Source organism: Plecotus auritus (assembly GCF_963455305.1).
Source record: "Plecotus auritus genome assembly, chromosome: 5".
NCBI classification, from domain to species: Eukaryota; Metazoa; Chordata; class Mammalia; order Chiroptera; family Vespertilionidae; genus Plecotus; species Plecotus auritus.
The window spans coordinates 98,469,494-98,578,726 of record NC_137776.1 but is presented as its reverse complement, the minus strand read 5'-3'; the positions used below and the strand labels follow the sequence as shown (position 1 = coordinate 98,578,726).

The window sequence follows — 109,233 nt, the reverse complement described above, 5'->3', positions numbered from 1 at the left end:
GTAAGTACTATATGTAATTAAAAACTTAAAACCGCATGTCCACCTCTTTCCCACCCTCCCTTTCCCACAACAGACAACCAATGCTTTTTTTCTTACACAATTTTCAATTTTTTAAGTATATAATAAAATAACATAAGCAACAAGAAACATTTTATCCTTCCCTTTTCACAAAAGAAGGCATACTCTAACACTATTCTGCACTTTTCCAGTTCAGGAATCTTTTTATATCAGCACATAAAAGAGTCTCCTCGTTTTTTGTTATAGCTGCATAACATTGCATTGTACAGATGTATCATAATTTTGTGATCATTCCTGTTTGGACACTTAGGTTATTTCCAATGTTTTGGAACTAGTGCTGCAATTAATAATTTTATAGATACATCATTTGTACATGGTGAAGTATATTTGTAGAATACATTTTCTGAAGTGAAATTGTGGGCCAAAAGGCATATACATTTGTAATTTTTTTCAGTTTTCATAAAGGTCTATTGGTGGGTAGTGCATTCAACAGTTAAATACATTAAGTGATGTATAAGTGGCTGCAGGGTGGCGCATTGGTAACTGGGTACATCACCAATTCCACTAGAAACCAGAGAACAAGTAACTGCTTAGATATTTAAAGTACAGCTCTTATTCAGATCGCCCTTTGTTGTGACCACCTTCTTGGGGTGGGGAGGCTGCTGGTCACCCTGGAAATATATTAAGGCCAAATCTTCTGATATTCATTCCCAGAGGTTTCTTTCAGCTGGACTAAGCCTCCAACTCCAGGGCAAGCCTAAGTTCATGGCCTCCACTCGAATGCTCTTCCCACCGACCAGAGCAGGCGGGGTAACGTCACACCAGGCTCAGGTCTGAGTGTAGCCCACTCCAATTAGACTAGAGTTGTTGACTTTTGCAGAAATGGAAGCAGTGGGATCTAACTGATATTTCACTGCAATGCCAAAGCGAGTGCCGTTGGTACCTGATGTCCAAACAAGGTTTACTGAAGTTTTAAGACCTTCACACACTTTCTAATAAATTGATACTCCAAATTCTGTCCCATCCTTGACATCAGTGTGCAGCCGGGAGTCCCCAGTCCTGTAGCCCTCTGCAAAGTTAGTCCTTATCAGCTTTGATTTGGCACTGTCAAGGGTCATCTGGAACCCAGCAAGCCAGCCCTTGTAACCAAAGACAGATGCACCATGGATTGCAGGTCCAGTACAAGAAAGTCAAAAGCACAACAAGGGTTTAGGCACTCCCTCTGTGAGAAGACTTGATTTTACCACTTTTCTTTCCCGTGCTTGGTGAAGAGGTGGTATTAAATGTCAGTTTCAAACCTGGACAAATCTAGTCTTCAATTGTGGTTTCTGTTCCCAGAGTGTTATCAGTGTCCCATTCCTCTGTGAAAGGAGGCCATATTCACACCATTTATGTTTGGTCTCCAAGGTCCCAGTAACTTTACCAGTGTCTGTATTAGATGAACCAGATGTTGAGAATTCCATATCACTGTATAACTTGTTTTTACATCCAGTTTGATCAACCCAAAACCAAATTCATTTTTGAAAAGATTTCTAGCAACTTTGCCCAGGTCAACATACTAATGATGGAGGACTACTCATTGGCCACGTGCAGCTCTTTGTGCTGGCAGCCATGGTAAAGCTGTGGGGAGGTGATGGGGTGGTGCTCAGGGCTTCTCACTGGAGGCAGGCTGGGAGCCAGGGGGGTGGGCTGCAGGGCAAAGAGAAGGAGACACCATTCCGCAACCTGTCTTCCTCCCTCCAGGGACCCCTATTCTTAATTTTTATAAATATTTCCAAATTGCTTTCTGTAGACAGCTGTACCAATATACTCCCACCAGTGCCTTATGAGAAGGTCTCTTTCTCCATGTCCCTCACCAATGGAATGTTACCAGATTTTTGCAACCTGAGAAGTGAAAAATAGTATCGATATGATTTTAATTTGCTTTTATCTTATTTATTTTAGGGTGAATATCTTTTCATGTATCTTAGATCCGCTAATAGTTTCTTTTCTGTGAATTGTCATATCTTTTGCCCATTTTTCCATTACTCTTCTTACTGATTTCAAGGGGCTCTATGCTAATTAGGGAGAGATCAGCCCTTGGTCTATGATAGGAGCGGAAAACATTTTTTTTAAATTTCCCGTTCATTTATCTTTTGGTTTTGCTAAGCTGTGTTGTCTCTACCATGCATGCTTTTTTAAAGTGTTTTTTTATATATATATATTTTTATTGATTTCAGAGAGGAAGGGAGAGGGAGAGAGAGATAGAAACATCAATGATGAGAGAATCATTGATTGGCTGCCTCCTGCAAGCCCCCTACTGGGGATCGAGCCCGCAACCTGGGCATGTGCCCTTGACCAGAATTGAACCTGGGACCCTTCAGTCCGCAGGCTGACGCTCTATTCACTCGTCCAAACTGGCTAGGGCAAGTGTTTGTTTTTATGTAGTCAAATTTGTCAGGCTTCTATGGCTTTTCAATCTTTGCTGTGAAGTCCTTTTCCCTCCATACTTTCAAAGAATTCTTGGGTTGTTTTTTTTTGGGGGGGGAGGGGGTGGTTCTTCTTCACTCTTTGGGTGTTCACATAAATAGAGTTATACCATTTATAGCAGGCTATGACTTTTGTCACTTAATATATTCTGGACATCCTTCCATGCGAGAGCTAAAGATCCACTTCAGTTGTATTAATAGCTGCATAGTGTGCCATGGTACATGATTCATTATCCACTATTGATGGGCTTTCAAGTGAGTCCCAGTTTTCAGTAGTAAAAACAAATCTTGCAACCATCTTAAGAGTTGTGAGGCTGGGACCTGTGAGAAGGTGCGCTGGCCGCCAGGGGAGCAGGCTTCCATGTACTTGCTTTTATTTGTTTCTTCACTGGCAGGGCCCCCTAGTGGCTCAAGCACAGGAAGGACGTTCAGGCCTTGAAATTTTCTGATTCAACTCCCTGGTTTGACACATGGGGAAACGGAGACACCTAGAAGGCTGGCTGCTTGTCCCAGCTCACCAAGCACACTAAGCCCAGAACCCAGGGCTCTCAGCCCTGGTCTGCATCTGTACCAGTGCCCAGCTGTTTTTTATATTGTGTGATCTCACACACCCCAACATATTCAGCAAGTTACAGTGTCTCAAAAGGCTGGCCATATAAATCTTGCATTCACTTAGGGAAATCAGTCACTCTGGGTTATCATCAGTCAAGGGAAAGAGAGCACTGGACTGCTGCAAGTTCATCTCTTCTTTCTCCTTTCTGGCTTTTGTGTCCTTGGTGGGAAAAGCAACCTCCCTTGTGGGTGCCTCTTCCCTTTCGCCCCCACCAGCATGGACCAGCTGTGCTGGAGTGGGAGAGCGCCAGGGGATTGGCAAGATGGTAATCTGTGCTGCTCTAGCATTTCTCAGTCAGGGCCCTGAGGGACAGCCAGCTGGTAAAAGGGGCTCTGGGAACTCTCCTGGAGCTGTGTTTGTATTGACAAGCTCATTGCTTTAACTACGACTGTTTATTTCAAAGGTGTGTCCTGCTTCGCTAACAAATTGTTGGCTTCTTTTGTACAAAAACTTTTCTGCAGCCTTTTGGGGTCAGCTCGTTGCTGTGTGTTCAGTCTGCTTCTCACTCTGTGTCACTGGAGGCGGACCTGAAATGGGGCCCCTAAGTGCTCTGTGACCTGCAGGTTCCTGACTTCGCACAGGAAAATATTCAAAAGCAAGTCTGTGTGAAAGCAAAAGCAGTTTTATTTAGGTCAAGAGAAACATGCCAGCATGAGTGTTCCTAGAGATAGGATCAGGGAGTAAGCCCGGGACAAACTGCTGCCACCCACCGCTCCCCTGGTGGGGGTGCCACTGTGAAAGAAGCAAAAATTCATCTGAGTGGACACAGGCGAACTCACCAGTGAGTCACACGCTGCAGTCAGTCAGTCCTGGGATTTTACGTGTTTTCAGGGGTGGGTTGTTCCTAAACTTTGTAGTGCCAAATTCTATTTCTGCCTTCTGGTTGGGAGTGGGTCTTGTTCTAATATGGTCTGTTCTGAAGTGTAATGGTATTCTCCTTCCCCAGTTCTCCTTCTACTTGAGGTGTCAATTTTCATTATAATGATAGTATAATGAATGAGGTCCCTGTCTGGTCAATTTTCCTCCATCTTGAATGGATCTGGTTTTAGCCAGCTCTTGCTGTGGACTCCTTGTGACCACCACAGGAACTGCCTGTCATAAATAGTTCCCCTTTGATCCTGTGTGGAGTGGGGCTCTGGGAGAGGACCTAGAAGCTTATCAGCAGGTGTTGTCCAATCCTACTTCCTCATTCCACTTGTCAGGACCTTGCCCCAACTTCTTTCTATCCTGCTTTATCTCCACTCTCCAAACCACCAGGACAGTTAGAATCTTTATTTTTTAAATTCACTAATTATTCTCTTGTAATTGCAGTGTTTATTCCAATGTCTTGCATGGCCATTGTTCTTGTGCCTCTGGTGAAATCCAAGATCCTTATTAGCAGGATTTGCCCTGGATTACCTTTCACTAAACCTCTTGCTGGAGTTCTGTCCTATTCACCTTGCCTTATTTATACAGCACAATCTCATTCTCTTTAGAAGAGAGCTCTGATCCTAGGCCCTTTTCCATCAAATGGAGAGAAATAAGTATTAATATTTTGTATGTTTGGTTCCAAGTCCTGTTCATTCCTTGCTCTTCTGATTCTCACAACAGTCTGAGAAGATGTCATTCCCACAGCTAAAGGGGCAGGCTTGGATTTCAAAGTTGTTTCCACTACAAAGGGCAAGTTATACCCATGAATTCTCTTTTAAGAAAACTAGAGGCCCGATGTACGAAATTCTTGCAAGGGTGGGTGAGTCCCTCAGCCCGGCCTGCACCCTCTCACAATCCGGGACCCTTTGAGGGATGTCTGACCCCTCGCTCCTAACTGCCTGCCTGCTCACTCCTTACCACTTGGCTCGCCACTCCTTAGCGCTGCCGCAGGGGTGGAGAGGCTCCTGCCACCACCGCTGCACTCACCAGCCGTGAGCCTGGCTCCTGGCTGAGCGACGCTTCCACTGTGGGAGTGCACTGATCACCAGGGGGCAGCTCCTGCATTGAGTGTCTGCCCCTGGTGGTCAGTGTGCATCATAGCGACGGGTCATTCTGGTTGTCTGGTCATTCCGCCATAACAGTCACTGGGCTTTTATATATATAGACTAGAGGCCCGGTGCACGAAATTCATGCACGGGGCGGGGGGGGGGTGTCCCTCAGCCCAGCTTGCACCCTCTCCAATCTGGGACCCATCGAGGGATATCCGACTGCCCATCCCACTGGGCATCCCTCTCACAATCCAGGACTGCTGGTTCCTAACCACTCATCTGCCTGCCTGCCTGATTGCCCCTAACCACTTCTGTCTGCCAGCCTGATCACCCCCTAACCACTCCCCTGCCAGCCTGATTGATGCCTAACTGCTCCCCTGCCAGCCTGATTGCGCCTAACTGCCCTCCTCTGCAGGCCTGGTCACCCCTAACTGCCCTCCCCTGTAGGCCTGGTCACCCCCAACTGCCCTCCCCTGCAGGCCTGGTCCCCCCCCAACTGCTCTCCCCTGCAGGCCTGGGTCCCCCACAACTGCCTTTCCCTGCAGGCCCGGTCGCCCCCAAATGCCCTCCTCTGCTGGCCTGGTCACCCCTAACTTCCCTGCCCTGCAGGCTTGATCGCCCCCAACTGCCCTCTCTTGCAGGCCTGGTCCCTCCTAACTGCCCACGCCTGCTGGCCATCTTGTGGTGGCCATCTTGTGTCCACATGGGGGCATCCATCTTTGACCACATAGGGGCAGCCATCTTGTGTGTTGGAGTGATGGTCAATTTGCATATTACTCTTTTATTAGATAGGATAGAGGCCTGGTGCATGGGTGGGAGCCGGCTGGTTTGCCCTGAAGGGTGTCCTGGATCAGGGTGGGGGTTCCCTTGGGGCGTGGGATGGCCTGAGTGAGGGGCCTGTGGTGGTTTGCAGGCCAGCCACGCCCCCTGGTGACACAAGCGAAGGCCCTGGTATCTGGGATTTATTTATCTTCTATAATTGAAACTTTGTAGCCTTGAGCGGAGGCCAGGGCAGGCCAGGAAGCTTGGCTTCCTCCATTGCTGGGGCAACCCAAGCCTCCTGCTTTCTCTGTGGCCGCAGCCATCTTGGTTGGGTTAATTTGCATACTTGCTCCTGATTGGCTTGTGAGCGTGACTTGTGGGCGTAGCAGAGGTACAGCCAATTAGCATGTTTCTCTTTTATTAGTGTAGATTAGTATTTCCAGAAAGAAACCATACCTCTTTCTTCCTTCCCTTCCCATGCCCTTTTCTGAAGCCTAGACCTTTGTTCTGCCAGCATGCAAACTGGCTAACAGTGGGTTCAAGGATGTCACAGCTGGGATGCAGCTTGACTCAGAGCACTCTGGGAATTTGCAGCAGAGCTGGCATCAAAGAATCCCCATCTCTCAACTCTGAGGTAGGAGGTGGACCTCCCAGGGCACCAAATGAGGCCTTACAGCAGGCTAGGCATGCCTAGAAATTCAGTCCAAGATGCAAGTCAACTTTGCCAACTAACAAAAGGCCCTATTTCTGCAAGTCTGCACCTCCTGGGGAATCTTTGCTTATACCTCCACTGTCCTCCTCCAATCAAAAGGCAAGAAAATTCTCCTCTTTGTCTAAGACAAAAATAAACAAGTAAGGATATGGATTCTATTCAGGACATTGCAATAGGGAGAGTACTCCAGTGTGGATGAAAGGGGGCCACATGCCAACCTGACAAGCTCAGGGGAGGCCTAGGTGGCGGCCTTGCAAATTCAGAGACCTAAAGTAACCACAAAGGATGGTCTGAAATTAAAACTTTTTAAACTAAAAAGCAGTTTATGGTGGGTAGTCATGTCCTAGGCTGGTATCTTCCCTGACAAGGTGGATCTTTACCTTAGCTGAGCCTGTCTATTGTCCTTTTGTATATACCATCCTATCTAATAAAGAGGGAATATGCTAATTGACCATCACACCATCACAAATATGGTGGCGCCCACAGCCAATAAGGAGGGAATATACTAACTGACTGCCATGCCCTCAAAGATGGCGGCGCCCACAGCCACAAGATGGTGGCGCCCAGTCCCCTCAGCCCCACCAGGGCGCCTGCCTCCAGAGCCCCCCAGTCCTCTCAGCCCCCCCAGCCCCCCAGGGCTGGCCTGAGACGCAGGCAAGCCTCAGATGGCAGCTGCCCAGCCACCCAGGGCCACCTGAGGCTCAGGTAACCAGGGCAGGCCGAGGTTTGTGCTGTTGGCAGCAGCAGCAGAGGTGTGATGGGGATGTCGCCTCCCACCCCTGAGGGCTCCCAGATTATGAGAGGGGGCAGGCCAGGCTGAGGGACCCCCCTCTAGTGCATGAATTTTCATGTACCCGGCCTTTAGTAACACATAGTTGGAATGTCATGCTTTTCCTTTTTCTGGACCCCTCAAAGCACAGGCACAGCTCTGTGGAGATCACAAACCCCCTCATTGTTAGTGAGTTAATTGCTGACTGTTAATTATCCTGCACCCACCTGTGTAAAGGAAGTATGTCTATCTTTTTATTTTTTATCCAATCCGAGGTTTCCCTGCTTTGTTCCCCCCCCCCCCCCAATCAGCAATGGATTTTATGTAATCCACTTACTCTTTTGATTATAATGTATAAACTGTTGAATCCTAAGTCAGCGAGATAGATGCAAGATGCCTTAATGAGCCAATTAATTAGGAGCTATTTATTGCATTCGGCCCAGAGGGAGGTGTTTCTTCCAAATCTCTGAGCGAAAACACAGAGGAAGTTTCCCGTATTTATACCTCTCGGGCTCTTTGCCGATTTTACAAAGAGCTCTGTGTGAGTTATTGTTACAGTTTGTAATCTTGGATACATAAAGAACAAACTTTTGGCATAAGAATATGTGAGTTATTATCAGTATTAGTCCATTATGTTAGATGGCTAGCTTGCAAGGTCAGACCGTTGTTTTTATCTTTTTCTATTATTTAAACCAAAACAGTTATTTTATGGAATAAGAGACTGGCTAAAAATGACAAGAGTTTACAGAACAGGGGACTATCTAACAATAGCAGAGAATTTCAAACAGGAGTTTTTATACAAGATGGAGGTTACTATGCTTCAAAACAAGGTGCAAAGCTGCCATTCTGGGGGCATTTTCTCAATCCGTTGTCGACAGTTTGGCTCAAATAAACACACAAAAATTCTTCACAGGTTTGAATGTTTCCCACGTTAACACCAGACATGAAGACCAGAGCATCCAGGCAGGTGGCTTTCCTTAGGCTGCCACAGGGAGGAAGGTGGGGTGGTTTGCAGTTGGGATTGTTTTGCAATCAGAACTTTCAGCCAGGTGAGCAGAAATGTCTCTGTCTATTTTCAGGGGAGCAAGAAGTTCTAATCTCAGCTAATCATTCATAAAACAAAGGCCAGGAAGTGGGGGTCTGAAAAAAGCAGCAGGTTCAGAAAAAAGGAAAGGTCTTTGTCGACCTTTGTCACGGGTAAACCAGGGGGCCATCTGCAATCTTGCGGGCGTTTGAGTGGTGAGTGCGTCTTAGCAAAGCGCGGGCAGGGGCGCGGCGCCCACAGCAACCTTCCCAGCTGCTGGCCGCGCAGGGGTTTCCAACCACCGTTTCTCGGGAGCACAGGCAAGAATGCTCGGTAGGGCCACCCCTTTAGTCGGGATCTTTCTGGAAGCAAAAACCTGTACTTCCCACTGTTGACAAACGGCTTCTTAAGATGGAATTTAAGTCGCTAAGTAACAGGGCAGAAAGATGCCTAGAAAGGAGACCTTTGATCAGGTCAGTCAGCGCCGCCTCGCAGCGTCCGGGCCCGGGACTACAAGCACCAGGGAGCCCTGCGCCACGTCCTGGGCGCCCAGGGGGAGGAAGGCGGGCGCTCCTGGGAACAGGCGGAACGACGGGAAGGGCACCCTTAGGGGCCTTCGTTCTTCGGGAGAGTAACTCAGAAGTTCCTCTACCAAGGCGCCAACACGGCCATAACGTAGCACTCCCACCACCACCGGCCAAAGAGCAGGCCGCCCTCGGAGGGGCCGGGACCGAGCTCCCGCGCACCTCCCGCGACCCCTTCCGTCTGGGCGGGCGTCCTGCTCGCTGCTCCTCTCCATTGGCCGGCGGAGGGAACGGCGCCTGCGCGCTGCGTCCCGCTGAGGGTCGGACGCAGACGCCATTTTGGTCTGAGGAGCTTCTGGGAAGTGGAGCGGCGGCGCGCACGCTGCCTCCCGGCGGCCGGCGGCTCTCTTGCCGGGCGCGTAGGCCGAGTCCTGCTCTCCGCACCTTCCAGCCCCCAGGCGGGCGGGAACCTCCGCGCCCCGAACCGCGCCATCGGGGTTGGGGGTTACTCCGCCGGGAAGCAGGTGGCGGGGCGGCGCGGGCGCGGGCGCGGACACTCCCGCCGGGGGCCGCCTGCCATGGACCCGGATTATTACCGCGGCGACCAGTCAGGTGGGGCCGGGCCTGGCTGGGCGGGGGCGCGGGGAGGAGGGAGAGCTGTCTTCCGGGTCCGCGAAGGTTTGGGGAAAATGGGAGCCCTTTCCGTGTGCAGTGTCAGGGCTCGCTGTGCGCCGGGTCCGGGGTCGCCGGTGCCAGTTCCGAGTTGAGAGTGTTGAGAATCCGGGCTGGTGGGTGGGCTGGGCGCGGGCTCACCTGGGCTTTTCCCTCGCAGCCCTGGTGTCCAGTCGAGAGAGTGAGGGCGCTGTTTGAGCGCATACGTGTTTCGGAGTAAATGTCTCAGTGCATCTCGAGCAGTTACTGGTGACTTTGTGCCTTTTCTCCACCTGGAGGTCTTCCCTCTGGCCTTTCCCGCTTACTCCGTAGGCACTCGCGCTGCGGGCCCGGAGGTGCGGACGGGAGGCAGGACCTGGGGGGAGAAAACGCGACGTTTGCTGTGCCTTTGTGCCCCGCCCCATTGGCTGTGCCCTATCCAAGTGCTTAAAAAATTGTCTGAGCCTTAACCTCCTTCCTGTTTTGAGTTCAGAAAATAGATAAGACTACAAACGCTTTTCTAAGCATGCACTGCTGCTTTTCTGTAAATGTTTTCAAAATAGTTTTTCAGTTCATTTGAGGTTTTACATTGTTTCTTAGGTAAGCAATTGTATGTAATACCTGTATAAAGATTAAGTGCTGAAAACATGCAAAATAGCAGTTCCCTAACGTTACATTCTTTTTTGGTGTTTATCTCCCCAGTCCTAACCCACGCTCTCTCTTGTTGCTTCATTTGTGGGCATTTGTATGGTCTGTTGTGGGAGGACAGAGTTGCATCTTAAGTGCCCTCTTCTCCCCCTGCCCTCACTGTTCAGTGTAATTGTTAAATTTCCAAGTTACTGGTTTATTATGACTACATATTCTTTACTCTTTAGCTGAGTAGCTCTGTATATGAGAGTGATCCCATTCTTCTGCAACTTTTTTGTTTTCCTGTAGGTGACTGCTTCACTTAAAAGGATTCGTTATTTTTACTAAACTTCCAACCAAGTCTTCCCATATCCTGCAACAGCCCTAAATTCCTCTCAATACACTTTTAATTTATATTTTTAAAGCAGTGGTTAAAGGTAGGTAGCAGCTCATTGACACCATTTGTGATAGTGTAGTATATGTTTTTCTTGAAGGAGATCACACTACAGTACTTCTGAACGGCAGTTCCGTGTGCTCTTCATTCATAAGCACATGCTGTGCATCAGGTGCCAGGCAGTACAGGGCTCCAGGACTCACCAGGGAACCCACGTCCCTGCTGTTTTGGCGCTTTCATTCACGTGATGGAAGAGCCACATTAAACAAATTCCATTAGGAGGTGGTAAGTGCTGTGATCACAATAGACTCAGTTATTAAGGAAGTTGAAGTGGTTACAGAGCACACTATTATTTGGAGGTTGTTGACTTGGTCCTTAGTTATGTTTCTTAAGCTTCACATTCCTTTTATGGTGTATTTTTTCTGCCATGTATGTCCCAGTCCATGTTATGATTGTTGGTATTTCTATGAGTGTTATACTGTTGTCTTGTTCACGACATTAGTTGTGCTTCATCAGTGGTAACCTTTACTCTTATGTTATTCTTGATTCATTGTGTTCATTACACCTGGAGGTGTCCTCCATCTTACACCTGAAGTGGGTTTTTGTTTTATTTTTAAGCAGATGATGGTGGCGCTACCCCAGTGCAGGATGAACGGGACTCAGGGTCAGACGTTGAGGAGGATGTAAATGAGCAGCACTCTGGATCAGACACGGGAAGTGTAGACCGTCACTCAGAGGTATTGGCTAAACGACGTCTTCGGGGAGCTTTTCCCGCACATTATGTGACATCTGTCTTATGTAGGAGTTGTAGAGACCCTGTCACAAGGTTTAGGCTTCAAACCCTGGGGAACAGAATTGTAAGTGTATAGAGAACTGCTTTAACAGTAAGTAGGGATAGTCAGTTATTTACGAATCACGGGAAATTAAGTTCTGATTGGGTCCCATTTCAAATGTTAGGCAGTTCTTGGCAGTTTTTGATTGAGAAAATAGGCCAGGCTTTTGATATTTGACTATGCTTCCCCATTCCCAAAATGATGTCTTTCTGGAGCAATGACCATTTGCAAACTGAAGATATTTCTATTGAAATCGAAAGTTATGAGGGCTATCACCTGGCAAAAATTATATCAGAATTTGGCTTTGAGCTGTTCCAATGTACAAAATAACAAAGCACATGTCATTTAAAAAGCTGTGTTGCTTAGTAATACAGAGTTGTACTGGATTTTGTGTATAGCATTTCAACATATTTTGCCTATTACATATTTTTTCTATTGAGTTAGTGCTAATTTAATTTCTTTCAACAGTATTCTATAGTATTGAGTAAAAGTTTTTTGTTAAACTCATTCCTAAGTTTTATTATTTTTTACTTATTGATTGATTTAAAGAGAGAGAGACATCTCATTGTTGTTCCACTTGTTTATGCATTCATTGGTTGATTCTTGTATGTGCCCTGACTGGGGATTGAACCCATACCTTGGCATATCGGGATGATGTTCTAAGCAACTGAGCTACCTGGCCAGGGCCATACATATTTTTTAAACTGCTTCCCTGGTTATATCATCTGTATTGCACAATGTTAACAAAATAAAACTGGGATACTTTTCAATAAGTCAACTATGAGTTTTTGGTAAACACAAACTGAAACAAACACATAGGAATGATAAAGATGGCCAAATTTTCTTTTAAGAACGGATATACCATATATTTTGCTTGGTTATGCATGTGCAGAAAATTGCCCAGTTTTTTTTAAGTGGTAGGTATAATTGTTAGAGATTGTATCATTGGCTCTGTTCTTTGACATGTCATTAGTATATTCATATCCTATCTAATAAAGAGGGAATATGCTAATTGACCCTTGTGCCATCGCAAAAGATGGCGGTGCCCACAGCCAATAAGGAGGGAATATGCTAATTGACTTGTCACGCCCTCAAAGACGGTGATGCCCATTCCCCTTAGCCCCCCAGCCACCCAGGGCCGGCCCGAGGCGCAGGCAAGCCTTGAATGGTGGCTACCCATCCATCCTCCCAGAGCCACCCGAGGCTTGCGCTGCCAGCAGTGGCAGCAGCAGAGGTGTGATGGGGTGTCGCCTTCCCCTGATCGCCAGGGTCACCTCCCGCCCCTGAGGGCTCCCAGACTGTGAGAGGGGGCAGGCCGGGCTGAGGGACCCCCCCTTCAGTGCATGAATTTTCATGCACCAGGCCTCTAGTATTCAATAAATATTTATTCAGCACCTGTTGTGTCCAGCTCTTTTGACATATCAGTGACTAAATGAGGTCCCACTTCTTAAAATTATATAGTTTGTTGGAAGATGATAAACACTATAGAGAAAGGTAGAACAGAGTGAAGGATGCCAGGAGGAAGGGCAGGTTTTGTTGTTAAATAAGGAGGTACAGTAGGCCTAAAAAGTGACATTTGAATCAAGATCTGAAAGAGGGTGAGGGAATAGCCACTTGGCCATGTAGGGGAAGGACATTCCTAAGGTGGGACTGTGCTTGATGTCTTCAAGGAATACCCCGGAGCTAGAGTGGCTAGAGTGGAGTCAGGAGCAGGTGTGATCAGAAAGCTAAATGGACTGGGAGAAAGGCTTATCTTTTAGTTCTTTTGATAACACTCATTTTTTTTGTATACCCTTAAACACTTAGACTAAATTCTAATTAATATGTTACTTGATAGGTAGAAATTACTTGATAATGTGAATATTGTTGTAGTATATTTAGCATGTAATATCAGAAGTTTCTTTGGCAAACAGTAGCAGGAGCTCCACAGTGGCCTCATGATTCAATTATAACCATCAAAAGGCTTACCTTTTAGAACCTTAAGCTACCTGCATGTAATGAGATGGATTCTAAATAATAAATGTGCATGTTGTCAAAATTTGGAAATTTTAAACATTTAAAGAGAAAATTAAAATGACCATACTCCTATTACAGAAATGACTGTTAACTTTTTTATATTATTTCTCCTGCATGTTTATTCTCCCTCATGTATATAATAGGTGTATTTGTTTTAATTTACTTAAGATTTTATTATGTATTTACATATTTTGTCTTCTTTTCTGATTATACCTTAAGTATTTCCCCATGTCATTAAAGATTCTCACTAGCATTATTTTTAATAATATGGATATACCATTACTTATTCAATAATTTTCCAATTTTTTTTAAATTTTGTCATTATAAGTGGAACTGCTATGAACCTTTTTTAACATAAACATTTGTCCTTTTTTTAAAAAAATTTTTTTTTTGTTACTTATAAATCTGCCAGGAGAATTAACCAGAATAAAGAGACTAAGATATTTTAAAGCTTTTCATAGATATTTCCCTCCAGAAGCATTCTAATTTGTTATAATACTAGTTAGTAGTTTGAGAGTGCTAATTGTACTCTTAAGTGTTGAGTTCTGGATTAATGTTCTTTTGCCTGTTTAAAATGGCTTCTAAAGAGAAATTTTGGATTGTTTTTAGAAGCTAATGGGATGTTAAAAGAGTACAGTTATATTCAAGTGAACAGTGCAGATTACAGGGCCCAAACCTAAAAGATGTGTATTATTTCCTATTGATGTCTTAGAATGTGACACAAATTTTGTGGCTTAAACAACCAATATTAGCCTGTGACTGGTGTGGCTCAGTTGGTCCCATGCACCAAAAGGTTGCAGGTATGATTTCCCGTCAGGGCACATGCCCAGGTTGCTGGTTTGGTTCCTGGTTAGGGTGTGTACAGGAGGCAAAGTAACACTGTTTCTCTTTCAGTGTTTTCCTCTCCCCTTTTCTTTCTCTCACCTCAGGGTATTTTTCCCACTGATTTTTATGGAAGGGAGGGAGAGGGAGAGAGAGAGAGAAAGAGACAGAGACATCAATTGGTTGCCTCCCACACGTGCTGGCACCCTGGGCTGGGGTCAAACCTGCAACCTAGCTATGTGCCCCCTGACTGAGAATCAAACCTACAACCTTTCAGTCCACGGGCCAGCGCTCTAACCACCAAGCAACAGCTAGGGCAGACCCTTTATTTTTTAATTGAGCTCTGTGTGTTTTTATTATTGAGTTGTAAGAGTTGTTTTTTTGTTGTTTGTTTTTAAGTTTGGATACAAGTCCCTTATTAGATGACTGATTGGCAAATATTTGCATAGCATGATTTGTCTTTTCACGTTGGTGTCCTTTAAAGCACTAGAGTTTTAAATTTGAAGTCCACTTTATCCAATTTTTCTTTTATTGCTTATGTTTTTTAGTGACATCTCTAACAATCCTTTTCCAAATCCAGACATGAAGATTTACCCCTCTGTTTTAAGAATTTTGTAGATTTAGCTCTTACATTTAGGTATTTGATCTATTTTTAATTGATTTTTATATATACTTTGAGATAAGGATCCAATTTTATTTTTCTATACATGGCTATCCAGTTGTCCTATAGGAAGGTCTTGGCACCGTATTAAAAATCAGTTGGCTTAAAGGGGTGATAAATGGAATGAGATTTGACCTTGGGCTGTGAACACATGGTATAATATATAGATGATGTATTATAGAATTGTACACCGGAAACCTATATGGTTTTATTAACCAATGTCTCCCCAATAAATTTAATAAAAATTAAATTAATAAATTTTAAATTTAGATGGTAAAGAAAATCTGTTGATCATAGGGTGTATGGGTTTATTTCTAGACTTTCAATTCTAATCCATTCATATCTATGTCTATTTTTGTGCCATAGTGCTTTGAGTACGTTTTGATGTTAGGAAGTGTGAGTCCCACTTTTTTCCAGTATTGTGTTTTGTCTATTCTGGGTCCTTGCACTTACATATGTGCTTTAGAATCAACTTGTCAGTTTCTGCAAAGAAGTGAGCTGGGATTTTGGTAGGGATTGTTCTGAATCCGTAGAGCAGTTTGAGTGAGTATTGTCATTTTGACGGTATGAGGTCCCTTGATCCATAATATGGGATGTCTTTTTATTTAGGTCTGTAATTTGTTTCAACAATAAATTTTAGTTTTCTGTGTACAATTGTTGCATTTCTTTGTTAAATTTGTCCATAAGTGTGTTATTTTCTTTAATGTTTATTAGTAGTAAGTGGACTTGTTTTATGAATTTTATATTTAGATTGTTCCCAAACATTTTTCTTATTATTAATTCTAATTTACTTCATTGTGGTCTTGAGGTTTGTTTTATGGCCTAGCATATGGTTAATCTGGAGATGTTCCATATGTACTTAAGAAGATCATATATTCTGTCTTTGAATCTACAGTGTGTCTCCTGTGATCAACATATAGTTGGATCATTTCTTTAATCAAATCTCTGTCTCCTGATTGGCTTGCTAAGTTCATTCATGGGTAATGTTATTGATAGAGTTGGACTGTGCCATTTTACCATGTTTTCTATATGTCTCGTGTCTTTTTGTTGTTAATCTGTTCTTTATATTGTCATTAAGCGAATATTTTCTAATGTAGCATTTACATTTTTTTAGGTCAAATTTCTTTTTATCATTGCAAAATAAGAGATTCTTATTCTTTAAATTAGAGTAATGCAACTTAGTTATTGAATTTTGTACTGGACAAATCAGCTTATCTATTATGCTTTTTGGAACGCTCAGTCCTCTTATAAAGGTTCAGCCTTGCCAGTGTGGCTCAGTGGTTGAGCAACGACCCATAAACCAAGAGGTCCTGGGTTCAGTTCTCAGTCGGGGCATATGCCCAGGTTGGGGGCTCAATCCCCAGTAGGGTGTGTAGGAGGCAGCCAGTGATATCTGTGTCTCTCTCATCGATGTGTCTACTTCTCTATTCCTCTCCCTTCCTCTCTCTCTAAAATCAATAATAAAAACATTTTTTTAAAAGGTTCGAATCTTTTTTGAGGGGGGACGACATGACACATATGCAAATTTTTTTCCACCTTTACTGAGATATGATTAACAAATAAGAGTATAAGATACTTAAAGTGTACATTGTGATATTTGATATACATATACATTGTCAAAGGATTCTTTCCGTCATCACCTCACATACTTATCTGTGTGTGTGTGTGTGTGTGTGAACATTTAAGTTCTGTTTTCTTAGAAATTTTCTATTATACAATACAGTGTTATCAACTATAATAACCATGTTACACATTAGTTCCCAAGACCTTATTCACCTTTAGGCTGAAAGTTTGTATCCTTTACCAACTTCTCCCTATTTCTCCCACCCTCCAATCCCTGGCAACCACTTTTCTACTATCAGTTTCTCTGCTTTTGACTTCTTTTTTAGATCCTACATATAAGCATATCATGTAGTATTTGTTTTTCTCTTTCTGGCTTATTTCACTTAGCATAATGCCCTCATGGTCCATCCTTGTTGTTAAAATAGGTAAGGTTTTCTTCTTTTTTGGGTGAATATTCCATTGTATATATGTATATACCACATCTTATCCATTCATCGGTTGATGGACACCAGTTGTTTCCATTTCTGGACTATAGTGAATAATGCTGCTGTAAACCTGGGAATACAGATAGCTCTTCAGTATCCTGTTTTCATTTCCTTAGGGTATATACCCAGGAGTTGGATTGCTGGATCTTTTTTTTTTTTTTTTTAATAGATTTTTACTGATTTCAGAGAGGAAGAGAGAAATAGAAACATCAATGATAAAAGATAATTATTGATCAGCTGCCTCCTGCATGCATGCGGGGGATCAAGTTTGCAACCCCTGACAGGGAATAGAACCATGACCTCTGGTTCATAGGTCAACACTTCATTTTTTGAGGAACTTCTACATTATTTTCCATAGTGACTGCCCCAATTTACATTCCTATCCTCTTGTTATCTCACATTTTTTATGACATGTATTCTAACAGGTTTTAGGTGATCTCTCATTGTGATTTTGATTTGCATTTCCCTAATGATTGCTGATGTTGAGCACATTTTCATGTACCTGTTGGCTATTTGTATGTCTTTGAGAAAATATCTATTTAGCTCCTCTGCCCGTTTTTTAATCAGATTGCTTATTTTTTTTCTGTTGAGTTGTGTGGTTTTCATATCTATCTTGGTTATGGACCCCTTATCAGATATATTATTTGCAAATATTTTCTTCCATTCATTATGTTGCCTTTTCATTTTGTTGATGATTTCCTTTGCTGTTCAGAAACTTTGTAGTTTGATGTCTTCCCACTTGTTTATTGCTTGTATTGCCTTAGCTTTGGGTGTTAAATACCAAAAAATTGCCAAGACTGTTGTCAAGGAACTTACCTGCTGTCGTCTTCTAGGAGTTTTATAGTTTTAGTTCTTAAATTCAAGTTTTCAGTTCATTTTTAGTTGATCTTTGTGTATGTGGCTGTCCACTTTTCCCAACACTATTTATTCAAGAGACTGTCATTTCCCCATTGTATATTCTTGCCTCCTTTGTCATAAAATAATTGGCCATGTATGCATGGGTTTATTTTGGGGCTGTCTATTCTGTTCCGTTGATATTTGTGCCTGATTTTATGCCAATACCATGCTGTTTTGATTATGATAACTTTGTAATATAGTTTGAAATCAGGAAGTGTGATCCCTTCAGTGTTGTTCTTAAGATTGTTTTGGCTGTGTGTGTGTGTGTGTTTCCATGAGAATTTTAGGATTGTTTTATTCCTGTGAAAAAACGCCATTGGAATTTTGATAGGGATTGCATTTAATCTATAGGTTGCTTGGTAATAATGGACATTTTAACAATCTTAGTTCTTCCATCCATGAGCATGAATATCTTTCCATTTATTTATGTGTTCAGTTTCTTTCACCAGTCTTACGGTTTTCAGTGTACAGCTCTTTCACTTTTGAGTAAATTTATTTCTGAGAATATTCTTTTTGGTGCAGTTGTAAATGAGATTGTTTTCTTCATTTCTCTGATAATTGTTAGTAGAAAGAAACAGTTGGGTTTTGTGTATTGATTTTGTATCCCTAAACAGTACTGAATTGTTTATTAGTTCTAGAGTCTTTAGGCTTTTCTGTATGTTCTCTGTCATTGGCAAATGGTGACAGTTTTACTTTTTCCTTTTAATTTTGGAAGGCTTTTATTTATTTTTCTTGCCTAATGGCTCTGTATAGGACTTTCAGTACTACGTATTGAATAAAAGTGGAGAGAGTGAGCATCCTTGTTGTACCTGCCTGATCTTAGAATAAAAGCTATCAGCCTGGCGGGTTGAGCATCAACATATGAACCAGGCGGTCATGCTTCAATTCCTGGTCAGAGCACATATCCAGGTTGCTGGCTTGATCCCTGGTAGGGGGCATGAAGGAGGCAACCCATCAATGATTCTCATCATTGATGTTTCTATCTCTCTCTTACTTCTTCTCTGAAATCAATTATGTTGAGGTACCATTCCCTCTATACCCAGTTTGTGGACAGTTTTATCATGCATGGGTGTTTAATTTTGTCAAGTGCCTTTTTTGCATCTGTTGAGATAATATTTTTTATCTTTCATTTTATTAGTGTAGTGTGCCACATTGATTGAATCACCCTTGAATCCCTGGAATAAATCCCATTATATCATGATGTATGATTCTTTGTCAAATTAGGTTTGTTGAGGATTTTTGCATCTATTTCATCAGGAATATTGGCCTGTAGTTTTCTTTTCTTGTCATGTCCTTGTATGGCTTTGGTATCTAGGTAATGCTGGCCTCATTAAATGAGTTTGGATGTTTAACTTTCTCGTTTTTTGGAAGGATTGGTATTAACTCTTTAAATGTTTGGTAGAATTCACCAGCCATCTATTCCAGGACTTTTCTTGTTGGAAGGTTTTTGATAACTGATTAAATTTCCTTACTAGTAATTAGTCTGTTCTGCTTTCTATTTCTTCGTGGTTCAGTCTTAGCAGGTTGTATGTCTCTAAGAATGTATTCATTTCTTCTGTGTTGTCGAATTTGTTGGGGTATAATTGTTCTTACTCTCTTAAGGTTCTTTTATTTGTGTGGTATCAATTATAATTGTTTATAATTTTGACTTTCTAGTGGTTTGTAAGCTTTACTGATTTTTTCCTATTGTCCTTTTTGTCTCTATTTCATTTATTTCTGCTCTGATCTTTGTTATTTTAATCTTCCTTTGTTGCTGTTGTTTCTAGTTCATTGGGGAATAGAGTTTGGTTGTTTGAGATCTTTTTTCTTGGTGTAGGCATTTATCGCTGTAACCTTCCCTGTTAAAACTGCTTTTGCTATGTCCATACGTTTTGGTATGTTGTATTTTCATTTTCATATGCCTCAAGATATATTTTCATTTCTTTTTGACCCATTGGTAGTTTAGTAGCATGATCTATCTGTTGTTGAAAATGAGGTATTGAAGTCCCCTACTATTATTGTATTGCTGTCTTATTTCTCCTTTCAGGGATTTTAATATTTACTTTATATATTTAGGTGCTCCGATGTTCGGTACATAAATATTTATATGTTAATTAACACCTTGTTGGGTTATATATCATTATATAATGAGCTTTGTCTCTTATTATAGTTTTTGACTTGAAGCCTGTTTGTCTGATATAGCCATCCCTGCTTTCTTTTGTTTTACATTTGTATGGAATATCTTTTTCTATCCCTTCACTTTCAGTGTGTGTGTCCTTAAAGCTGAAGGGAGTCTCTTGTAGGCAACATACAGAGATGGGTCTTGTTACTTTATCCATTCAGCCACTGTATGTCTTTTAATTCCTGTCTTTGGTTCCTATCTTTGATTCCTTTCATTTTACTTTTTGTCTATATAGGTTTTTGCTTTGTGGATTACCATGAGGTTTACATAACATATTTATAAGTCTATTTTAAGCTGATAACAACCTAATTTCTAATACAACACACCTTTACATTTTTATTTTATCCCCCCCTTTTATGTTTTTGATGTCACACTTTCCATCTTTTCCCCTTGTGTATCCATTAATAAATTATTGTAGTGGGTTCTGTGTGCTTCCTGGACTTGTAAGTCTATTTCTTTCACCAGGTGAGGGAAGTTTTCTGTCATTATTTCTTCAAATATGTTTTCAGTATCTTGCTCTCTCTCTTCTTCTGGCACCCCCATAATTCTGATGTTGGTACACTTGAAGTTGTCCCAGAGGCTTCTTACACTATCTTCAACTTTTTGGATTCTTTTTTCTTTTTTCTTTTTCGGTTGAGTGTTTTTTGCTTCTTTGTATTTCAATTCTTTGACTTGATTCTTGTGTTCCTCTAGTCTGTTGTTGGGTCTCTGTATAATATTTTTTATTTCAGTCAGTGTATGTTTAATTTCTAGTTGGTCCTTTTTCATATCTTCGAGGGTCTTGTTATATTTATCAGCCTTTTCTAGGATATTCTTGAAAAGCCTTATAACCGTGGTTTTGAATTCTATATCCAGTCGTTTGCTTTCCTCCATTTCTTTCATTTGTGATCTGTTTCTTTGACGCCGCATTTTCACTGCTTCCCTGAGTTGGTAGGGTAGATTTGTGTGCTAGGTTTCCTATATGGCCCAGTGGGTCGGCCTCCCCAGTTAACCTGAGGTGGATACTCTTGGTGCACCCCTTTGTGGACTGTGTGTACAGCCTTGTTGTAGTTAAGTCTTGATTGTTGTTGGTATCACTGGGAGGAATTGACCTCCAGGCAAGTTGGCTGTAAGGATCAGCTGTGTCTATGCTGGGAGAAGTTCGGTGCTGGAGACAGCCTTATAGGATTAGACTTGCCAAATTGCAATAGCCTCTGTGCTCAGCTTGGATGGGATGGAGTCTCAGGGCGGAGCAGACAGTCTTGGCTTCCAGTCAGCCTTGCCCTTGAACGCGCGCACCTCCAGACCTCTGCCTTCCCCGGCTCCCGAGTCTCCGCCCGAGAGTCCAGATTCCCCCCACAAGAGCGTGGGTCCTGCTGAAACCAGTTTGGCTCAGTGGATAGAGCCTCAGCCTGCAGACTGAAGGGTCTCGGGTTCGATTCCGGTCAAGGGCACGTGCATTGGTTTCGGGCACATCCCCAGCGGGAGGTGTGCAGGAGGCAGCTGATCGATGTTTCTCTCTCATCGATGTTTCTAGCTCTCTATCCCTCTCCCTTCCTCTCTGTAAAATATCAATAAAATATATTAAAAAAAAAAAAAAAAAAGAGCGTGGGTCCCCAGGGGCTCGCCTGGAACTGGGGTTCAGTGCAGTCAGAACTGGAGTTCAGTGCAGTTAGGAGCTTCCGACTCCCTTCTGCTAGGGAAAGCCTGTGGCAACCTCCGCAGCCTTTGTGCACACTGGCATGTGCGCGCCCCCAGATTCCTGCCCGCCGGGGCTCCCCCGGGTCTCCGAGTCTCCAGGTGCCTTTCTCTCTACCTGACAGTCCAGACTCCCCCTGTATGAGCCTGGGTCCACGGGGTTTCACCTGGGACTGGGGTTCAGTGCAGTCAGAACTGGGGTTCAGTGCAGTCAGGGGCTTCCTTCCCCCTTCCGCCAGAGAAAGTCAGCCAGGCTCTCAGCTGCCCTTCCTCTCTGCACGCACAAAGACCCTTTGCCGTACCTCCAATTCTCTGTGAGCTTTTCTCTTTCCTTCTAGTTGTAGAATTTTCACTCAGCCAGCTTTCCTATGGTTCTGGATGGTGTCCGTTCTGTCTTTTAGTTGTAGTTTTGAAATTGTTGTGTGGGGCAGCAGTTTAGGTGCTTACCTATGCTGCCATCTTGGTTTCTCCTGTAGTGGTTTTTTTTTATGCTTTTGTGCATTTTAATTTTTTAATAATATGTTCACTATGCTTTTTTAGTTCTTTCTTTAATAGTTATTATAGGGTTTGCCACATATACCTTAACTTATCAGCTTTAGATTTATAGTATTTTAGTTCCATTGGTATAAATACTACTTCTATATAGCTTTATTCTCTTATTGTGATATTATTGTTATACATATTACCTCTGTTTATGTTACAAACCCAACAATACCTTATTATAATTATTACTTTACCATCCTATATAATAAAAGAGTAACATGCAAATTAACCATCACTCCGCTACACCCACAAGCCACGCCCACCAGCCAATTAGGAGTGAATATGCAAATAAACCCAACCAAGATGGCTTCGGCCACAGAGAGCAGGAGGGAGGCTTGGGTTTCCCCGGCAATGGAGGAAGCCAAGCTTTCCGCCTGCCCTTGCCTGCCTAGGCCTCCACTCAAGGCTACAAAGTTTCAATGATAGAAGATACATGAAACCAAACAGAAATGGTGGCAGCCATGGAGCTGGAAAGAGCAGGAGGCTAGGGTTGCCCCCGGTGATGGAGGAAGCCAAGCTTTCCGCACACCCTGGCGGGCCCAGGCCTCCGCTTAAGGCTACAAAGTTTCAATTATAGAAGATACATAAATTCCAACAGAAATGGCTGCCGCCAAGGAGCAAGCAGAAGGCTTGGCTCTGCTCCAGGCTACAAAGTTTCAATTGTAGAAGATAAATAAACCCCAGATACCAGGGCCTCCGCTTGGGTTGCCAGGGGGCGTGGCCGGCCTGCAAACCACCACAGGCCCCTCGTCCAGGCCGCCTCACGCCCCAAGGGAACCCCCACCCTAATCCAGGACACCCTTCAGGGCAAACCAGCTGGCCCCCACCCGTGCACCAGGCCTCTCTCCTATCTAATGAAAGAGTAATATGCAGATTGACCATCACTCCAACACACAAGATGGCTGCCCCCATGTGGTCAAAGATCCTGCCCCCATGTGGACACAAGATGGCCACCACAAGATGGCCAGCAAGGGAGAGCAGTTGGGAGGGACCAGGCCTGCAAGGGAGGGCAGTTGTGGGTGATCAAGCCAGCAGGGGAGGGTAGTTAGGAGGGACCAGGCCTGCAAGGGAGGGCAGTTGGGGGCGATCAAGCCTGCATGGGAGGGCAGTTAGGGGTGACCAAGCCGGCAGAGGAGGAAAGTTGGGGGCGACCAGGCCTGCAGGGAAAGGCAGTTGGGAGGGACCCAGGCCTGCAGGGGAGAGCAGTTGTGGGGGACCAGGCCTGCAGGGGAGGGCAGTTAGGGGTGACCAGGTTTGCAGAGGAGGGCAGTTGGGGGGGACCCAGGTCTGCAGGGGAGAGCAGTTGGGGGGGGGACCAGGCCTGCAGGGGAGAGCAGTTAGGGGTGACCAGGCCTGCAGGGGAGGGCAGTTAGGGGCAAACAGGCTGGCAGGGGAGCAGTTAGGCATCAATCAGGCTGGCAGGGGAGTGGTTAGGGGGTGATCAGGCTGGCAGGCAGAAGCGGTTAGGGGCAATCAGGAAGGCAGGCAGGCGAGCAGTTGGGAGCCAGCAGTCCTGCATTGTGAGAGGGATGTCCCAGATTGGAGAGGGTGCCGGCTGGGCTGAGGGACACTCCCCCTCCCCCGTGCACGAATTTCGTGAATCGGGCCTCTAGTCTGAAATAATTTCCTTAGCTTAAAAAAGCTCTGCTACCATCTACCTCCTTTGTAGTGTTATTGGTAAATATATTATACATATATTACATATCTATATATTACAGGCTAAACTCTCACTATGTACATATTACTTGGTGCAGCTACTATTTAAATCCGTTAAAATAAGAAAGAAGAAAACATGTGTTTATACTGTCCTTTATAATTACACTAGAGGCCCGATGCACAAAAATTCATGCAAGAGAGGGCCTTCCTTCCCCCAGCTGCCAGCACTGGCTTCCCTCCGGGACCTGGGCTGGCTTCCTTCCGCCCCAGCTTCATCAGGAAGGACATCCAGAAGGATGTCTGGTCTAATTAGCATATTATTATAGATCATGACTGATGCTCATTGTTTTTTCATGTGAGGTCATGTTTACCATTTGAGGTCACTTGCTTTCGGCTTGTTGAACTTTATTTCTTTTATGGTGGGTCTGCTAGACAAATTCTCTCATTTTATGATTATCTGAGAAAGTTTTCATTTCTTTTATGTGTTTTTAACTTATCAGCTTTAGATTTATAATTATTATTTTTGAAAGGTGGTTTTGTTGGATATAGAATTCTTGGTTGACAGATTGTTTTTTTCTTTGAGTACTTTGAATATTTTTTCCCACTGCTTATGGCCTCCATTTTCCTGCAGCATAATTTTTATCAACCACTTAATTCAGTCAAATTCTGGCTCCTTGGACAGAATAGTTTCTGAGGTCTGTGTTTGATATTTGTTCTGACACCAGAATGGTTTTTTCCAGCTGTCTAATTTTCTGCTTCTCTCCTGCAAAGTAGGTCTATACACGAATCCTTGTGGAAACACTTTCCATAAAGGCAGCAGTGAGTTATCTTGACTCTCCTTCCAAGTACCTTCCACCACATCTTCCAGTATTCTTGAAAATGCCTTAGCCTGAAATTCCCTAGGCTTGGTGACAAATGAAGTCAGTTTATTTGGGGAGGGATTGGGAGCTATCTGTTTTACTGCCTGCTTTTTCTACAGGCAACATCTTTGAGTCAGGGCTCTTGAACTGGTGGTGGGGGACAACAGAAAACTTCTCTCTGAGTGAAACCCAGATCTACACTGAGCTCTCAGTTGGAGGTAGAGATTAGATAGTGCTCCTGGCTTACCTCTTCTGGCATGGAACCACTGTCTCATAGGTTGATGCAAGGGCATTCAGGTGTTCTTAGTTTACTGCACCAAGGTAGAGCCTTCTTTCCACTATTGAGGGCTGCATAGAAGATGGGAACCCACCTCGGTTGCATTCTCCTGGAACTTCATTTCATAATAGGTTGTTTGCAGCAGGATAAGAAGTGCTGATGTCATGTTCCTGGGAAGAAAGCCCTCCACCTGAGAGCTGGAGGAAAGGGGTACCCTGTGTCTTGGCTGTAGCACTCTGGAATGGAGTCTCCTCCACTGACCTGTGAAGTTGTAAAGGAGGCGTGGTCTTAGTTCAAATAACAGACTCTTGATACTCTTACCCAGTGTTTGTAGAACTTGGAGAGATTCTTCTTCGTTTGTTCTTTGCTTACAGGACTATTTCCCGAGGCTTTCAATGGTGGGTTTTAAATACTTTCAACTCATTTCACTGGGGAGCAGGCCATTGGAACTTTTCAGGCTGTCAATCTGTTGCTGGCAAAAAATGAGTTCTTTTGCAGTGCCATGAGCACAGAAGGTCAAAGGCACACACATGGAGGAGTTAGAACGTGATGGCAAGATTTTATTGTGAGTTCAGGGGAATTGCTAGTAATACACCCTCAGAAATAGAGCAGCTGGGCAGGCTACAGCACTGCCCTGAAAGTCCTCCATCTGTCTTCCTGGTCAGGGAAAGGACAAAGCACCATTCAAATGGTCCAGCCCACATTCCTGACTTTCCCAGGCCTGCATTGGGCTCCTTCCCAGCAAATGCTATGGGGGTTTCAGGTCCTCTCTCCAATCTGACTCCCTTTCCCCTGTTCCCAGGCTAGGGCCTGCCCCTCTGGTTCCTCACCCTGACTCCCATGAGCAGGTTCAGAAGCTCCATTACAGCATCTAGTTCCTCCTGAGCATGTGCCCAGCAGAGGCGTTTCCTCCAGTCGCTCTGGTACCAGACCGGGCCTTCCTGGGGAGATGTCTGATCCCTTCTGAGGATTCAGTCTCCTCTCTGGCAGTTTTCCTGTAGTGTGTGAATAGGTCTGTTCACCGGTCAGCTCGTTGGAATGCTGCTGCCCTGCCCCTGCTTCAGCTTCCCAGTTTATTAAGATTATTTAGTCCTCTTTTGTTCCTTGATGTTAATAACCAGCTATCTTCCTTACATTAATAACTACCTGTGTATGCTGACATCTCCCCATCCAGAAAATGTGAGCCTTTATAATCTTTCTTTTTAAATTAAATCTTTATTGTTGAAAGTATTACATATGTCCTCTTTCTCCCCACATTGAGCTTTCTAACCTGTCCCTGCTCCCCACCCCAGGCCTTCACCACCCTGTTGTCTGTGTCCATGGGTTACACATATACGCATACAAGTTATTTGGTTGATCACTTCCCACCAACCCACCCTCCCCTGCCTTCCCTCTGAGATTCTGCAGCCTGTTCCATGCTTCTATGCCTCTGGGTCTATTTTGTTCATCAGTTTATTTTGTTCATTAGATTCCACATATGAGTTGTGATACTTGTCTTTCTTTGACTGACTTATTTCACTTAGCATAATACTCTCAAGGTCCCTCCATGCTATCTCAAAGGATAAGAGAACCTTCTTTTTTACTGTTGCATAGTATTCCGTGGTGTAAATGTACCCCAGTGTTTTTATCCACTCATCTACTAGTGGGCACTAGAGCTGTTTTCCAGCTCTTAGCTATTGTAAATTGAACATAGGGGTGCATACATTCTTTCTGATTGGTGTTTTGGGTTTCTTAGGGTTTCTAGAAGTGGCATCACTGGATCAAATGGTAGTTCCATATTTAATTTTTTGAGGAACTGAGTTGTTGGGTTCTTCACAAGGATTTCTACCTGACTTTCATGCACTACTTTGAAATTTACAAATTGATACTCGCTTTAAGACAGTTTATTATTTACTTTGTAATTTTAAAATGTCACTTACCTCTGTGTGTGTGTTGTAGCCCTGGTCCATAAGGAGGGTGACTACTACAGTATGTATTCTGCGATAAATGACCAGATTGTTCATATGGATAACCAGCAGCTATTTATAACAACAGTGTGAATGGTTTTAAGAGGGGAGGTGTGAGTCTTACAGTCATTTCAGAGTGCTCAGTTTCTCTGACAGTGACAATTAGGGGAATTTTTTTTATAATTCCTACTACTGAGTTATTGTATTCATATCTAACTTAAAAAACTGTACTTCGGATATTTTTTAAATGTATTTTTTATTGATTTCAGAGAGGAAGGGAGAGAGAGAGAGAGAGAAACATTAATGATGAAAGAGGATCATTGATTGGCTGCCTCCTGCACGCCCCCTACTGGGGATTGAGCCCACAACCCAGGCATGTGCCCTGACCAGGAATCAGACCCTGACCTCCTGGTTCATATGTCGATGCTCAACCACTGAGCCACGCCAGCTGGGCTGGATTTTTTTAGGTTTGCAATTTAAACTAATTTCAATCTGAAACCAATCTAAAATGTCTAAATATTGTTTTTTGTTGTTGTTGTTATTTTTAATCCTCACCTAAGGACATGATGAGAGAGAGGGAGAGGGAGGGAGGGAGGGAAGGAGGGAGGGGGAGAGAGAGAGAGAGAGAGAGAGAGAGAGAGAGAGAGAGAGAGAGAGATCGAGAGAGATCGGTTGCTTTCCACACACACCCTGGGATTGGACCCGCAACCCAGATATGTGCCCCTGACCAGAAATCAAACCAGCAGCCTTCCAGTGCACAGGATGACATTCAGCCAGCTGAGCCACCCGGCCAGGGAATATTGTTTTGATAACTTGTAAGCTTGTATGTTTTCTAATGTACTCTTTCCCCAAACCTTGTGATGTCATTGTCTAAGTGCATTCTCAAACTCAAGTCTATCAAATAGCACTTTCTTACTGCAGTAATTTCTTAACCTTTTTCCCCCACCATGCCACAAGTAATGGATAGATTGGTTTAATGAAACTCCTTAAAACTAATGGGAATTCGTAAGTTTTGTAATCATTATCATATGTAACGTCCTTGCAATGGTTGCTTGTTTTGGAATGCACACGTCATGTGTGAGGAAATCCGGGGTAGAGTATAGCAGGTAAGTTTTGGGATGATTGCCCAGTTTGTGGTTTCTCTCTATTTGGGGAGTAGCTCTCAGTGCTGTGCCCATGTTCTGGCTGTAACCCATTGAATCACTGAGTCTCACAGCATCTAGTATTGCTGTAGCCAACTAGATTATCTCTCCCAGACACTGAGATTTAGCAGGATTAGCTAGCTCATTTATATGATGCTCTAGTGAAAAGATCCTGGAGTTTTCTTTTCTAAGCTCCCTAAGCTGTCCTACCCTTCCTAGTCTTAGTCATCTATCCCACTTTGATTCTGGAAAGATTGTTCTTTTTTCTGGAGATGGTTCTATAGTTTGCAACTAAAACAGAGTCACAACACAAACATGGTGTTAGAGATATATCAGGGGCATGTCATGGAAAGCATTCCAAGAGCCGGTTACAATTTTACTTTGCCTCTTGCTTCAGTTGCCTCTGCTGGTATCTTTCCACGCCAGTAATCTAGTTAACTTCTTAACTCAGTCATCACAAGCTAATGCAAAACCTGTTGTTATACACCTTTTAAAGCTCACTCTCAGCTCATTTCCTATTGGCTTTCAAAATAATTATGCATACCTTCATAATAGTGGTATGATCTATTTTGCTGGCTCCTCATTAGACAACAGCTCCTGAAGTGTCCATTAAAGTATAGGTATTATGAAAACCTGTCATGCCATTTATCTTGTCACTGGATTCTCTTGTCACTTAATTTATTTTATAGCATGATTGGTGGGCATATACATTATTAAAGACTCTTTGTTCCTTGGAAATTGACCTGTGGTGAGTTCATGTAATATCAGTCATATATTTTAAAGAGAAATATTTAGTAAATAGACTTAGTAAATTTTTAACCCAGAAATCCTTTCACTTTTTAAACCAGAATGTTATCACTGTTACTGAAAGATGCTAGAAGGGGAAAATATTCCCCAGATCCTAAAATACTTCGTTATTAGTGTCTTTGTATGTTTAATTTTGTATATTTTTCTATGCATTTTAGAACATAGCTATAAAATACATATACTAAGTTCATATATGTTTTCAGATTACTTCCATATAACATTGTGTCAGTATAATTAGATTAGTCATGTTTTCCCTAAAACTTAAACTTTTCTACCTGGGTTACTAGATGTATGATTAAGACTGCTCCAATCCTGTTTTCTTACCATATAAAGTACTGTTGTAAAGAGTAAATGAACTAATGGGAGATAATCTAACATGGTATCTAGATTAGGTATTTAGTAAATGTTCATTACACCTCTCCTTGATTGTTTAGATTAACTTGGGAGAACATGCCTTTTTTTTTTTTTTTACCCTTTAAAGTTTTAGATTTATTTTTCTTAAAATAATTTTAACCGTGTAAAATCCCCTTTTAAAAGAAGTCGGGTACATGTGTGTTGTATTTCTTTGAAAACTATGTTTAGGAGCTAGAAATATGTGAGAAAGTTAGACTTTCTTCCTTGGCTCTTTAAATTACAAGTCGTCTATAGAGTAATGGGGGATATGCTTTATAAATGTGTGTTGGAGAAAGCTGGTTATCTCTTACCCATTTTGGGATGCAAACCATGTTAGCCATTCTACAGATAGATGGCATCCTTTAACGTAGGATGTTACTGTGTAGGTATAGGACAAGAATTCTACATTTAAGTGTGTGTATTCCTACAATTTTAAAAATTGTTGAAAAATTTTAACACATCACTACCATTTTTTTGTACTTTCCTCATTTTTTTCTCCCTTTATTTTTCAGAATGAACCTAGTGATCGAGAAGATGGCCTCAACAAAAGACATCATGTGACAGACTCTGAGAATGAAGACCCCTCGAATCTTAATGCTAGTGATTCTGAAAGTGAGGAGCTTCAAAGGCAAAAGGACAGCGACTCTGAATCTGAAGAGCATGCAGAGCCTCCTGCAAGTGATTCTGAAAACGAGGGTGTCATTCGCCATGGGAGCGACTCTGAGAGTGAGGAGACCAAGAAATTACCTGTTAGTGACTCTGAAAACGAGGAACTTCTTAATGGGCATGCAAGTGACTCAGAAAATGAAGATGTTAGAAAGCATCCTGCCAGTGATTCAGAGATTGAAGAGCTCCCCAAAAGTCCAGCCAGTGACTCTGAAACAGAGGATGCTTTAAAACCTGAAATCAGTGACTCTGAGAGTGAGGAACCTCCAACGCACCCAGCCAGTGACTCTGAAAACGAGGAGCTTCCCAAACCTCAAGTTAGTGATTCAGAAAGCGAGGAGCTTCCTAAACCTCAGATCAGTGACTCGGAAAGTGAGGAGCCTCAGAGGACTCAGGCCAGTGACTCTGAAAATGAGGAGCTCCCCAAACCCCATGTCAGTGACTCAGAAAGTGAGGGTCCCCCAAGGCATCAAGCCAGTGACTCCGAAAATGAGGAGCATCCCAAACGCCAAATTAGTGATTCAGAAAGTGAGGACCCACCAAGGAACCAGGCCAGTGATTCTGAAAATGAAGAGCTTCCCAAACCCCGAGTTAGTGACTCTGAGAGTGAGGAGCCTCAGAAGGGACTTGCCAGTGATTCAGACACGGAGGAGGCCTCCAGACACAAACAGAAGCCAGGGTCAGATGATGACAGTGATGGGGAGAATAAGGGGGAGGATACAGAAATGCAGAATAACTCCTTCCATTTAGATAGCCACATAGATAGGAAAAGGTTTCACAGTTCTGACAGCGAGGAGGAAGAGCCCAAAAGGCCAAAAATTGACAGTGATGAAGATGAAGAAAAAGAAGGGGAAGAAGAGAAAGCAGCAAAGCGAAAAGCTGCTGTACTTTCCGATAGTGAAGAAGAGAAAGCATGTAAGGAATTATTTGGGGCTGTTTAGCCATAGCTTTACTTACTATCTAAGCTTATAACTAAAGCATTCTCTCTCTTTCTGGAATGTTAGATCTGTAATTTCTTCTGAGTTCTAACAGCATTTCTTAAGTTCTGACTGCCTCAAAATAATATGCTAGACTGCTTTCATTTCAATGGGAATATGAAAGATGTAGTATTTTTTACTGGAAGGTAATATTTCCAAGAACTATGTTTATATGGAAACCCAAGTGTTGACCAGAGTTAGCTGTGAGACCACCAGCTAATGCCCTAGAAGCCACCCAGACAGGGACAGGGCTCTCGCATGTGCGTGCCTCTATTTAGAGATGCCATGTCTGCAGAGTACTTTAGTCTTTGCTACTTGACTACCTTTTTATGAAACTTACCTTTTTTGGAAGAACATATTCCCTTCTAACCTGACAGTTGTTCCAGGAGAAGGAAAAAGCACCACACATGTGCTAGTTTCTAAGGGAGATGAGAAATTCCAGTAATGATCAGGGGCGATGGGGCTCCACAAAAGAATGTTCAGCCTTTTAAATCTGCTAATACTAAGCCACATAGAAGATGTTCCGGTTATGTACATCAGCCTTGTCTTATTTTCTCTTTCCCAAAAGTAAAGGTAGCTATTTCATATTTTATCTTTTGGCCACTTTTTCCTGAATAATAAATAATTGTAAGGTGACTGAATGAAACTTTCAGTTTTTTTTATTCTAAAAACTGTGTCAGAAGGCCTTTGATTTTTGCCACATACTTCCATTTTAAGTACTTGTTCTTAGTTATACAATGACTGTGACAGAATAAGATCAGTGATGATTTCTTTTACTACAGCAGCAAAGAAGAGTCGTGTTGTCTCTGATGCAGAGGACTCTGACAGTGATGTCATATCAGACAAATCGGGCAAAAGAGAGAAGACTACAGCATCTGACAGTGAAGAAGAAGCAGGGAAAGAATTATCTGATAAGAAAAGTGAAGAGAAGGATCTGTTTGGCAGTGATAGTGAGTCGGGGAATGAAGAAGAGTAAGTGACATGTTAACGTGAGTTTTCAAGAACTCATATAAGGTGGTAGAACACAGTTTGTCTTCGAAGTTTTTACACTTGCATTAAAATTTTGTGTTGAGGTATATTACAATATATCTTGTCTAACTGCATGACATTGGGGGTGTAGGCTTTTAGTTCCTGAAATGTTGATACATACTACAACATAGGTGGATCTCAAAAATAATGGTCTTACATGAAAGTAGTAAAGAGGACATATCCTAATTCACTGCTATGAAGTTCAAGAATGGGTAAAACTAATCTGGTGATAGAAATCAGAATAGTGATTGGCTCCAGGATGTTGACGTGGGAAACTGACTAGAAAGGGCCCCAAGCGAACTTCCTGGGAGGATGGGATTGTTCTCATCTTAATTAGGGTAATGATTACTTAAATGTGTACTTTTATCAAAACTCATTAAAATGGATGTGAGAATGGCACATATTACTATATGAAATTATACCCTATGACAAAAAGATTTTAGGTTTCTATGCAGGTAAGAAAGCAAATGAACAGTTTTTTATATTCTCTTCTAGAAATCTTATAGCAGACATATTTGGAGAATCTGGTGATGAAGAGGAAGAAGAATTTACAGTAAGTATAAGATGGAAATACTTTCTTTGTGACTTTTTTTTGTTTGCTTTTATGGTAGTGGTTCTCTAATAGGTGATTCCAATAAATAGAAATAAACAACTATGATATATTCAATAAAAAAAATTTTATTTCAAAATTTAAAAAAATTTTTTTATAAAACTCTAGCCTAACCAGTGTTGCTCAGTGGTTGAGTGTTGACCTATGAACCAGGAGGTTCCTGGTCAGGGCATATGCCTGGGTTATGGGCTTGATCCCCAATAGGGGTGTGCAGGACACAACGGATCAATGATTCTCTCTCATTGATATTCTATCTCTCCCTCTCCCTCTCTAAAAATCAGTAAAAATATATGTATATACACTGAGTGGCCAGATTATTATGATCTCTGAACACATAATAATCTGGCCACTCAGTGTGTGTGTGTGTGTGTGTGTGTGTGTGTGTGTGTGTGTGTGTGTGTGAGGCCTGGTGCTGAATTTGTGCATGGGTGGGGTCCGGCCAGCCTGGCCAGGGGGAGTGGACATGGGCAGTTGGCCGGCCTGCCTGCTGGTCGAACTCCTGGTCGAGGGGACAGTTTGCATATTAGCCCTTTATTACATAGGATATATACTGAGTGGCCAGATTATTATGTGTTCAGAGATCATAATAATGTGGCCACTCAGTGTATATGTTTTAAAACTCCAGAACAAAGTGATTCTGAAAGTGAAATAATAGGTCTGCAAAGCATAAAAGAAAAATAACAGGCAAAATTGGATTAAGGGGAGGAACACAGTAAGAGATAACAGAAGGTACATTGTAATGCTAAAGAGAAAGATTCACAATATTTACGAAACTTCTGTCTAGCCCAGCCGTGGGCAAACTATGGCCCGCGGTCCGGATCCAGCCCGTTCGGCTGTTCTGTCCGGCCCATGGAGCCGAAAGAGTGGAGGGTTCTCTTGCTCTCCCCTCCACTCCTTCACCAGCAGCAGTGTTAACATGGCAACGTCGGGAAACACGGCCACAGCTCCTTCTTCTGAGTGGGCGGATTTATATCCGCCCATTCAGTAGAAGGAACAACCTCTCAATCTTCCAGAGGCTCCCTGTAATACCCTCGGACGCGTCCCCCGACATCACCCTGGGAATGCGTAGACACGTTATCATGGTGATGTAGGGAGACACGCCCCTGGAGAGCACAGTATCAGAGCATTAGCTAAAAAGGAGACCAACAACACTGTTCCCACTGATGTTAGAGGCCTACTGATGTTAGAGGACCCTGAAAATACCATGGGTGACCTGTAAGTGAAATAGCCTTTGCTCAGATTTTAGGCCAGCCTTGAGTAATCTAGCAATCTAAGAACCTTGGTCTTAGAAATTTGATCACAATGATTCTTAACCTGCTGGCTAGTGTTCTTGGGCACCTGGCATATACAAACAGAAATCCTTTTAGGACAAAGGTAACATAATTGTAGGCCTCAAAATATTTCTATAGTTTATGGTACACCATAGATAATGTTAAAAAGAAAACACTAAAACAGACAACACAAATAGACTTAGGGGCTCTAGATATAGCCTTAAAATATATATGTATATATATGGTCAGGGACATAAAAGATTAAAATTTTGACAGCACATATAATTTTTTTAAGAGATAAAGCAGATTGGGAAAAGAACCAAGGAGAAATTCTGGAACTAAAAATACAGTCACTGAAATTAAAAACTCGGTGAATGACTTTAACAACAAATTAGATGTATTTGAAAAGAAAATGAGTTAACTGGAAGATAGGCTAGAAGGAACTATTTAGAATGAAGGGTTGGGATATATTAGTATGGAAAATGTAAGAGAATAAAACATAATTTGTACACGAGGAAGGTTGAACATAGTGAATTGGAATCCCAGAAGGAGAAGAAATACAGGTGGCAGAAGCAGTATTTAAAGAAATGACACATAGGCTGATCTGTTGATATAAATTACGGGCAGGATAAATAAGGAAATCACCTAAAGACATCAGTAAAATTGCAAGAAACCAAAGAAAAGAGACATCTTAAAAGCAGCTAGGGTGGGGAAAATTACATTCAGAAAGAGGCTACAATTACACTAACAGCTGACTTCTTAACAGAAACAATAGAATCCAATAACTGCAAACTTAGAACTCTGTTATGTTCAGCAAAAACACTTTTCAGGAATGAACATTTCCTCATTTCATCTTAGCAGTGTACCACTGAAGGACATACTAAAGGCAGAAAGAAAGTCTCAAATGGAAGGTCAGGGATGCAGGAAGGGAAGAAAGCAACAAGATTATGTGGATAAGTCTAAATGAGTGTTGTCTATACAAAACAAATCATGTCTGGTGTGGTTTAAAATATATATAAAACTAAACCACATGACAGCAGTAACAAATTGGGAATATACATGGAATTGAAGTGTTCACAGGCCTTTGCAAATGTTTGTAAAAGCCCATTAGACTTTAATAAGTTAGGGTGCCCCTTGTAATCTCTAAATGACCACTAAGATTACGTAGTAAGGGAACAGATTTAAACTCTGGTAATATCAGAAATTACATTAAATTGAATTAAGTGCTCCAGTTAAAAAACAAAGATGAGCCTGGCCAGTGTGGCTCAGTGATTGAGCATCAACCTATGAACCAGAAGGTTTGATTCCTGCTCAGGGCATATGCCCCTGTTGCAGGCTCGATCCCCATTGTGGGGTGTGCAGAAGGCAAATGATCAGTGATTCCCTCTTGTCATTGATGTTTCTATCTCTCTGTCTTCCTTCCCCTCTAAAATCAATAAAAATATTTTTTTAAAGATAAAGATGGTCAGACAGATTTTTAAAAACCTGCTGCCTGCTGTATAATAATTTCAAGATTCATCTGTAACATAAAAAAAGTTGAAAATAAACAGATAGAAAAAGATACTTTATCAGAACATTACCAAAAAAAAAAAAAAAATGGTAGCGCTATATGAATAGGAAAGAGGTAGACTTTAAGGTAAAAAACATTATTTGAGATAAAGATAATAACTTTATACTGATAGGAGTTTTTAAAATTGTACCTAGCCATGTTCATACAAAACAAATATGTACATACAAAACAAAAATTGATAAACTGCAAAGAGAAATGACAGATGTATAATCTATGTATTAATGTAACTGAAAGAATAAGCAGACCAAAAAACTGCAGAAGAGTCTCTTTCTATATATAATCTGGATAAAAATCCTTTGATGATTATAAAACTTAAAATTTTCTTCTTGCCAAAACCGGTTTGGCTCAGTGGATAGAGCGTCAGCCTGCGGACTGAAAGGTCCCAGGTTCGATTCCGGTCAAGGGCACGTAACTTGGTTGCGGGCACATCCCCAGTAGGAGGTGTGCAGGAGGCAGCTGATCGATGTTTCTCTCTCATCAATGTTTCTAACTCTCTATCCCTCTTCGTTCCTCTCTGTAAAAAAATCAATAAAATATATTAAAAAAAAAATTTCTTCTGTGGCTTGCCTTTTTACTTGGTGGAGTCTTGAGGAACAAAACTTCTTAATCTGCCTAATAAAAGAGTAACATGCTAATTGACCGTACCTTCGCAATGCCCACCAGCCAATCAGGAGTGAATATGCAAATTAACCCAACAAAGATGGTGGGTTAATTTGCATACACAGGCACCTAGCGGCTCAGGGCGGGGCAGGACGCAGGCGTTCTGCACCGCCCCAGCCACTCAGGGCCTCTGTGCAGTGTGGAAAGGCAGGGCCGGAGCAGAAAGGCGGTGCCGGCAGCCAGGGAAAGGAAGGCACATTCTTTTTTCTTTTTTCTTTTTTCTTTTTTCTTTTTTTTATGTCCTCTTCCCCCCATTCCCATCCCAAACCCTCCCCACGCATGCCCCCACCCCCCTGTTGTCCGTGACCACTGGTTAGGCTTATATGCATGCACACAAGTCCTTTGGTTAATCTCTCCCCCTTACCCCCACCTTCCCCTACCTTCCCTCTGAGGTTTGACAGTCTGATCGATGCTTCCCTGTCTCCGGGTCTGTTTTTGTTCATCAGTTTATGTTGCTCATCATTTCCCCTAGATGAGCGAGATCATGTGATACTAGAAATACACTTATAAGAAACGAAAATGAGACAAGCAATAATGGTTATGCTGAGAGGCAAATGAATCAGTCTGTAATGAGTTTCTTTCTGGGCCAACAGTTCTTGGAGTCCCAATTTCAATGTCAAACAGTTCCTTATGTGTACATATCAGCAATGATATTTCAGTTCTGGATGGTGGACGAATGGTGGTAATGCAGGTCCGACCCTCTCTGGTTTGGTCCTGGGCAACCTGCAGCGACGCACAGCTGCTGACTGCTAGTATGGCAAGGCATCATCAGCGTCTTCCTCTCTGGACTGTTTCTCTTCTGTCTTCATGGCTGGAGCAGTCCTGTCAATCCCTCTTTTGCAGGAATCCACATGGTCTTGGAGTTGTTTTCTGAAAATATACAAACATATTCTCGACCAAAAGTTAATAAAGGAATCTTTTCTATAAATTTGACTTGGGATCCTTTTTCATTTTTTGCCCAAACAATTTTCCTTTGGCTTGTTTTGACACCATGTGTGTTTTTCATGGGTGTCTTGCTGTTAGCATTACAAATGAAAGTTAATTTTTAAAGTAAAAATTTTCTAGATGTAATTTACTTACAGGATATTTTTCCTTACATGATATTCTTCTACTGTCCCCCCTTTTTTGATTTAAATATTAGGAGACTTTTGGAAATTTTATAATGTAGTCTTGATAGCTTTTAAATTTTAATTTTTTGCACTAAAATATGTCTGCTTTAGGTTCATTACATGTTAGGCAATTTTACCATGAGATGAACTACCAATAAAAATTTTAGTTAACACTTTAGGAACAGCTTTTTGTCCAGTACCATTAATTTTTGTAGAGTATTCGCTTATTTCAATTAGCCAATTTAAATTAGTCTGAGAACTTGACTACTATTTTACTGTCAAATTTAATACTCTAACAACAATCTTATTTTACCCTGTAAATATTAGTGGAAAGGATTATTTGCCTTCCTGAGTAGGCCCTGAGCATTCCTGGTGCTAGGCTGGATTTAGATATCAAAAACCCACTTCCCCACACCATAGGTACAAGACAACTCAAACAAGTCTTGTTGCAGTGAGAGGGCAGCTGCTGTCGGCCAAGTCTCTGTCTGTTACCTGGGTCCCGATTTGAGCTGGGCATGGGAAGCGAAGCAGCCATGGGGGCAGGAGACCCCCCTAAGAAGGGGTGAGGGCCAGGCCCCTGCAAAGTTGGGGGGGTGAGGGTCTGTGCCCTACCTCTGTTGACCCCCAAGTTCTCTCCTGATGGCCCCTCTGCGACTGTGCCTGTCTTAGGTTGTTCCTTCCCTGAGGAATCTTACCCGTCTCTGGCTAACCAGCCATCCTCTGGGGCCAAGCAGGGTGATGTGAGTTTCAGTTCTGTCTCCTTGGTAGCTTATGCCCCCGTGGCCTCCACGTCCAGCACCTGCCTTGAGATCCCCTTGCCTGCTGACAGGGCCCCGGCACTGTACACATATCTTGGGGAACCCAGGTTTCTTCTTCAGGGAGGGCCCAACTCACCCCACTGGGCGAGAGACAGATCCATGGTACCAGCCACCACGAGGCTTCAACCTCAGCATGAATAGAAAGCTCAGGCAATAGCTGTGGGCAATTGGATTGTGAAAAGAGGGTCCCTCTTGGCCAAAAGGGCAAGAGGGGCCAATATAGAATGCTCAGGTGCCTTCCCAGGGGGCCCTCTAACTGTGGAAGGGATTAAATCCTTTCATGTCCTTTTTAAATTGCTGCCAGACATTCAAATAATTAATTTGTAAGTTTGTTTGATATAATTGTACATTATGCTGTTGTGATTCTAAAATATTAAGAGATGTGTTACCTTTGTCTCCAAGCACCAAAAAGATGATTTTTTATTGATTCTCAAGGGTGCGAAGTACTATTATAGGTAATGGGGGTAATACAAATCTGGGAAAAATTATGACATTGTAGAATAATATCATGTAAGGATATTCTTTGCTCTAGGCCATGGCAATTCCATTCCAAACTGGCTGTCAATTTCTTTTTGTATAGACAAGGTCTTAGTTACATTTTCTGCACCTCTCCCAGGAGCAGGTAGTGATAGCCCCTTCCTTTGGTGTCCATGCAAGCCAGAAACCCCTCTCTAATTTTAAACACAAAGGAGCAGTGGTTTGATTTTGTGTCATAAAAAGGGAAGCTGGGTGGCGACCCCTGTGTAATTATACTTCCTAGCCCCACCCATGGTCCTCCTGGATGACCAAGGTGTTTGGTATTCTTGGTGACTACATTAGGTGGGGGATCAGCCCACGTAAGGGCTCTTACCCATGAAGGGTAAGGAACATAAGTCCAAAATACTTCCCCATTTGCCCCAGGTAATATTACCGTACAGCTGATGACTGCTAGCATGGCAAAATAGACGTTCTCAGGCGTTCTTGGGGTTCTGGTTACCTCACAATATCTTCTCTATTTTTTTTATTTTTTTTTTATTATTTTTTTACATATGTGTCCTTATTCCCCCATTACCCCCCACCCCCCACTCATGCCCCACCCCCCTGTTGTCTGTGTCCATTGATTAGGCTCATATGCATGCACACAAGTCACTTGGTTGATCTCTCCCCCTTACTCCCACCGACCCCCTCCTTCCCTGAGGTTTGAGGTTCTGATTGACGTTTCTCAGTCTCTGGATCTGTTCTCGTTCATCAGTCTATGCCGTTCATTATATTCCACAAATGAGGGAGATCATGTGATATTTATCTTTCTCTGCCTGGCTTATTTCACTTAGCATAATGCTATCCATCTCCATCCATGTTGTTGCAAATGGTAGGAACTCCTTCTTTTTTACCACAGAGTAGTATTCCATTGTGTAGATGTACCACAGTTTTTTAATCCACTCATCTGCTGATGGGCATTTAGGCTGTTTCCAAATCTTAGCTATGGTGAGTTTTGCTGCTATGAACATAGGGGTGCATATATCCTTTCTGATTCGTGTTTCTAGTTTCTTGGGATATATTCCTAAAAGTGGGATCACTGGGTCAAATGGAGTTCCATTTTTAGTTTTTTGAGGAAACTCCATACTGTTCTCCACAGTGGCTGCACCAGTCTTCATTCCCACCAGCAGTGCATGACGGTTCCTTTTTCTCCGCATCCTCACCAACACTTGTCGTTTGTTGATTTGTTGATGATTGCCATTCTGACAGGTGTGAGATGGTACCGCATTGTTGTTTTGATTTGCATCTCTGTGATGATTAGTGACTTTGAGAGTGTTTTCATATGTTTCTTGGCGGCAGCCAGGGAAAAGAAGGCCCTTTCTTGCACGAATCTTTGTGCATTGGGCTTCTAGTTTTAATATAAATCAACCTTACCAATCCTTTTCTTTATGTTGAAAGCTTTTTATTTATTTTTATTTTTTTTTTAAATTTTTTATTAAGGTATTATATGTGTACATATCTTACCATTGCCCCCCCCCACTCCAATACATGCCCTCACCCCCCAATGTTTTGCATCCGTTGCTTATTCTTATATGCATGCATATAAGTCCTTCGGTTGATCTCTTATTTCCCCCACCTCTCCCTAACCTTCCTGCTGTAATTTGACAGTCTGTTCGATGTTTCACTGCCTCTGTATCTATCTTTTTATTAATCAGGTTATAATGTTCTTTATTTTCAATAAATGAGCGAGATCATGTGGTATTTTTCTTTCATTACCTGGCTTATTTCACTTAGCATAATGCTTTCCAGTTCCATCCATGCTGCTGCAAATGGTAAGAATTCCTTCTTTTTTATAGCAGCGTAGTATTCCATTGTGTAGATGTACCACAGTTTTTTAATCCACTCATCTGCTGATGGGCATTTAGGCTGTTTCCAAATCTTAGCTATTGTAAATTGTGCTGCTATGGATATAGGGGTGCATATATCCTTTCTGATTAGTGTTTCTAGTTTCTTGGGGTATATTTCTAGAAGTGGGATTACTGGGTCAAATGGGAGTTTCATTTTTAGTTTTTTGAGGAAACTCCATACTGTTCTCCACAGTGGCTGCACCAGTCTGCATTCCCACCAGCAGTGCATGAGGGTTCCTTTTTCTCCGCATCCTCGCCAACACTTGTCGTTTGTTGATTTGTTGATAGCCATTCTGACAGGTGTGAGATGGTATCGCATTGTCGTTTTGATTTGCATCTCTCGGATAATTAGTGACTTTGAGCATGTTTTCATGTGTCTCTTGGCCTTCCTTCTGTCTTCTTTCGAAAAGATTCTATTTAGGTCCATTGCCCATTTTTTTATTGGATCATTTATCTTCCTTTTATTAAGTTGTATATGCTGCCTGTAGATGTTGGAGATTAAACCTTTATCAGATAACATTTGCAAATATGTTCTCCCATACAGTGGGCTTTCTTGTAGTTTTGTTGATGGTTTCTTTTACTGTGAAAAAGGTTTTTATTTTGATGTAGTCCCATTTGTTTATTTTCTCTTTGGCTTGCATTACCCTAGGGGCAGTATCAGTGAAGAAGTTCTTTCGGCATATGCCTGAGATTTTGCTGCCTGTGGATTCCTCTAGTATTTTTATGGTTTCCCATCTTCTGTTTAAGTCCTGTATTCATTTTGAGTTTATTTTTGTGTATGGTGTAACTTGGTGATCTAGTTTCATTTTTTGCATGTATCTGTCCAATTTTCCCAACATCATTTATTGAAGAGACTGTCTTGACTCCATTGTATGTTCATGCCTTCTTTGTCAAATATTGATTGCGCATAGTGGTTTAGGTCGATATCTGGATTCTCTATTCTATTCCATTGGTCTATATGTCTGCTCTTGTGCCAGTACCACGCTGTTTTGAGAACAGTGGTTTTGTAATACAGCTTGAAATCTGGTATTAAGATCCCTCCTACTTTATTCTTCTTTCTCAGGATTGCTGCGGCTATTCGGGGTCTTTTTTTATTCCAGATAAATTTTTGGAGAGTTCTTTCTAGGTCTGTGAAATATGCCATTGGTATTTTAATGGGGAGTGCATTGAATCTATAGATTGCTTTGGATAGTATGGGCATTTTAATGATGTTGATTCTACCAATCCATGAACATGGTACGTTCTTCCATCTGTTTATGTCTTCCTCTATCTCTTTTTTCAGTGTCCTGTAGTTTTCCGCGTATAGGTCTTTTACCTCGTTGGTTAAGTTTATTCCTAGGTATTCTAATTTTTTTGGTGCGATGGTAAATGGGAATGCTTTTTTAGTCTCTCTTTCTGTAAGTTCACTATTGGTGTATAGAAATGCCATAGATTTCTTGGCGTTAATTTTGTATCCTGCTACATTGCCGAATTCATTTATTAAGTCTGTTAGTTTTTTGATGGAGTCTTTCGGGTTTTTTATGTACAATATCATGTCATCTACAAATAAGGACAGCTTTACTTCTTCTTTTCCAATTTGGATGCCTTTTATTTCTTCTTCTTGTCTAATTGCAATGGCTAATACTTCCAGTACTATGTCAAACAGGAGTGGTGAGAGTGGGCATCCCTGTCTTGTTCCTGTTCTTAGGGGAAATGGTTTTAGTTTTTGCCCATTGAGTATGATGTTAGCTGTGGGTTTATCATATATAGCTTTTATTATGTTGAGGTATGATCCTTCTATTATTCCCACCTTGCTGAGAGTTTTTATCAAGAAAGGGTGTTGGATTTTGTCAAATGCTTTTCCTGCATCAGTTGATATAACTGTGATTTTTATCTCTCAGTTTGTTTATGATAGGTATCATGATAATTGATTTGCGGATATTGTACCATCCTTGCATTCCTGGGATAAAACCTACTTGGTCATGGTGTATGATCTTTCTGATGTACTGCTGGATCCGATTAGCTAGAATTTTGTTGAGGATTCTGGCGTTTACATTCATGAGGGATATTGGCCTGTAATTCTCTTTCATTGTGTTGTCTTTATCTGGTTTTGGTATTAGGGTGATGCTGGCTTCATAGAAGAAACTTGGAAGTGTTCCTTCCTCTTGAATTTTTTGGAATAGTCTGAGGAGGATAGGTTTTAGTTCTTCCTTGAATGTTTGGTAAAACTCTCCTGTAAAGCCGTCTGGCCCTGGTCTTTTGTTTGCTGGAAGCTTTTTGATGACTGCTTCAATTTCTTCCATAGTTACCGGCATATTGAGCTGCTTAGATTCTTCCTGATTGAGTTTTGGAAGGTTATATTTTTCTAGGAATATGTCCATTTCCTCCGGGTTGTCCAGTTTGTTGGAATAGAGTTGTTTGTAGTATTTTTTAACAATCCTGTGTATTTCTGCGGGATCTGTTGTTCTTTCACCTCTTTCATTTCTGATTTTGTTTATTTGGGTCCTCTCTCTTTGCTTCTTGGTGAGCCTGGCTAGAGGTTAATCAATCTTGTTTATCCTTTCAAAGAACCAGCTCTTGGTTTTGTTGATCTTTGTATTGTTTCTTTGGTCTCTATGTCGTTTATCTCCGCTCTGATCTTTATTATTTCCTTCCTTCTGCTTACACTGGGCTTTTCTTGTTGCTCCTTTTCTAACTCTTTGAGTTGTTGGGTTAGGTAATTTATTACCATTGTTTCTTGTTCTTTGCAGTATGCTTGTAGAGCTATGAACTTCTCACTCAAGACTGCTTTCGCTGTGTTGCTAGTCTGATGGGGTTTCCTTTGTAGGTAACTCTGTCTCTCTCTTGCCGCTTTTAAGATTCTTATTTTGTCATTGGTGTTTGCCAATTTAATTATAATGTGCCTTGGCGTCGGTCTTTTGGGGTTCATTTTGCTTGGGACTCTGTGAGCTTCTTGGATTTGTGTGGGTTTTTTCTTCCCTATATCAGGGAAGTTTTCTGTCATTATTTCTTCAAACAGGTTTTCTATTCCTTTCCCAGTTTCCTTTGCTTCTGAAACTCCTATTATGCGGATGTTGTTTTGTTTCGTGTTGTCCCAAAGTTCCCTTAGGCTTTCCTCCTGCTTTTTATTTTTTTTTTTTCTGGAAGCTGCTCTACTTGGGTATTTTTTCCCATCTTGTCTTCTAGCTCACTGATGCGGTCCTCTGCTTCTTCTAGTCTACTCTTGATGCTTTCTATTGAGTTCTTTACAGCAGCGATGTCATTTTTCATTACTTCTTGGTTCTTCTTCATTTCCTCTTGGTTCTTACTCATATTGTCGAATTTGTCTTCCATTCTTTTCAGCCACCTTATGACCATTTCTTTGAATTCTTTCTCTGGCAGGTTGCTTGCCTCCATTTCGTTTACTTCCTTTTCTGGTGATGCCTGCTTTTCTTTCATATGCGGGCTGTGTCTTTATCTCCCCATGATCTCTCTTCTCCGGATGTCTGGTTATGTAGTTCTCTCTTTCCTGCGTTGAATTATAGGCATAAAATACAACACAACCAGGTACAACGCACAAGGCACTGAACAGAAATGTATTCACGATATTAATAACCTCCAATAAAGGTGACCACCAGAGAAAGGCAAATTAGGGGATAGGAGAGAAAGAAGAAGAGGAAAAAGATAGAAAGAAAAAAAAAGGAGTGTCAAAATGAAATTGGGAAAAGGGAAAAAAAAGTAAGAGAGACAAAGAAAGAGACTAAGAGAGAAAGGGGTACAAACTATATATATAGGGAGAAAACTCCAATAGAACAATCACTAATCCCAGCAAATGCCAGCAACAAGTACCTGGGGATTAATACAAACTACAACACCAACTAATATCAAGCAAGGCAAGGGAAAACAGAAGCAAAAAAACAAAGAGAAACAAAGCAAACAAAAAAACAACCAAACAAAAAAAAAGAATAAGCAAAACAATCTCACAAAAAAGCATAAAAATTCGATATAATCAACATTCAAGCAAACAACAACAAAAGGACAGAGAGAAAGACACTTTTTTGGATAGTTAAGACAGCAAAGAGAGAGGTGTGTATCGACTTGGAGCAGGGGATTGTAGATTAGATATATAAGTAGGGTGAAATTTCATCGGAGTAAACAGAAAGAATAGGGAAAATCTAAAGCAGGAAAGGGGTAAGATAAACAGGACACCAAAAGGAGAAAGGTTAGGAAGAGAGTGATGGCATATAGGTAGAGTTGAGATAGAGTAAAACGATGCTAAAGGAAAGATGAAACTAGAATGTAGAACACTAATCCCAAAGTAAAATAAAGAGAAAATGATACTTAAAAAAGAAAAAAGTAAAATAGTAGTAGTAATGATACTGCTTGAAAATAAAAATGTATTAAAAGGGTAAAATCAAGTGAGGAAAAAAGAAAAAAAATAAGTTTCTTGAGTAAAAGATGCAAAAAATGAAAATAAAAAAATAAAAATAAAATGTGCAGTAGTGAAGGTCATTCACTTCCTCTATTCTGTTTGGCACGCCTGTTTCTCAGTCTGGACAGTATTGCAGTTACCTGCATTCCACTGTTCCTCAGTGTTTTAAGCCAGTCCTGATTTTTAAGCAGGCGGTGTGTCTTAATTTCTCGTATTCCTTTATTTTTGATTACACAAGAGTCAATTTGTGATTCAGCCCCTGGGTGGCAGTGTTTCTGGATTGACTTCCAGATCTCTTTGGCCTCTCTAGCCTGTATTTACATCCTTCTTTGCATGTGGCACTCAATACCGGTTTGTGGAAGTGGGCTGCCTCAGAGCTGGCTCTCCGATGGTCACTCCCTGCTCCGATCCCCAGGTTCCAGAAAAACACTTTCCCCTGCAGTCTCCCAGGTTGTCCCCAACTGGGTAATCCTATGTATTGGTCTTAGTAATCAGGAGCAAGGATTTGAAGAGGAAAAAGCCCAAGTGTTCGAACAATGGGTCTGCACGCAAGTCTTAAGCAGCCGGCACACCTTTGAAATTCTTAGGCTGTCCCTGCACATCAGATCAAAATGGGTTGCTTTTTAGAGATCCCTTCTGTTAGCAGCTCTGAGGACCCCCTTCCACGTTCATGGATCACGCCAGCCCCGACAGCCACGGATTTTTCTAGGCACAGACTTCCCTGGTCCTCCAGCTCCCGCAAAACGCGCCTTCCTCTCTCCCGCCGGGACCAGAGACCTCACCTTATCCCAGGCGAAATCTGACCTTTCCGTGGAGGAGTATAGAGCTCCTCTGAACCCGTGTGTTTGCGCCTATTGGGGAGCGTTGTTCTGGGGCTCTCAGCTGTTCGGTGGGTGCCGCAGTTGTGGATTTTCAGGCATCCAATAAGCTCCACTTTCCCTTTTAAGATGTCGCAGACTCCGCATCCGAGTCCGTAGTTCCGGAAGGGGACCCAGCCGCAGTGGGGGCTGCCCGGTCAGGGGAACCCCGTCTAGCAGTCCCCCACCTTCTCCTGGAGTTTAGCTGTCCCTTAACTTGCCAACAAACACTCCTCGTGCGACCCTCAGCTGTTCTTTCTTTCTGCTCCGGGACAAGGCTCGGAACACATCTGTCTATTCCGCCGCCATTTTTTTCCGCTCTGTTGAAAGCTTTTTAATTCTAACAAAATTTTTGCTTGTCCCCAAGGTTACAAAAATATTCTTCTGAGTTATTCTCTAGAGGCTAGATTGTTTCATCTTTCACATATACTTGTACAGTCAGGTTTTTGTGTGGTAGGTATGAGATAGAGTCAAGATTTTCCCCCATTTGGAATATTCAATTGACCTAGCTCACTTGTTCCCACTACTGTATAATGCCATTTTTGTCATAAATCAAGTGTCTGTATGTATTATCCACTATGTTTCTGCAGTTTCTTTTTATATTTAGTTGGTTATGTCCTCTAAGGCTGTTACTCTTCAAGAGTGACTTGACTTTTCTTGGTTTGCATTTTTATATAAATTTTAAAATGAAGCTTTTGCAAAAAGTACAAAGTATAGACGAACATTTTCTGAATTGCAATGCAGTGAAACTGAAAATTAATAACAAAAATAGCAACCAAAACACCTTTGCCACCCCAAAATTTAAAACTTCCTTGTTAAATAGTTCTTGGGTTACAAAAGAAATCAGTACTTTTATTACTAAAGCAAAAGAGAGTGAAACTAAATGAATCAGCAAGTATTTGAGAGCCTCTCTGCCAAAGGTTTGGAAATTGCCCTCATGGAGCTTATATTATACTTGGTTAAACAGCATTGTACAAGAATAAGATATGTTTCTCTAGTTTGGAGAGTTAATGTCAACTTTGCTGTAGACGCATTTCATTGAGAAAAATATACGTCCCAACAGGCATTGGGAAGTCCTTGCTAAATATGGCCTAAGAGTTAGAAGCTATAAAGCAGAGATTGATCATTTATGTCAATTACATCTAGAATCGTGCCTAGAAAAAAAAATAACACATCTGATCATCAACAAAAAAAAATCATGTCTGGAAAACATTACCATAAACAAAAGCAAACTGTATTGGTTCTGCAGTTCCTGTCACTAAAAGAGAGCTAATTTTTAAAGAGGTTTTTCCTACCAATTAGGCAAAGATCCAACGTAAAATAGAGGCTGTTGAGAGTTCACATAGAATTACAAATGGCTTTTAAACATGAAAAAAAAAAAAAAAAGCCCAGCCTTATTCTTATTCATAACAGAATGCAAAGAAAGCTACATAGATGCCTTTGTTTTTCAGTTCAGAGATTGGGAAATATCAGTGTTTGATCACCCATTAAGATGGCATTGGAAGGAGAGTTCATTGGCATAACCTCTATGGAAGACAGTTTGGCAAATATTTCTCAAAATTTCAAATATACATATCTAAATGTCAGTAGGGAAATGTATAAACAAATTATGGTTACAGTCATGTGGTAAAATAGCCAAACCTTCAAAAGAAGGAGGATGCTTTTTGCTGATAGGACTTGGTCTCCAGATTTTATTATACTAGAGGCCCAGTGCACGAAATTCATGCAAAGGTGCGGTCTCTAGGCCTGGCCAGCGATAGAAACGTGAGTGTCTGGTCTGGAAGGGCGCAGCATGGGCCTCTGGGCTGCCCAGTGGCTCCACACGGAAGCTGGGCGGGCAGGGCGCGTTCTCCCGGCTGGCCTCGCAGACCGGCTCCTGCGCGAACCCATGGGGAGCCTGACCAGCCCCTGCAGTCCCAGCAGCTGTGGCCCGGCTCACCTGGAAGCCCATTAGGACTGGCTGCACCTCCACTGCTGCCAGCGCCTCCTCACTGACACCCGCTATGTTCCGTGCCACCCCCTGGTGGTCAGCGCATGCCATAGCAAGTGGTCAAACTCCCAGTCGAGGGGACAATTTGCATATTAGGCTTTTATTATATAGGATGTGGAAAGTGCATGACGATATACTGTACCTAGTTTGTGTAGTATGCTGCCATCCTATCTAATAAAGAGGGAATATGCTAATTGACTGTCACACCCTCACAAAGATGGCGCCCACAGCCAATAAGGAGGGCATATGCTAATTGACTGCCATGCCCTCAAAGATGGCGGTGCCCAGTCCCTTCAGCCCTGCCGGGCAGCAGGCACGGCACAGCTGGGCCCGCCCCCAAGCGGGTCCGGCTGCTCCGCATGCCTGCCTCTGGAATCCCCCAGTTCCCTCAGCCCCCCAGCCACCCAGGGCTGGCCCATGGCTCAGGCAAGCCTCGGATGGCAGCTGCCCAGCCGCCCAGGGCTGCCTACGGCTCAGGTAACCAGGGCTGGCCGAGGCTTGCGCTGCCGGCAGTGGCAGCAGCAGAAGTGTGATGGGGGCATTGCTTTTCCCTGATCACCAGGTCGCCTCCCAGCCTGGAGGGCTCCCAGACTGTGAGAGGGGGCAGGCTGGGCTGAGGGACCACCCCCCTCCAGTGCATGAATTTTCATGCACCAGGCCTCTAGTTTGTATAATAAAAGGGGTAAATATAACGTGTAGAAGTGCTTGTATAAATGACTATAAGTGGAAGGAGACAAAAGAAAGCTTAGTAACACTAGTGGCTAGGGTGGGAGGGAGCTTTTTTGATATATACCTTTTGATACCTACTTAATTTTCATTCTTTGTGAATGTATTGCAGTTAAAGTACAAGAAAAGTAAGAGCAGTTACACAGAAGAAAATCTGTGGTTGTAATAACTGGCTAATTTATCCTGCTTTTAGGGTTTTAACCAAGAAGATTTGGAAGAAGAAAAAAGTGAAACACAGGTAAAAGAAGCTGAAGATTCAGATTCTGATGATAACATAAAGAGAGGAAAACAGTAAGTCTTTTATTTAAAAGGAATTTTTTAAAGAGACTATAAAAATGAAGGTAAAGGCTAACTTCGTTTTTTTCTTACGTTGGCTTCTGATTAGGTAGAGGAAGGAATCTGTTCCATTTTCCTCCCTCTGTTTCTCTGTCTACAGTGCTGTCCATAAACTACTTGCTCTAGTTATTTTTCATTGGCCCTGTGCCCAGCTGTCGTAGTTTTTGGAGTTTTATGGTGCCAGGCTCTTCATTTATATCTCACCAAGTAAGCGCTTCCAAAAAATGTGCTTTTAGAAGGAAAGTTGATTTGGGGGTCCTGATGGAAATAACGCTAAAGTCCTAATTGCAAACTATCACTTGATTGTATTTCACACGCTTCTGTTCATCTGTCCGGAACAAGCGGGTATTTTGAAAGGTGCCCAGCATGGAATGACTCATTAGCTGTTGCTTACAGCTGTAAAGATGATGCTTCAAAAGTATTCCCCTTTTTACTCCTTGTGACATGCTGAAGGGGCTTGGGAATGCCTTCGGAAATCATCACATAAATCGCATCTCCTTTACATGACAGTGGCAGAGAGCAGGATTCAGGTGAAAGCAGGATTCACTTCCTCTTTGAGCGCAAGGATTCAGGTGAAAGCTTTGAGGCTCTCAGTAAGTCTGTAGATGTCCACCTTTATCTCAGTGACATTACATTTTGAGCTGTACCACTGAAAAGCAGCGGTTTATTTTCTTCTTTTCTACTTACGCTTAGAAGACAAAACACCCAAAGGAGTGAATACCACTGTATCTCCCCCAAAAGGCAGTGCAGCGATAGCGGAACCATGGAATTGCAAGCACTACCCCCTGAACGAGAACTTGACATTTGAAATGTTCTTTCTCCAGCTGATACATGCAAGTGTGATACATGCAAGTGTTAACATAGTGTGTAAAAACTTTAGTGTGTAACAATTGGGGTAGTATAGAGGTTGAACATAAAACCCAGGGTCACATGCTCTTGTAAAGGCAAGTTATAAGTACTTTAAGAGAATTCTCCATTGAATTACAATTAAGAAAGTTGGTTCTTAATTGTGATCAAAGGAAATGTATATTTGAAAGGCAGTTTGTATATCACTTGATTTTTGTGTTACTGCTTAGTATGGACTTTCTGTCGGATTTTGAGATGATGTTGCAGCGGAAAAAGAGCATGAGCGGTAAGCGCAGACGTAATCGTGATGGTGGTACTTTTATTAGTGATGCAGACGATGTGGTGAGCGCCATGATCGTCAAGATGAACGAAGCTGCTGAGGTGAGTTGGCTCACTTCCAGCTTAATCTTTCTCCCACTTAATTGGTTCTGTGGTTTTTGGTTTGTTTGTTTTTCAGCTTAGACCTTGCTTACACTACATTTAAGATACTTTGGTTTTTGTAATAAAGCACTTACTATTCTAAATTTTAAGCACAGAAAAATTTTTAATGTTTTAGTAACATGTTAGAAAAAGTAAAAAGATGGAAGTATTAAGTAAAATGCGCCTTTTCAGCCTAATGGCTTTGCTAATTTTATGGAGGAATGATTTTCTCTCCAGTTTGGCTAGTTTACCACAAAGTTTAATTTTTCTTCACATATAAAAAGTCATAAACTCATGTTTATTATGTTATAAACCCATGTCATTCTTTTGCCTCTAATTAAGAGATTGCATTTAACTCATTGTGCTTTAAAATTCTGCCCTAATTTTTTTAATTGAACAAGTATTATATTTAAAAAACAGTTCTGATCTTTTGGAAACACTTCCTGAAGTATTCATGCATTCAATGATATGTGTCTAGGATTTCTTTTGAAGTAATTCAAGGTTGAGGGGAAGTAGCTAGAGAAATAGCTAAAATAAGACTGACCATGTGTGTTTAGTTGTTCAAATGTACATAACAGGAGTATATTATTTTGTTTTCTGTTGTGGAATTTGAAATTTTTCATAATTTAAAAAATGCCCAAGTAAAGACTGAAATTCCCCTTTAATAACATCCCATTATTATGCAAGCCTCTCAGCCGGAAAGTTATTTCTGATGATAAACCAAATTTTCCCAGGTATAATTTTGTGCCTTACATGAACTCTGAAAACAATTATGCCAGTATTTTGTTAAAGTTATTTTAATGGCTTTATGGGTTTGATTGACATGGACAGATATAAAATTTGGGGCTATACACAAAAGTCAATTTTTAAAAAAATATTTTATTGAATTTTTACAGAAAGGAAGGGAGAGGGATAGAGAGTTAGAAACATCAATGAGAGAGAAACATCCATCAGCTGCCTCCTGCACACTCCCCACTGGGGATGTGCCCACAACCAAGGTACATGCCCTTGATCGAAATCGAACCTGGGATTCTTCAGTCCACAGGCCGACTCTCTATCCACTGAGCCAAACCAGTTAGGGCAAAAGTCAATTTTTAATTTAATTTTTCTTTCTTGTAGGAAAAAGTGTAGGGAAATTGCTGCTTTATTTTAGACTCTAAATTACTAGTATAGTGGTTGAAATTCATTATTAACAATGGCTTTATTTCTTTATTATTTTTTAAATCTTTTTCTTCCTCGATAGGAAGACAGACAGTTGAACAATCAAAAAAAGCCAGCACTGAAAAAATTAACATTATTACCTACTGTGGTTATGCACCTTAAGAAGTAAGTATTGTTTTATTGAAAAAGTTTTTTCCTTTTAATGGAATGATAGTCCAACTATGTATTGGTGTTCCTGAGATATTAAAGAATGATTGCCTTCTGTCAATTCATAGAACAATAATGAATAGAATTTCCTAAGTTACGTTATCTTCTCACAAATTTTTTTTAAACCTTGATTCCTGGTGCAAACAGAACAGATAGCAAACTGATATTAATGAAAGAAAAATTTGGAAACCACTAATATTGTCCTTTATAGACAGTTTTCAGTCTGGTAAATTGACATCTGTTTTTCCAGTGTGAGTGAGAACAGAGCAAATTACAGGAGAGCGAAGCACATATCGTATAAGGCTGATGTGGCCTGTTCTGTCATGAACTATGTCATTGGTACTTCTGGAATAAGGGTCCTTTCTTAATGAATCATTGTTACCAAGGTCTTTCATTGTTTTGCTCAGGTGCCTGAATAATTTTTTTAAATATATTTTTTATTGATTTCAGAGAGGAAGAGCAAGGGAAAGAGAGATAGAAACATCAATGATGAGAGAATCATTGATCGGCTGCCTCCTGCACACTCCCCAATGGGGATTGAGCCCACAACTTGGGCATGTGCCCTTGGCTGGAATCGAACCCAGGAACCTTCAGTCCACAGGCCGACACTCTATCTACTGAGCCAAACCAGCCAAGGCGATGCGTGAACAATTTTGATTTCACCTTGAACCTAGCCATAGCCTACTTTTTGATGGCTGTAGAGAAATGCAAACCAGTGCACCAATAGCATGGTCTAGGACAGTGGTCGGCAAACTCAGTCAACAGAGCCAAATATCAACAGTACAACGATTGAAATTTCTTTTGAGAGCCAATTTTTTTTTTAACTTAAACTTCTTCTAACGCCACTTCAAAATAGACTCGCCCAGGCCGTGGTATTTTGTGGAAGAGCCACACTCAAGGGGCCAAAGAGCCACATGTGGCTCACGAGCCGCAGTTTCCGACCATGGGTCTACGACTTTCTACTAGAAAATTACTACCTCTGATATTGTCATGTTGTCTATTAACATAATTGATTCTAGTACATAAAATGAAATTTATTTTTATTTATTTTATTTTTTTTTATTTTATTTTTTTTTAAATAAATCTTTATTCAGATTATTACAATTATTTCTCCTTTTCCCCCCCATAGCTCCCCTCCACCCATTTCCCACCCCACCTTCTGCCCTTACCTCCCCCACACTGTCCTCATCCATAGGTGTATGATTTTTGTCCAGTCTCTTCATGAACCCCCCATACCCCTTTCCCCCTGAGAATTATCAGTCCACTCCCTTTCTATGCCCCTGATTCTATTATATTCACCAGATTATTCTGTCCCTCAGGTTTTTAATTCACTTGATTTTTAGGTTCACTTGTTGATAGATATGTATTTGTTGTTCATAATTTTTATCTTTACTTTTTTCTTCTTCCTCTTCTTTAAGAATACCTTTCAGCATTTCACATAATACTGGTTTGGTGGTGATGAACTCCTTTAGCTTTTTCTTGTCTGTGAAACTCTTTATCTGCCCTTCAATTCTGAATGATAGCTTTGCTGGGTAGAGTAATCTTGGTTGTAGGTTCTTGCTATTCATCACATTGAAAATTTCTTGCCACTCCCGTCTGGCCTGCATAGTTTCTGTTGAAAAGTCAGCTGACAGTCGTATGGGTGCTCCCTTGTAGATAACTAACTGTTTTTCTCTTGCTGCTTTTAATATTCTCTCTTTGTCTTTTGCTCTTGGCATTTTAATTATGATGTGTCTTGGTGTGGTCCTCTTTGGATTCCTTTTGTTTGGGGTTCTGTGGGCTTCCTGGACTTGTAAGTCTATTTCTTTCACCAGGTGGGGGAAGTTTTCGGTCATTATTTCTTCAAATAGGTTTTCAGTATCTTGCTCTCTCTCTTCTTCTGGCACCCCCATAATTCTGATGGTACGCTTGAAGTTGTCCCAGAGTCTTCTTACATTATCTTCAACTTTTTGGATTTTTTTTTTTTGCTTTTTTCTTTTTCGGTTGAGTGTTTTTTGCTTCTTTGTATTTCAATTCTTTGACTTGATTTTTGTGTTCCTCTTGTCTGTTTTTGGGTCTCTGTATAATATTTTTTATTTCAGTCAGTGTATGTTTAATTTCTAGTTGGTCCTTTTTCATATCTTCGAGGGTCTCATTATATTTATCGGCCTTTTCTAGGATATTCTTAAAAAGCCTTATAACCATGGTTTTGAATTCTATATCCAGTCATTTGTTTTCCTCCATCTCTTTCGTTTGTGATCTGATTCTTTGAGGCTGCATTTTCACTGCTTCCCTGAGTTGGTAAGGTAGATTTGTGTGCTAGGTTTCCAATATGGCCCAGTGGGTCTGCCTCCCCAGTTAACCTGAGGTGGACACTCTTGGTGCACCCCTTTGTGGACTGTGTGTACAGCCTTGTTGTAATTAAGTCTTGATTGTTGTTGGTATCACTGGGAAGAATTGACCTCCAGGCCAGTTGGCTGTAAGGATCAGCTGTGTCTATGCTGGGAGAAGTTCGGTGCTGGAGACAGCCTTATAGGATTAGACTTGCCAAATTGCAATAGCCTCTGTGCTCAGCTTGGATGGGGTGGAGTCTCAGTCTTGGCTTCCCGTCAGCCTTGCCCTTGCGCACTTCAGACCTCTGCCTTCCCGGCTCCCGAGTCTCCGCCCAAGAGTCCAGACTCCCCCCACAAGAGCGTGGGTCCCCAGGGGCTCGCCTGGAACTGGGGTTCGCTGCAGTCAGAACTGGGGCTCAGTGCATTCAGGAGCCTCTGACTCCCTTCCACTAGGGAAAGCCTGTGGCAACCTCCGCAGCCTTTGTGCGCACTGGCGCGCGTGCGCTGCGCGCTTTCAGTCCTCCGCCTTCCCTGGCTCCCGAGTCTCCGCCCGAGAGTCCAGACTCCCCCCACAAGAGCGTGGGTCCCCAGGGGCTCGCCCGGAACTGGGGTTCAGTGCAGTCAGAACTGGGGTTCAGTGCGGTCGGGGGCTTCTTTCTCCCTTCCGCCAGAGAAAGTCAGCCAGGCTCTCAGCCGCCCTTCCTCTCTGTGCGCACAAAGACCCTTTGCCGTACCTCCAATTCTATGTGAGCTTTTCTATTTCCTTCTAGTTGTAGAATTTTCACTCAGCCAGCTTTCCTGTGGTTCTGGATGGTGTCCGTTCTGTCTTTTAGTTGTAGTTTTGAAATTGTTGTGCAAGGTAGCAGTTTAGGTGTTTACCTATGCCGCCATCTTGGTTTCTCGAAAACTAAAATGAAATTTAAATGTCAGTAATTCATTGGCAATTTTTTTCCTGCTAAGCGAATGCTTTTCTCCCTGGTATCTTGCATAATTCTGAGTTTTCTTTCACCCAAAACAGTTTCAGAATCACTGTCCTGGCAGATTAAGCATTAATTTTATAGTTGTAATAATTGGAGCTCATTATCCTTACTGTCTGTACCATTTATATTAACACTAACATGACTTGTGTAATTTGGGTTTGTTTTGTTTTGAACAAACCATCTTAGCCTGTCAAGTGTGCTTGTGAAAATAGGGTCTAAATATCCTGTTGCTCTGAAACCTGCGAAGAAGGGCGTAAGCAAGTGTGCAGGCTAACTCTGGGAGGGGGCTTTGAAAGCATCACTAAGTACATAAGAAAATCCAAAGGAAGCTATAGTAGAACCAACATGTACAGACTTGACTTTTTTATTTAATTCGTATTGCAGGCAGGACCTTAAAGAAACATTCATTGACAGTGGTGTGATGTCTGCCATTAAAGAGTGGCTCTCGCCTCTCCCAGATAGGAGCTTGCCAGCACTAAAGATCCGAGAGGAGCTGCTGAAGATTCTACAAGAGGTTAGAGGCAATGATCTGATTGTTCGCGCGTTATTTAATGTGTTTTGTGTTATTGCAACCTCTGTATTTATATTACCTTATATTTATATATTCTCTCTGCCATAGCCTGCCAGAAGAAGGGTTTTATTCAGTATGTTTTTTTAGGAACATAGCAAAATAAAATGAGCATAAATGAAGGAGGCCCTGATAAACTTCATGTGACTCTGGCATTGAGAAAGAGATTCTGGAGTAGCTGTGGTTTCTATGTAGAGTAGTACAGTAGTGGGCATGTTTGGGGGAGGAACAAAGTAAAAAACACCAACTTCAGCGTCAGGTAAGCCTGCATTGGAATCCAGCTGGGCCGCTTTTACATCGCTGTGACACCTTGGGCAAGCGACTTCACTTCTAAGGGAATTCTCGAGAACCCTCCTATGTGCTAGGTGTTCTTACTCCTCACAACAAACCTGCAAGGTGGGTGTATTGTCTCCATTTTACAGAAGAGGAAGTTAAGACTCAGAGAAATTAAATGACTTGTCCAAGGTCACATTGCTCGCAGGTGGCTGTGCTTGGGTTCAGACTTAGGTCTATTTGATTCTAGGCCAGTGCTGCATCTTATATTAAATTGTTAACCTCTGAGTATGCGTAGTTCACATTTTCTCACGCTGTTAAGTTTTACTTGGACACAGCACCAATACTGAACTCTCAACTCGAGGTGTGAACACAGAATACCTTGTGTTCAATATCTGTAGATCCTGAAAATGGAGGTTTTTGTTACTTATCCTATTGTGAATGAGCCAGGTCTCAGAGGATCCTCTAGAATAGACTGGCAGGACGCCAGTTGTGCATGATTAATGTTGTGCGCATGTGCTTATGTCCTCAGCTGCCCAGCGTGAGCCAAGAGACCCTGAAGCACAGTGGGATCGGACGAGCAGTGATGTATCTCTACAAACATCCCAAGGAGTCACGGTCCAACAAGGACATGGCAGGGAAACTCATCAGTATGTACATTTTGTGTTTGTTGTGTTTATGGATATATAAAAAGTAACTACATTTGTACCAATATATATTTAAAATGAATCAATAAAGTAGAGTAGAAAAAATGTTTGGTACCTTCTTATAGGTACCAGCTTTTTCCCTTTACATTTAAAATGCTTCTCAGTATATTTAAGTATATAATTCAATATTAAGTTCAGCAAGTAAAATGATGCATTTTCTAATCAGGGACCAAGAGCAGGTCGTGAGAGAGGCGCTGGAATGCTGATCCTGCCATTAGTCCTCCCTGGTTTCAAATCCTGGATGCACCACCTGCCTTACTGCGTATCCTTAGGCTCCTGCTTTCAGCTCTAGGCCCTGGTTTTCTCCTCTGTAAAATGGGGAATTGTGTGCTTGCATTGGGTTTTTTTGTAAAGATTAAATGAGAGAGTATATATAAAGCCATAGATATACATACACACATATATACTCCTCAGGAAATGTTAGCCACTACTGCTGCTGTTGTTACTTTTTTTTTTTTTTTTAATATATTTTATTGATTTTTTACAGAGAGGAAGGGAGAGGGATAGAGAGTTAGAAACATCGATGAGAGAGAAACATCGATCAGCTGCCTCCTGCACACCCCCTATTGGGGACGTGCCCGCAACCAAGGTACATGCCCTTGACCGGAATCGAACCTGGGACCTTTCAGTCCGCAGGCTGACGCTCTATCCACTGAGCCAAACCGGTTTCGGCCTGCTGTTGTTACTTTTATAATGGTCTTCTAAGCCTTCATCTAATCATTTGCTGTAATGTTTATAAAATCCTTCAGTTTTAAGAATGAAAAGCGAGCATTTTCATCATTCTCCTTGACTTGCTGTGCTCCATCTTGGGAAGGAATTTTTAAACTTCCAAACTAGACCAAAAAAGCAACTGCTTCTGAAGATAGTAATTATTTTTCTATTGAATTTTTTAAGAATATCAGAAGTTTTTTAGGGAAATTTAAATGTTTTAATAAATTTAAATTTTTTATATTTTTTATCTTGTTTTAGTAATTTGTCATTTACTACCTATTAAATAATAAACTTTTGATGCTTTTGTGCAGTCTTCTCTCAACCCTCTTTTTGCCCTAGAGAGAAAAGCAGAATATTCTCAGTGATTAAGTCCTTTCCACTAAAAAAATAATACTCATTACTCATTTTCACAGTGATTCTGAATCCAGGGGAGGGGCTGGTAGGTTAGTTTTCAAAGATATTTAGACCATCTCTGAGACTCCTGCTTTCTTATTAGTTTGACAACACTGATAGCATATTAAATGCAACAATACTCTACACCATGTTTCAAAATAAAAGCACCTTTGGACTTTTACTAACTAAACAGTGGGCCTATAGTACTTTTTTTCATGTTCGTCCTAGCAGCTTTCTTAGATTTAATGAAGCTACACTATTAAAATACAATTTTTAAAGATTTAGACCAGCCGTGGGCAAACTACGGCCCGCGGGCCGAATCCGGCCCGTTCGGCTGTTCTATCTGGCCCGCGGAGCCGAAAGAGCGGAGGGTTCTCTTACTCTCCCCTCCGCTCCTTTACTTTGAATTTATATTAGTTCACACAAACACTCCATCCATGCTTTTGTTCCGGCCCTCCGGTCCAGTTTAAGAACCCATTGTGGCCCTCGAGTCAAAAAGTTTGCCCACCCCTGATTTAGACCATTTTGACAAGTAACAAGGGAACTTTATTTTAGAATGAGAAAGTAGAAGAATTTCAAGATTTTTCTCTGTTTTAAAAAATTATTTTTATTGATTGATTTCAGAGAGGAAGGTAGAGAGAGATAGAAATATCAATGATAGGAATCATTGGTTGGCTGCCTCCTGCACACCCTCCACTGGGGATCGAGCCCTCAACCCAGGCATGTGCTCTGACCGGGAATTGAACTGTGACCTCAGTGCTCAACCACAGAGCCATGCCTGCCAGGCCAGATTTTCTTTTTTTAATAGAGCAAATTAGAAATTAGACTGTCTTTATGAAATGACAACACAACTTGTTGTTGACTGTTAAAGTGGGTCAGGAATTACTCTCAAACATCTGGTGATTATAGATTTAAATGACCTTTTTATACTGAATTTCCTGAATCAACTGGAGCTACTTGTAATGTTGGTATTAGTCTGCGTTTATTCTATGAATGGTCCTGAGATAATGGTATCTTTAAGGAAATAATATTCTAAATATCTAGAATATAGCCTAACACTAGGGTGTGGCTATTTCAAGACATGATAGGAGGAATGCGACTCTGTGGGATAAATAATTGCATTTTCCTGGTGACAGATGAATGGTCTCGGCCTATATTTGGTCTTACCTCAAATTACAAAGGAATGACGAGAGAAGAGAGGGAGCAGAGAGACCTAGAGCAAATGCCTCAGCGACGAAGAATGAACAGGTATGAGGGAACAGGCATGAGGAAGTGGAGTAAATGTTATTGTTACAGCAATTCAGCTTTTTTGTAAATAAGATCATTAGGAAACCTGCTAAGATGATAGGATTTTGTCTTTCCTCTCGGCTTGATGTGTCTGTGTTGCTCATAATACCCATTAATTTCTGTGGGACAGTGTGTAAGAGAAGGCCCACACCCTCCCAGACTTCTGGCTTAGTCTGGTGGGGTGTGGCTTCTGCCACAGTTCTGGAGGTTGCTTTTCTTGTCCTGGCCACTTGCAGAAAAAACTTTGTCTTTCTCAGTCCCGTTTCCAAATTCTTAGGAGAAAAAGAGAATATTGGTTCAGTTTGTATCAATAAACTGGATACAGTTGTATCCATGGCAGTCACCATTCACCCATAATGAAACCTGGCATACAAGATTAAGAATTATTTTTCCATTGTAAAGGACTTAATTGTGGTCTACGTTTGATGTTCCACTTTGCTCTTTTTTTCTTGTGAAGTTATAAGATTCTAACATTCCTAATATTTCATTGATTACTTTTTCCCCAGCACTGGTGGTCAGACACCCCGAAGAGACCTGGAAAAGGTGCTAACAGGAGAGGAGAAGTAAGAATTTTGTATTAGTTTTCTTTCTTGGACTATATATAGAGAGAATGTTCTGTTTGCTGCTTTGTTTTAAGAAAAATAGCAAATGAAATGATATATGTTCACATTGACAAGAGATGATTTTCAGTTTAACATTCATTGAATAGTCACAACACATTGTATTGGGTGCTCTGGAGATTGAGAAATAGTTCATTCAGTAAAGATTTTAGCCCTGGCCATTGTAGCTCAGTTGGTTCAGTGTTGTACTATATACCAAGGGGTGGCAGATTTGATTTCCAGTCAGGACACATACCCAGTTTGTGGGTTCAGTCCCCAGTCAGGATGGGTGCAGGAGGCAGCGGATCAATGTTTCTTACTTCTACCTCCCTGCCTCTCTCCCAAATCAATTTTTTTAAAGGCAATAGTCTTAAAAAAATAATACAGATTTTATTGCTGCTTGCTATGTACTAGACTTCTGCATTAAGCTCTGGAAATGCAGAATTAAACTTAAAATAGTCCATGCTTGCCAAAACCGGTTTGGCTCAGTGGATAGAGCGTCAGCCTGCGGACTGAAGGGTCCCGGGTTCGATTCCGGTCAAGGGCATGTACCTTGGTTGCGGGCACACCCCCAGTGGGTGGTGTGCAGGAGGCAGCTGATCGATGTTTCTCTCTCATCGATGTTTCTAGCTCTCTATCCCTCTCCCTTCCTCTCTGTAAAATATCAATAAAATATATTTTAAAAAATAAATAAATAAAATAAAATAGTCCATGCTCTCAAAAAGTTTTTAGAGGGATTAAAGACAAAGGGAGGGCTTAAGGCTGTGGGGTAAGCATGTGCAAGGCCTATTTTAGGAATGGCCATTGGACTGGAGTGGTTGGGCTGTAGGTGGTGCCTGGGATTCTGGAAGATAAGGTTGGAAATGTAGATTTGGACCAAATTTTGAACAGCTTTAAATCTAGATGAAGATTTTTCACTTCTCCTCTTACATAGAAAGTTGTCCTTGAGCAAGGACATAAAGTCATCAGATTTGATTTGTATGCTGATGGTGTGTGCAGGATGGGTTGGAGGGGAGTAACTGAAAGCAGTGAATAGCTAAACTGAGAAGGCTGTGGGGAAGCAGAAGGTTGAGAAGCCTTTGCAGGGACAAAATTGCTAGGAGTAGGTGACTTAGTGGGGGAGGAGTTGGCTAGATTTGAAGACACCAACCAGAATTTTAACCTAAGTAGCTGAGAGGATGGTATTCACTAAAAGGAGAGGAGGAAGCAGGCCCTGGGAGGGAAGCTAAGGGGTCCATGCAGAAATATGAGTGATGATGAGGTCAGCTGAGATGGGGGTCGGGGGTGTAACCTTGGGAGGGCAGAGGAGGTTTGAAGCAGGTGTTTATCTGAATGGGATGGGCCCAGATGTGGTTGGCTACATAAGCAGCATGCTCTTCTTACTCTCAGGGCCCTCAGACCTGGAGATCCTGGATTCTGTGCCCGTGCGAGGGTGCCAATGCCCTCAAACAAGGACTATGTTGTCAGGCCCAAGTGGAATGTGGAAATGGAGTCGTCCAGGGTAAGCAAGCAGGGCAACAGCAAGGTGGCTCTTATGCCAATGACTACTTTATCTTTAGTTCATGTAGCAGCATTATCAAGTCAAGTTTTTTCTTATTTATCCCTTTATTTCAACCAAATCTTGGAGCCTTAGTGTTCTGATATGGTCATTTTTTTTTTGAACTCGGAGAATCAGAACTCGCCTGCTTCTGCAGTGTCCCCTTCCTTCCTCTCCACTGTTTTAAGTAACTCTGTTGTGAAATATGTAGAGTAGGCACTTCCTCTGTCATCACTGTAAATACTGCTCAGTGATCGTCATTGCTTTTTAGTAATCTTTTTTTATTCTCCATTCCAACCATTCTTTCTAGCCTGGTATTCTTAAAAAGGGCCTAAACCGATTGGAAAAGCATAAGAGGCGGTTTGCCGAGCAGAAACGACTCAGCAGAGTGCACCGTGCTGTCAAGTTCAGCATTGAAGGCAACAGGATGCCCCTGTAGGCCTGGCCCTGCCAGAGCGTGTCCAGGAGGTATCCCCAAGGAGGCGTGCTCTGTGCATGCGATTGAATGTCAGTAGCTAAAGTGAGGACAAGCACGCACACCGCGCACGCGCGCGCGCGCGCGTGTGTGTGTGTGTGTGTGTGTGTGTGTGTGTGTGTGTGTGTGTGTTTAACCAGACAAGGCCAGGTCCACTTTTAGTTTCTGAAATAATGACCCTCACAGGCACTTGGTGACATTTAGGTCTTTCTGAACATCTGGAAATTGGCATTGGCATGGAAGTGGACTCCTCCTTTACTGGTGCCTTAGAGGCCCACAGATAATCACTTCCCTAAGAAGCATTTTGGTCTTCTTGACTGCGCCCATTTTTATTAAAAGGACTTTTGTTCAGGCCTAGGACCATAGTGGTCTGTGTCATAGGCATATAAGCCAGTTAGTAGCTTCTTGGTGGGAGGGATGTGGCTTCTTTTGCTACTGTCAGTGGCTCAGCAACATGCCTTTGAGGACTCATCACATAAAGCCTGACACTTAATATTTAAGAGATAAATCTGATGACTATATATTCGATATGTGATTAGAAATGAAAGAGACTTTGGAACGTTTGTAAAGCCGGTCTCACTGACCTGCCACACGCTGCGAGTGACAGAGCACCTTTATTGCAGTATACTCTGGACAGTTGGAGGATTCTGGGTGCCTCCTGTGACTTCTCCGTGACCCCACTTTGGCAGCTACTTCCATGATTTACACTCACCTTCCTGCCACTTGACTTTGTTGTGAAGCTAATGGCGAAACAAAGCCTACTTTCTATTTGTTAGAATAAATAGCGGGTAGAAGAGCACAGGCCATGGACTTCTTCATCTGGAATTCCTTCCCTTTTTTCCTTTTATCCATATCCATGCTCCTCGATATCCCTTCACTCCTACCATACCTTTTCTCACTGCCTCTTCCCTCTTTTCATCCCTGTCTTTCCTATTTTCTCTTCCCCAGCACCCGCCTTTGTGAGAGAGAGAATTACAATGTGGCAAAGGAAGTATATTAAGCAATCTGTGTGACCCTCTACTTTGGAAGCCTGCCTTTCGTCCTGGGGGGATGCGCCTGTCTGCTGTTGTTGATGCTTCTGGTCCTGCCTTCCCTGTGGCTGATGAGGTGGTGGAACGAGGTGACCCGACCTCTGCTAGAGCAGACAGGTGACACGCGTGAGGAGAGGGAACTTCTAGTGCAGTTCCTTTCCTTTATCCTCAACAATCCCAAGATCATAATGTGCTGGCATTTATCTAGGCCTGAGTCTGGCTTATAGAGCTCTTGAAAAAATACATGTTTTGGGGCTGGTGGTCTCATTTTACTTTTCAGTATATTGTCCTTAAGCCATGTGACTGTCTCCCTGCTCAGGAAGGGTTCCTGCATATTCACTCAGGGCTGCACATTGCACCACCACTAATGAGTATTCATACAAAACATTGTCCACAAAGACAATTAGAGTGAGTAAATGGCTTTCAAATGGAAGTGTTTGTTTTATACCGGGGTGGGCAAAAGTAGGTTTACAGTTGTTTGAATGAAAAATAATACAATAATGGATAAATACTAATACAAAAATAAAGTATTTTGTGTACTCATAACTGTAAACCTACTTTCACCCACTCCTGTATGTTATTTTCATTTTTGAAATTATATAAACAAACATTAAACACTGTAGAATAAACTGGTTCCCAAAGTCCTGCCCTTCCTCTTAAGTCACCACTGATAATAGTTTGGTGTGTTAAATGTATCTCCCGTAATGCTTCAAGCTTAGTTTTTTCTTTTTTTTATTATTTATTTTATTTTAATCTTTATTGTTCAGACTATTACAGATGTTCCTCTTCCCCCCCCCCCCCCATAGCTCCCCTCTACCCGGTTTCCACTCCACCCCAGGCCCTCGCCACCCCACTGTCCGCATCCATAGGTAATGCATACATGCATATAAGATCTTTGTCCAATCTCTTCCCGCACCCCCCCATACCCGCTTCCCCCCGAGAATTGTTACTCTGCTCCATTTCCATGCCCCTGATTCTATTCCATTCACCAGTTTATTGTGTTCATCGGATTTTTTATTCATTTGATTTTTAGATTCACTTGTTGATAGATATGTATTTGTTGTCACTTTGTTGTTCATATTTCTTATCTTTACCTTTTTCTTCTTCCTCTTCTTAAAGAATACCCTTCAGCATTTCATATAATACTGGTTTGGTGGTGATGAACTCCTTTAGCTTTTTCTTATCTGTGAAGCTCTTTATCTGACCTTCAGTTCTAAATGATAGCTTTGCTGGGTAGAGTAATCTTGGTTGTAGGTTGTTGCTATTCATCACTTTGAATATTTCTTGCCACTCCGGTCTGGCCTGCATAGATTCTGTTGAGAAATCAGCTGACAATCATGTGGGTACTCCCTTGTAGGTAACTAACTGTTTTTCTCTTGCTGCTTTTAAGATTCTCTCTTTGTCTTTTGCCCTTGGCATTTTAATTATGATGTGTCTTGGTGTGGTCCTCTTTTGATTCCTCTTGTTTGGGGTTCTCTGCGCTTCCTGGACTTGTAAGTCTATTTCTTTCACCAGGTAGGGGGAGTTTTCTGTCATTATTTCTTCAAATAGGTATTCAATATCTTGCTCTCTCTCTTCTTCTGACACCCCGGATGTTGGTACGCTTAAAGTTGTCCCAGAGGCTCCTTACACTATCTTCATATTTTTGGATTCTTTTTTCTTTTTCTTCTTCCGGTTGGGTGTTTTTTGCTTCCTTGTATTTCAAATCTTTGACTTAATTCTTGGGATCCTCTAGCCTACTGTTGGATCTCTGTATATTATTCTTTATTTCAGTCAGTGTATGCTTAATTTCTGACTGGTCCTTTTCCATTTTTTTTGGCATTCTCACTAAGATCCTTGAAGGTCTCACTAAGTTCCTCGGAGGTTTCTAAAAGATTCTTGAGTAATCTTATAACTGTGGTTTCGAACTCTATATCCAGTATTTTGCTTTCTTCCATTTCTTTCATTTGTGACATGTTTCTTTGTCTCCGCATTTTTGGCTGCTTCCCTGTGTGTGTTTATATGTACTGGGTAGCTGCTAAGTCTCCTTGAGTTGATAGAGTGGCCTTGTGTGGTAGGTGTCTTATAGGGCCCAGTGGTTCAGCCTCCCCAGTCACCTGAGGTGGACACTCTTGGTGCACCCCTTTGTGGGCTGTGTGTAGTCTTGTTGTAGTTGAGCCTTGATTGCTGTTGGTATCACTGGGAGGAATTGGCCTCCAGGCCAATAGGCTGTGGGGACCAGCTGTGTCTACAGTGGAAGAGCTGCTGTGCAGGAGACACCCTTATGGGGCAGGTCTTGCTTCAGTGGGGCTTTGGTGCTCACTGAGTCTGTTCCTTGAGTGTGGCAAGTATGGATGTGTAGAGTTGTAATCTGGTATGGGCTCACACTGGCCACTGGGTACACTGGCTCTAGGGCCTCCAGAGAGGTGCAAAGTCAGCCACTGCCTAGGGCCACCCGGCAGGAGCTACAGAGAGATCTGCAGATTCCTCCTCTTTGAATTGAGTTTGGAAGTGCCCAGGCGAGGCCCAGCTGTGAAGCAAGGCAGGCTGCTGCTGGTGCCGGCCTTGGGCCTTCTTTTGATAGTTTTGGAACTCCCTGGAGCTTTTTTGAAGGTTTTAGGCTAAGAAAGGACAGGCCATTCATATGCAAAAGCTGCTGCACATAGCTTGAGTGGGGCAGGGTCTCAGGGAATCTCCAGGGTGGAGCAAACAGCAATGGCTGCCAGTCAGCCCTGCACCGAGGAGGTCCCAGCACAGGAACAATGACCGCTGTGAGCACCTCCGTCTGGAAGAAAGCCACCCCCCCATTCCTGCCCGATGCCAGACAGTCCACTTTCTCTGTATGTGTCTGGGTCCCCCAGAATCTCGCCCAGCACTGGAGCTCAGAGCAAGCGGGAGCTGGTATATCCCTCCCGATTAAAAAAGCACACTCGGGTGCCAGCCTGTTCCACATCTCCGCATCTCCTACCAGTCTGAATGCGCTTTCTTCTTTACCTCTCTAGTTGTAGTACTTCCACTCAGCCAGCTTTCCCGCAGTTCTGGATGATAGTTGTTCTGTCTTTTAGTTGTAATTTTGATGTGGTTGTGCAAGATAGCAAGTACAGATGTTTACCTATGCTGCCATCTTGGTTCTCCTTAGTTTTTTCTTGTTATAATTGTAGAAAATGTGTAGCGGTAGTGAAGAGAAAAAGCACTCACTATTCAAAAGCACTTTGTTGTATTTTTTGCCTTTTTTCGATTGCCATTTTAATTAAAATTATGCTTGTATATAATTTTGATCACTTCTCCTTAAATCACCTTATAGATTTATCATTTATAATGGCTGCATAGTAGTGTATCATGTGAATATGTAATTTGCTTATTCACTTCTATAGTTTCTGATTTTTCCTCCTAAATAATGCAGTAGCCTACACTACATTGTATGTTTATGTGTTAGTTTATTCCATGTAGTGCTTTTAAATAACATTAAAATGACAAAAGCAATACATGCTTTTATGTAAACTTTTAAATAGAGAAAGCACAGATAAAATTAATGTCACTCATAAATCCACTGCACCTTAACATTAACATTTTGAGTTACTTCTTTTTGGTCTTTTCTAAATGCATGCATAAACATGATTGCTGGTTTTGGGTTTTTGGACTCTTAAGCAAAATCTTGATCATATTGTATTCCTTGTTGGGTTTTGTCTTTGACTTAGCATGGTAAAAATTCTTTTTAGTAAGCATTCTTTAGTGACATTGTGTCAGAATATAGTTGTACCATAATTATTTTAAGCAAATCCATCTTGCTAATCTTTTAGGCTACTCTTGTTTTTTCACTGGTAAAACTGTGATAAAACTGTTCACCAGTGCATTGCAGTTTTACTATCCTAAGGAAGTGGTGCAGAGTTGATGGATTAGAGAATAGTTTGTTGAATTTAGCGTGTTAGGTTCAGTGTTCTGTGTGATTTCAGGCTTGGGGTCACTAGGCATCTGGCAGCTACAAGCCTTCCGAGCAGTAACTAGGAGTAGATCAGCATGATGTGGGTATGTGCATTTCAGTTGCTGGGATGGGGGCTCAGACTGTGGAGGAGATCTGGGAGTGAGCAAGGAGAAATCTAGGCTGGTGTGTAGAGCTGCTGGCAGTTGGGTAGTTGGCAGAGATCTGAGCAGGTAAGACTTCCAGTGTGGACTCACTCCAAGTATATAAATCAGGTTACATTGTCTGAAAGGGAGCAGATATTGGGGACTCTTCAGGAAATCTGAAGACAAAACCCCAAGGTCAAATGGCTGATGTTCAAAAGTCCCCTTTCTTCATCCCTCCATCTCTCTTCCCACAAGGGGGTAGTCGTTAGAGGGTAGCACAGCTCTTTCTCATCTGATAATGAATTTGTATGCTAACTCGGTATTAGTGCCACATATTCAAATTGATATGAAGTAATATTTAGAATTGGGATATCCCTAGAAAATCTAGGGTTGATGATCAGTATGATTCTTATTCAAGGGAGGTAGGATAGCGACTGGGGAGGCTCCCCACACAGGAGCTTCCCACACCAGCACAGACCCTGGAGTGCCTCCCAGGCTCTGCCTTCCTTTAGCAGCTTTGCCTTGAGCTTCACGGGTAACTTACTAGTAAGCATGGATGGGAGGGGGGATTAGGAAAACCATCTCTCTTTAACCACTCAACATTCTTAAGAGGTTGGAATTATTGGTGACCCTAGAGTCAGCAGAAGAGTTCACCCTGATCTTCGACATGAAGGGCAGACCTTTTTAGCACTTCTAAAAGTTGTCAATTTCTTGGAGACCACATCTTTTTAAAACATACAATATTTTTTTGCCAAAACCGGTTTGGCTCAGTGGATAGAGCGTCGGCCTGTGGACTGAAGGGTCCCGGGTTCGATTCTGGTCAAGGGCATGTACCTTGGTTGCGGGCACATCCCCAGTGGGGGGTGTGCAGGAGGCAGCTGATCGATGTCTCTCTCTCATCGATGTTTCTAGCTCTCTATCCCTCTCCCTCCTCTCTGTGAAATATCAATAAAATATATTAAAAAAAAAAATACAATATTTTCAATATAAAAGTAATAACCAAACCTTTAGACATAAGGGACAAGCAGGAAGAGGTGTAAGAAATAAGAAGCCCCCTGGATTGACTTAATTTTCTTTCCTTTTTGTGTCAGATATACTTGTTAAACCTAAACCTAATGGATTACTACTAGTAGTAATAATAGTCATGGTGACATTTTGAGCATTGGCTCTGTGCCAGCCCCTCCTTCTGGCTGACAGTATTTTCTCATTTATGTCTCCCAGCAGTCCTGAGAGGAGTGCTGACCCGGGGCGTGACCTGCCCAGGGTCACAGAACCTGCCGAGCAAAGCAGGGGTCCCCCAGGTGTGAAGCCAGAGCTCCACTTCAGGGGTTTGCCATTGCTGACCCTCTGACCGCAGCCATCATACTCACAGCTTTTTCGCAGATGACTCTCCTTTTCCTCGAAGGTCATCGTTCTTGATGCCAGCACTGTTTGAAGGTGCATCTGTCGAGTGATCAACTCCACATTAGTCTTTGAAAGGGAAAAGCATATAGGCAAAATGTAATCTGATGAAATTGGGGGATTATAGTTTCTATTTTTCCTCCTTTCGCTCATCTAGGAAATTTCCATGGACTGAGACAAAATTTACCAATAAGGCACAAAGTTATTCTGCACGGAGAGTGTCTTGTGTTTTCTAACATTCTGTGGACCCTTGCTCTGCTGCTCCGGAAGTCACCACAGCATGTCTGGTTATTCCTGAGCTAGGAGCTTTCCTGACTGCTAACTTTCAGATAAACGAAGATGAAAGCTAAACTAGGGTCATGGATTTCTATGATGCCTCTTTAATTTTTATCCCACTTGTAGTTTCAGGGGACCTCCAAGAAGGGTATCAGTCGACTGGATAAACAGATGAGGAAGTTCACAGACATCAGGAAAAAAAGCCGATCTGCACACGCAGTGAAAATCAGCATCGAGGGCAACAAAATGCCTTTGTGACCTTCCTGGGTCCCCATCCTGCGCTAGGAAATGCGCAATGGACTCTTTGGAGAAAGATGGTATTTTAAATTTTTTAATCTATCTGTAAATGGTTCAGCTTGTATCAAATATTGTCCTAGCACTTGCCTTTCTCTCCGTTGTATTTAAAACCATCGGTGTGGGCTTTGTACAGAGGAATAACTAGTCCCCCTTCTGTAGACTTTCACAATAAATGCCAATCTGGTTTTGGGAGGCTGTCTTCATTGCCTGAGAGGAGTCATCAGTGAGGGTGAGAATTGGTTCTTGGTGAGTGAAAGAGAATCTTAGTTATGACAGTGGTTTGTGATCTTTCAGAGTTCAGCCCTGCCTACTGTCGTATAACAGGGCATTTGCCCGGTCTCTGTCCTGGGTTCTTGACCAGGAGCTTCGGAAGCCTTTGGGTGTCCTGGGTGATGGCAATATCTGTGATTCTAATGAGGTGACTTGTGGTGACCCGTATGTGGCTGTAGGATGGGTCAAGTCACCAGGAAGACCCCAGAGCTCTATTGTAGAGGATTGGGACTTCAGGAAGGCCTGACCTACAAGGTGCTGAAGACTGAGTAGCCATACATTCGCATTGATTGATTTTTGTCAATCGTGCCTATGGTGAGGCCCTAATTAAGAACTCCAGGTACCAAAATTCAGTGGAGTTCTCTGATAGGTGAGCATACTGATGTGCTGAGATGGTGACGTGCCTTGATTCCACCACGAAAGGGTGGGAAGCTGTTTTCTCCCAGACCTCGCCCTCTGGGTCGTCATTGGGCTTATCCTCCTAACTTGAATCCCTTATAATAAAACTATAAAGATAGTGCTTTTCTGATTTCTGTGAGCCATTTTAGTGAATTCTTGAACCAGAGGGCTTCATGGGAGCCCTCAGACTTGTAAGCAGTCAGTGAGGGTGGATGGGCTCCACCGGCAGCTGGCATCTGGAATGGACAGTCTTGTGGGGTCTGGGCCTTCAACCTGGGAAGTCTGGTACTAATTCCAGGTTATTGATGTCAGAATTGCAATATCTTAGTTGCAGTTAAAATAACCTACCAACAAAATTTTGTTTCTTAGTATCTCTCTTGTCAGGGAAATTTTCATTCTTTTGATTTTTTTAAAAAAATATATTTTTATTGATTTCAGAGAGGGAGAGATAGAAACATCAATGATCAGCTGCTTTCTACACACCCACTAGGGATCAGCCCACAACCTGGGCATGTGTCCTGACCGGGAATCAAACCTCGGCCTCCTGGTTCATAGGTCAGTGCTCAACCACTGAGCCACACTAGCCAGACTTGCCTTTAATTATAGCCACACTTCAGAAATATTGCAGGATCAGTTCCAGATCACCCCAATAAAGCAAACATTGCAATAAAGCAAGTCACAGGAGCTTTTTTGTTTTCCAGTGTATATAAAAAGTTGTACTCTACACTGTAGTGTGTTAAATGTGCATACCTAAATTTAAAAATACATTATTGCTAAAAAATGCTAACCATCACCTGAACCTTCCGCAAGTCATAATCTATTTGCTGGTGGAGAGTCTTGCCCCATATTGATGGCTGCTGACTGATCAGGGTAGCAGTTGCTGAAGGTTGGGGGGAGCTGTGATTATTTCTTAAAATAAGACAACAATGAAGTTTGCTGCATTAGTTGACTTCCTTTCACAAACGATTTCTGAACGATAACTCACCATAGATCACCATAACAGATAGTAATGAAAAGTTTGAAATACTGCAAGAATTACCAAAATGAGGCAGACACAAAGTGAGCAAATACAGGAAAAATGGCACTGATAGACTTGCACACACAGGGTTGCCACGAACTTTCATGGGGTGGGAGGGGACGAACATCTAAAGTGCAGCAAGCCGGGCCAGTGTTGCTCAGTGGTCAGGGATCGGGCCTCCCTGTGGGAAGAACCATGAGAATGTTTTCTTTGTGGGTGATGTCCAGCTGGAGGTGCTTGTTCACTGCCCAGTGATCCCCGAGACTTCTCTGCCCTCTCCCATCATCATAGAGAAGTTTTGCTGCCCCTTGTCCAGCTGCTCTGCCAAGCACCTAGTCAGACACTGCCTGGGCTCAGGGCTGGGAACTCTGAGTGGGAGGGAATTCTGACCAAACGAACCCGGAGCCTGAGCGGAGGGGCCGTTGCAGGCTGGGAGAGTGTGGTTCCTCTGTCCACACCAAAGAGTTGATTAGGGATTTGGAGGAGTTGCACAGGCTCTTGCCCTCATTCCTCTGACTCAGGCGATTCTCAAGCCTCTGAGCCCTGGCCAGTGTGGCTCAGTGATTGAGCCTCGATCCCAGCACCAGGAGGTCACCAATTCAATTCCTGGTCAGGGCACATGCCTGGTTGTGGGCTCAATTCCCAGTGTGGGGTGTGCAGGAAGCAGCCAGTCAATGATTTTCTTTCATCATTGATGTTTCTATTTCTCCCTCTTCCTTCCTCTCTGAAATCAATAAAAATATATTTTAAAAAAAAGAAAGTGGAGTGCAGTAAGACGATATGTGTCTGCAATTTAAATTGTCCTTTGGGGATGATATAATGAAAAAAAGATTGTAAAATACTGTCCTAGAGGAAGTGTGAATACAATTTAGCATCACTATACCAACTGCTTATAGCAGGCAGGCAATTGAGATAGAGATCATTATAGCTTATGGCTGTATTCTATTTTGGGAATACTTTTAAATTATTTTAAGTCTGCAGATTTAATTAGAAAACACTGATTAGTCCAGATGGTTAAGTGAAAGAATCAGTAATTCATTTTAATTACAGGAATTCTACTCTGAATTTGGTGTAGGCTTCTGGTCAAGATGGCAGTGTAGGTAAACATGATACATCCCACAACCACGTGAAAATTACAACTAAATTACAGAACAACAATCATTGAGAACCACCTGAAATCTAGCTGAACAAAAGTCTTACAACTAAGGAGACACAGAAAAAGCCACGTCAAGACTGGTAGGAGGGGTAGAGATGCTCAATGAGCTGGTCCCCCACATGTGGGGTGGATAAAAATTGGGATATTTCAGCTGCAAAGGTCCCACCAGCACTAGCCAGTTTGGATCAGTGGATAGAGTGTCAGACTGCAGACTGAAGGGTCCTAGGTTCTATTCCAGTCAAGTGCATGTACCTGGGTTGCAGGCTTGATCCCTAGTCCTAATCAGGACACATGCAGAAGGCAGCCAATCTATGTGTTTCTCTCACATCGATGTTTCTGTCTCTCCTGTCCCTTCACTCTCTAAAAAAAAAAAAAAAAAAAAAAGCAATGGAAAAATATCCTCAGGTGAGTATTATTAAGAACAATAAAAAAAGGTCCTACCTAAGGAGCAAGAGTTCCCAGACCCACATCAGAACCTCCAGCCCAGGATTCTGGTGCCTGGAAGGGATTGTGAATGAGTGAGAAAGAGGCTGCTAGAGTTCCTCTTAAAGGGCCCGTGCATGGATTTACTCAGATTGACTCACTCTGAACTCCAACACTGGGGCAGCAGCTCAAAAAGTGCCTTGGAGAAACAGGGAGGAACTGAATTGTCTGGCATCAGGGTGAGGCTGAGGGCACAGCTTTATTCCAGACAGAAGTGCTGGAAGAGGCCATTGTTCCTTTGCTGAGCCCTTCCCCACAGAGCTGGCCTTTGGGCGCCATGTTTCAGTCTCCATCAACCTAACAGTGTTCACCCTGCCCTGGTGATTACCCGAGACATCCCCAGTTCCAATTTGTGGACCCATCAAAGCCATTTCCAGGAGCTTTTCCATACAACTGACCTCTCTTGACTCAAGCTTGGGATGTTTCTAAAATCTCTCAAGCAGCATTTGGTCTTTCTGTACCCCCTACCTCTTGCTAAGAGTAAATCCCAGTGATGCCAACAGCAATCCAGGTACAACTACAATAGGACTGTATACACAGCCCACACGGGTGCACCTGGAGCACCCAGCTCTGGTGACTGTGGAGGCTAAACCACTGGGCCCTACAGGACACCTACTACACAAGGGCAGTCTACGAAATCCAGGAGACATAGCAGCTCTACCTAATACATAGAAACAAACACAGGGAAGCAGCCAAAATGAGGGGATAAAGAAACAGGTCCCAAATGAAAGAAAGGAGAAATCTCCAGAAAAATAAATGCAGGCAAACAAACTACCAGATACAGAGTTCAAAACAATGGTTATAAGGATGTTCAAGGAACTTAAGTGAGAACTTCAACAGAATAAAAAGGAACATGAAACCTTAAAAAAGAACCAGTCAGAAATGAAGAATACGCTAACTGAAATGAAGAATAAACTATAGGGAATCAACAGTAGTGTAGCTAAAGCAGAAAATCAAATCAGTGATTTGGAATATAAGAAAACAAAAAATACCAATCATAACAAAATGAAAAATATTTTTTTAAATGAAGATACATATAAACAAATTGAGAGACAAAAATTACATAATCATATCAATTGATGCAGAAAAAGCATTTGACAAAATCCAACACCCTTTCTTGATAAAAACTCAGCAAAATGGGAATAGAGTGGTCATACCTCAACATAATAAAAGCCATATATGACAAACCTACAGCCAACACCAAACTCAATGGGCAAAAATTAAAACTATTTCCCCTAAGAACAGGAACAAGGCAGGGATGCCCACTTTCACCACTCCTGTTCGACTTAGTACTAGAAGAGCTAGAAATGGCAATCAGACAAGAAGAAATAAAAGGCATCCAAATTGGAAAAGAAGAAGTAAAACTGTACTTATTAACAGATGACATGATATTGTAATTAGAAAACCCTAAAGACTCCATCAAAAAACTACTAGACTTAATAAATGAATTTGGCAATGTAGCAGGATACAAAATTAACACCCAGAAATCTATGGCTTTTTTATATACCAATAACGAACTCACAGAAAGAGAAACAAAAAAACAATCCCATTTACCATTGCAACAACAAAAAATTAAGATACCTAGGAATAAACTTAACTAAGGGGCTAAAAGACCTATAATCGGGAAACCACAGGACATTGAAAAAGAGATAGAGGAAGACATAAACAAATGGAAGAATATACCATGTTCATGGATTGGTAGAATCAACATCATTAAAATGTCCATACTATCCAAAGTAATCTACAGATTCAATGCAATCCCCATTAAAATACCAACAGCATATTTCAGAGACCTAGAACAAACTCTCTAAAAATTCATACGGAATAAAAAAAGACCTGAATAGCCGAAACCGGTTTGGCTCAGTGGATAGAGCGTCGGCCTGCGGACTGAAGGGTCCCGGGTTCGATTCCGATCAAGGGCATGTACCTTGGTTGCGGGCACATCCCCAGTGGGAGGTGTGCAGGAGGCAGCTGATCGATGTTTCTCTCTCATCGATGTTTCTAGCTCTCTATCCCTCTCCCTTCTTCTCTGTAAAATGTCAATAAAATAAATATATTAAAAAAAAAAAAAGACCTGAATAGCCACAGCAATACTGAGAAGGAAGAACAAATTTAGAAGGATCACAGTACCAGATATCAAGCTATATTACAAAGCCACTGTTCTTAAAACTGCCTGGTACTGGAACAAGAATAGACATAGACTAATGGAACAGAACAGAGAACCCAGAAATTGACCCAAGCCACTGTGCTCAATATTTGACAAAGAAGGGCAAGAGCATACAATGGAGTCAAAACAGTCTCTTCATTAAATGGTGTTGAGAAAATTGGACAAAAGCGTGCAAAAAAATGAAATTGGAAAACCAACTTAACACCAGACACAAAAATAAATTCAAAATGGATAAAGAACTTAAATGTAAGATGGGAAACCATAAAAATCTTAAAAGAATACATAGGCAGCAAAATATCAGACATATATCATAGCAACATCTTTACTGACACAACTCCTAGGACAATGGAAACTAAGGAGAAAATAAGCAAATGGGACTACATCAAAATAAAAACCTGCACAGAAAAAAAAACAACAAAACAACAAGAGAGCCCACTGCATGGGAAAACATATTTACCAATGTTATATCCAATAAAAGTTTAATCTCCCAAAATTTATAGGGAACTCATACAACTTAACAAAAAGAAGATAAAAAATCCAATCAAAAAATGGGCAAAGGACCTAAATAGACACTTTTTGAAAGAGGATATACAGAAGGCCAAGAGACATATGAAAACATACTCAAAGTCACTCATCATCAGAGAGATGCAAATCAAAATGACAGTGAGGTACTATCTCACACCTGTCAGAATGGCTATCATCAGCAAATCAACAAACAAGTGCTGGTGAGGATGTGGAGAAAATGGAACCCTCGTGCACTACTGGTGGGAATGCAGACCGGTGCAACCACTGTGGAAAACAGTATGGAGTTTCCTCAAAAAATTCAAAATGGAACTCCCAGTAATCCCACTTTTAGGAATATATCCCAAGAAATGAGAAACACCAGTCAGAAAGGACATATGCTCCTCTATGTTCATAGCAACACAATTTACAATAGCTAAGATTTGGAAACAGTGTAAGTGCCTGCCCATCAGCAGATGAGTGGATTAAAAAAACTGTGGTACATCTACCCAATGGAATACTACGCTGCTGTAAAAAAAAGAAGGAACTCTTACCAGTTGCAACAGCATGGATGGACCTGGAGAGCATTATGCTAAGCAAAATAAGCCAGTCGGAAAAAAAAATATATGATCTCACTCATTTGTGGAATATAATGAATAACATAATCTGATAAACAAAAATAGATCCAGAGACATAGAAGCATCGAACAAACCATCCAACTTCAGTGGGAAGGCAGGGGAGGAGGAGGTTAGAGATCAACCAAAGGACTTGTGTGCATGCATATGGGCATGGCCCATGGACACAGACAGTAGGGGGTTGAGGGCATGTGCTGCGGGGTGGGAGCAGTTGGGGAGAGGCCAATAGGGGGAAAATAGACATATGTAATACTCTAAGCAATAAAAAATTTAAATTAAAAATATTTTTTAATCTAAAAAAAAATTAAGATACTGTAAGAATCTTCTGGAACAACTTCAAGTGTACCAATATTCACATCATGGGGGTACCAAAAGAAGAAGAGAGAAAGCAAGCAATTGAAACCTATTTGAAGAAATAATGATAGGAAACTTCCCTAACCTGGTGAAGGAAATAGACATACAAGTCCAGGAAGCATAGAGTCCCAAACAAAATGAACCCAAAGAGTCTCACACCAATATAAGTGATAATTAAAATGCAAAAGGTTAAAGACAAAGAGAGAATCTTAAAAGTGACAATAGAAAGCCAGTTAGGTACCTATAAGGGAGCACCCATAGACTGTCAACTGATTTCTCAACAGAAACTTTCCAGGCCAGAAGGGATTGGAAGAAATATTCAAAGTGATGAGAAGCAAGGACTACGACTCAGATTACCCAGCAAAGCTATCATTTAGACTCAAAAGACAGATAAAGAGCTTCCCAGACAAAAAAAACTAAAGGAGTTCATAACCACCAAAACGGTAGTACAGGAAATATTAAAGAGTCTTCTTTAAGAAGAAAAAAGATTTAAAAGTGAAAAATAAAATGACAATAAATACATATCTATAAGCAATTGAATCTAAAAAAAACAATAAATGAACGAGCAGAACAGAAACAGACTCATAGATACAGAGAATATTTTGACAGTTGTCAGATGGGAGAGGGTTGGGAGTTGGGTGACAAAAGTGAAGGGATTGCCGAAACAGGTTTGGCTCAGTGGATAGAGCGTCAGCCTGCAGACTGAAAGGTCCCAGGTTCGATTCCGGTCAAGGGCATGTACCTTGGTTGTGGGCACATCCCCAGTGGGAGGTGTGCAGGAGGCAGTTGATCGATGTTTGTCTCTCATCGATGTTTCTAACTCTCTATCTCTCTCCCTTCCTCTCTGTAAAAAATCAAGAAAATATATTTTTTTAAAAAAGTGAAGGGATTAAGAACTGCAAATTAGTAGTTACACAATAGTCATGGGGATGTAAAGTAGAGCATAGGGAGTATAGTCAATAATCTATATATATAAAGAGGTAATATGCAAATTTGCTCATTGGCTAAGCTCCCTGTATGCCACTTGCAGTGTTCTTGATAACTTCAGTAACAAGAATCCAAGAAGGTGATCTAGGGTTTTTCCACCTCCCTCCTGGAGGAAAAAAAGAAGGTCCACTGCTGGAGGGGCTAAGAAATGTCATATCCTGCCCTAGCCAGTTTGGCTCAGGGGATAGAGCCTCGGCCTGCGGACTGCAGGGTCTCGGTTCGATTCTGATCAAGGGCATGTACCTAGGTTGCAGGCTCCTCCCTGGCCAGGGCCCAGGTCAGGGCTCATGCAGGAGGCAACTAATCGAAGTGTCCCTCTCACATTGATGTTTCTCTCTGTCTTTCTTTCTCTCTCCCACGTTCTCTAAAAATCAAAGGAAAAATATCCTCAGGTGAGGATTAAAAAAAAGAAAGAAAGAAAAAATGTCATATCCTATGAAAGAAACATCTTGAAAATGCCTGAAGAAAGTTGTCATTTTTTCATGATGAAGGGCCTGGAGTCCGTGTTTATGAAAATACCTTGGCGGCCAGTAGTGGCAGCAGCAGCAGGGTGTAGGGAGCGGACCTAAGCCATCAGTAGGACATCCCCTGAGGGCTCCTGGACTGTGAGAGAGGGCAGGCTGGGCTGAGGGACCCCCCACCCCAGTACACTAATTTCTTGCACTGGGCCTCTAGTATTCTAATAACTATATATCATTTCAGACAGGTATGGGATTTATTGGAATAATCACTTATAAGTTATATAACGTCTACTCGTGGCATGTACACCTGAAATAAAGATAATATTTTATGTCAATTGTAACATGGTGGAGGCCTGGGGTGGGGCAGGAACAGGGTGGATTCTAAAAAACAATATAAACAAAACAAACAGAAACATTCTCATAGATACAGAGAACAGGCTGATGTTGCCAGAGAGGAGGGGGGTTGGCAGACTGGGTGGAAAGGTGAAGGGATTAAGAAGTACAAGTTGGTAGTTACAGAATAGTCATGGGATGTAAAGTACAGCACAGGGAATATGGTCAATAATATTGTAGTAACTATGTATGGTGCCAGGTGAGTGCTGGAAATATCAAGGGGAACACTTTGTAAGTATATGATTGTCTACCCAACTATGCAGTCCACCCGTAACTATATATTGAATGTATTAGTAATTTTAAAAAATATATACAGTCAAACCTCAGTTCTTGAAAGTCTCTCATCTTGAACATTTTTGTTTTTGACCACATTGTTAATGGAAAAATGTCTCAGTTGTTAAACAAAACTTCGGTTCTCAAATGGACAACGCTTTCATGCTGATACCTGTAGGATCAGTCACACTTCCCTCAGGCAGCAAACAAAGGAGAGAATTTGCAAGTATGAGTCAGTTTACCACTAAACCTCACATTAACATATCAGGAAATTGTGCAGTGAATAGTTTCATATTCTTTTTTTCTTTTTGTTGCTGCTTATTATTAAATACGTACAGTAAGTCACCATGGATCCTCAGAAGGTTAGCAATAACAGCAAAGTGAACAGGAAAGTTGTGAGAACAACAATAGAGCTTAGACATGTACTGTATATAAGAAAGGTTAAAACGGAATTATTTGGGGGTTTGGAATGGATTAATTCAATTTACATTATTTCTAAAGGGAAATAATGATTCTGTTTTCAAACAAATCACTTCTCGAACAGCCTTCCAAAATAAAAAACTGAACTTAATTCCACTGTAAACAAAAATAGCATTGAGATTACTGAAGGCTTATGAATAACTGACATTGACAGCTACAATTACTGGGAGAAACTAAAGAATTCCTAAATAAGATATATATTATGATCATGTTTCACTATTTTTAAGATGTCAATTCTCCCCTAAATTTATCAATAAACTTACTGCAATAACAATAAAAATATCAGAATTTTTGTAGTATTTAACAAGCTGATTCTACAATTTATATGAAAATAAAAAGGACCTAGAATAGCAAAAACAACTTTGAAAAAGAATTAATGTTCAATTAATTTTTGTTTTTCTTTGAAAAAGAAAAAGGGGTGGCTTACATTAATTACATATTTTAAAGACTTATAGAGCTCCAGAAATCAAAACCATGGTATTGCTATAAAGAGAGGCAAATAGATCAGTGGAGCAGAATAAAGAGTCTAGGACTTTTGCCAAAGTTTCTGAGACAATTCAATGAGGAAAGGATCATCTTTTTTTTTTTTTTTTTTAATATATTTTATTTTTTACAGAGAGGAAGGGAGAGGGATAGAGAGTTAGAAAATTGATGAGAGAGAAACATCGATCAGCTGCCTCCTGCCCACCCCCTCCTGGGGATGTGCCCACAACTAAGGTACATGCCCTTAACTGGAATCGAACTCGGGACCCTTCAGTCTGCAGGCCGACGCTCTATCCACTGAGCCAAACCAGTCAGGGCAGGATCATCTTTACAAGAAAGAAATTTTTATAAGAACTCCAACCCACTGGACATGCAAAAAGTTAAACCTCACATCTTACCTCAGACCACATACAAAAAATAACTCAAAATTGATTGTAGACCTAAAAGTAAGAGCTAAAACAGTATTTTTTTGGAGAAAATCTTAATGACCTTGAGTCTGGCAAAGATTTTTTTTAAAACATGACAGATAAGCACACACTATAATAGAAAAATATCTATAAATTGGATTTCTTCAAAATTAAAAGTGTTTGCTCTTCAAAAAATTGCTAGATTTCAGTGTAACATGTAAGAACCTTGAAAGTCATCACTGCCAACCTCACAATAAAAAAAGATGAATAAACTAAAAACAACTATTCTTAGATCCATCAGAGTTTCAAGATCACAGCTGCTATTCTCCAAAATTAAAGGGACAGGGAGGCAGATGTGTTACAGAAGACTGGAGAAAAACCAAGCAATGCTTAGAGAAATGGAGTTACACTGCTTTATTACGCCAGCAGTCTCAGTGGAGTCACCTCCAAGAAAATCGAAGCAAAGCAAGATGGTGGGAGCTTTCCTTTATATCCCATTGGTCTCTTTGTCTCCCAGATATGGGTTTTTCTGGACCTTATGTTAGATGACTAGCCTACAAGGTCAGATGGCTAAGCTTATCTTCCCTATTATTCAAGTAAGCTAAAAGCAAAGTTAATTTACAGAACAAGGGACCGTCTAAAAATAGCAGAGTTGACTCCGAAAAGGGGATCATCTAATGGAGAATTTCAAACAGCAGTTTTACAAAATAGAGGTTACTATGCTTCAGGTTGACAACACAGTTTGGTTCTGCTTCTCTGGGAAGGCTTCAAATGTTGGGAAGAATTAACCTTTAGCCTTCTCATTCCCCCCCACCTGCCCTTGTCCCACAAGCTTTTCTTAGCCTTGTGGTATGACTACGGGATGTTATGGTGAACAGGGGGCGACATCCGCTTTTTAGCTGCTTCCTGCTGATAAGGGGTGACGACCAAGGGGTTAACATTCCGTTTCTTCCTCTCGAAGGGGTTTGTAGGGAATTCTGGTTTGTAGGACCGTTTGAAGTTTAAAGGCATCTAGGCGAGATGAGATAAAGCGAGTTAAAAGATTTAGAGGACATGGTCCTAAGGTTACAGCTGTGACTGATATTAACAGTGGTCCTGTCTATGGAAGGAGCTATTTCCTGACACACACACCCCCCACCACCACCACCACCACCACCACCATGTAGCCTAGGACTCTGATAACTTCTGTCTTCTCTTTGAAACTCGATCAGCTAGTTTCTTGGCCTCATCCCTTACAATACCAGACTGGTTAGCATAAAAACAGTACTCTTCCTCAAGGAACAGGCACAGCCCTCTTTTCTCTGCTGTGAGGTCTAATCCTCTTCGATTCTGGAGAGTAACAGCTGCCAGTGAGTTAATCTGATCCTGTACTGTAACAATACTTTGGGCTATTTCTTCTAAGCTGTCAGCAAGGTCTTTGGATAGGCTCCAATAGTAGGAGAGGGAAGTTGCCAGTCCCCCTATTCCAGTGCTAACCCCTGCTGTAATGCCGAGTGTTATAAGGAGAGGGAAAGGCAGAGCCAGCATTCCCTGGCTAAGGTGGGTTGGTCTGATTTAAGAGGGAGAGGGTGAGGTTAAGCGTTTGGTAAAGATAGGACTTAGGAGGCTCTAAAGATGCAGAGTGTAGACCTGGGGGTGGTCGAGATTAAGAGAGTTCAGTAACAGTAAAAGAATTAGCCTCATCTTAATTCCTTTGCTGTGTAGGAAGTAGTAATTTTATGGTACTTCTGTGTCCTAGCAAGGGCAGAAGAGTTTTCCTCCTGGTATTAGTCTCGGCGGCACTCCTAAAAGACAAAATAAGAATTATTAGAAAGATAAAAACAATGATTATCCAGAAATACCAGAGCTTTAGGTGAAGATAAGAAAGATTAGTGTAAGGGAGAATTCAGCAGGATGTTATCTAAATTCTTTGGAGCAAGTTGATCAGCCAGGTCTGTTGTCTTCTTGAGGGTAATCCGCAGGGGGTGTTTCTGGTCAGAGGTCACCTTCCACTCAGCTGGTGTCACTCAGCTGGTGGGCTACTTTTACCCAGGAGTGGTGGATCCAGGTGTTCAGTCCTACAACCTTGAGAGCTATGGAGGTGGTTAGTATGACTGGATAGGGTCCCTTCTAAATTGGCTTAAGGGGCTCCTTTTTCTAGTCTTTTACCTAAACCTGGTCTCCAGGTTTATAAGGGTGTATGGCTGTTCCTAGAGAGATGGGTAACTGATCAGGAACCTATCTGTGGACACTTAAGACAGTTTTTCCAAGTCCTTGTAGTTTCTTCTGGATTTCCAAGTTTCCAATTTCCCCCAAATCTCCCTTTGGTCGAATTAAGGGAGGGAGTCTGCCATATAGAATTTCAAAGGGAGAGAAACCTACCCTGGCCCTTGGGGCACAGCGTACCCGCAAGAGTACAAGAGGCAAGATATCTGTCCAGGGTAAGGTTGTCTCTTGGCATAGCTTACCATAGCCTGCTTGAGAGTCCAGTTCATGCGCTCTCCTTTCCCTGAACTCTGAGGCCTATAAGCTGTATGTAGGCTCTATTTAATTCCTAAAGCCTTAGCTACCTGTTGTACTATTTCTGCTACAAAGGCTGGGCCATTATCAGACCCTGTGGTCAGAGGCATTCCATACCACGAAATTATGTCCTTCAGCAATGCCTTAGTGATTTTTCTTGCCTTTTCTGTGTGAGTGGGATATGCCTAGACCCAGCCTGAAAAGGTGCAAACAAAAACTAGCAAGTATTTATTTCCTCTGCTAGGCCCTATTTCTGTAAAATTTACTTCTAAGTCCTCAAAAGGAGCTTGCCCACAGCGCTGAATTCCTATCGGTCCCACAGGACCCTGTTTGGCATTGTTCTGTGCACAGAGGAGGCAACGCTGAGAGACTGAGGCACACAAGGAGGGAAGATGGGCAATTAGGTAGTATCTGCCTAACAAAGCTTCTAGGGCAGTCTTCCCTAAATGAGTGAGTTCATGCTGCTAGAGGACTACCTTATGGGCTAACTGTTCTGGGACATAGACCCTATGATCTGGGAGTATTTACTAACCTTCCTTTGTTCTTTTGCCCCTTTCTTGCTGGGGCCATTCCTCCTCCTGAGGAGTGTATTTTGGAGGTTCAGGTAATTCGGGGGCCAACATGATCTGGGACGGTGCTACTTGTTCTTTAGCAGCCAGTTTGGCTGCGGTGTCAGCACATTGGTTTCCTTGTGACACTGAATCTTTCCCTTTCTGGTGACCTTTATAATGGATGGTGGCTATTTCCTTGAGCTCCTAGCTGCTTCTAATCATACCCGCAGATTTTTATATAGGAGCCCCTGATAACTGGGTCATCCGAGCATGAGGCAGCCAGTGCTTCCCCCTAGCTTCCATTAGGGTAACAACAGAATGAGGTATTTTACATTGTTTTGTCCTAGGGTAAGCTTATCCGCTTCTTTGACTAATAATGCTGTGGCTGTAAGGGCCCTGGAACACAGGGGCCACCCGGAGATAACCAGGTCAGTCTGCTTGGAGAAATAGGCTACTGGTCTTTGCCAGGGTCCAAACTTCTGGGTTAGAACTTCTAGGGATACCCCACTGTTCTTGTGAACGAAGAGGTTAAAGTCCCATGTCACATCTGGTAGCCCTAGTGCTGGGGCCTCAGTGAGCTTTGCCTTTATGGTGATGAAAGCCTTCTGCTGCTTGGGACCCCAGTTATAGGTGCCTTCTTTTCCTTCTTTTTTTCCGCCCTGTCTTGGTTAATGAAAACCTTGTTTGCTATCTCTAGCAGCTCAGTATAGTTTTTTTCCTGCAAATCCTTCCAGCTTCTGTAATTTTCTTCTTATATCAGCTGGGCTTGGCCTACAAAAACTGTATTTACCATAGTTTTAATTTCCAGGGCCTCAGGGTTAAAGGTGGTGTAGATCTGGTATGCCTCACATAGTCTTTCATAGAAAGCTGCTAGGCTTTCATTAGGCTTCTGGAAGACCTTGGAGATTTTAGACATATTGGTGGGCTTCTTGGCTCCGGCCCTGACACCCTGGAGGAAAGCCAGCTGATATCTTTCTAGCCTGGCCCTTCCGTCTTCTGAGTTCGGGGTCCAATCGGGTTCCTTATCTGGGAAGACCTCCCTGGTCCATCTGTCTGTATCTAATATCCCTGCCAGGGCCTGGGTCTGGAGCCACTTCCGAGCCTCTGTTACTATTCTTATGCACTCCTCGGTGTTGACGTTAAAAAGGAGCTGCTTGCAGTCTACCCAGGTGGGCTTCTGGGTCTAGAAGATTATTTCTAGGAGGTCTATCATGGCCTGAGGTTTTTCAGAATAAGCTGAAGTATGATGTTTCCAGTTCAGGATGTCACTTGTGGTTAAGGGCTGATAATAATAGACTGGCCCTCCCTCCTGTAAGGTCCCATCTTCGCCAAGTACTTGGGCACCCCGAATCTCCCTGAGAGGCATCTGATGTGCCAGTTGTGGTTTGGGCCCCCTGTCGGCTAAACGCAAGCACCACCCAACTGGCTCTGGAGAGCCCGGTTGAGGAGAGATGGAGGGGGGTGGTGTTTCCAGACCTTCTAGACCAGGGGTGGGCAAACTTTTTGACTCGAGGGCCACAATGGGATCTTAAACTGGACCGGAGGGCCAGAACAAAAGCATGGATGGAGTGTTTGTGTGAACTAATATAAATTCAAAGTAAAGGAGCGGAGGGGAGAGCAAGAGAACCCTCCGCTCTTTCGGATCCGGCCCGCGGGCCGTAGTTTGCCCACGGCTGTTCTAGACCAACAGGGGGAGCACCAGGTGCTGCCTGTGGCACATATGGAGGTGGTAAAACTGGCGAGACTTCCTTAGTGTGTTCCTGTAGAATAGGGGGCTGAACTTCCTTCTGAGGGACCTGTTTCTTTTCTCCTGCCTGCTTCTGCCCTGCCTGCTTCTTTTCTCCTGCTACTAAAACCTTACTCTCTTCTTACACACGCAGAACTGGACCCAAGGTGGCAAGATTTGAGTAATTTCTAACCAATTGTCTATGTAGGGAAGCTGATCTGGGTGTCCTGGGTCTCCTGTGACTACATTCTAGACTGCTTTTACAAGCCCGGGATCGAAAGACCCCGTGTCTGGCCAGCCCACTCCAAATTTGGGCCACTCTGACTCTCATAAAGTCCTTAACCTTTCCTTTGAGAACTTTATGCCATATACATTATCTGAGAAACCCTCCTTGAAATGCCTCAGCATACATTTCAAGGGCATCTTAGCCGTGCTGGGTCCCCTCCCATTGTGAAACAGAGGGAAACAACCCCCACTGAGAGAAGGAGAAAAAACAGGAACTTCGGAGAAAAATGACTTTAGTCGGGCAAAGAGGACAGAGGAGGAGAAAGGTGTACAGGAAAATTTCTAGTGAATTGAAGTCCTGGAGGGTCCCCTGATAGAAAAGATCTTCAATTCAGTCACAGGTGCTGTCAGGGGTGAGTGAAGAGGGGTAGAACCAAGTTATGTCCTCCAGGAGGGCCCTAGTAAATAACTGAAACCAACAAGACACACAAATAACTGGGGTAGATGGGGTCCATGAACATAATTATAATAACACTAGTTGGATTTCGTTTTCTTTGATGTCCAGCAACTTTATTCTGCTAGGCTCGGAGCCAGAAACCTCCTGCTCCTCTGTTTAAAAGTGAAAGACTCCTCTCTCTTTCCCAATTTAAAAAATAAAAAATAAAAGTGAAAGACTCCTCTCTCTTTCCCAATTTAAAAAATAAAAGTGAAAGACTTTTTTTTTTAATCTTTTCCCCTCTTCCCCTCCCTTTCTGCTGTTGTTGGCAGGGGGAGATAAAGACCTGTTATTTACAGGCAAGCAATAAACTAGCTAATGGTTCTTTGTTTAGATCTTCCTGAGACTTTTATGACTTTTTACAACTCTTTTGCAAATAGTTAACTTTAGAACTTTTTTTTTTTTTGCTTTTCCTTACAAGCAGTCTTGGAACTTAGCCGACCTTTGTTTTAACATTCTCTGGGTTATAATCTTTACAAATTTTATACCTTAAATTAACCTTAGAATTTTAAAATTTTAACCTAACATAGTAAAATAATAAATTAGGGAAGAGCAAATTAAAGTCTCTACTATACAAACATAGACAGAAATTTTATTCCCTCCCTGACAGAAAGCAAGATGACCCTGAGAATAAGAATTCTCAGCAGCTGCTGGAATACCTGTAGTCTGTCATGGCATTCAGCCTCACCACACAACTAGGCTTTCCCATAAAGCAGGGCTTGCCCCAAATAAATTAAACATTTCAGCCAGATGGCGCAATTCCTTTTAATAATAAAGGCACAGGATAACACAAAGTAGCTTTCACTTTTACGCAGGCTCTCACACATTTATATACCAGTCAATGAATAGATAACTATGCCAAGACAAGCGAGTGTAGAGGTGGGGGACCTACTTTCATAGATTCACTCAGATACCCGCCTGCACCACACAATGGATAGGAGAGCGCATGCCCTTCCTTCCTCACTCACACACTTCCATCAGACATTCACTCAGAGTTTAAACAACCCACCAGATTCCTGACTAATTTGCCTGATAAAGTCATATAACTTCTGGGGAGGTGATCAAGCTCCCCCTTCCACTCTCTCTGAGTGGGCCTGACTGCCTGGGGCCCCTACCTTACCATTTCTGTTGACAGGTCCAGAGGTGTCTGTCCACTCTCTCCAGATGCTGGCCGGGTCCTAGGCTGAGGTCTGGGAGTGCCCGGATTTCCCTGGCTCAATTCTGCTAAGATCAGCTGGGCACGCCTCCCAGGGGCCTATCGACATCCCCAGGCCCCAAACCAGCCCAATCACCAGAGGCCAAAAGGCCAGCACGGTTAGTCCTTCTTGGTCAGGGAACCAGTGATGTTACAGAAGACCGGAGAAAAAACAAGCAACGCTTAGAGAAATGGAGTTACACTGCTTTATTATGCTGGTGGTCTCAGTGGAGTCACCTCCAAGAAAATCGATACAAAGCAAGATGGTGGGAGCTTTCCTTTATATTCCACTGGTCTCCTTGTCCTTCAAATACGGGTTTTTCCAGACCTTATGTTAGATCACTAGCCTACAAGGTCAGATGGCTAAGCTTATCTTCCCTATTATTCAAGTAAGCTAAAAGCAAAGTTAATTTACAGAACAAGGGACCATCTAAAAATAGCAGAGTTGACTTACAGTATAAGGGATCATCTAACTAGCAGATAATTTCAAACAGCATTTTTATAAAATAGAGGTTACTATGCTGCAGGTTGACAACACAGTTTGGTTCTGCTTCTCTGGGAAGGCTTCAAATGTTGGGAAGAATTAGAGTTTAGCCTTCTCAGATGCAGAAAATAGAACTTAGTGTACCAGAAATGCAGGAGCAGAAACTCCATGGGAACTCTGTTATAAGGTATTTGCACTGTCCATAAAGTGGTGTAGTTTTATTTAAAAGAGGATTAGATTGGGTATAAAGGTATATTGCAAACTCAAGAAAAACACAATTAAAAAGTTTTTAAAAGTGTAATGTGCTAAGAGAGGAGAAAAAAAATCATGTAAGATACTCAAAACCAAAGAAGGTAGAAAAATATTGGAAGGAAAAAATAAAGAATAAGGGCAATGAATAGAAGTTTTTTATTTATTGTCTAAAGTTTTACATATGTCTCCATTTTCCCCGATTGACCACCCTCCAGCCATTCCTACCCCATTGCAATCTACTTTAAATATCAAGAAATGAAATTAAAAGTAAAATGATAGAGAAAAGCATTCTGTGCTAACACTAATCAAAAGAAAGCTGGAATAGTTGTATTAACTTCAGACCAAGCCAACTTTAGAGCTAGAAAAATTATCAGGGATAGAGAGGCATTATATCATAACAAAGGGGTCTATTTTAAGAAGACATAACACTTAATATGTTTGCACCTAACAACAGAGCGTCAAAATATGTGAGGCAAAATCTGATAGAAATGTAAGGAGAAATAACTAAACCCATTGTTACAGTTGGAGATTTCAACACTCTTCTATCAGTAATTGACAGTTGCAGTGTGCAGAAAATCATTAAGGGCATAATTAAAGTGAAAGACACCATTAATCAAGCCAAATTGATATCCATAGAGTATTTCATTCAATGACAGCATAATGTACATTCCTCACAAGCTCACATGGAACATTCTCTAAGATAAACCTCCTCTTGGCCATAAAACATCTCTTCAGTTTAAAAGAATAGAAATCAAACAATGTCTGCTGTCAGACCATGATTAAATTAAACTGAAATTAATAACAGAGATAGCTGGGAAACCCCCAAATATAACAGAGTGGTCAAATAACAAGTCTCGGGAAATTTGAAAATATTTTCAACTAAATAAAAATAAAAACACAACTTACCAAACAATATTTTTAAATATATTTTTATTGATTTCAGAGAGGAAGAGAGACATAGAAACATCAATGATTAGATAGAATCACTGATTGGCTGCAGATTGAGCATGCAACCCTGGCATGTGCCCTAACCGAGAATCGAACCACAACCTCCTGGTTCATAGGTCGATGCTCAACCACTGAGTCATGCCGGCTGGGCAACTTATCAAAATTTGTGAGATGTGGCAAAAGCAGTGTTAGAGGGAAATCTAGAGCATTGAATGCATATTATAGAGAAAATAAAAAAGATCTAAAATCTATAATCTAAGTTTCCACCTTAGGAAACTATAAAAATAAGAGTGCATTAAATACAAAGTAAGCAGAAGAAAGAAAAATAAAATTAGAGCAGAAATTAATGAAACTGAAAACAGGAAATGGATAAAGGAAATTAACAAACAAAAGCTAGTTATTGGAAAGATTGGGTTAACGAAGAAAAAAAGGAAGAAGACACAAATTGTTACAGAATTTACCAGGAGACCGAAAAATATACACAAAAGAGTACCCGGAGATTCAGGAAAAACCCATTTATTTCCAGTAATGTTTCACATGTACTAGTACAGTGACTCGGGGTCAGTTCTCCAAATCCTGAGCAAGCCAATATGGAGGAAGCTTTCTCTTTATACCCTTTGGTTTCTTTGTCCCCAAAATAAGGATCAGACTTCCGGACCTTTCACAGGCTTTGCAAAAAGCCCCGAGTGTTGGGATGGGGGCCATGAGACCACACCTAAAGGCCTGGCCTAGTGCAAGTGCTGATAATCCCCTCCGGGGGTTGTGTATGGTTCATGGTTTATGGCCTCTGTAAAATGGGAGTATTTAGGTAAACAGGTCTTGTAAGACCAGATAATTAAGGAAGGGGCAATGCCTAGACTATAGGCTAACAGGAATGTGCATTAGGGATACAGAGTCAGGCTGCTAGCACCTCCCCCCAATGTCTTATTTTCCTCATCAAAATAACTAATATAAAAAATGAAAGTGAGGTCACCATACTGACCTCAAGAACATTTAAAAAATAATAAAGGAATACCATGAACAATTAACAACTCTATGCCCACATATTTGATAATCTAAATAAATGGCCCAATTCTTTGAAAGACACAAGCCACCGAACCTCACACAATAAGAAATATGTAATCTGAATAGGCCAATACCTGAAGAAATTGAGTCAATAATTAATAACCTTCCAAAACAGAAAGCTCCAGAGCCAGATGGGTTCACTTGTAAATGCTACCAAACATTCTGTAAAACCTACTCCAAAAATAAAAGCAGAGAGAACACTTTCTAACTCATTTTATGAGGTCAGAAACACCCCAATACTAGACAAAGAAATTACAAGAATAAAATACTACAGATCACTGTTTCTCATAAAAGAGATGCAAATATTCTTGAGAAGATATTAACAAGTTAAACCTAATAATGCATAAAAAGAATTATACACCATGACCAAGTATGCAAGTCTGGTTCAACGTTTGAAAATAAATAATGTAGTTCATCTGATCAACAGTCTTAAAAAGAAAAATCACATTGTATCAATAAATACAGGAGCAATTTACAAAAGTCAGCAAGCTGAAATGGGGGGGGGGGGGGGGACTTTCTCAACTTGACAAACAACATTTACCAAAAAAGCTAAAGATTACATTATACTTAATGTTGAGAAACTAGATGCTTTCCCACTAAGGTCAGGAGCAAGGTAAGATGTCCCTTCTTATTACTCCTATTCAACATTATACTGGAAATCCTAGTTAATGCAATAAGATAAGAAAGGGAAAAAAATGGGAAGGAGGTAAAACTTTCTTTGTTCACAGGTTACAAGATTGCCTATGTAGAAAATCCCAAAGAAACCACAACAACAAAACCTTCCTGGAATGAATAGGGATTATAGCAGGGTTGCTGGATATAAGCTTAATATACAAATGTCAATTACTTTCTTATATGCCAGCACTAAATAACTGGAATTTGAAATTTAAAACAATACCATTTACATTAATGCCCTCTAAAATGAAAATACTGAAGTATACATTAACATGTAGCTATGTATAAAATTTATGTGAGAAAAAATATAAAAATTTAATGAATGAAATCAAAGACCTAAATAAGCCCTAGTCAGTTTGGCTTAGTGGATAGAGCGTTGGCCTGCAGACTGAAGGGTCACAGGTTCGATTCTGGTCAAGGGCACATGCCTGTGTTGCAGGCTCAATCCCCAGTAGGGAATGTGCAGGAGGCAGCCAATCAATGATTCTCTCTCATCATTGATGTTTCTATCTCTCCCTCTCCTTTCCTCTCTGAAATCAATAAAAATATATTTTTTTAAAAGACCTAAATAAATGGAGAGATGTTCCATTACATGAATAAGAAGATTTATTGTCAAGATGTCAGTTTTTACCAACTTGAACTATAGATTCAATGCAATCCCAAATTAAATACCAGCAAATTATTTTATGGATATTGACAAACTGGGTCTACAGTTTATATAGAGAGGCAAAAGACCCATAATTGCCAACACAATATTGGATAAGAACAAAATTGGAGACTGTCACTATCTGACTTCTGTACATACTATAAAGCTACAGTAATCAAGACAGTATTAGTGGGGGGAAAAAGACAAACAGATCAATGGAACAGAATAAATAGCCCAGAAATAGACCCATACAAATGTAGTCTAGTAATCTATCTATATATATAAAAGCCTAAGTGACCAACAAAACAAATGACCAAATGACTGAACATACCGTGTTCATGGATTAGTAGAAACAACCAGTGGCTATGATGCGCACAGACCACCAGGGGGCAGATGCTCAACACAGGAGCTGTCCCCTGGTGGTCAGTGCCCTCCCACAGCCAACCTTCTGCAGCGCCTCTCCCTGGGTGATTGGCCCGATGGCCCTGATCAGGGCGGCCAACCTCCCGTGGTCCATCCCCGCTGCCGGCCAACCTACCATGGCCCTACCACACCTGCCCAGCCAACCTCCCACTGCCCCAATCAGCCCTGATTGCCAGCCAGGCCAAGGGACCCCATCCGTGCACGAATTCATGCACCAGCCTCTAGTTTTTAATAAAGGAGCAAAGGCCATTTAGTGGATAAAGAAGTCCTCTTAAAAATGTTTCTGGAACAACTGGACATCCACATGCAAAAAAATTAATCTAGACTCAGACGTTTTGTGAAAGGCACATATATTCAAAGAGGTTCCCAAATGTTGAAGAAGCTGAGAGACCAAAGAATGAGGCAGACAAGTCCAGCTGGTTGGTTAATGAGCTTAATAGGAGACTTACAAACAGAAGCACACCTTGGGTGACTGCAAGATGGTCATAGCTTTGTGCCTTCCACTCCCCAGACTATGAGTTATACAGCTAACGCAGTAGGCATATGTCCTAGGTAAGAAATGTGGGGCAACCAGAGGGCCAGGTGCTGAGAGGGGCTGGGTCATGTCATGCATCAGGTGGGTTAAGAGGCAGCTGGCATTGAGGACCCTCCCTCCAGATGCAAAGCTAGTGGGGATTCGGTGACTCACACAGAGCTCACCCGTACAGACCAGACCAGAGCCAAGGATCCAGGTTCACTCTGGGTTCAAGATGGGGCATTGGTTTCAAGATGGAATCACCTTTGTTCCACACATACCAACCATACATCTTTCACAAAAATTTACTCAAAATGGATCATAGACCTAAATGAAAGATAATTTAGGAGAAAATCTAGGTGACTCTGGGTTTGGCAATCCTGTCTAATAAAAGAGTAATATGCAAATTAACCATCACTCTGCTACACCCACAAGCCACGCCCATCAGCCAATCAAGAGTGAATATGCAAATAAACCCAACCAAGATGGCTACGGCCACAGAGAGCAGGAGGGAGGCTTGGGTTTCCCCGGCAATGGAGGAAGCCAAGCTTTCCGCCTGCCCTTGCCGGCCTAGGCCTCCACTCAAGGCTACAAAGCTTCAATGATAGAAGATACATAAATCCAAACAGAAATGGCAGCAGCCACAGAGCTGGAAAGAGCAGGAGGCTAGGGTTGCCCCCGGCGATGGAGGGAGCCAAGCTTTCCGCACACCCTGGCCCACCAGGCCTCTGCTTAAGGCTACAAAGTTTCAATTATAGAACATACATAAATCCCAAGAGAAATGGCTGCCGCCAAAGAGCAAACAGAAGGCTTGGCTCTGCTCAAGGCTACAAAGTTTCAATTGTAGAAGATAAATAAACCCCAGATACCAGGGCCTCCGCTTGGGTCGCCAAGGGGCGTGGCTGGCCTGCAAACCACCACAGGCCCCTCGCCCAGGCCGCCTCACGCCCCAAGGGAACCCCCACCCTGATCAGGGACACCCTTCAGGGCAAACCAGCTGCCCCCCACCCGTGCACTAGGCCTCTATCCTATCTAATGAAAGAGTAATATGCAGATTGACCATCACTCCAACACACAAGATGGCTGCCCCCATGTGGTCAAAGATCCTGCCCCCATGTGGACACAAGATGGCCACCACAAGATGGCCAGCAAGGGAGGGCAGTTGGGAGGGACCAGGCCTGCAAGGGAGGGCAGTTGGGGGCGACCAGGCCTTCAAGGGAGGGCAGTTAGGGGTGACCAAGCCAGCAGAGGAGGGAAGTTGGGGGTGACCAGGCCTGCAGGGGAGGGCAGTTAGGGGTGATCAGGCCTGCAGGGGAGGGCAGTTAGGGGTGACCAGGCCTGCAGGGGAGGGCAGTTAGGGGTGACCAGGCCTGCAGGGGAGGGCAGTTAGGGGTGACCAGGCCTGCAGGGGAGGGCAGTTAGGGGTGACCAGGCCTGCAGGGGAGGGCAGTTAGGGATGACCAGGCCTGCAGGGGAGGGCAGTTAGGGGTGACCAGGCTGGCAGGGGAGCAGTTAGGCATCAATCAGGCTGGCAGGGGAGTGGTTAGGGGGTGATCAGGCTGGCAGGCAGAAGCAGTTAGGGGCAATCAGGAAGGCAGGGAGCCAGCAGTCCTGGATTGTGAAAGGGATGTCCGACTTTCCGTTTAGGCCCAATCCCACCGGGATCGGGCTTAAATGAGCAGTTGGACATCCCTCAAGGGGTCCCAGATTGGACCGGGTGCAGGCTGGGCTGAGGGACACCCCCCCCCCATGCACGAATTTCGTGCACTGGGCCTCTAGTGACTTATAAAATACAACACCAAAAGTACAATTTACCAAAAAAATAAAAAAAAAATTAGACATCATTAAAATTAAAAGCTGCTCTGCAAAAGACACTGCAAAGAGCATGTAAACACAAGCCACACCCAGTGGTTAAGTGTCGACCTATGAACCAGAAGATCACAGTTTGATTCCCAGTCAGGGCACATGCCTGGGTTGGGGGCTCGGTCCCCCCGTGGGGGAGGGGGAGGTATGCAGGAGGCAGCCAGTTGAGATCATTGATGTTTCTATCTCTCTTCCCTCCCCCTTCCTCTCTCTAAAATCAATAAAAACATATTTAAAAAATAAAAAGACAGCCACAGACTGAAAGAAAATCTTTTCAAAATGCACATCTGATAAAGGACTGATATCCAAAATACTTTGTCCTCACTTAACGTCGTTGATAGGTTCTACAACTAAGTGAAATAACACTTAACAATACCAATTCTAGCTTAGGCTCAAGGATATAAACAAGAGTTAAGTTCCTACAGCATCTTACCAATGTTATAACAAAACAGTGTTAAGTGAAACTGTTTTTTGTATCCCTGTTGTACAAAAGCTGAACAATAAGAAAAAAAACACTCCGAACTTTAAAGTGCGTCTCAGATCTGAACAGACACCTCACCAAAGAAGATATACACATGGCAGATAAGCATATGAAAGATGCTCAACATCATATGTCACAAATTAAGTGGCATACCACTACACACCTATCAGGACAGCAAAAATCTAAAATAGGGACAATACCAAATACTGGTGAAAATATGGAGGAACAGGCACTCTCACTCACTGGTGGGACTGCAAATTGGGTCACCCACTTTAGAAGAGTTTGGCAGTTTCTTACAAACTAAACAGTCTTACCATACAACGCAGCGGTCGTGTTCCTTGGTTTTTACCCAATGTTAATTTATGTTACCATGAGTTGAAAACGTATGCTCACTCAAAAAAGCTGCACACATGTTTAGTACCTTCATTCATAATTGCCAAACTTGGAAGAAACCGAGATGCCCTTCCATAGGTGAGTGGATAAACAAACTATTTTTTCTTCACTACTCATTTTTTTCTCTCTTCCCTTGTTCTTTTCTCATAATTTTTTAGATGTTTCACTTCCTAAATTTGACCCATCTGCTCTCTCCTCTATTCTCATTTTCAAAAAAATTTGTTTCTTGTCTTTTCATTTCTTTTCTCCCTCCTCTATTCTAAACCGTGGTCCTTCCCCTATACCTCCAATTCCTTAACCTTATTTTCTTTTTTTTTAATTTCTTTATTGACTAAGGTATTACATATGTGTCCTTACCGCTCCATTGCCCCCCACCCCCACCCCTCCACTCATGCCCTCACCCCCCTGTTGTGTGTGTCCATTGGTTAGGCTTATATGCATGCATACAAGTCCTTTGGTTGATCTCTCCCCCTTACCCCCACTCTCCCCTACCTTCCCTCTGAGGTTTGATGGTCTGATCTATGATTCTCTGTCTCTGGATCTGTTTTTATTCATCAGTTTATGTTGTTCATTATATTCCATAGTGAATGAGATCATGTGATATTTATCTTTCTCTGACTGGCTTATTTCACTTAGCATAATGGTCTCCAGTTCCATCCATGCTGTTGCAAATGGTAAGAGTTCCTTCTTTTTTACCACAGCGTAGTATTCCACTGTGTAGATGTACCACACACAGTTTTTTAATCCACTCATCTGCTGATGGGCACTTAGGTTGTTTCCAAATCTTAGCTATGGTGAATTGTGCTGCTATGAACATAGGGGTGCATATATCCTTTCTGGTTAGTGTTTCTAGTTTCTTGGGATATATTCCTAAAAGTGGGATCACTGGGTCAAATGGGAGCTCCATTTTTAGTTTTTTGAGGAAACTCCATACTGTACTTCACAGTATGGGGTTTCCTCAAACTCCATACTTGCTGCACCAGTCTGCATTCCCACCAGCAGTGCACGAGGGTTCCTTTTTCTCTGCATCCTCGCCAGCACTTGTCATTTGTTGATTTGTTGATGATAGCCATTATGACAGGTGTGAGATGGTACCGCATTGTCGTTTTGATTTGCATCTCTCGGATGATTAGTGACTTTGAGCATGTTTTCATATGCCTCTTGGCCTTCCTTCTGTCTCCTTTCAAAAAGTATCTATTTAGGTCAGTTGCCCATTTTTTGATTGGGCTGTTTATCTTCCTTTTGTTAAGTTGTATGAGTTCCCTATAAATGTTGGAGATTAAACCCTTATCGTTGATATCATTGGCAAATATGTTCTCCCATGCAGTGGGATTTCTTATTGTTTTGTTGATGGTTTCTTTTGCTGTGCAAAAGCTTTTTATTTTGATATAGTCCCATTTGTTTATTTTCTCTTTAGTTTTCATTGCCCTAGGAGCGGTATCGGTGAAGAAATTGCTTTGGCATATGTCTGAGACTTTGCTGCCTGTGGATTCCTCTAGTATTTTTATGGTTTCCCGTCTTATGTTTAAGTCCTTTATCCATTTTGAGTTTATTCTTGTGTATGGTGTAAATTGGTGGTCTACTTTCATTTTTTTTGCATGTATCTGTCCAATTTTCCCAACACCATTTATTGAAGAGACTGTCTTGACTCCATTGTATGTTCATGCCTCCTTTGTCGAATATTAATTGAGCATAGTGGTTTGGGTCGATATCTGGGTTCTCTATACTATTCCATTGATCTATATGTCTGTTCTTGTGCCAGTACCAGGCTGTTTTGAGAACAGTGACTTCGTAATACAGCTTGATATCTGATATTGAGATCCCACCTACTATGTTCTTCTTTCTCAGGATTGCTGTGGCTATTCCGGGTCTTTTTTTATTCCAGATGAATTTTTGGAAAGTTCATTCTAGGTCTGTGAAATATGCTGTTGGTATTTTAATAGGGAGTGCATTGAGTCTATAGATTGCTTTGGGTAGTATGGACATTTTGATGATGTTGTTTCTACCAATCCATGTACACGGTATGTTCTTCCATCTGTTTATGTCTTCCTCTATCTCTTTTTTCAGTGTCCTGTAGTTTTCCACGTATAGGTCTTTTACCTCCTTGGTTAAGTTTATTCCTAGGTATCTTAATTGTTTTGGTGCGATGGTAAATAGGATTGATTTTTTAGTCTCTCTTTCTGTAAGTTCATTATTGGTGTATAGAAATGCCATAGATTTCTGGGTGTTAATTTTGTATCTTGCTACATTGCCAAATTCATTTATTAGGTCTAGTAGTTTTTTGATGGAGTCTTTGGGGTTTTCTATATACAATATCATGTCATCTGCTAATAAGGACAGCTTTACTTCTCCTTTTCCCATTTGGATGCCTTTTAATTCTTCTTCTTGTCTGATCACAATGGATAGTATTTACAGTACTATGTCGAACAGGAGTGGTGAGAGTCGGCATCCCTGTCTCGTTCCTGTTCTTAGGGGAAATGGTTTTAGTTTTTGCCCAATGAGTATGTTGTTGGCTGTGGGTTTGTCATATATGGCTTTTATTATGTTGAGGTATCATCCTTCTGTTTCCACCTTGCTGAGAGTTTTTATCAAGAAAGGGTATTGGATTTTGTCAAATAATTTTTCTGCATCAATTGATATGACTATGTGATTTTTATCTCTCAATTTGTTTATGTGATGTATCACGTTTATTGATATTGTACCATGGTGTATGATCTTTCTGATGTACTGCTGGATTCGATTTGCTAGAATTTTGTTGAGGATTTTGGCATCTATGTTCATGAGGGATATTGGCCTGTAATTCTCTTTCATTGTGTTATCTTTATCTGGTTTTGGTATTAGGGTGATGCTGGCTTCATAGAATGAGTTTGGAAGTGTTCCTTCCTCTTGAATTTTTTGGAATAGTCTGAGGAGGACAGGTTTTAGTTCTTCCTTGAATGTTTGGTAAAACTCCCCTGTGAAGCCGTCTGGCCCCAGGCTTTTGTTTGCTGGGAGCTTTTTGATGACTGCTTCAATTTCTTCCATAGTTACCGGTATATTGAGATGTTTAGATTCCTCCTGATTGAGTTTTGGAAGATTGTATTTTTCTAGGAATATGTCCATTTCCTCCAGGTTGTCTAGTTTGTTGGAATAGAGTTGTTCATAGTATTTTTTTTTTTTACAATCCTTTGTATTTCTGTGGTGTCTGTTGTTATTTCGCCTCTTTCATTTCTGATTTTGTTTATTTGGGTCCTCTCTCTTTGCTTCTTGGTGAGGCTGGCTAGAGGTTCATCAATCTTGTTTATCCTTTCAAAGAGCCAGCTCTTGGTTTCATTGATCTTTTATATTTTTATTTATTTATTGGTCTCTATGCCATTTATTTCTGCCCTGATCTTTATTATCTCCTTCCTTCTGCTCACTCTGGACTCTTCTTGTTGCTGTCTTTCTAATTCTTTGAGTTATAGAGTTAGATGATTTACTACCATTTTTTCTTGTTTTTTTGTGTGTTTTTTTGTTTGTTTGTTTGTTTGTTTGTTTGTTTGTTTTGAGGTAGGCCTGTAGAGCTATAAACTTCTCTCTCAGGACTGCTTTCATTGTGTCCCATAGATTTTGGATTGTTGTGTTTTTATTGTCATTAGTTTCCAGGCTATTTTTAATTTCTTCTTTGATCTCTTTGGTAATCCAATCATTGTTTAATAGCATGCTATTCAGCTTCCAAGTGTTTGACTTTTTTGGATTGTTTTTATTGTAGTTTATTTCTAATATTATGCCATTGTGGTGTAAGAAGATGCTTGATATGATTTCAATCTTCTTGAATTTGGGGAGAGTTTGTGACCCAATATGTGGTCTATTTTTGAAAATGTCCCATGTGCACTTGAGAAGAACATATATTCCGTGGCTTTGGGGTGAAATGTTCTGAAGATGTCAATTAAGTCCATCTGATCTAGTGAGTCATTTAGGATCGCTGTTTCTTTGCTGATTTTTTGTCTAGAGGATTTATCCAGTGATGTCAGTGGTGTGTTAAAGTCCCCTACTATGATTGTATTGTTGTCTATCTCTCTCTTGATATCTTCCAGAAGTTTTTTTGTATTTGGGTGCACCTGCATTGGGTGCATATATGTTTATCAGGGTTATATCCTCTTGTTGTATCAATCCCTTTATTATTGTGAAGTGGCCTTCCTTATCGCTTGTTTTGACCTTCACTTTGAGGTCTATTTTGTCAGATATAAGTATAGCTACCTCAGCTTTTTTTTTTTTTTTCCATTTCCATTTGCCTGAAAGTTATTTTTTCATCCCTTTACTTTCAGTCTGTTTGAGTCCCTTGTTCTGAGGTGGGTCTCTTGTAGACAGCATATATATGGGTCATATTTTCTATCCATTCAGCCACTCAATGTATTTTGATTGGAGCATTTAGTTCATTTACATTTAAAGTTATTATTGAAAGGTACTTGTTTTTAGCCATTTTTATTTTTTGTGCTTGTGTTCTTTCTTACCTTTTTATTTCTTCTTTTTATACCAGCTCCTCTGGTGGGTGCTGTTCACAGTAGTGGTGGCTCCTCTGGCTGGTGGGGAGAGGCTGCTCACACAGCTTCTGTTCCTCAGATGGGGGTGGGCTGCTCACGTGCCTGCTGCTCCTTGGATGGGGGCAGACTGCTCATGTGGCTGCTGCTCCTTGGATGGGGGCTGGCTGCGTGCTGCTGCTGTTCCTCAGATGGGGTAGGCTGCTGCTCCTTGGACTGGGGCAGGTTGCTTGCAGGGCTGCTGCTCCTCGTACGGGTGCGGGCTGCTCATGCAGCTGCTGTTCCTCAGATGGGGGCAGTCTGCTCGTGTGGCTGCTGCTCCTCAGATGGGGGACGGGCTGCTTGCGTGGCTGCTGTTCCTCAGATGAAGGCGGGCCACTCACCCAGCTGCTGCTCGTTGGACAGGTGCAGGCTGCATGTGGCTGCTGCTTCTTGGACCAGTGTGGGCTGCACAGGGCTGCTGCTCCTCGGATGTGGGTGTTCTGCTCGTGTGACTGCTGCTCCTTGGACCAGTGTGGGCTGCACAGGGCTGCTGCTCCTTGGATGTGGATGTTCTGCTCGTGTGACTGCTGCTCCTTGGACCAGGGCGGGCTGCTCGGGCAGCTGCTGCTCCTCAAATAGGGGTGGGCTGCTTGCAGAGCTGTTGTTCCTTTAACAGGGGCAGACTGCTCACACAGCTGCTGTTCCTTGGATGGGGGCAGGTTGCTCACGCAGCTGCTGCTCCTCGAATGGGGGCAGGTTGCTCATGCAGCTGCTGCTCCTCGGACGGGGGTGGGCTGTGCAGGGCTGCTGCTCCTCAGTCGTGGGAAGGCTGCTTGTGTGGCTGCTGCTCCTTGGACAGGGCGGGCTGCTCACATGGTTGCTGCTCCTTGGATGGGGGAGTGGACCACTCACACAGCTACTGCTCCATGGACGGGGCCGGGCTGCATGGGGCTGCTGCTCCTCAGTCGTGGGTGGGCTGCTCGTGCAGCTGCTGCTCCTTGGACAGGGGCAGGCCACGTGAGGCTGCTGCTCTTAGGCCTGGGACAGGCTGCTCGCGGGGCTGCTGCTTTTTGGACAGGAGCAGGCTGCTCACGTGTCTGCTGCTTGTGTGGTCACAGTGGCCTGGGATAAAGCATTGTGCCAGTCAGAGGGGAGTGCGCTTTAGAACTTACAGGAGCCTGCACCCGGGGTGGCTGGAGACTTGGTGACCATGGGACCACAGCCGAGGTAGCAGGTCCCTGGCAGGGGTGGATGTAGAGTCCCAGGTGTTATCTGAGGGCACTCTGAGTGGAGGTGAGTCTGGGGTCCCAGTCACAGCAGCTCTATCCTTCAAAAAGGCTAGGCTTCTGAGGACAAGCCGGCCTCCTGGTACTGTTTGCAATGGTAGCAGAAGCTGCCTAGTTAGGCGAGCCCGGTTAGCCTGCCCCAGAAGGTCCTGCAGGATCTAACTGTGCCTTACTCACATGCACACACACACACCACACGACCACACACTCCTCTTTTGCTCCCTCCCTCCCTCACACTCTCTCTCACTGCCACCTTCTTCCTGCCTCTGTGGTTGGGTCTGGGGTGTTATTGACCCGTTTGTGGATGGAGTTTCCTCTCCATGTGTCTGGTTGTGTGGCTCACTCTCTAGCACATTGGCCAGACAGGATAAAATTCACCTCAACAAGACGTGACACAAAGAGAACAAAGCATGAATGTACTCACGACACCGATAACCCCAATATAAGTGACCACCTGAGAAAAGAGAATTAGGGGAGAGAAAAGAGAGCCCAAATGATATCGAAAAGAGAAAAAAAAGATAAGAGAGAAAAGACAAAGGAAAATTCACCTCAACAAGATGTGACACAAAGGGAACAAAGCATGAATGTACTCACGACACCGATAACCCCAATATAAGTGACCACCTGAGAAAAGAGAATTAGGGGAGAGAAAAGAGAGCCCAAATGATATCGAAAAGAGAAAAAAAAAGATAAGAGAGAAAAGACAAAGGAAGAAAAAGAATATATATATATATATATATATATATATATATATATATATATGGAGAAAATACCACAGAACCAATAGATAAACCAAAAAAATACAAATACCAAACACCCAGCAAAGAGGGTGGGGGAGGAATCTATAGAGGCTGAGCTTATATACAGAAAATAAGATTAAGAATTGGATGAATATGGGGAGGACCTCAATTCAGTATAGAGGAAGTAGAAAGGGGATTCGTGGATAAGAAGAAAGAGAACGGGAAGAAAATAATGATACTAATAATAAATTTACAAAAAAATTGATTTAAAAAATGGTATAAAAATAGCAAATAAAAATAAAATAGAGTGATGGGAAAATAATGCGAAAAAAAATAGAAAATAAAGCAACAAACAAAAAAAGGAAAACAAAGAAAAAAGAGAAAAAAAAGAGATAACAAAATAATAATAAAAAAATAAAAATGAAAAGGTGAAGTGTTGTTCATTTGGCTGGCTTAAGAACCCAGTCTTCTGTATTGTCTGCAGTTTCTCAGTTTCCTGTTTCTGGGACTGAAGGCCTCTCTTTAGGCCAGTCCCTGTGGACTCTCAAGGACTATTCAGATTTTTTTTTAATCCTTTTTACCATTCAGGGTGAAATCTGGGTGTGGCTGTATTGGTTGCCTGGAGACTAGAGGGAGGGGCTATCTCTTCAGGACAAAATAGCTGCCCAGGTCCCCGGCTCAGGTATGACTCAGCACCAGACTCCCTGCCACTTCTCCTGGACCCCTACTCTCCCCAGCCTCTCCCCAGACTCCACAAGTCTGCACCTTCTCCCGCACCTCAGCCACAGGTAAGTGTCTATATCCGAAAGGTACTATGAACTAGGTTCAGTGAAGAAAAGCTCAGGCCACAGAGAGGGGAAAGACTGTGCCTCTGCAAGCTCCTTTCCTGCCGGCACTGTGTGGTCTGTTCAGCCCTTCAGGCTGCCCCCTCTGGGCTCAGTCTTTCATGACTGTGGACCCAGATCTAGAATCCCCTGCCTCCAGCAGTCCTGTGGACCTTCTTTCCACAGTCAGATGCTGTGCCTGTCCCCAGGGACATGGCTTGGTGCTGTGCGGATTCCCTGTGACCCTCTGGGCTCAGAGGTCTGGCAGACTCTCCTGCCCAGATCCTTGATTTTACCTTTTTCCAGGGATCCTCTGCCCTTCCCAAATTGTCTCACCAGCTGAGTCTCCTTTGCCAATTTGGGTTGGATGTTATTCTTTCAGCTGCTCATTCTATTTGCTCCGGGACAAGGCTTGGGACACGTCCATCTATTCCACTGCCATTTTGTCATCTCCTAACCTTATTTTCCTTATTTAAGATCTGCATCTACAGATTCTGCCACCCCCCTTTTCTGGGTGTGTTTTGTTTGTGCTTTTTGGTCTATTTGTTTGTTTTATTGTGTTTTCTCCCTATATTCTTTCTTTCTTTTGTCCCCCTCTATAATTCTTGCTCTCTTTTCTCTTTCCTAATTCTCTCTTCTCTGGTGGTCACTTCTATTGGGGTTATAGGTATCTTGAGTACATTTGTGTTCTGTTCCTTTTGTGGTGAGTCTTGTGTTGTATCTTGTGCTGTTCGGTCAGCACCTCCACAACAACTGGCATGATGTGGTAGGGAGTGAGCCACATAATCAGACACCCTGAGAGGAGACTCCATCCACAAATAGACAAGAATTTTCAAGACCCAACTACATCAGGAGAACTCAAATATCTCAATTAGGGGTTCTCCCCAGAACATTCAGCCCAGGAGACCTGCACCACTGGATCCCACAAGACATCTAGTACACAAGACCAACCCAAAAAATCTGAGTGGCATAGCAGTTTGATCTAATAGAAACCATTACAAAGAAACAGCAAAAATGGGGAGACAAAAAAATCCCCAAATGAAAGTAAAGGAGGAATCATCAGAAAAGGAACTAAATGAAATGGAGGCAAGTAATTTGTCAGAGGAAGAACGCAGAGTAATGGTTATAAGGATGTTCAAACATCTGGATGAGAAATACATGCAACTCAATGAGAATTATACAAGCTGAATGAGAAATACATCAACATGAGTAAGAATCAAGAGGAAAGGAAGAATTACATAGCTGCAATAAAGAACATCCTGGAAGCTTTCAACAGTAGAAGAAGCTGAGGATTGAATCAGTGAGTTAGAAGACAAGGTAGAAAAAAAATACCCAAGCAGAGCAGCAATTGGAAAAAAAAATTAAAAAGCCAGAGAGTCTAAGGGAGCTTTGGGACAACATGAAATGAAACAATATTCGCATAATAGGGGTGCTAGAAGGAGAGGAAGCTGAGCAAGGAATAGAAAACCTGTTTGAAAAAATGACAGAAAACTTCCCTGACTTTGGGAAGAAAAAAGTCACACAAGTCCAAGAAGCACAGAGTCCCAATCAAGATGAACCCAAAAAGACCCACACCAAGACATATCATCATTAATTGGCAAACATCAACCACAAAGAATCTTAAAGGCTTCCAAAGAGAGACAGAAAGTTAACTACAAAGGAGCTCCCATTAAACTATCAACAGATTTATCAACAGAAACACATCAGGCCAGAAGGAAATGAAATGAAGTATACAAAGTGATGAAAAGTAAGGGACTGAATCCAAGAATACTCTATCCAGCAAGGATATCATTCAAAATTGAAGGTGAAATCAGGAGCTTTGCAGACAAAAACAAACAAACAAACTATTACCACCAAACCAGCAATGCAAGAAATGCTAAAGGGACTCTTGTAAAAAGAAGAAATAGAAAGGGAATGGAGCATCGGACTGCGGACTGAGGGGTCCCAGGTTCGATTCCAGTCAAGGGCATGTACCTTGGTTGCGGGTAAATCCCCAGTGGGGTGTGTGCAGGAAACAGCTGATCAACGTTTCTCTCTCACTGATGTTTCTAACTCTCTATCCCTCTCCCTTCCTCTCTGTAAAAAATCAATAAAATATATATTTTTAAAAATGACAGCCAACAAGTACCTATCAATAATAACTTTAAATGTAAATCACTTAAATGCTCTGATCAAAATACATAGGGTAGCTGAATGGGTAGAAAACATGACCCATATATATGTCATCTACAAGAGACCCACCTTAAAGCAAAGGATTCACACAGACTGAAAGTGAAGGGATGGGGGGAAAAAAAGCTAGGGTAGCAATACTTATATCTGACAAAATAGACCTTAAAGTGAAAGCCATAACAAGAGATAAGGAAGGCCATGTCATAATACTAAAGGGATTAATACAACAAGAGGATATAACTCTGGTAAACATATATGCACCCAATACAGGAGCATCTAAATATATATATATATTTTTTTAAATTCTGGAGGATATCAAGGGAGAGATCAACAACAATACAGTCATAGTAGGGAACTTTAATACCCCACTGACATCACTGGATAAATCTTCTAGACAAAAAATCAACAAGGAAACAACAATCCTAAATGACACTGTAGAACAGATGGAACTAATTGACATCCTCAGAACACTTCACCCCAAAGCACCTGAATATACATTCTTTTCATGTGCACATTTTCAAAGATAGACCACATGTTAGGACACAAGCTAAGTCTCTAGAAATTTAAGAAGATGGAAAGCCCTGACCAGTTTGGCTCAGTGGATAGAGCATCGGCCTGCGGACTCAAGGGTCCCAGGTTTGATTCCGGTCAAGGGAAGCTGATTGATGTTTCTCTCTCATTGATGTTTCTGACTCTCTCTCCCTCTCCCTTCCTCTCTGTAAAAAATCAATTAAATATATATTTTTTTAAAAAAGAAGATGGAAATCATATGAAGCATCTTCTTGGACCATAATGGCATGAAATTAGAAATCAGCTATAATAAAAATGCTCAAAAACAATCAAATACATGGAGGCTAAATAGCATGCTATTAAGCAATGAATGGGTTACCAAAGAGATCAAAGAAGAAATAAAAAGCATCCTAGAAATAAATGAATATGAAGAACAATCCAAAATCTATGGGACACAGTGAAAGCAGTCTGGAGAGGGAAGTTCATAGCATTACAGGCCTACCTCAAAAACAAACAAACAAAAAAAAACACACAAAGTAACAAAACTGGCAATAAATTATCTAACATTACAACTTAATTAGAATTAGAAAGAGAACAACAAGAAAAGCCCACAACACGTGGAAGGAAAGAAAGAATAAAGATCAGAGTGGAGATAAATGAAATAGAGACCAAAAAAAACAATACAAAAGATCAATAAAACCAAGAGCTGGTTCCTCAAAAGGATAAACAAGATTGATGAACCTCTAGCCAGACTCACCAGAAAATGGAGAGGACCCAAATAAACAAAATCAGAAATGAAAGAAGTTAAGTAATAACTGACCCCACAGAAAAGTGTGGAAAAAATACTATGAACAACTTTATCACAACAAACAGGTCAACCTGGACAAAATGGACATATTACTAGAAAAATACGACCTTCCAAAACTCAATCAGGAAGAATCAGATACCTGAATAGGCCAATAACTACTGAGGAAATTGAAGCAGTAATCAAAAAACTCCTAGCAAACAAATGCCCTGATCTAGACAGATTCACAGGGTAGTTTTACCAAATATTCAAAGAAGAACTAACACCTATACTCCTCAAACTATTCCAAAGAAATTCAAGAGGAAGGAACACTTCCAAAGTCTTTCTATGAGGTATGCATTACTCTAATTCCAAAACCAGATAAAGACAGGACAAAGAAAGAGAACTACAGGCCAATATCCCTGATGAACATAGAGGCTAAAATCCTCAACAAAATTTTAGCAAATCAGATCCAGCAATATATTAAAAAGATCATACATCATGACCAAGTGGGATTTATTCTGGGGATGCAAGACTGGTACAATATTTGCAAATCAATAAATGTGATACAGATTGCAAGACAAAAATCACATGATCATATCAATTGATGCCAAAAAAGTATTTGACAAAATTCAGCACCCTTTTTTTTCTTAATAAAAACTCTCAGCAAAGTTGGAATAGAGTGATCATACCTCAACATAATAAAGGCCATATATGACAAACTTACAGTCAACATCATGCTCAATGGGCAAAAACTAAAACCATTTCCCCTAAGAACAGGAACAAGACAGGGATGCCATCTTTCACCACTCCTGTTCAACGTAGTTCTGGAAGTCCTGGCCATAGGGATCACACAAGAAGAAGAAATAAAAGGCATCCAAATTGGAAAGGAGGAAGTAAAACGTTCATTATTCACAGATGACATTATACTGTACATAGAAAACCCTAAAGACTCCATCAAAAATGACTAGAATTAATAAATGAATTTGGAAACATAGCAGGATACAAAATTAACACTCAAAAATCCATAGCATTTTTATACACCAATAGTGAACTCTCAGAAAGTGAAACTAAAAATCCCATTTAACATTGCTACAAAAAAATTAAGATACTTAGGAATAAACTTAACTAAGGAGGTAAAAAACCTGTACTCTGAAAACTACAAGACATAGAAAAAAGAGATAGAGGAAGACATAAACAAGTGGAAGAATATACCATGTTCATGGATTGGTAGAATCAACATCATTAAAATGTCCATACTATCTGAAGCAATCTATAGATTCAGAGCAATCCCTATTAAAATACCAATGGCACATTTCACAGACCTAGAACAAACACTCCAAAAATTTATATGGAACCAAAAAAGACCCTGAATATCCACAGCAATCTTGAGAAAGAAGAACAAAGTTAGAGGAATCACAATACCAGATATCAAGTTATACTACAAAGTCACTGCTCAAAACAGCATGGTACTGGCACAATAACAGGCATATACATCAATGGAACAGAACAGAGAACCCAGAAATCAATCCAAGCCATTATGCTCAATTAATATTTGACAAAGGAGGCAAGAGCATACAATGGAGTCAAGACAGTCTCTTCAATAAATGGTGCTGGGAAAATTGGAAAGGTATATGCAAAAAAAATGAAACTAGAGCACCATACACAAAAATAAACTCAAAATGGATAAAAGACTTAAATGTAAGATGTGAAATCATAAAAGTCCTAGAAGAAACCAAAATCTCAGACATTTCTTGTAGCAATATGTTTAACAATACGTTTCCTAGGGCAATGGAAACTAAGGAGAAAATAAACAAATAGGACTACATCAAAATAAAAAGCTTCTGCACAGCAAAAGAAACCATCAACAAAACAACAAGAAATCCCACTGTGTGGGAGAACGTATTTGCCAGAGATATATCTGATAAGGGGTTAATCTCCAACATATATAGGGAACTCATACAACTTAACAAAAGGAAGGTAAACAATCCAATTAAAAAATGGGCAAAGGACCTAAATAGACACTTCTCTAAAGTGGACATACAGATGGCCACGAGACATATGAAAAAATGCTTCAAGTCACTAATCATCTGAGAAATGCAAATCAAAATGACAATGAGGTACCATATCACACCTGTCAGAATGGCTATCATCAACAAACGACAAGTGCTGGCAAGGATGTGGAGGAAACGGAATCCTAGTACACTGCTGGTGGGAATGCAGACTGGGACAGCCACTGTGGAAAACAGTATCGAGTTTCCTCAAAAAACTAAAAATGGAACTCCCATTTGAACCAATCATCCCACTTCTAGGAATATATCCAAATAAACCAGAAACACCAAACTGAAAGAATATATGCACCCCTATGTTCATAGCAGCGCATTTTACAATAGCTAAGATTTGGAAACAGTGTAAGTGCCCATCAGCAGATGAGTGGATAAAAAAACTATGGTACATTTACACAATGGAATACTCTGCGGCAATAAAAAAGAAGGAACTCTTACCATTGCAACAGCATGGATGAACCTGAAGAATATTGTGAGGAGCGAAATAAGCCAGTCTGTGTATCACATGATCTCACTCATAAGTATCACATTATCTCACTCATAAGTATCACATGATCTCACTCATATGTGGAATTTAATGAACCAAATAAACTGATGATCAAAAATAGACCTTGAATCATAGAAGCGTTAACAGACTGTTGAACCTCAAAGGGAAGGCAGGGGAGGGAGGGGGGAAGAGATCAACCAATGAACTCGTATGCATATATGGACACAGACAGTGGGGTGGTTAGGGCCTGGGGCTGGGGGTTGGGGAGAGAGCGGGAGGGAGCAGGCTAGAGGAGGTTAATGGGAAAAAGGAGAATCTGTGTAATACTTTCATCAATAAAGATTTTTAAAAATAAATAAAATAAAAATCTATAGAAAAAAATGAATGGAAAAAATATCCTTGGGTGAGGATTAACAAAGCAAAACAAAAAAAGATAGAAGAAAAATGGGCAAAATGGGTAAAAAGATGGAGAGTGTTCACAAAGAAATGGAATAAGTAAAGAAAAATCATATGGACACTATAGAACTTAAAATTTTGATATCTGAAGTTGATCATGTATTGTAAGGTTTCACAGGGATTGAAGCGAGGAGAAGACAGAATTAGTGAACTTGAAGGAAAATCAATAGAAACTGCTTAAGTCAGCATAGAGAGAAAGGAGGGGATAAGCGGGGGAGGGTGGCACTGTGACCCCTCTGTACCATTTGACTGTTTAGCCACTTACACGCGCAGCTTTGATTTTTTACAACCTGTGCTGCTCGGTCCTCCCTAAGGAGGGGTCCTGGGACTCCCTGCCGCACTCTGGCCCTGGTGCTCCGGTGCAGGGTGGTGGGCAGGGGCAGGGAACCTGGGGTTTAGTCCTCGCTCCACCACCAACGTGCTGTGGGCCTGGCTCTTCTTGCCTCCCAGACGACAGGCCCCCAAACAACCCAGAGTCTCTAGAGCCAAGTTAGGCTATGAGTCCCCAGTTCCAGCACACAGGCGGGGTCCCTCTCTGAGGCCTCACTTGGAAATAGGACCGGAACTCTGTCTGTGCGGACCCCACAGCGGGCACCTGCCAGCCATTAAGATCCTGTGTTCCCAGGGTTGGCCCCTTGCAGCTCCAGCCTCTGCCCCAACTGGGGACCCTGCCCCTAACCCCACCTGCCCAGTGACTCCCTGCTGAGGTCTCCCCCGACCCGCATTAACTAAGGGTCCTCCCCTGGAGGCAGACCCTCAATCTATCCACACCCGCCCCTCTTGGAGGCTCCGTTTTCTTGTCTGGGTAAATGGGGGACTAGCAGCCTGTGTCTCAGCCGGCTTGAAGGATTAAATCCAGCAAAGCTCATCATGGGCCCTTCGCACAGGTCCAGGTGAGCGGAGCACTAGAGAGATTTTTGTGTGCTCCCCTTGCCCACATATATAATCTAAAATAAAAATATTGCTAAACCGCAAAATAAGTGCAGTAAAGCCCAGCCAGCGTGGCTCAGTGGTTGAGCATCAACCTAGGAACCAGGGGTCATGATTCAATTCCCGGTCAGGGCACATGCCGGGGTTGCAGGCTTGATCCCCCGTGTGGAAAATACAGGAGGCAGCTGATCAGTGACTCATCATTGATGTTGCTCTCTCCCCCTCTCCATTCCTCTCTGAAATCAATAAAAATATACTTAAGAAATTTAAAAAAATAAGTGCAGTAAAGTCCATCAAAATTCTGACTTTCATTGATGATTAGTTCCAATGCTTTTTTTTTTTTTTTCTTGGCAGATTCTTTTAAAACTCATTTCCCCACTGTTTTAGGGCCTTAGTGCTTACTTGTTCAGCCGGCACCTTAATAGGCAAGAAACCCCCTCCTGTGGGGAACTTTGAGCAGAGAGGGCAGGGGCTGCCACCTGCCGCCCTCCACATCCAGTTCTGGCGAAGACCCAGGGGGCCCCCAGTAGGCAGTCAGGGTGGGGCTCAGAGAGCTGGCCCCCTCAGGCTGCAGCCAGGACCAGCCTTGCCCAGCACCTAGGACAGGCTGACGTTGGCTAATGATTGAACCATCCCAAATATTGACACTGCCCTGCTGGACATGACTCCTCTCACTCACCGACAGAGGACAGAGCAGGAACTTCAGAGCCTCCCCCACCCCCACAAGGACTCCCCCAGTGGGGATGTCTCAGGGCCACTCTGGACCTCTTCCTCTTCATCAAAAGGGAGCGTCTGCCTTTCCCTCCGGCTGCTGTTGAGAAGCCTGAGCCGGGCTCCACAGCAGCGAAGGAGTTCAGTACTGCACTCCCCTGCCCTCGCCAAGGCCCTGGCCCTGGCCCCAGCCCTGGCCACCAGATGTCTCATCCCTGGGCCCTCTTGGCCTCCCCTGGGACTTAGCCACCTAGTCCTGATCCTTTGCCTGCCAGGCATTCTCCCTGTGTGTTCACATCTCCACTCACGGTGCGTCTATGTTCAAATTTCCCTTTTTATAAGAACACCAGTCATATCAGAGGCTCACCCTGCTCCTGTATTAGCTCATCTTAACTAATTACATCTGCTATGACCCTATTTCCAAATAAGGTCACTTCTGAGGTCCTAGGTGTTAGGACTCTAACATATAAACTTGGGGGGAGGGAATTCAGTTCAACCCATAACGCTTTGTGATGGTTCATTTTATGCAGCAACTTGGCAGCTGGGCCACAGTGCCAAACTGGGCCAGGCACTGCTCTGGATGTTTGCTGTGAGGGCATTTTTGGATGAAATTGACACTTCAATTGGTAGACTGAGCAAAGCAGATGACCCTCCTCCATAATGTGGACGGGCCTTAGGCAATAAGTTGAAGACTTGAAGAGAACAGAACCTGACCTCCCCTGAGCAAGAA

At 42.1% G+C, this 109,233-nt stretch overlaps 1 protein-coding gene and 1 pseudogene across 9 annotated transcripts; one reads left to right on the top strand and one right to left on the bottom strand.

The window, feature by feature from the left end:
- Window positions 1–781: 781 nt before the first annotated feature.
- LOC308248260 (non-selective voltage-gated ion channel VDAC2-like) lies at window positions 782–1,481 on the bottom strand (annotated as a pseudogene). The gene has a single exon. The product of its transcript is annotated as a non-selective voltage-gated ion channel VDAC2-like (transcript).
- Window positions 1,482–8,899: 7,418 nt separating this feature from the next.
- On the top strand, window positions 8,900–68,348 carry IWS1 (interacts with SUPT6H, CTD assembly factor 1). Of its 8 annotated transcripts, none has more exons than XM_080670476.1 (15): window positions 8,900–9,460; window positions 11,142–11,257; window positions 29,772–30,840; window positions 31,688–31,874; window positions 32,427–32,484; window positions 48,489–48,586; window positions 49,708–49,858; window positions 51,141–51,223; window positions 54,942–55,071; window positions 55,931–56,048; window positions 58,346–58,457; window positions 59,003–59,059; window positions 60,485–60,596; window positions 60,943–61,100; window positions 67,986–68,348. In XM_080670476.1, the coding sequence occupies exons 1-14, from the start codon at window positions 9,427–9,429 to the stop codon at window positions 61,069–61,071; spliced, it is 2,454 nt and encodes an 817-aa protein (XP_080526602.1). In that variant the 5' UTR covers window positions 8,900–9,426; the 3' UTR covers window positions 61,072–61,100; window positions 67,986–68,348. The 8 variants fall into 8 exon arrangements, with proteins under 8 accessions (XP_080526602.1, XP_080526600.1, XP_080526596.1 ...); XM_080670474.1 differs by having other exon boundaries at window positions 31,685–31,874; XM_080670475.1 differs by having other exon boundaries at window positions 9,244–9,460; window positions 11,139–11,257.
- The last annotated feature ends 40,885 nt before the right edge of the window (window positions 68,349–109,233 follow it).

What these genes read in the sequence shown, in the direction of transcription:
- IWS1 (XM_080670477.1), top strand. Translation starts at nt 9,427, where the DNA reads ATGGACCCGGATTATTACCGCGGCGACCAGTCAG. An exon ending in GTGGTTATGCACCTTAAGAA is followed by an intron (nt 51,224 to 54,941) that starts GTAAGTATTGTT and finishes TTCGTATTGCAG; the next exon opens with GCAGGACCTTAAAGAAACAT. An exon ending in GTGCTAACAGGAGAGGAGAA is followed by an intron (nt 59,060 to 60,484) that starts GTAAGAATTTTG and finishes TCTTACTCTCAG; the next exon opens with GGCCCTCAGACCTGGAGATC.